This window comes from Schistocerca piceifrons, chromosome 5, assembly GCF_021461385.2.
Source record: "Schistocerca piceifrons isolate TAMUIC-IGC-003096 chromosome 5, iqSchPice1.1, whole genome shotgun sequence".
NCBI classification, from domain to species: Eukaryota; Metazoa; Arthropoda; class Insecta; order Orthoptera; family Acrididae; genus Schistocerca; species Schistocerca piceifrons.
In genome coordinates, this window is record NC_060142.1 from 359106840 (window position 1) to 359251018 (window position 144179).

General features: G+C 40.1%; 1 protein-coding gene across 1 annotated transcript; it reads right to left on the bottom strand.

Moving 5' to 3' along the window:
* Window positions 1-20111: 20111 nt before the first annotated feature.
* LOC124798205 (Krueppel homolog 1-like) lies at window positions 20112-86444 on the bottom strand. The gene is made up of 7 exons (XM_047261507.1): window positions 86317-86444; window positions 62665-62877; window positions 59446-59980; window positions 51693-52013; window positions 43378-43740; window positions 31822-32277; window positions 20112-21716 (listed from the first exon to the last, which is right to left on the bottom strand). Exons 2-7 carry the CDS (start codon window positions 62673-62675, stop codon window positions 21372-21374), a joined length of 2031 nt encoding a protein of 676 aa, XP_047117463.1. The 5' UTR covers window positions 62676-62877; window positions 86317-86444; the 3' UTR covers window positions 20112-21371.
* Window positions 86445-144179: the final 57735 nt, after the last annotated feature.

Below are 144179 nucleotides of genomic sequence, written 5' to 3' on the forward strand. Positions count from 1 at the left end.
ATCACCTGTGTGGCCCAGTTCTGAACTAGTTGGTGCAGATCGGTGGCCAATACAGTGGGTGCTGGAGGTGCCTGCTGGGATAGAGGTGGAGGAACAGTGTCATAGGCTATTGCGACTGCGATACAGGGCACCATTGTCAGAACATTGTGCACTCAATTGGCCAAGTCTGCAACAGCGTCCAGCTGAATGTCAGTCTGCATGGCTATCACAGCTTACACAAATACTGGGAGGATGCACAACCAGGTAGCATGCGACAGCAAGTCCGGAACCATGTTGTATTTTTCTAGACTCTGCAGATAGTGCAGGACGTTCTGTCACTGCATTCCTGTTGGCACAGCAACTGGTGCACTTCTTACTCTTGCAATGATTAAAAGTGACAGGTCAACTGTTCCTTTAACATGGGGTCTGCATAGGAGGGGCAGTAATTATGTCCCGAACTTAGGCAGTGTAGTTCTGGTCAATCTGGCTCACAATGTGCCCAAATTTGGTGAGGTGGTTTTTATTCAAGAAGACCACTTCTGCTTGGCTGAACCACAGGAATGGTTCACAGGGCGGAGTCCATGCATGCAGGCTGTGCCTTTAACTCGCTCTCCAGCCTCAGGTTGCACACCAGCAGATCTTCTAAAGTCTTTTGCAGTTCTTCTAAGATTGTCGTCTTTGCTTTGGGTCAGATTCTCTCACAAAGGAAACATACACAATAAAAACAGCTCAACACAAAAGACACACATAAAGATAGTAATAAATGTACGGAGTACAAATATTTTCATGCATGACAATGGACAAGCACAGAATTGTTTATTCGCCTATCAGGAACTGTTTACACAAGAGGATATCAATGCCTCTCCACTTGTGGTTCTGCATCGCACAAGCTGATGAGAGTTTGTTGCCAAATGTTTATACTACTGATCGCACTGGGGTCACCAGTGAAGTGGGAATGCATGGATTGCTGCCTGCAACTTAGTGGTGCAGTGGGCCAGATTTACTGATGCATCCACACTCTGTGCTCAGGACGTAGGATGTATTGACAGTAATTGACAAAGAGAATTTACATCCGCACAATGATATATTTAGTCACAAAAAAGGAATACACAATCGATTAACAATGTTTTCCAAAGCAGTGTGTATACGACCCAGGACAACCGGGAGATCCAGGAAAAACCCGCGAATTTTTTCATCCAGGAGAAAACCTGGGAAAAACCGGGAATTTTGTAGAATTTCGGGAGTTTCTCGTTGTTTTAGTTTTCAGGTAAATTTTTGTAATTTTGACTGGTAAGAATCAATACTCTAAAAAAGGATATTACTGTATCTCAATACTTCAGGATAATACTGCAACAATAAAACTTGAACGAGAAAAAAAAACGAAAATAAAACATAAATTGCAAAGGAAATGTGCCATATACAACAACAAAACACAGTGCTCATACAAGCGTTTGCCAACAGCAAAATGTGTGAAAGGCGTTAGGAAGACTACGTAGTATGACATAACAACAAATTGCCTCCGATGAGCGTGACGTCACAACTGTTTACATTAGATTGGTTTTACCTGTTACGGATTCATGCACATGCTCAGTTGAGTGGTGTATCAGTAGTACCTTCTCCCATGTCTGGCTACAGAAATGTGGCTGTTGGCTGTGTAAACAGTCACAGCAAGCAGCTAGATGCAACCGGCAACATTTTACTACCGCACCCAAGCTGCCAGATTCACGCACGTGCAGCGGGCCCGGATCTATGGGGGGGGGGGGGGGGGGGGGGAGGGGGAGCCAAATTCATATTTATGAGGAGAAAAAACTTTGTTTCACAAAGCTCCTAGCATCCAGCACACGTTGGTCTATCGATTACTCATATGATTTTGATGCCCATCCCTGTTGGTTTTTGAACACACTTGTAAGTTGATTTCTGAATGGATTATAAGCTGTGCAGTCTGAGGCGACTTGGCACCACCTAACTGGAGAATAATTAGGGATAACTAAACTGGTGAATTTGGCACAGTTAGTGAAGTTAACCGGTGAATAAGTTTTGACAAAGGTAGGAATAGTTTCAGAATCAGTCATGACAAGATTGTTAGAATGAGGAAGGAGAAGAAATGGGACATCACACAAATTAGAGAAGAATATGATGATTCCAAATTTATATAAAAATCTCTTAACTACTACTTTTCGATCTCAGGCTCGAGAAACTGAATGAAATGAGAAACTATTTTCGAACATAAAGGTTTTTGCTTGTTGTAGGCGTAACAGGCATTTTATGTTGGTCTTCATGAATTATATTCTGTCCTGTTATAAAAACGACCATTTGCGCCAAAACAGTCTCGTTTGTTTGGGTGTGTGTTACAATTTCTGTAGTGTTTGAAAGGCCTATTTTGTTTTATCTAGCAGACAGTGACAAAATAGACATAATCAGATTGAGAAACCACACCAGTCTTGGGAACTATTTGTATTAACAGCTTACGCAGTATTAGATAACGATATTTCGATTTTTCATGTAGCAAAACATTTGACGAACTTTGATGAGGTAATAGATTCTTGCCAAGAAAGGAAAGCACGCCATGTAAAGCTGCAGCGAGATTAGAGAGAAAACAATGCTAGCAGCTAAGGATTGAAGAAATGTGTGCTGTATAGCTTGTCTCTTGTCTTTACTGGTTTTATGTATCCTATATTCCTTTTTATGTCACCCAAAACAGAAAGTTATTAGCTAACAGGCAATAAAGACTGCACAAATTTCCTGAAGAGTTCTTGTTCTCCCGGTTACAAATAATTCCATCCAGTATTTTTTTTTTCTTTGCCCCCCCCCCCCCCACACTGTCCTGTATATAGCTTGATGGCATCCCCAGAACAAAATATACACATATTTCAATTCCACGGAGCAAAATACAGTGACGTGCGATAGAAGAATGCTGTGTGAAGAGGGGTGGCACTGCACCCTGGCATACTTAAGACCAAATAACATGTCATACATTTCCTTGAACATATATGTTTTATGTATGAGACCCTTCAGAAACATGTTCGCTACAAAATGAACATGTTTTTGAAAATTTGATTTTTCAAAATTTTTGACGTCTTATCTCAAATGCACGAGGGAGGGGGGAGGTGACTATCTTAGTATTGCTCCGGTTTGGAAATATCGTAGATCCGAGGCTGATGCCCAGAGCAGTCTGAGTTACAGTGGGGAAGTGTGTAGTCTCCGCATGACCCATGTTTACATTTAGTGATTTTGCTGTTTCCTCTTCATTTACTGTTCTCACGTCAAATGAAAACAAAATGTATTTCTGTGGCCAGGAGCTATCAAGTGAATTAAAATACATTCACATAATTGCGGAAGGCTAATATATGTTATTAGTTTCAGATTTTATTTTATTTCCACTTTTCTGACAGCCATGCAATAATTGCCTTGTAGAACAATGAAGTTATTTTTGTCGGTTTACTAAAGAAATTTGGTTTTTATTAATCTTTTCACTGAGGCAGTCAATGTGTTTGAAACAAAGTGTTTAGTCCCACACTATTGGCTAATTTCAACTGCTCGCTGCATTTCAAGGGCATGTTTTCATCTTCTAGCACGTATGGCATTATGCCATAATAAAGAATCAAAAATGAGTTGCTGCACGTCAAAAATCTTTCCAAAAGGAGTTTTCTTCCCTGAGTTTCGTTTTCTAAAGTGCTGAGAAATTCTATGCCCGTGTATAAAAACATAACCATTCGAAGGATTGATAAGTTTTACAGTTCTGAGGGAAAATTTACATTCACTTAATAACACGGAAAAAGTGTGTTTTCATCCAGGAGAAAGTGTATTTTTAACTGGGAAATCCGGGAAAAATCTGGGAATTTTCTTCCCTTTTCCACATATACACCCTGAATAAGGAAAGTCTGTCCTCTGGCAGTCACTTGACCACAGTAATGGGCACTGCAGAATAGGTGTGCTCCAACACTTTTCCTGGGCAATGTACACTTCTCAGTGATCGAGCACTTTGTCCGATCATGTAACTATGGTAAAGGAATGGACGCACGTGCAGACGAAATCAATAACCATCTTCCCAACTCTTAGGATGCTGTGTACTTTGCAGTTGCAGTGTAATGAGATGGATGAATAATAACTCCATATGCATTGTGGCAAGCTCATGTTGAGCTTGACTCATGTGGCCCATGACAAGCAGAATCAGACTCATGGATGGAGAAGCATCTACACCATTCTGTTGCTATGCTTGGACTGGTCTCCGCTTTGTCTTGTGGGTGCTCATGAGTGTTGCATCATTGCCAAACTTTTGCCTAACAATAAATCTATGGGCATGCTGGTGGCTGCTGAGCACAGCTAGCTCATGCTGTCTGTAACTATGGCATATCTATTTTTCAATGTGGCTGCCAAAATGCAAGATTACTTTCCTTGTACTCAGATAGAGCTTATGATTTTTAGTTAATAATGTATGTTCTTCATACTCAAATTTCAGAGACAGTAAAAGAGGAATGTAAGTTATAGCAGTAGAATGGTTGAAGAGGAAGAAATTGCTCCATGGAAAACTAAATGTGAAGTAATGAAACAATTAGCAGGGACTGTTGATGGACATTACTCTGCTGAGTTTGCCATCTCTTCTGGGGATTCAAATTTCTGTATCATATTAACATTATACAATCCTTTTTCTGGCTCTGCTTTGGGGTCCACCAAAAACACTGCTTTAGGGCGTGGAATACTCACTATTTGAAATGTTCCACAATATCTTGGAAAAAATTTACTCATCACTTTCTTTATATTTGAACTTGGCTGATAATCCTTAACTAATACTAATTCATCTACATTAAATAATCACTTTCTTTGTATTTGAACTTGGCTGATAATCCTTAACTAGTACTAATTCATCTACATTAAATAATCACTTTCTTTGTATTTGAACTCGGCTAATAATCCTTAACCAGTACTAATTCATCTACATTAAATGAAGATGTATTTGCACTTTTGCTATATTTCTTCACCCTTAATTTTGCTTGTCTGTGCAGACTTTCATCAACCATATTGTGTAATTCCTCCAGTTCTTTTATGGGTAGCAATGTGAATAATTTTAATAGCAGTTCTCCAGTAAAATTATTATCCATAACTTCCAGGGGGGGGAGAGAGAGTCCTATAGAAATATGTGGTAGTTTATTAATGATACTGTTTTGCCCACAGAGTTAGTTGCAGTGCTGACCAAATCTGCTTTTTCTTGCACTTTCAGCTCCACAAATTACTGTACCTGTCCTCCCACACTAATTAAAGATTTGTGTCACTATTTACTGTAACCAATTCTTTACTATTTTCTGACATCTTTACCCAGCCATGTGTATCTGAGATTTGGTCATTTGATGTCTTAAATCTATCCTTTACCTCTTTAAACTGCTATTCCACCTCCTCCTCTACTAAATTTCATTGTTTTCCTATTTCAGTGCGCAACTCTTAGCCAATCTAAGGTTGCATTTATATTGGAAAATTTACTATTTGAACAGTCTAATTTTATAGCTAACTCCTCATCTTGTGTTTTTAGATTTGTGATATTCTTTGATAATTTATCTAGATTTTCCATTTTTTCAATTTTTCTGTTATTTTGGCTTGACTGCTTCCTATGTTTTTGGTGGTAGATGACATACAATAATGACAAGAATATGTATGTATACTCAAGAACACTGAAATCCTTTGATTCTGTTGTGATACCAACACAAAGGATTAGCAGAATGTATATTGGAAAAAAAAAAAACTCTTGGGGCTGTCTACAGTTCACCTAATTGAGCACACTGCATGCTGCTGCTGCACCATGTGTTGGCGAAGCAGTGTCGTGATATGCTGCTGTGTAGTTATCTTGTAGTAAGTGGCCACCCTGAGCAGTAAAGCTGTGACACTCTTGCATTGGTCGGGTGCTGCAGAGTCACTCTTCACTCTCAGAGATCGCTTCTGCATTCGTGGTCTCAGAATCAGCACACTGAAATTGTCTGTCTCATTGATGTAATGTTTTTTGACTAACGTGCTGATGGATATTTCAACACGTAAATGTTTCCCACTGTTGACCTGGTTGCTATAGTCAGCTGATCTCTTTTACTTCTTCTGTTGTGATAATTCACACTTACTAGGTTTTTCCCAAATCATAGAATTAATTCTTCTTAAATATTGTAATTACATTGGTTGACACTACAGCACATGCTTGCCTGTATCTTCTTTGCCTGCTTGCCTGGGTTGCTCTCGGTAGCATCATATATTCTTCTGTTATTTCTTGAAAATTCTTTTGTTTATTGCAAAATACCTCTTTTTAGTGCCACATCCTTCACCTTGGTCACCAAAATGAGGTGTTATGGCTCAAGTTATCACTTGTAAGAGAGTCAACAAATTCACTAATGATGTTGCATTTTCAGTGCATAGATTTGCAACAATGGATTGAAAGACTACATTCCAGTCATACACCTGTTTTAATCGTAGCGCTTCATTCTTGGTCTTCCATTCTTACTGTTCCATGCTGGTTTCTGTGCATATTGTTTATTAATCATGTTTTCCTGTAGCTTACTCCTTTTTGAAGTGCCATTCCTTATACTGTGTGACTTGTCTGGCACCCATCACATTCCAAAGATTTAGACAGGGCGAGCTCTGTGATTCTCTTTGTTTAACAATAATTTTTTTCCTATATAGACTGGAGAAAGTTATGACAAAAGTAATAAGACTTGTTAATTAACCACATTGAGCAAAATTTTACTGCAGTATATTATACAACAGCAAAAGAAAAACTTGATTATTTTCATAGCATCAATGATGAAGAGATTACAGTTAAATCTTTCTATGAGTTAGCTCCTTTTTCACAGAACAAATTGAACAAGCAATTGAAAAAATAACAACACACTAAACTGTTTACAGTAACTTACTCTCTGCCCTAGTTTCCCGTTCATAACAAATCCTACACTCGTTATACCATTTTCTGATACTATTGTCATTACCCTATATCTGTCTGACCAAAAATCCTTCTTCTTTCTATTTTACTTCACTGACCACTCTATATCTAGACTGGGCTTTTGCAGCTCCCTTTTCAGAATTTCTAGCTTCCCTACTATGTTTAAATTTCTGACATTTTGTGATTGGTTTTCAATCCTTTTCTCATGCTTATCTCTGTGGGGACAGTCCCGTTCCAGAGGTCTTAATGTGGGAATAACCATTAACCTTTCACCAATCGAGAGACCATGATGACACTTTTTCAGTTACAGGCCACTGTTCCATGGATACATATTGTGCATCTTTAATGCTATGGTTTCCATTGTCTTCTGTATCTTCATGCTATGATCATTGCTGATAATTTCATGTTTGATAGGCAGTTTTTCCACCCCAAGGGCAACAGGTTGCTATGAAACTCTGTCCACTTTGACAATCCCTTTGGTAGAATGTTGGTGATTCCTTATACTGAGAGCCTTGGCTTCCATTGTTGATTAATTTATTCAAAACTTAAACAGTGGGTGGGTTTGAACCCGGGACTCAGGACATTTTGGTTACTAGTCAGAGACACTACCCATAAAACATGTCTTCAAAAGAATTCTAAAATTAGTCCCTACCAAAATTCACTTTCTCTAGTGACACAGTATTGTCATTACATTGCCAGGAGATGTGAACTCCAATTCCATAATAGTTGACCAATAGCATTGAATACAATAAGATTTTACGTCTGTTTACACTTCTACAGACTACATTTGTCATGATGATCTGTAAGATTACTCACTTAAATTGCCTCGGTGAATGTTTTCCTTTTTTGTCCATTGGTTGAACTGATAGGTGCTTAGAGAAATTTTAAATAATCAGTATGACACTTTCAATGTTGCAAGTTTTTCAATAAATGCAAGTTTATTGTCTCTAAAAACTCTCATGGCGATAAACTTACTGATAAGAAGATTCATTATTATTACAAAGTAGGTCATCAGTCTGCAAAGACTTGACTGTTAATAACTTTAGTTGTGACAAAATTCACAGAACTTTATACAGTTGACTCTTTGGCATGATAATGTAATGTAACAACACAGTTTAAATGCAAAATCTATGCCCTTAACATATCTATTTACGCTTAAACGCCAATTTCTGATTTTTTAAATGTGTGAAATTGTGTGCGTCAGATAACCTGTTTTGAAATTCAAGAGTCTAATACTTTGCTGTTAATTATTTTTAGAGTATCTTTCATTGAAGAACATCATGATTTACCTCCAAGAGCACTGACACAGTTGTTTTATTCAACTACCTGTTTTGGTCCATAGAGAATTGTCAGTTTTATAAGAACATTTACTTCATCAGGAAATAAAATCAGTGGAGTCAAATAATAAAATCCAGAAATTCATCACTGTTGTCAAATAGTGAAAAGTCTCTTACAGCACTCATCTGGACATTGAAGCTTACTCTTGTGTCCATGTTTGCTTACAAATAAGTTTGTTTTTGCACAGGTACTGTCTTGAGGAAACACAATTTTTTCTTGTTTCACAGAAGTTACAGCATCATAAGTGGGTTTTGTTTATTTCCTTTGTTCTTAACATATACTAGAAGCTCAGAAATGATAGTGTGTTTACAATAAAGCAAATGAAAATCCTACTGATGAAGCTGTAATTTCACTGAAACATGTTTGAATAGAAAATAAGAAAAAGTGAATAGAAAATAAGAAAAAATGTGTTTGCTCAAGGCGGAACCTATGGAAAAAGAAATTTAGCTCTTAAGGAATCAACTGCTGTCATGTAATATTGCGTTTTGTCCATCTACTTCTACCTTCTGCAAACCACTAAGAAGTATAGGGTAGAGAGTGTGTCCCATTATACCAATTACTGGGGTTTCTTCTCATTCCTTCTGTGTATGAGTGTGGGAATAATGATTGCTTAAATGCCTTTGTGCTCCAATTTTGTCTTTGTGGTCTGTATGAGAGCAATACAAAAAAGGTTGCAGTATATTTCAAGATTTATCTCTTATACCTGTTTATTAAAACTATGTGAGTAATTTTTCATGGGATACTTAGTGTCTATCTTCTTGCATCTGCCAGTTCAGCTTTTTCAGTTTCCTAAGAATCAAACAAACCTTTGACCATACATACTGACCCTCTTTGAATATGTTAAAATATCCCCGGAGAGTACTATACGGTATTCTACAAATGAACGGATGTCTACTGCCTGCTTACTGGAATGGAAGCTATGTGATCATTCCATTTCATATATATCTACAAACTGTCATCCATTATTTGTATGATTTGACTGATTCCAATTGTGACTCACTCTGTAAGTGCACAAGTTTACTTTTCTATACATTTAAAGCAAGAAGCTAATCTTTTCACATCCTTGAAATCCTATCAAAATTTGACTGAATATCTGTGCAGATTTCTTCAGGCAGTGATCATGCTGTGCTTGAACTGCAAAAAGTTGGAGGTTAGTATTAATACTGCTGCAGCTCATTAATGTACAATGTGAAGAACAAGAATCAAAACACATCATAACACATTTTTCTGGAGCACACTGGAAGTTACTTCTAGTTCTGTCAATAACTCTCCAACCAATGTAACATGCTGTATCCTGCCTACCAAGAAATCCTCAATCCAGTCACAAATTTTGTTTGGTGCCCTATTTAATGATACTTTGTTAATAAATACTAGTTTGTTACCAAGTCAAATGTTTTATTTGGGTTTCATGTGATCAATGTTTTGAGAGTTCATGGTCGTTGGCATGGTGGAAATTATTATGACTTAGGTACCTCATTATATTTGAGGGTTCAGAATTTGTTCTAAGATTCTTCAACAGATGGGTGTAAAAGATATTGGACAGTGGTTTTAGGAAGCTTCTTGAAGACAGGTGCTGTTTACATTCTTCCAACTACAAGAGACAGGTTCATGTTATAGGGGTCTATGGGACATTATAGTTAAATGAGAGGCCAACTCAGAAAATGTTTTGTTTAGAATCTGATAGAGATTTCATTGGGCCCTGGAGCTTTGTTTAATTTTTTTCAGTACTTATGCCACTGATATTAATATAAACAATATTACAAAAAGGAAAGATTGCTACCCAGCATAAATATGACACGTTGACTTGTAGATAGGCACAGTGAAAAGACTGTACACAAGAGCTTTCACTCAAAGCCTTCTACGGTAAAGAATGCTGGCATTCTAGCCCGAGAGGCCAAAGATTGCAGTCATGTGTGTGTGTGTGTGTGTTTATCATTTATGAAGGAGGCTTTGACCAAAAGCTCTCGTGTACAGTTTGACCAAAAGCTCTCATGTACAGTTTTTTTCATCATTCCTGTCTGCAACTCAACATGTGATCTTTATGATGAGTGGCAGTCTATCATTTTCATAACATTGTTGATATTCCAACCTGGACTTTCCATTGTTTAATATAACTCATCTTTACAATGAAGTGGAAATTAACTGGAGCAGTGATTCTGTATTTTACTGACAAGGGGACGCCATGACGTTGGGGTCATGGTTTTACTTCCAACTTTGTACACCTTTAGTAGGCCACGAAAACTCCATAGTGTGCAAGTAGTAAGATGCACTACTCTGCCAATCCTGAGAAAATCGTGAGAGAAGTTTTATGCATGTATGATGTAACCGTTGTAGCTGTGCGAAGCTGCCAGATGTCAAGAATCATTGTGGTCAAATGGTAGCGTTTGCGCTCTGCGAGTGAGTTATGGATGAAGTGGCAGTTTGAATCCTGGTAATACTTACTTTTTAATCTATTTTTTCATCACTGGTCACATTATTTAATTTATGACATTTGAGAGGTAATATAATGACAAAAAACAAAAACAGACCATATGTGTTTTCATAAAGTTGTAGTGAATTTCATTTGTTATTTGACTATTTACTATTTCTAATTAAATTTTCGAGGACAAGGGACAGGCTTTGAAATCCCAAGTCAAACCTTGATAAACAATGATGAGAATGACGTTATTGACAATCAGAACACAAGGATAATGTGAAATTTCTTGTCAGATGTGCTGTCGGCATCACATTTTCCAAGATGGTATTTGTCATGCAGACATGGAAAACATAAATTGAAACTTCATGCAAATACATGTGTTTTTTTATTATTGCATTGCCTCTTAAATGTCATATAAATCAAATAAATTGACCAGCGATGGGGGGGGGGGGGGGGGGGGGGGGGGGGGGGGGGGGGAAGATTAATAATTCAGTTCAGGGGGGAGTTGAATTGTCACCTCATACACATTCAACTCACAAAGCTCAAATGCTAATAACTTAACCACCATGGACTCTAATGTCCGGCACCTACGCACAGATACATAAGCCACATAACAGAGGCATAAAACTTTTCTTGCGATTTTCTCAGAATTGCCAGAGTAGTGGACATTTCTACTTGCACATTATATTGTTTTAATAGCCTACTAAAGGTGTACAAATTTTGAAGTAAATCCGTGATCTCAGCGTCGTGACCTCCCCTTGTTAATAAATGAACGTTTGAGAACCGAAATCAGCACGCTTACTTTTGCTTTATTACCTTCAGCTTCAGTGCCTATGCCATCCATGAGTATAAGGTTTTTAACTGTGATGCCACTGACGGTCTTTATATATGAACACAATTTCATTTGGTTTTGTGAGGTCTTTCTTAAAATATTATAATCCATAGCCAACTCAACTACAAGTAAAATGGATAAATTAAAGTCTTTTGATTAGGTTCTGCTACAGATATTTGGTTTAGCATTTATCTATTTATGGGACTGTGGTTCATTTTTCATTTACTTTTTAATAGCTACTGTTCCTTTAGAAGGTCCCTTCAGAGATTGTATACTATGCAGGGTCCCCCCAACATGAACTGTTCTACCAGATACATAAGTACATAGTCAGCTACTCTTTTAAACTTAGGTCACAGTTCCTCTACATGCTCCTACGCAAGTCGTGACAGTGGTGCAATATGACTTTTGAACAAATTATATCATTCTCCGTTTTGATTTTGCTTGTAAACGTTTCCATGCAGTAAATTTTATGCTCTTTTTATCATTAATTTTCCTTTATTTCTTGTTAAATGATATTTTTGCGTTACAATACACTGCAATAAGTAATTTCTGTGTGTCCTGCTTCTCTCATCAATGTCTTACTTTATCTCAATAGTCTTCATTTATAGTAATCTTTTCCTTTCTTTCTGAAATTTTGTACATAAACATCATAGGCTGAATCTGCTGTGTGTCTCCAAAGTTCTTTCATTCTGTTTTTTCTTTGGCTGGTACTTTTGCTATTTCTACAGAAAGTCTGCATTGTTCTTGAAATTTGTGCACTGAGACTTAATTTCTTTTCTCACTTTTCAATCTACTCAACATCTTGTCAAAATTTAACAAAGTTATGATCCTTCCCAACATTTCTTGACTGGTATATATGTGTGTCAAATTCTCTTGGAGCTTCATCTACATCAATACTCTGCAAATCAGACTTAAGTGGCTGGCAGATGGATCATTGAACCACCTTCACAATAATTCTCTGTTATTGCAATCTCAAACAGTGTGTAGAAAAAAGGAACACCTATATCTTTCTGTTATCATTATTCTCATGTCAGAAACATACAGGTACACGTACATACACTTTACACAGTTATGGTTACATTACTTTTGACCACAACTTGGCCACTTCCAGTGAATTTTCTGTTGCTTGTTGAAGATCATGTTCTGTGCAGGAGACTGGGCACTATCGACACAGAAGCAAGTGCCGAACTGTCTGTTCTTCTCCACAGTCACACTGAATATCATTTGGATCATGTATCCCCATCTTGCCAAGTTAACTTTTGATCTTCCAACTCTGGATCTCTGTCTATTCAGGGACTTCCAATCCCTGTCATGGCCTGGAGGTAAAGCTTCAACAACTCTTTTTCCAGCCAGGGGTAAGTAGGTCGTAGTCCTCCACAGTTGTAACCTGGCTTTTTCAGCAGTAGTTCTAAGTTCCTTTGATATCCTAAGGAAACCCTTCCTTGACTTCAGTCATTGCGGATGCAGTTCATGCCCTTACAGAGGATGGGTAATTTCCTGTTCCACTGCCTTTGTTTCCTTGTTCGCAGCTATCTCTCTTCGAACAGGTGGTGGTGGTGCTATTCCTGCGAGGTGGTAAAGCCATTCGCCTGGAGTGGATTTCAATCAGCCTGTTATAATTCTGCAGGTTTCATTGAGAGCTTCATCCACCTGTTTGACATGAGTTGAATTATACCAAACAGGACAGGCATACTCTGCTGCAGAATAGCATAGTGCCATTGCAGATGTTCATTTGTTTCAGGTTGTCTACCCCACTGTGATCGGACCAGTTTCCATAGGAGATTGTTCCTGGTGGCAACTTTCAACTTGCATTTCATGCTGTGCTTTTTGAAAATGAGAGATCTGTCAAGTGTCACTCGCAGGTATTTTGGAGTCTCGTAGAGTTCCAGTTTGACACCTGACCATACTATTTTCAACTTGCAAGTGGCTTCCTTATTTGTCAGATGGAAAACACACACTTCGGTCTTTGAAGGGTTTGGTTTAAGCTGGTTTGTGTTGTTGGATCTGGACAGATCTTCAAGGGCATTCGTGAGGTTGTTCTCCACTGATTCAAAATCTGTACTCTGGGTGGCTAGAGTGAGGTCATCAGCATATAAGAAGCTCCTCGTGTTTGGGGCTATAGGTTGGTCATTCATGTACCTATTAAATGGAGCTGGTGCCAAAACACTTCCTTGTGGGAGGCCATTCTTCTGTAGTCTCCATCAACTGCGCTGTCCTTGAGTCTACGAAGAACCTGCAATTCTGCAGAAGGGAGGCAGTGGGTCTGGTTTGACCTAAATCTTTGGTCAGACTGTAGATCTTGACTGGTAGTATCTGGTGACTGACTGTATCATAAAGCCTTTGATAAGTCGACAAATGCCACTCCAGTCATGTGTTAAGCTTTAAAGCTATCTTCTATAAACTGTGTGAGGTTTAGCAATTTTCCAGTACAGCTTCTATCTGGATGAAATCCAGATTGCTGAGGTATAAGTGAGGGGTCAATTGCAGGTGATAGGCAATGTAAAATCAGTCTTTCCAGCAATTTGTAAAGATGACATAGTACTGCAACTGGTCTAAAATTCTTTGGATCATTTCCTTCTTTGCCTGGTTTCAGCAAAACAATCACTTGTGCCATATCTTTGGAATTTGGTTTCTGCTTACACAGTTATCAAAATGTTGGAGAATCCATTTCTTTGTATTTAAACCGAAGTTTTTGCTTTGCTCGGTTCATATATCATCCAAGCCAGCTGATTTGCCTTTTTTACTTTGTTTGATAGTCTTCTGCAGTTCTTCCATGCTGAATGATGATGTAAGGTCATTACTCTCCTCTTGCTCTTCCCTTTGCAATTTTGGTTTTTGTGATATGTGTGTTGGCTTCCCGTTCATCAGTAACTGATGTGCTATTTGATTGGGAGTGATATTATGATGTTTAATGGTCTTAGTCGGATCATTCTTTAGGTGCATCACAAGTCTCCAAGCCTTATGGCTGTCTCTTTTCAGATCCAAGTTTCTATAGTTTGTATCCACTTATCCCATTTCGTGTCCCTTATTGAGGAAATAAGCTTGTTCCCTGCTTCCACAGTTGCTTCACTGAAAGGGTTTTCTTCAAATACAAAGCTGTATTCTGCTAGTAGGGTGGCTTGGTCTGAAGTAAGCCCGGGGATATAAGATGTTCAACATCCATGAGGGATAGATATTCTCGAACATCTCTTTACAGCCACCACATAGGTACCATAGCATTCAGGTATTAGTTTTATATAAGATACTTTGATGCCCAGAAATTCCGCAAAACCTGACCAATCAGCCTTCTTAAAATTAAACCTTCTCTGAAAAGATACCTTCTGTCATCTTATAGCAGCAAATAATTGACATAATATTGGTCTATGCTGCGAGTTGGGTATTAGGGAGCAGATAGATTGTTGGCTGATACTGCTGCTACAAAAAATTAGGTCAGGATTGTAAGCTCGCCTCCACCTGCTGCTGTTAAAAGATCAAAGCAGTTTTGCATCATGGATTAAAGTCAGGTGACTTGCTTCTGCCCATACGTGTATTGCTGTCCCATTCTCATCTTCATGATCATAGACCCAAATGGTACTATGACCGTTGAAATCACCAATCACAATCTGCACTTTTATTTAGAAAATTGGGTGGTTTGTTAACAATGAGTTCAGCATCAGGTGGTTTATAAAGCAATTTTATGGTGCAATTAACTGTTTCTAGAGTAAGAATTTCAATGTTGTTTTCCTCTGTTAATGCTGTGGACCTGGATGAACAAAGATAGCACTTCCATGTTTATCATGTGGTCTTTCAATGGCGAGACACATTCCGTCTAGTTTTGGTCCGTGCATGTCACAACTTCTGTGTGTCTCCTGTATGCACAGTATATGCCACTGGTGCTGACTGTATAGTTCTTGTAGCACTACTTCTTTGGCTGGTGTTATGCCTTGTATGTTAATATACAGAGTGTCCCATTTATCTTGACCACCCTAAATAACTGTTTGTCCAGATGCAAATTACAAAATGTTTCAAGCAAATGTTCTTTAGTGATCAGGGAGACATCAATCAGCATGATTGCCTTCGTTGTAGCTTTGTTTTTTACAAAGATGAACAGTGGTATGATTTTTTTAAATGGCACCCTGTATTTTTTCTTCAGTAATTCATTTCCTCTCCTAAAGACCTATTCAAAAATGTATCAAAGTGTACCATTCACTGAAACACGACGTTATTAATTACATAACACAACACTAACATTGACACTCTCAGTGCTTAGTGCAGGTACTCGAGGTAATGGAACACGTTCATGTGCTGACCCTGATAGAGGACAAATGTAAACATAAGTAGGATGAACACTCGTCATTCCGTCAACCATCGTCAGTTGAAGAGTTGTGTGAGTAGAATGTACACTAACAAAGAGAAGATAGAAATGCTACTCATCTATGGGGAATTTAAGGCAGCAGAACAGTAATTGCGATACTGTTTTCTTATGTGCGGGTACATTTAGTACAGTAGTTTAGTCCTTTTAAACACTATTGTGTACAGTAGGCATACGGAAAAGGCTGTCCTTCCTACAAACTGCATCGGCATAACGTTTCTTTTATTGTTGTTGTTGAAGATAGGCGAAATGCTATGCAGGCAGCAGAACTGTACAGAGAGCGATATCCTGACAAGAAGCTACGACAGCTTTTTTCTCATCTTGTTGCGACGCTTCAGGAAACGGGAAGTTTCAACCCACGACAATGCAATCGTCATAGCACTCGTACAGACAAAGCTGCCGAGGTTACTGGTCTCACTTCTGTTGCTAGGAATCCACATGTGAGCACATGACAGCTTGAACTTGAGATTGGCATTCTTACGCATCACCGGTTCCATCCTTAGCATGTACACCTACATCAAGAATTGCATGGGAATGATTTCCAGAATCGTGTACAGTTCTGTCTGTGGGCACAGTGGCAAATCCTCACCAACCCGAACTACTTTTCCAATGTTCTATTTACTGCTGAATGTTCCTTCTCAACAAAGGACAGGTAAATACAAGGAACATGCATTATTGGTCCAGCGACAACCCATGATGGCTTAGACAGGTGGAACATCAGTGTCAATGGAGAGTTACGTATGGTGTGGGATGCTTGGTACTACAATTATTCGCTCTTATTTCATCAATGGTAGTCTAAACATCACAGTGTATACCAACTTCCTCAGATGAATTCTTCCTCCTCTTCTGGATGAAGAACCAGAATGCTTATGTGGTATCAACACGATGGATGTGCAAGTCGTGTTCTGAACTGAAGGTATCCTGCCAGACAGATTGGTCAAGAAGGAACAGTTACTTGGCCTGCTAGGTCTCCTGATTTAAATCCTCTGGACTTTTTCCTTTGGGGATGCATCGAAGATGTTGTCTATCGCAATATTCCAACAACTCCAGAGGACATGCAGGAACGTACCGTGCTTGCTTGTAATTCTCTTCAGCAAGCAACACTGGAAGCAGTGAATAATTCTTTCATTCCACGAGTGCACCACTGTATCAGTGTCTAGGGTCACAACTCTGAGCACCTTTGAATGTTCTACTCCTGGGCAATGGTACAGGAGAGTCAAAGTCAATTTTGTGTTATGTTTTTACTTGGTTTTCATTTGTTTTCTGACAACTCCAGCAGGTGGACGAGTTTGTTATCCCAGGCTCGAAGTCAGTGTTGTGTTATGTAATTAATAACATTGTGTTTCGGTGAATGGTACACTGTGATACATTTTTGAATAGGTCTTTAGGAGAGGAAATGAATTACCGAATAAAAATACAGGGTGCCATTTAAAAAAGTCATACTGTCGTTCGTATCTTTGAAAAAAACAAAGCTATCACGAAGGCAGTCATGCTGATTGATGTCCCCTGATGGCTAAAGAACATTTGCTTGAAACACTTTGTAATTTTCATCTGGACAAACAGTTATTTAGGGTGATCAACATAAATGGGACACACTGTATATAATCATTAACTGTGGCCCTGAAAAGGGCTCAGGTATATCTTTCTGTGCAACCTCTCATTTCCCTTATTTTGCATGATGTTTGTTTCTCCCTGTGTAGGTCAGCACCAACAAAATATTTTTGCAGACGGGGGAGAAAGCTGGTGAAAGAAATTTTGCGAGAAGATTCCGCTGCAAGGAAAATCACCTTTGTTTTAATGACGTCCATCACAAATCTTGCATCATGTCCATGATGTACTCCCCCCTATATCAGGATAATACAAAATGTACTCCTCTTCATTGAACTTTCTCAGTGTAATCCATTATTCCTATCTGGTAAGGCTCCCAGACTGTGCAGCAGTACTCCAAAAGAGGACAGACAAGTGTAGCGTAGGCAGTATCTTTACTGGGTCTGCTACATTTTCTGAGTGGTTTGCCAATAAAACTCTGTCTTTGGTTTTGCCTTCCCCACAACATTTTCTATGTGTTATTTCCTATTTAAGTTGTTCACAATTGTAATTCCTAGGTATTTAGTTTAATTCACAGCTTTTAGATTTGACTGATTTATTATGTAACCAAAGTTTACCGGACTCCTTTTAGAACTTATTTGGATGACCTCACAATTTTCGTTATTTAGGGTCAGTTGTCAATTTTCGCACCATACAGATATTTTTTCTAAATCGTTTTGCAGTTTGTTTTGATCTTCTGCTGACTTCACTGGACGATAAACGACAGCATCGTCTGCAGGCAACCTAAAATGGCTGCTCAGATTATCTCAAGTTTACAGTCTTGGGTACAGATCTTTTGTTTAGTGAGCAGTTGTATATGTTGTTAAGTATGGAGCTATTGTATCGGCGTACTCTGGAAGGAACCTAACTGGTAAACGGTCTGGACCAGAAGACTTGCTTTATTAAGTGACTGAAGTTGCTTCACTAATCCAAGGATATCTACTTCTAAGTTACTCATGTTGGCAGCTGTTTTCAATTTGAATTCAGGAATATTTACTTTGTCTTCCTTGGTGAATGAATTTTGAAAGGCTGTGTTTAGTAACTCCCACCAGCACACTTTACATACAACCAGACTCTTTGGATTTTCTGCCAGGTTTTGAGACGAAAGTTTCGTTGTGAAAACTATTATAAGCATCTCGCCTTGAAATGTACGGTAAATTTAAAGTTAACTTTTTATTTCCCATTATATGATCAATAGTAAATGGATAACCACATAACTTTGAGTACATCTCTTTTTCAGAAGTTTGTATATTCCACTTTTAGTTAACTGATAATAAAAAACTCTTATCTCGATTTCCATAGAGGTGTTCCTCTCCTTTAATTTTTAGTTTTTCCCACAGTTTGCCTACCAAGTTCTAGCAATTAGGTCACCTACAGTCATTGATAATCTGTGTTACTTGATTTTCAAAGCTATTCCTGAAGTTTGTTGTAATTCTGGTCACTTATTTTTGTACTTTCCTTCAACTGAAGCATACTTATATTATACTGATAGCGTTCTTTCATTCATAAAAGTATGTTCCCTAGTAAGATTTTGTAATTTTTCCACCTATTAATATGGAAATACTACAGTTTGCTCAGTGCTCGTATTTCACTGTACGACATTAAAACCTGTACTAAGTTTTTAATACCTACAAGACGTATTTTCCAATCAAATGCTACATAGGGCACTAATGCAATATTTACTTATTATTCTTCAAGAATATTAATCAATTTCCCTTCTTCTGATCCTAAACCTTCAACACGTCATATGTCTACAATTAAAGTTTCTCCTTGTCCATTTCTCTGCTGGTACACCAACCATGATACCAGCTCTGTGTATAAAATAGTCCCCTATAAGAGGAGCCGCAATATCGAGGTTTCCCAACTTGTCTTCTGTATGGGTTCTCTCCCTTAGTCAACAGAGCTCATTTTTAAGGTGTCGTGCATTTACCTTCCATCCCTTTTTGTTGCATACATGCAACTGCATAAATTATGCATTACATGTTGAGAAGCCATAGACATATTTATAGATAGAAATGGGTATTTCTCAAGAATTTGCTGCTACTGTGTGCTACAGCAATGTAAGATCTCGCAGAAGTTTCAGGTTTCTTTTGTCTTTCATTGATGTTTCTGGTTTTCATGGATCAAACAACAGAGACTCTCTTAGGACTGAATTGTATAAATGTGAAATATCTCACCACTATAGTATTTCTTATCATCGGGAGAAATTTTAAGTTTACATAGAGAACGTATCGTGAGACTATGTTATTCATTTAATGAACGCAATTGAAAAATTAGTACATGACTAGCACACAAAGGCAGGGGCAAACACTGAAGTCAGCCTGCTTTAACAAATAACAAAATTTTATTTACAATATCACAGATAATTTAATGCTACAAAATTGTACTCTATGGTGACTTTAGATATTGTAGGTTTCTCATTTTTTGAGACTATACATAATCTTTGTGTGTATTAAAATATTCATCTGCATGATGACATCGTTGTATGCTTGACTAGCTTCACAAAAATACCATCAAGCTCCAGTTATGACTGGTAGAAAGTGAAGAACAGTTCACTTCTTTCTTCCGTCATTGTCATCAACATTACATCAACAGTAACATCCCCCCCCCCCCCCCCCGCGCCACACACACACACACACACACACACACACACACACACACACACACACACACACACACACACACACATACACACACTTCTATTTTTCCTTACATAACTTGTTTTTAAAACAAAGTGCTCAGTTTTCAAAGGAAATAAAAAGTCATAAAAACAATTTTAAGTGTTCATCTTATACGTTTTAAGTCTAACACTCAAATAAAAATGTATGTTGTTCCACCTATGAATCCACAGTTAACTGTGGACACTTGCTATGTTTTAAAATTGTACACAATACTCAGTCATGACATCATAATGTCAAATCATACTATAGGGTTAAACAGCAATTTACCATATCAGATAATCTGTAAATTATATTCCAGGCATAAAGTGACAAGATTATAAATGCTCAAGGATTGGAATATAATACAATATTTCAGAAAGTGCAACATTGTTATTTACATAGTATGTAATTATAAGATTGTTGATTGCCACAGGTTCCGATGTTCAAAACACTTTCACCACGCCTCTTCTTAATATAATATACAAAACGAACAGGCACAACTAACAGACCTTTGTAGAAGACACTCTGTTAAGCAACAATATCTGAGAGAACAATATGTAATAGAGATGTGCATGACAAAACAAACTCGTACAAATTTGACAATACTGCATTAATGGGAATAATTTATAGCCATGTTATGTGTTTTTATCTATAGTGGAATTTTACTGAAATTATCATGTGTTTTCACAGTAACCACTGCCAGTCTTAATTAGTTGGTACTTGTATCTTGTTTAATTTTCAAATTATTTTTTAAATATGAGTTTCAAGACATAAACCTAACTGCCAGGCAATTTTGACAATAGACAAACATTTATTGTACCAGTTATATAAAATTTTTTCAATGGTGTTACTGTCTTAGCAGTGCTAAGGAATAAAGGGATATTCCAGCACACCGCCAAGACAAGAACAACAACATGGAAAAATCATTATATAATTAGGATAATTTTTTCTGCTGCGAATCTGAGCATGTTTCAAAAATAAATAATAATAATAAATTAAGCAAATGTCAACAAGCTGCAACTGCTGGAGGTTACTGTAAAACATTTTTATTAATTAATTAGAATTCTGTACATTAATATTTTGATTATTTCATTTTAAATTACTGTGCACTCTCGTCAAAAGCCACAATAGTTAAAGTTGCATGCCACACATTACATTAACCTTGTTCCCTGAGTTGTGTGGCCGAGTTCAATGTGAGTGCTTCATGAGATTGTTTCCATGGCACTAGATACCACTCTGCCAGTCTCCTCAAGCAGAACATAATGCTGAGGAGCAGCTGGCAGGTGGCTACACTGACCTCAAGAATCAGATGATACTATCTCAGTAGCAACTTCTGTGACCACCTCTGCTGTCTCCTCAAGCAGGACATATGGGGGTGATGCAACCTCACAGTCTCCTTCTTCCCGGTAAACAATTTCCTGATGGACCACTTGTTGAGGTTCCACTTCAATCACTCCTTCGTCAACATCCCCTAATTCTGAAGTGATGACTATGCGCTCGCCATCCTCGTGCACACAGTAGCCTGCAGATCTTATAGCTTCCACTAGAGCTCCTAAAGATGTCCCTTCTGCTGCCTCTGTGGTAGCCTGTATTTCTTCTGTTACGACTTCAGATGGATCTACTTCAACCTCTGCATCCAGCACCTGGAAGAGAAAGCATTCATTGACTCATATGACATTTTAATTCATATCATTGCATAAATCAAGTCAAAATCTTGAACATTGCATTAATCTGTAAGATTGAGGAGGAGGAGAATGATTAACAGGTTTGTTTATATTAGTTATAGTATTCTAATAACTTATACTTCAGTTGCATAAATACTTGCAGATCACAGTTGAGAAAAACCTGGGTATTTCTTTAAAAAAACCTAACCCAGTGGGTAAAATTGGGTTTTATTGCCCCCCCCCCCCCCATGCTGATGATTAAGTAGTTCAATTTAAATTCCTATGATTTATTGATTTAAAACATTAACCCATCCTTACAACTACTTTATTAGTACCTAATCTCTTGCCCTGCCATTGCATTCATTGGGAGAATCTTCTCCACCTGCAGTCTTGCTTGGTTAAAATTAAGAAATAATTTAGGAGAGAAGAGATGCAAGAAATTAATGAAGATCTATAAATTTCTGCATATAAAGTAAACTAATTTATAGTCATTACGATACTACATAAAGTTAAAGTTTGTTTTCTGGAAGTATAAATGTTATTTAACTGCGCTATTATATTGCAAGAAAAGTTAAAAAACAACATTAATAAAATAAATAATTGACAGCAAATATTTGCCTTCAATAAAAGTGATGGCTCTTTTTAATTTGTATAAGGCTAACTATGGAACATTTTGTATGTTAATTAAATTTTTACAATTACATATAGTTAAAAAAAAAAAAAAGTCCCCCACCTCAGAGGACACTACTTAACATAGCACTATCTGTGTGGGCAAGGAAGTTTGCACACTCTGGATCTGGAAGGCTAGGCTGTCAGTAATTTAGCTGCCAGAAGGATCACCCAAGCCAAACAGGCTGAAGAGGATGAGCCAGACAAAGTGTGTCCCACAACAACCTATTGGTGACCTTTCTCCTATCCTAAGTCTGTTCTTCCGATGCCCCTTTCCCTGCCATCTCCCATTACAAGTAAACTTTAGGGAGGACACTCCGGCATAAGGAAGCCAGCCTCCCTAGGGGAGTAAACCCTTAAAACAAAATCAGACAGCTTGAAAAGTCACAAAGTGGCAGCCCTGCTATCCAGCTACACTTACACAGCCCTCATAAGGTGCCCAGGTGAATTTCCCTAATTACTCCTAGTACCTGAAACAGCCTCGGATTGAGATCAGATAACCAATGATGAATCCGGCGAAGAGAAAGGTAGCAACATGGAATGTCAGAAGTTTAGCAAACAAAGAAAAAGCTACAGAGTAACAAATTAGTAGGACAATAATTGAGTTTATATAGCAGAACATAAAAAAGGTAGAGAGGAAACACAGGGATAGCAATTTACATACATAAAATGCAAGAAAAAAGAATTATAGGATACAGCTATATACTTTTAAATGAAAAAAGTTTGAAATGTCAAAGAAGAGAGAGAAATCTTAACTATTGTTGCTGTTTACCCACCTGACGAAGGGAAGAAAGAGTAGTTTATAGATTTCTATGACAAAGTGGAATCGGTTTTGGATAAGTATAACAATAAGCATCAAGTAATATTGATTGGAGATTTAAACACAAGGGTGGGGAATAAGGCTATCCCACAGATTGTGGGAACGATGGCAGAAAACACCATAAATAAGAATGGAAGATTGCTTAGAGATTTTGTTTCTTTTAACAAACTAAAGATAACCTATACATTGTTCCGCAAAAAAAGATATCCGTAAGTATACACGCTCAGCTTGAGGATTTAAGACTCTTACTGAGTACATTATCATTAATTAAAAATTACATGGAAAAGTACAAGACACAAGAGTGTACAGGGGATACAACATGGGTTCTGACCATACCTTGGTAATATCTCAAATACCATAGATACGTACACGAAATGGAGAATGAAAAAAAAGTTGAGAGGCGAAAAGATGAAGGGAAAAATCTATAAAGTATATCTACTAAATGCGCAAAGCATACACGATCTGTACCAGAAAACATACAAGATCTGTATCAGAAGAGACTTAATCAAGAAGTAAAGCAGAAGCGGAAGAAATAAAGAGAGAATGGAAAAACATAGAAAAAACAGTTGAGAAATCTGCTGAAGAAGTCTCAGGAAAAATGAAAAAGCTAAAAAGGATGAAAGGGTTAAAAACTCTGATATCGGAATTAGATAAAGTTATAAGCAAAAAACAAGAAGCTTTATCTTAACTACTGCAATGAACCATCAGAGGAGAAACATCAAAGAAACAAGTTTGAAATTTTTTAAGACAATGGCAGTAAACAAAGTTTACGAAAGTGAATTGTGGGTTACCAGTAAATGTCAAGAAAGTCACATACAAGCAATGGAGATGGGGTTTCTAAGAGTAGTAAGGGATCCAAAAGAGTCGACAGATTTCAGAATTCGGAAATTAGGGGGGCCGTGAACATATTTAACATCATCAATAAAATAGAAGAAAATGGAATGAACTTGTTGAAAGAATGAGAGGAGAAGCCAAGGATGATGATGATTAAAAAAGACACTCTCTCCCCCTTTTTTTTTTGGGGGGGGGGGGGGGGGGGGTGCCGGGTTAAATTACAAAAATCAAATTGCAGATACAGAGAGGAGGGATGGGGTGGGGTACACTCAATGAATAGGAGTAGATTTTAATTCTTTCACCAGTGGTATCAACCACCATTTTCTTTCACACTGTCTGAAGTCTACTTCATGATGAAAAAATACTTTTACTTTATTCCTTCTAAACCTGTACATTTTTTTCACTTTTGGATATCCTCTTTATAACTTGACTCATAAGGTAATCTGATGAAACACTTTAATGAAATCATTTATTGTTACTTTAAAAGAGCAGATATGATATTACATTTAGTAGAAGGTGGGGTAAAATGGTCAGGATGGGAAAAGTGTTCATAGCCTATTTTTTGCCCTGAACAGTACTGCTTAGTAGTGAGTTTGAAAGAGGAAGCTTGTTACTTCATTTTGTAACAAAAACTTTTCTGATTTGCAGTCATCTGATGTAATAGAAAATATTTATTTTATTTTTGTTACCTAATACTTTTTTTGCAATACCAGTGTTGGCTACAAATATAGTTCCTTGTTATTTGTTTTAGTTTGATAGCTCCATCTGTGAATCAATAATCTCAACAAAGCATCTCATTGGAAAACATGGGCATGGACGTGGGGAAAAGAGGCCATGGAGTTTACTCCAATAAGATTTAGTTATGTCCACATACCATGCAAAATAGTACAGATTAGACTGATTTTGATACCTTTTTGTGTGTGAAGCTATTATCCATCATTCTGTCCCTTTGTGACAATTTTGAATTAATTTATAATTTCTAAAATCATCTTTGTTCTATTCAGCCTAATACAAAAATTTGGTTGCAAACAGTCTGCTGTAGCTGCTTGGCATCGTTTCAAATATTAAAGCAACAAGATGCCTAGAAATCAGAACAACAAACTTGGGATTCTGTTGCAATGCCACTGAATACTTGATCCCTGCAGGTACGGAAATACTTTATCCCTGCAGGTAGCGAAAAGTGGTCACTATGTCAAATGCATATAGATCCTGTATATTATTTTCTTTTTCAATTAAAAATATTTAGTGTGATACCTTGTAACAATAATTTAACAGTAAAGTTGTTACTCACCATATAGCACATAGGCACAACAAAAAGACTCTCTCTCTCTCTCTCTCTCTCTCTCTCTCTCTCTCTCTCTCTCTCTCACACACACACACACACACACACACACACACACACACACACACACACACACACACACAAATGCAAATCACACACACGACTGCAGTCTCAGACAACTGAAACCGCACTGTGAGCAGCAGCGAAAGGCGACTGGGTGGGGGGTAAGGAGGGGGCTTGGGTGGAGAGAGGGAGGGATGGTTTGGTGGAGATGGTGGACAGTGAAGTGCTGCAGGTTAGATAGAGGACAGAGAGAGGTGGGGGGGCGGGGGGGGGGGGGGGGGGGAATAGTGAAAAAGGAGAGAAATAAAAAGACTGGGTGTGGTGGTGGAATGACAGCTTTGTAGTGCTGGAATGGGAACAGGGAAGGGCCTGGAACCACTCCCATTGTGCAGTGGTGCTGCTGCTCGCAGTGTGGTTTCAGTTGTCTGAGACTGCAGTCGTGCGAGTGAGTTGCGTTTGGATGAGATTTTGTGTGTGTGTGTGTGTCGTCTATTGTTGACAAAGGTCAACAGCTGAAAGCTTTAATTGTGAGTCTTTTTGTTGTGCCTATCTGCGACTCAGCATCTGCGCTATATCGTAAGTAGCAACGTTACTGTTCATAATATTGTTACATTCCATCCTGGATTTTCCATTGTTTGGTTAGTGTGATACCTTATGATATGTATATTCAAAATGTGTGTGCGCCATGCTTCTATCAATAGTCATTGTTAGATGAAAATTCAATTTCCCTTTGAGAAGCCCCTTTATCCAATCCCCCTCCAATTTTCCCGATACGTCCAGTCAGGAAGGAAAAGCAGTTTCTAAGGCAAACAAGAATGATTCGCAAGAAAGATGGTGAACAACTGCAGATTACTATATCACAAAGCTAATGATGACAAATCACAATTACATCTTGTTATCTATTTTGCAAAATGTAATTACTGGTTATACATAACAGAACCTTGTTTCACATAGTAGACACAATAGTAATTAATAAATTATTTTGAAGATCCTTCAACAATGAAACCATAATGAAGTCACTGAACCAGACCTATCATTGTAATCAGTGGTGGCAACTGTGTAAGAGCACGTGAACACCCTAACTTTTGACGCCTTTTGAATTTATTGGTTATTTTTCTTTGAATGCTGTTAAACGTAACATAGATGCTGCAATCTGAAAGATACGACACATAGTTACCATGCTATTGCTTCTCTGATTCGGTGAAACTTGGCAACAGGGTTGCGAGCACACCTTTAGTTGTGCACGGTTTAAGGAGCTCTTGTGCATGCACAACTCGTGTGACATAATTGCCTTATGGCCCAAGTACATATGGATTTGATACACAATGTACACAGTTCACAATGTGCCACTCAACTAGAAGTTTATGTCAGTGCCACTAGGTGGTAGCACACTGTGGCAGACTTTTATCTATGTTCACTCAGCATAAATCCTGCACATTCCTCAGATATGCTAAATTACTCACTATATATTGTAGTAAAATTGATTGGATGTTGGTATATGTTAAATTTGTACTGATAGTAAGCCTATATTTTGGGTTTTTGAATGAGGATTTATTCTCGAAACACGTTTTGCTCAGCATGAATGAAATAAGTAACCAGCACTGTGCTTAAACTAAAAACATTTGAGCAATGCTCCATGTTGCCATATGCCAAAACACACTAGATATAGTTCGACAAAGGTGTCACAATGATCACAACAATTATTAAACTGTGTTTGCGCATCAGAGACAGTTTGGAAATGCTTGTAATTGGTCATGATATCTTCATTTGAACGAACCTAGTTACTCACATCAGCCACCACGCCAAGTAGAGCCTGGCAGTGGTGGGAAATACAGCACAAATTGTTCCCACTTTTAGACGTTAACTGGTTCAAATCTGCTGAGTAGAGTGCTCTGGTGTCAATAAACAACCATGTAATGTTTGTAAACACTACTGGATGCCCAACATCATTTTTCCTCCACAAAAATTTTTTTGTAATGCGTGAATCTCGGTAAATTATAAATATGCTGACACAAAATCAGGTGCAAATTAACATTGTGGGCATAGGATATTTGACGGGACTGATGAAAAATGTCATTAACGGTGGGGAAATGTTAATTCTGGGAAAAAGGGTTGTACTGTATCCGATTTTCAACCTGGAAGTAAATTCGTGAACTAATATATCTCTTAGGGATCTAGTACATTTGTTCAAAAAAATGGAAAAGCATGAAAACTCCAAATTACACAAAAATGCAAAAGGGAGAGTTGTGAAAGCTTACAAATTATTTCATTATTGCCCTAAACTGTACTTAATTATGTAGAAAACAACAAAATTTCCACAGGAGCATTTCTTCCTTTTGCCATCTTATTATGTTGTTACTGTTATTGGCAGTGGCTGTAGTTGTATAAATTTGTTGATAAACATAACTGTTATACAATGGGTACTGTTGATTTTGCACTCTCAAATTTATCTGAATCCGAAAATTTGTGAACACCCAGAATGCATACTCATGAGCCGCCACTGATTATAATAATTATCAGACTCCCAACTGTTGCACTTCATAGGCCTTGTACCAATTCCTGGTGGATTTTAGCACAATTGGGGAGAAAAGGTATTTTTTCCTTTAAGGAATGAAACAACAGCCCTACTGCTGACTTTGTGCAACACAGTATTTTTAAGAACATTCCACACTTTAAAACTTCATCACCGTGGAATCAGTCTTCAGAGCTAACATTGCCAAGAAAGCCGGAACAACAATCTTTACAAAGCTTTTTACCAATGTGCTCTGAAAATTTGCCTCAAGTAATGTAATGTCACTCGAGGGGAAATTCCGTCTTGGTGTGTTTAACAGTATAAGCACATAATCACTGTATTCTTTGGAGTTTAATGAAATGTTATTGGTTAAGACATGATACAGCAGGAAGTGCACACTGTGCTGTGTATCATGAAGCATGCATTATTGTAAAAAACATGAAGCATGCATTGTTGTAAAAACTCCACCAATTATATATGTGTACTACAGTTGAAACTGATTAAAAACTGCAGTGTTTAGGAAAGGATTGCATTCATTTGCAAATTATACTACATCACCCACCAATAAAGTGTAATAAACTGTTTTTTCTCTCCAATTGTCATTAGAGTGAGAAAATTGTCAGTCAACTATTTATCATCCTGTAGTTGGACGTCGTTATCAGGAGAAAGAAAACTGGTGTTCTATGGACCGGAGCATGGAATGTCAGATCCCTTAATCCGGCAGGTAGGTTAGAAAATTTAAAAAGGGAAATGGATAGGTTAAAGTTAGATGTAGTGGGAATTAGTGAAGTTTAGTGGCAGGAAGAACAAGACTTTTGGTCAGGTGAATATGGAGTTATAAATACAAAATCAAATAGGGGTAATGCAGGAGAAGGTTTAATAATGAATAAAAAAAATAGGAGTGTGGGTAAGCCACTACAAACAGCATAATGAACGCATTATTGTGGCCAAGATAGATACGAAGCCCATGCCTACTACAGTAGTACAAGTTTATATGCTAACTAGCTCTGCAGTTGATGAAGAAATTGATTAAATGTATGATGAGATAATAGAAATTATTCAGGTAGTGAAGGGAGACGAAAATTTAATAGTCATGGGTGACTGAAATTCAACAGTAGGAAAAGGAAGAGAAGGAAACATAGTAGGAGAATATGGATTAGGGCTAAGAAATGAAAGAGGAAGCTGCCTGGTAGAATTTTGCACAGAGCATAACTTAATCTTAGCTAACACTTAGTTCAAGAATCATGAAAGAAGGTTGTATACATGGAAGAACCCTGGAGATGCTAGAAGGTTTCAGATACATTATATAATGGTAAGACGGAGATTTAGGAACCAGGTTTTAAATTGTAAGACATTTCCGGGGGCAGGTGTGGACTCTGACCACAATCTATTGGTTATGAACTGTAGATTAAAACTGAAGAAAATGCAAAAAGGTGGGAATTTAAGGAGATGGGACCTGGATAAACTGAAAGAACCAGAGGTTGTACAGAGTTTCGGGGAGAGCATAAGGGAACAATTGACAGGAATGGGGAAAGAAAAACAGTAGAAGAAGAATGGGTAGCTTTGAGGGATGAAATAGTGAAGGCAGGATCAAGTAGGTAAAAAGACGAGGGCTAGTAGAAATCCTTGGGTAACAGAAGAGATACTGAATTTAATTGAAGAAAGGAGAAAATACAAAAATGCAAAAAATGAAGCAGGCAAAAAGGAATACAAACTTCTCAAAAATGAGATTGACAGGAAGTGCAAAATGGCTAAGCAGGGATGGCTAGAGGACAAATGTAAGGATGTAGAGGCTTATCTCACTAGGGGTAAGATAGATGCTGCCTACAGGAAAATTAAAGAGACCTTTGGAGAAAAGAGAACTACTTGCATGAATATCAAGAGCTCAGATGGAAACCCAGTTCTAAGCAAAGAAGGGAAAGCAGAAGGGTGGAAGGAGTATATAGAGGGTCTATACAAGGGCGATGTTCTTGAGGACAATATTATGGAAAAGGAAGAGGATGTAGATGAAGATGAAATGGGAGATACGATACTGCGTGAAGAGTTTGACAGAGCACTGAAAGACCTAAGTCGAAACAAAGCCCTGGGAGTAGACAACATTCCATTAGAACTACTGACAGCCTTGGGAGAGCCAGTCTTGACAAAACTCTACCATCTGGTGAGCAAGATGTATGATCCCAAAGAAAGCAGGTGTTCACAGATGTGAAAATTACCGAACTATCAGTTTAATAAGTCATAGCTGCAAAATACTAATGCGAATTCTTTACAGACGAATGGAAAAACTGGTAGAAGCCGACCTTTGGGAAGATCAGTTTGGATTCCGTAGAAATGTTGGAACACGTGAGGCAATACTGACCCTAGGAATTATCTTAGAAGAAAGATTAAGGAAAGGCAAACCTACGTTTCTAGCATTTGTAGACTTTGAGAAAGTTTTTGACAATGTTGACTGGAATACTCTCTTTTATAATTCTGAAGGTGGCAGGGGTACAATACAGGGAGTGAAAGGCTATTTACAATTTGTACAGAAACCAGATGGCAGTTATAAGAGTCGAGGGACATGAAAGGGAAGCAGTGGTTGGGAAGGGAGTTAGACAGGGTTGTAGCCTATCCCCGAGGTTATTCAATCTGTATATTGAGCAAGCAGTAAAGGAAACAAAAGAAAAGTTCGGAGTAGGCATTGAAAATCCATGGAGAAGAAATAAAAACTTTGAGGTTCGCCGATGACATTGTAATTCTGTCAGAGACAGCAAAGGACTTGCAAGAGCAGTTGAACGGAATGGACAGTGTCTTGAAAGGAGGATATAAGATGAACATCGACAAAAGGAAAACAACGATAATGGAATGTATTCGAATTAAGTCGGGTGATGCTGAGGGAATTAGATTAGGAAAAAAGACACTTAAAGTAGTAAAGGAGTTTTGCTATTTGGGGAGCAAAATAACTGATGATCGTCGAAGTAGAGAGGATATAAAATGTAGACTGGCAATGGCAAGGAGAGCGTTTCTGAAGAAGAGAAATTTGTTATTATCGAGTATTGATTTAAGTGTCAGGAAGTCGTTTCTGAAAGCATTTGTATGGAGTGTAGCCATGTATGGAAGTGAAACATGGATGATAAATAGTTCAGACAAGAAGAGAATAGAAGATTTCGAATGTGGTGCTACAGAAGAATGCTGAAGATTAAATGGGTAGATCACATAACTAATGAGAAGGTATGGAATAGAATTGGGGAAAAGAGGAGTTTGTGGCACAACTTGACTAGAAGAAGGGATCGGTTGGTAGGACATGTTCTGAGGCATCAAGGGATCACCAATTTAGTACTGGAGGGCAGCATGGAGGGTAAAAATCGTAAAGGGAGACCAAGAGATGAATATACTAAGCAGATTCAGAAGGATGTAGTCTGCAGTAGGTACTGGTAGATGAAGAAGCTTGCACAGGATAGAGTAGCATGGAGAGCTGCATCAAACCAGTCTCAGGACTGAAGACCACAACAACAACAACAACAACAACAACAACAGTTGCTTGATGCATTATAATGTTTGTCACAGTAAAAAGCAAATTCTGAAAAATTACTTCTGGCTTCACCCCTCTGAAAAATCTGTTTTTATATTTGTGAATTGTATGGAAGAGAACTGTAGGATGTAATCATTGCTGTATCAGTACTACCACTGTTATTATTTGCATGTACAAGGATACTCTATACTGATGTAACCACTGAAGGGAAAATATAAAGGAAAATGTTATATATGGTACAAGCTGACATGACAGAAACTGTCAAAAAATTAGTAGCTATTGGGATCAGCTTTGATCAAGTTTATTTTCTGTTGTGAAACGATGTCAGCTTGTCAAAAAATGTGTTTCAGCCAAGTGCCACTAATGGAAAGAACTCAGTTTTAATGATATACTGACCTCTACAGCAGCTGCTGAAGGATGTCTGATTATTTCGGCAGCTTCCTGCTCCGAGAGCACTTGATATGTGCCATCTCCTGCATCCTTAACAAACTGAATGTCACCAGCACGTGCCATACGCAAGAGATCCTGTTGGGGTTCTTCACTCATTTCTACTTCTACCATAGATCTGGGTTCCGTTTCAGCTTCTGCTTCCATGTGCTCATTTCTTTCTTCTTCTGCCTGAATTTCATCTCTCGGAGTACAAACTTGATCACTTTCAGGTTGCGTATGGGAGTGGGACACATGTTGTATAGTTTGTGTCTCTCCATCGTCATGATCTAATTTCCTATCTATGGAATCAGTTTCTGTATCATCCGTGGCTGTCTCCAATGTTCGGCCACCATCAGAACCGAGATCATACTCTGGTGCTGGTGGTTCAACTTGAATCCTCAGAGAGCCATCTGGTGCAATCACCTGCAAATCATCGGGTGCATTTAGTGGAATTTAAAATCACAAATGATACAAAATAGAAACTAATTGTTATGAGACAAATCTAAGGGAGAAAAAAAGAATGTACTCTAAACATAAGTATTATTTATCAGCAAGGGTGCTTTAGGGTACAATACAAGGCAGGAAAATACTGTATCAATGATGATTTTAAAAAACTAACCAAAAGCTGTTACATTTTGAATGTAATACAATAGCTGAGAATACTATAAAAAACAATGATTCAACTAAGAAGCCCACACTTAACTAATAATAAAAGTACAGGTTTGAGGTTCTCTGATGAACACTTACCAGTTAATTTGTTAGTGAGTTAGTTTGTTTGTTTTATGTTCGATGGACCATTTTGCAACTTTCTCAGTGATATTTTATATCACTTGGCAAGCAGTAAAAATTTTTTGTTGCAGCATTATGCTAAAGAGAACCTTAATGTGGAGTAATGAATGTCATTTTTCCTGCTAGTATTGTTATTATCTACATCATTGTTCCTTTTGAACTGTAGTGTATTATTTACAAGAAACTTCGTGAAGCAGTAGCAGAATGCACAGTGCTTATACAGATGTCTACATGGTGATTATCACATATGAAGTTTCCACCCCATTTATTATTTCCTCAACAAGTGTTACATCTACTTTGGTGTAGTACCCCTAGGTCTGCAGAACTGAATATGAATGGGGGGGATTTGAGGGTGAGACATTCACAGAAAACCAGTAATGATGCTTGTAAGAACCTTTTTTACCACTTCTTCTGTTTCTGTATGTATGCTTGGATTGATTACAATACTAGTGTCATCTGCAAAAAGAACTACTTCTGCTCATGTTGTACTGGGTGGAAGATCGTTTGCATATATATAAGGAACAATAGTGGACGCAACACTGAGTGGAACACCATACATGATTTGTCCCCATTTAGAATTAAGTTTTCAGACTATATTGATTGAATTACTAAATACAACCCTTTGCATTCTTTTGGTTAGATATGACATTATCCATTGGTTGGCTATACCATCAACTTGTTAAAACTTCAATTTATCTGGGAAAATACTGTGATTCACACACTCAAATGCCTTGGATCGGTTGCAGAAAATAACAACTGACACTATTTTGTTATTCAATGCTTGTAAAATCTGGTGAGTGAACATGAAAATGGCATTCTTCTCAGGAGAGCAACTTCTCTGAAACCCAAACTGTGATTTGCTGAGGATATTATTGTTGATAGGGTGAGATACTATTCCAGAATATATCACATTCTCAAAAATTTTGGAAAACGATATCAGCAGTGAAACGGATTGATAAAATTTCACTACTCTCATATCATCTTTCTTAAAAAGGAGCTTAAAACTGCATATTTCAGTTTCTCTGGAAAAAAACGTCTTGAGTTACTGATGCGTTAAATATTTCACATAAGATTGGGTATATTATATGGTCAATACACAGAAAGGGAAACCACTTCACTTACAAGGTAAAGACACTTTGGCTGTCAGAATGTTAACAGTAAACTGCTGAAGCATTCATAACAAAATTCCTGGATTTACTGCCCTCTAGGAAATTTGTTGCACTCAAATTAATCTCAGAACCGAGAGTTGTATGAAACCCGAAGCCAGAAGCCCTGAAATATTTAACGAGACATGGAACGTATCAATGTAACACCAATGGAATATATCAGAAAGGTGTGTATTGCTTTCAAAAAATATACTGTCTATGTAGAGATTGAAATCAAGTGTTAACTGTGAAGTTACCAGGACACGAGTAACTATCCTAACTAAACTCAAATTAATCATTGGATTCTGCCATGACAGTTATAAAATTGTTCAATGAAAGTCTGTGCTCAGTAGTGCAGAAAAGTTGGACTCTATTTTAACCTACAGAGTACAGACAAGGACGTTACTGGATTCACTGCAGGTGGAATGGACAGACAGTTGTGTGAAGTAGTGATGAACCCATCTTCCAGAAACTATATTGAGCTGTGAAGTAGTGATGAACACATCTTCCAGAAACTATATTGAGCTGTGAAGTAGTGATGAACGCATCTTCCAGAAACTATATTGAGCTGCTAACCTGCTAGATCAATGATCCACATGAAACGGAAATACACTCCTGGAAATGGAAAAAAGAACACATTGACACCGGTGTGTCAGAGCCACCATACTTGCTCCGGACACAGCGAGAAGGCTGTACAAGCAATGATCACACGCACGGCACAGCGGACACACCAGGAACCGCGGTGTTGGCCGTCGAATGGCGCTAGCTGCGCAGCATTTGTGCACCGCCGCCGTCAGTGTCAGCCAGTTTGCCGTGGCATACGGAGCTCCATCGCAGTCTTTAACACTGGCAGCATGCCGCGACAGCGTGGACGTGAACCGTATGTGCAGTTGACGGACTTTGAGCGAGGGCGTATAGTGGGCATGCGGGAGGCCGGGTGGACGTACCGCCGAATTGCTCAACACGTGGGGCGTGAGGTCTCCACAGTACATCGATGTTGTCACCAGTGGTCGGCGGAAGGTGCACGTGCCCGTCGACCTGGGACCGGACCGCAGCGATGCACGGATGCACGCCAAGACCGTAGGATCCTACGCAGTGCCGTAGGGGACCGCACCGCCACTTCCCAGCAAATTAGGGACACTGTTGCTCCTGGGGTATCGGCGAGGACCATTCGCAACCGTCTCCATGAAGCTGGGCTACGGTCCCGCACACCGTTAGGCCGTCTTCCGCTCACGCCCCAACATCGTGCAGCCCGCCTCCAGTGGTGTCGCGACAGGCGTGAATGGAGGGACGAATGGAGACGTGTCGTCTTCAGCGATGAGAGTCGCTTCTGCCTTGGTGCCAATGATGGTCGTATGCGTGTTTGGCGCCGTGCAGGTGAGCGCCACAATCAGGACTGCATACGACCGAGGCACACAGGGCCAACACCCAGCATCATGGTGTGGGGAGCGATCTCCTACACTGGCCGTACAACACTGGTGATCGTCGAGGGGACACTGAATAGTGCACGGTACATCCAAACCGTCATCGAACCCATCGTTCTACCATTCCTAGACCAGCAAGGGAACTTGCTGTTCCAACAGGACAATGCACGTCCGCATGTATCCCGTGCCACCCAACGTGCTCTAGAAGGTGTAAGTCAACTACCCTGGCCAGCAAGATCTCCGGATCTGTCCCCCATTGAGCATGTTTGGGACTGGATGAAGCGTCGTCTCATGCGGTCTGCACGTCCAGCACGAACGCTGGTCCAACTGAGGCGCCAGGTGGAAATGGCATGGCAAGCCGTTCCACAGGACTACATCCAGCATCTCTACGATCGTCTCCATGGGAGAATAGCAGCCTGCATTGCTGCGAAAGGTGGATATACACTGTACTAGTGCCGACATTGTGCATGCTCTGTTGCCTGTGTCTATGTACCTGTGGTTCTGTCAGTGTGATCATGTGATGTATCTGACCCCAGGAATGTGTCAATAAAGTTTCCCCTTCCTGGGACAATGAATTCACGGTGTTCTTATTTCAATTTCCAGGAGTGTATTTTAGACCTTGTAGAGAACTAGAATGGTCTACCACACTTCACCGGGGTGCTCCTGATGAAACCCTTGTCCCTAATAAACAGTTACGTACTGCATTCTATTACCTAGGAATTCTTCAAGTCACTCACATATTTGGGTGCATTTTTTTTTTTTTCCATATGCATGTACTTCCATTACCAGGCTGCTGTGGGGCACAGTGTCAAACCCTTCACAGAAATCTAGGAATACAGACCTTATTGATAGTGTCAGTATAGAGACCAGTGATCGTGATGTCATAGCTTAGTTGCTTATTAAAGTTAATATATCCAGTAAAAAGGCTAGTAGAGTACTTACGCTGGAAAGGACAGATACGTAGTTGTTAGCATCCTACTTAGACAGTGAATGGACATCATTTACTTAAGGTATGGTGCATGCAGAGGAATTATGGGCAAAATTTAAATTGATTATAAATCCCACTCTGGAGAAGTATCTGCCAGGTTGGTGGATTAATGGTGGGGAAGACCCACTATAGTGTAATAAGGAAATTTGGACAATGCTGAGGAAGCAGAGACTGTTGTACTCTTGGCTTAAAAAAGACTGTGGAAATCTCGGCAGGCAAAAGTTAGTAGAAATTCGTGTGTCTATAAAAAGACTGATGTAAGTATACAACATATACTGCAACTTCCACTGTAACACTTTAGAAAACAATGTTGCCCAGAATCTGAGAAAATTTTCTCTATGTAAAATTACTATGCGAATCAAAGGCTTCTATACAGTCACTAATTGACCAGTCTGCTGTGGTAACATGAGACATCAAAACAAAATCTCAACTCTTAAATTTTGCATTTAAAAAAATCATTCAGGCAGGTCACACGGCTCCAAATGTTTGACTTTTGCACAGACTCTCATATGGAGGACATGAAAATAAGCAACCTTGCATTGAGAAGCAACTGAAAGAGTTGAAAACAAATAAGTCGTCAGGCCTGGATGGAATCCCAGTTCAGTTGTACAGAGAGTACTCTGCAGCATTGGCCAACAGCTTGCATTTATTGCAAGTCTCTCGACCAGTGCAAAGTTGCAAGTGACTGCAATATATGAGACTGGTAAAAGAATGGGCCCATAAAATGACAAACCTACATCCATAATATCAATATGCGCAGAATTTTGAATGTATTCTAAATTCAAATATAATACATGGGTTGGATAAAAAGTATTGGCAACACAGTAGTATTTCATACCAGATGTTATGTTCACCATATTACAGGTTGTCAGTGTAATCATCCCTTGTCTCAATCACCTTCCCCCACAGAGAAGGAAGGCATCATACACTGCCAGTGTATCCAACTCTGTTGATGTCTTGCAAGGACTGGCCTAAGACACAGATGATATTTTTTTTGTGTGTTGTAGCACCTGCCACAAAGAGCTTCCTCCATTTTGGCAAACAGGTCGTAATTGCACGGACTCATATCATATGAATACAGTGGATGTTCCAGTATAGCCTACCCCATGTACGCAGGAGTTCCTGCACCGGGTTCACCCTGTGGGACTGTGTATGCTCTTGAAGGATGGTAGGATGCAGTGCCAGAAGAAAACATTGTTGTGCCCTCTGACCACATGGCACTTCAATCTTGATCCACATGTTGTTCGTGCTTCCTAAACATACTGTTAGGGCACTCCAACTGACCTTTCGCACTTTCATACAGTACATACAGCAACTGACTCAAACCATTGCAGCTAACTGCACTACTTTAACCTTCTATTATCAGCTACAGACAGCAGAAATGTCATGGATGCATGTACTTCACGTTTTGAAAGTGTTTCCACTACTTTTTATCCAACACATGTACATTTCCTTGAGACAGAAAAGCTTCTGTCCACAAAACAGCAAGGATGTAGAAAGCATCAGCTGTGTGAAACTCAGCATCCCATTTCTCACATGCTAGACTGCAAACCATGGATGAAGGGCAATAGGCAGATTCTATATTCCTTGATTTCTTTGAACCATTTGACACAGTGACCCACTGCAGTCTGTTAACGAAGGTACTTGTACGAAACAGGTTCCCAGATATGTGAGTGACTTGAAGACTTCTTAAGTAATAGAACGCAGTACATTCTCCTCAATGGTAAGTAATCATCAGAGTCAAGGGTATCATCAGGAGTGCCCTGGGGAAGTGTGGTAGAACCACTCTAGTTCTCTATAACGATATGATGGATAGGGTGTGGTTGTGGCTGCTGATGAGGCTGTAGTATAGGGGAAAGCATTGCTGTTGAGTGACTGTAAAAGGATACAAGATGACTTAGACAGAATTTTTATTTGGTGTGAGGAATAGCAGCTTACTCTAAATGCAGAAAAATGTAAGTTACTCCAAAAGAGTAGGAAAAACAATCCAGTAATGTTCAAATACAATATTAGAGTTGTGCTGCCTGAAAAAGTCACATTATTAAATATCTCAGTGAAACACTGCAAAGTGATGTGAAATGGAACGAGCATGTGAGGATGGTAGCAGGCAAGACGGACAGTCAACTTCAAACAATGGAAAATCGAGTATGAAATGTAACAATATGAAAAGGATAGTTGTTACCATATAGCGGAGTTGCTGAGTCACAAATGTGCGACCCGTTCTTGAGTAGTGTTTGAGTGTTTGAGGTTCCCACCAGGTCAGATTAAAGGAAAAGATTGAAATAATTTAGAAGCAAGGTACAAGGTACCCTTTTCCAACCTTCATATGGTGGCTTGTGGAGAATGTATGTAGATGTAGGTCTTCATTTAGGCATTAATGGGAAAAAGGAAATCAAGATATGACAGTGGTTAATGAATCATTGGCTAATTAATGGCACAGAAACAAAAACAAGTCTGTTGATTCAGCATTATGATACAGCACAGAGCAGCTTGCTGTGATTGTCCTACACAGCAGCTACTGTGCTGGAACTTTCAGTTCACAGTACTGACAATCATATAATGAACTAGTGTTTGTAGATAGTGATTACTGATCTGGGTGCTGAATTTCTGTTACACACTTCAATATTAGTTTCTTGGTGACAGTTGTTGATATTGTAGTTTGTTTGTCACTAAACCAGAATGTGAAACTACATGTTTCATTAACCGGGATACCACAATCAGTGATGTACTCCGTCAGTCCTATCTGGTAAGGATTCTACACTGCGCAGCAGTATTCTAAAAGAGGACGGACAAGCATAGTGTAGGCAGTCTCTTTAGTAGATCTGTTACAATTTCTAAGTGTCCTGCCAATAAAACTCGGTCTTTGGTTAGCCTCCCTCACAACATTTTCTGTGTGTTCCTTCCAATTTAAGTTGTTCGTAACTGTAATTCCTAGGTATTTAGTTGAATTTAAGGCCTTCAGATTTGACTGATTTATTGTGTAGTAACATAAGTTTAACAAATTCCTTTTAGCACTCATGTGCATGCCCTCAGACTTTTCATTATTTAGGGTCAACTGCCAATTTTTGCAACATTCAGATATCTTTTCTAAATAGTTTTGCAATTTGTTTTGATCTTCTGATGACTTCATCACCTGATAAACGACAGGATCACCTGCAAACAACCTAAGACGGCTACTCAGATTGTCTCCCAAATCGTTAATATAGGTAAGGAATAGGTAAGGAACAGCAAAGGGCCTATAACACTACCTTGAGGAAAGCCAAAAATCACTTCTGTTTTACTCGATGACTTTCCGTCAATTACTAAGAACTGTGACCTCTCTGACAGGAAGTCACAAATCCAGTCACATAACTGAGATGATATCCCATAAGCACGCAATTTCCTCTACAAGCCGCTTGTGTGGCACAGTGTCAAATGCCTTCTGGAAATCCAGAAATACGGAATTGGTCTGAAATCCCTTGTCTAGCACTCAACACTTCATGAGAGTAAAGAGCTACTTGTGTTTCACAAGAACAATGTTTTCTAAACCCATGCTGACTGTGTGTCAATAGACCATTTTCTTCGAGGTAATTCATAATGTTTGAACACAATATATGTTCCAGAATCCTGCTGCATATCGACATTAATGATATGGGCCTGTAATTAAGTGGATTATTCCTACTATTTTTCATGAATATTGGTGTGACCTGTACAACTTTCCAGTCTTTGGGTACCGATCTTTCGTTGAGCGAATGGTGGTATATGATTGTTAAGTAAGCAGCTAATGCATCAGCATACTCTGAAAGGAACCTAACTGGTATAGAGTCGGGACCAGAAGACTTGCTTTTATTAAGCGATTTAAGTTGCTTCACTACTCCGAGGATATTTACTTCTACTTACTCATGTTGGCAACTGTTCTTGATTCGAATTCTGGAATATTTACTTTGCCTTCTACTGTGAAGGCACTTCGGAATGCTTTGTTTACTAACTCTGCTTTGATAGTATCTCCATTGCTATCGCGCAGGGAAGGCATTGAGTGTTTCTTGTTGCTAACATACTTCACATATGACCACAATCTCTTTGGAGTTTCTGCCAGGTTTTGCGTTGTGGAAACTGTTAAAAGCAAAGCATCCCGCATTAAAGTCCATACTAAATTTTGAGCTTCTGTGAAAGATCGCCAATCTTGGGAATTTTGCGTCTGTTTAAATTTGGCATGCATATTTGTTTCGTTGTTTCTGCAACAGCATTCTGACCCGTTTTGTGTACCAAGGAGGATCAGTTTCGTTGTTTGTTAATTTATTTGGTATAAATCTCTCCATTGCTACTGATACTATTTCTCTGAATTCAAGCCACATCTGGTCTACACTTCTATTATCAATTTGGAAAGAGTGGAGATTGTCTCACAGGAAGGTGTCAAGTGAATTTAAATGTTTGTTATTAACTCAGGATTACTTGTTGCTAAGTGGTCAAGTGTGTTTTCACAAGCTTTTACTATTCACGTGGGCTCATGAATTAACTGCTCAAAATACATTTTAGAGAATGCTTTTAGCACAATTTTGGATGATTCTTTATGCATACCTCCAGAACTAAACATATATTTTTGCCAACATATTGAGGGTAAATTAAAGTCACCACCAACTATCATCATATGAGTCAGGAACATGTTTGAAATCAAACTCAAGTTTGCTTTGACCCTTTCATCTGAATTGGGAGGTTGATAAAATGATACAATTATTATTTTATTCCAGTTGCAAACAATGACCTCTGCCCATGCTAACAGACAGGAACTATCTACTTCAATTTCGTGACAAGATAAACTTTCGGAACACCATTAGGTTCTTCGCAAAAATTTTGGCTGAGCTTATCTCCGGCTTTAGCCAGCTTTCTTTGCCTATAATGATTTGAGCATCAGTGCTTTCTATCAGCACTTGGAGCCCTGATACTTTCCCAACACAGCTACGACAATTTACAACTGTTATACCAATGGTTCCTGTATCTACGTTCTTCCTGTGTTTGGCATGCATCCTTTGTGACTGAAGCCCTTCTTGTGTTTTCCCAAGAGCCTCTAACCTAAAAAACTGCCCAGTTCACACCACACAGCCCCTGCTACCCATGTAGCCACCTCCCGTGGATAGTTGACACCTGACCTATTCAGCGGAACCCGAAACCCAACCACCCTTTGGGTCGAGGAATCTGCAGCCTACACAGTCACAGAACCGTCTGAGCCTCTGATTCAGACCCTCCACTTGGCTCTGTACCAGAGGTCCGCAATCAGTCCTGTTGACTATGCTGCAAATGGTCAGCTCTACTTTCATCTTGCAAGCAAGACTGGCAGCCTTTATCACTTCTGTTAGATGCTCAAAACCAGAGAGGATCTCTTCTGATCTAAAGTGACACACTTCATTGTTGCCGATGTGAGCAACCACCTGCAGTTGGCTGCACCCTGTGCTCTTCATGGCATCCAGGAGTACCTGTTCCACATCTGGAATGACTTCATCCAGTAAGGACACGAAGTGCATATTGGTTTTCTTTTCCTTCTTGGCAGCCATGTCCCTAAGCGGCCAAATAACACACCTAGCGTTGGAGCTCCCAACTATCAGTAATCCCATCCTCTGATTGTCCGGATCTTGCAGGCCTTATCAAATGTGATAAAAAAAGGAGGGAGATATGCCATGTAATAGGCTTTAAAATTATCTTAAGTAATACTGGACACAAAATTAAATAAAAAGATATTGAAATGAGTTTAAGAAAAAGGACACTTTACAGTACTGTTATGAAAATCATTGTCATAGTGGGAAAGTTTTCAACTGTAATTCAGCGAGCAACACACACACACACACACACACACACACACACACACACACACACACACACTCTCTCTCACTCTCACTCTCTCTCTCTCTCTCTCTCTCTCTCTCTCTCTCTCTCTCTCTCTCTCTACATATTCAGAATTTCATCTCTCAACTAGGAGTTGTCAAGCAAATATGATTCCAGTTTGTGTTTGAGGTTAATTCTACTATCCATTTCAATTCTTTACATCACACAGTAGGGGAGAATTAGCTGCCCCCCCATAGGCATGAGTGGCATTTTATGGTGCCAATTCCACCCACCCCCTCCTCCTCAATATAATTTGAATTACAGTCACCTGTAGACCAATTACACTGCATGTGCCTTACTACGTACTTACCTCAACTATCATTTGATTTGCTATGAGTGATGTGAAACAAGAATTGTATAAAAGAATGAAAAGACTTCATAGCCTACCAATTTATTGCGAGAGTTGCAGAAGTTATATGAAATTATATAGGTAACCAGAGAAGCCCCGTGAGAAATGGCTTTTAAACCTACAGAAACATTGCTTAGCCTAAACTGTTGAGTTCCGACTCTAGTGAGATGTGATCAATTATTTTAAGCTGAGAGCTGGATTTCAAGAAAGCAGTGTTCTGACTGCCAGCAAGACGGACATGCTAGTGATAAGCCCATACATTTGTATGTTTATTGGTGTAACACATGTATAATTCCTTATATAAGCCAAAGTATAAAACATACTTTGAGACTACTTCACCCTTTCATGAATATCACTCATCCTAAAGGGAAAGGGTTTCAGTTGCAAAGAATATTTTAATCTCAGTGCAGGAGATACTAAAACTTAGTTTTTTAAACGTTCTAGCAATTACCTTTGTAATGTGTGATAGGAATATCTGCTTGTACATGAGGCACCATGTTCTTTATTCAATTATTGTGTGTTCTACACAATGTTGGTTACTTCTATCAGTCAGTGTAATGTTTTCATTCGTAGTTTTCCTGATGTCAGTATCACAGTATATTGTGATCAAGGAATAGCATGGACCATCAGGAGTAGGTACAACCTCATATGCAATTATTTGTTTACTAAGAATGAATTCACAAGAGCGATTTATAATGATGTCTCACATGCTACTCGTAAGTTGTCAAAAATATCTACATAAATTAGAAACTTGTATGGGGACCTCATTTTATAATTATTTAACTGGATAAATGAAAAGCAACCAAAACAATACACAGTCTCCCCTTGACAGAGAGCATAAACAAGTGCATTCACAAATAATGGATGGATTTTGAGCCTTTAAGAAAGTGAAGTTCAGTTCACCAGCAAATACAAGAAGGCTTAACATGGCTTCAGTAAACCCCAACAAATAAATATAATAACTTAACCCACCTGTACAACAGTAGCAACAACAGGAACCTTTATTTGCACAGCTTTAACTTTTGCACCAGGTGAGCGGTGAGCTCCACCACCTTCTCCTTGAGCAACAGTTATTTTGCCTGCCTGTCGCAGATCCTCTGCAGTAGCTGGCACTAACATCTGACGTCGTCCAGGACCAGGTGCAGGGTGCACCTTAACTAAAACAGGGATACCTCTTGCTGGTTTAAGCAGTGCAAATGGAGTCTGACCCTCCCGTTCTGCCACCTGCATGGCACGAGTTCTGATAGGATCAATAAGAACACCACCTGCTGTTTTTGGGTCACTCTGAGTGTTAACGACATTTGCACTGTTACTAGAAGAGCTGTTTCCAGATACCTAAAGTAAAACAACATATTATTGTAAGATAAATTGATAGTGTTAAGTCCTGGGTCGACTGCATACACTGGAAGGAGTAAAGGTAACCACACACAATATAGCTGTAGTAGTGAGTGATCAACAGGCACATAAACATGATCATACTAGCTAAGCTTTTGGACAGTGACCTGCTTTCGAGAACACACACACACACACACACACACACACACACACACACACACACACACACTACAGCTAGACAAAGTACAGCTCCATAGCTACAAGTTTTATCATTTTTTATGTGCTTGTTGGCTGATGCTTACACTAATGTAAGAGATACTGGCATAACAACATGTAAACAGACTGCAATATTTACAGGTCTGGTAAAGAAAGCAAGTAAACTACGAGGGAGTGTAATATCAAGATAATGCTATTCAAATCCTAAGGTTGAATTTTACAGAGATGGAGCTGATGATGGAAGTAGTTCTTTATTTATTGTTGGCTTAGCCTTTAGAGAAGAAATATGCCTCACATTCCCACAGATTAAAAATTACAATACAAAGACGAAGTAAAAATGGTTGACATAAAAAATTAAAATTTATATATTTGTCATCAGGTGTCTTTTTTTTTCTCCCTCTCTCACTTGTTGTGCCTCAAATTACAAGGAGTCTCCTGCTGTGCCATTAAAAATATATATATTTATTAGAAACAACTATTATTGGCATTTGCAAGTTCCCACAAAACTACATCACTTTTACATGTAACTGCCATTCACAATGTTGAAACTGCACCAAATTCTTCCACTCATACTTTGTACAAGTTCTCTGCCCGGTAACTGAACTAGTTGACAACTGTATTCTTGAGTTGCTCATCATCATCTTCAAAATGCTGTGCGCCAAACTACTGTTTCAGTTGCAAAAGGAAATGATACTTGCTGTATGTGAGTTGAGTACTGCAGGGAAGACGATCAAAAAGTTCTCAATGGGCGTACTGAATCTTATCTTTCCTATGAGTAATGAAGCATGGAAGCATGCTGTTGTGGCAGAGGACCATCCTGGACGACAAGTTTTCCACACCGTGAGTTTTGGATGAGATGTTTCAGTTTGGTGAGCGTTTCGCAATTCACATCAGCTGTAACTGTTGTTCAGTGTTCCATCAAATCAAGCAGACCAACATCCTTAGTAGTGGTCATTTTGGTTTTTTTTATTCTTATTATTATTTTGCAATTTTTAATGGCGCAACTGCATTGAGTGGCATTTTTTTTCCTGCATTGGTGAAGGATATCCATGTCTCAGTGGTCATAATACTGTGGGAAAATAAACCCTCATCACTGTGTTGACAGAGCTCCAAAATTGCTCATCCTCTTGGGCTTTTTGTGTTGTTCGGTAACCATTTTTGGTATCCATATCGAACAAATGTGCAATAGCAGAGTTTTTTTTGTTGATAATCATGTAAATAGTGGTTCATCCAACATGAAGAAATTCATCAGCCAGAACACTAATCATCAATCACATCATAATTTGTAGCCCCCTTGTTTCATAATTTCATTGGTTTGCATACTGAGCCAGCCACTATGCTTTTCGTTATGCATATTTGTATCACCACTTTTAAAGTCTCAACATCACTGTCTATTTTTTCCTTCACTCATTGGTGTAGCCACATAAACTAGGCACAACAACTTTATTTGTATTCAAGTAAAGCATCTAAATATGGAACTTTTCGCATTCAACTCAGACCGGTTGCAAACATGATATTACGTTGCACACTATGATTCATGAAGTGCTAAAGAGCTTTGATGAGATATGGCCATATTAAAAATGTCAGTCATTTCATTTCAGAAAATTTTTCCACAAGACAAAGTAAATAGCTGTCATCAAAGTATATATACAATACAATACTATATGGAATACAGTTTGATAGTCTAAGGAGACTGTTTGTCAACAGCTTCAGCATATTTTCCACTGACACTTTTGGGAACAAAGAGACAATGTCCTGACTGATCTCCACATTGAACACAATTTTATACGAGTAAATTCTGATTTGTTTCATTATACATACTACAAGCCAAATTATACTAACTTTCATTATTCAGATTAGAATAGATCTGTTTTAAATAATTGGTACATTGAGCTACAATATACCCGATGAGAACCACCTGAAAGTCAAAATATCTGCCTTCCTTTTGTTCAGGGTTACATATAATTTACTAGTCAGACCATATATTTAGTTTCATAAGCTTGATGCCACGTTAAATATTGTGACTTTGGCAAATCAGCAGATACTAAGCACTGTCTTGCAAACAATCACACAACTACATTCAACGAGAGAATAATTAGTACAATGTATCACTCTATTGGGATTTTGCTATCAAGGAAGCCACTGAGATCAAATTATGCAAAATTAAGTTTAACTGACAGCGTATACGCTGTTAATGCTACATGGAAGTGTGTGCTTGCTGCTTGAGTTTACAGAGAAATATGCCAACATGCTTACTTCTCAATGAGAGCAGTGGCCACATTAGCGTTATTCCATTGGTAGCATATACTGGGTGAATCACCTAAAACTTGCACTTGCGGAAATGGAAAGTGCTATTGATGTGCTGTTTTCACAGAATGGCTTGATAGTCAGGGGCTCGTATTGTTAGCCAATAAATAGCTTGTAATTCTACTTAGAAACCATATTTTTGTGAATACACACATTTTTTAAATGGAGCAATGGATAGTGATATAACGAACTACAAGTAGGGTAATTTAGAATGTCATTGGTGCTTATTGGAGGATACTAGTGCGAGTCATTTTAAAAGATAAAGTGCATACACTAGTTATGTGGATTCTGACCAGTAATGAGACAACTATCACAAGTTGTGTTCAATATGACCACTGGCAGCTGTAATACATGCTTCCAGACTGGTATGGAACAACTGCTGAACACGTGCTTGCATTGCAGCAGAGACGTCTGAGCAGGCTGCAATAATGTGTCATTGAATAGCATTGGGTGTTGTCATAATGTCCTTGTAGACAGCTCCTTTCAGCTTTTTCCACAGAAAAAAGTCTAAGGTGTAAAATCTGGGGAACTTGCTGGCCAAAGTACATGTCCGTTGTGTCCAATCCAACTATTTGGAAACAATTTGTGAAGACATGCTGTAGTACTTCGAGCAAAAATGGGCTTAAGAACTGATGGTTTAGTATCCCACAGTGCATGTTTAAACTCCACAGATGCTGATGTTCCACATGACGAAGCCAATGGGGATTATCAACAGGCCAATACAGCATATCTTAGCAGTTTAACTGGCCATGACTGGTAAATGTGGCTTGTCACTAAAAGATACATGACATATCTGGAGCATCCTGTCTTATTGTAATGCACATGTACAGAAGTTAATATGTCTCTCATAATTGTTTCCATGCAGGTCGTGACGGGCAGAGATGGAAACTATGTTGATGGAGAATGCATAGGACACTTGCCTGACTGATGCCACTTCCTCCTGCAATTGCGTGGGTGCTAGTGTGTGGATAAACTGCAAAAATATTAATTTCTCCTTCTCTGTCATCACTGTTTCCTTCTGTTATGTTATCTAGGTGTTATGCTACCACTTTCACGTAACTGATGGAAGAGGCTGCTAAATAACTGCCGAGATGGTTGATATCTATTGGAAAACCTTGCCACATACATTGTGCAAGAACGAAATGCATTCTTCCTACACTCTCCATACACTTTGAGCATATCAGCTTTTTCTGCACTGGTAAATTCCACTGTCCGCTCATGACATACAGCTTGGACTGTCACACACTAAGACTAGCAAGTCACAGTGTTCTCAATGAACATACAAGCACACTGTAAGCAAACATAAAAACATTATACCTAGCAACCACACAGGCTGAACGGCACAAAAAAGTATCAGTGTGGAAACTTTGCACAATACAATATCTCATAAACGACACACTAGACACCTGTGACAGACACCACTGACATTCTGATTTACCCTAATTCTATCAAATAATGGAAACTCCAGGTAGGCATATCAAGAATGTAGGAAGACGCAAGCAAGCAAGCAAGCAAGCAAACCTCATGCACACACGACTGCCAGCTCCAGCATCTCAGGCTGGAATGCAACATCACATGGGATGCAAGCAGCAATTTGGAGGGGGCTGGGAAGAGATAGTAGTGTACGGATGGGGAGAGAGACGAACGCTGTCTACTGGAGTGCGCAGGGACTAGTCTGCCAACAGGGTCATCACACCCGGAAATGAGGGACATCCTATCCGAGATAATTCCCACCCATCCTAAAGTGGTGTTCTGCTGCCCAGTCAACCTCCACAACATCCTAGCCCATTCCTATGCCACTCCAAATCTCAACCCCTGACCCCAAGGATCATATCTATGTGGAAAACTCAGGTGCACAACCTGCCCAATCCACCACCCAGCACTTCCTATTCCATTCCTGTCACAGGTTAATCCTTCCCCGTCAGGACCCATACCTCCTGTGAAAGCAGCTATGCCATTTACCAGTTCTGCTACAATCACTGCACAGCTTTTTATATTGGTATGACTACCAACCAGCTGTCCACCACAATGAATGACCACCGCCAAACTGTGGTCAAGAGTAAAGTAGGCCACCTTGTGGAACAACATGCAGTGGAACATAATATAATTGATTTCAATGGCTGCTTCACTACCCAAACCATCTGGACCCTTCCCTCCACCACCAGATTTTCTGAACTGCACAGATGGGAGTTATCCTTACAACACATTCTCCACTCCCGTAATTATCGCAGCCTGAACCTGTGGTAACATACTGTCCTCTCACCCTCCTCCCAACAGTTTACACCCCCTCTGTCCTATCATCTCTGCACTCACATCTCCCAACCTGTGTATTTGCAGCCCTCTGCCAATGCATCCACTTTACTATCCCTGCCAATGCATCAACCTGACTCTCCCTGTTCCTCTTCCTCCCCCCCCCCCCCCCCCCCACACACACACACACACACTTCCCTGGCCACAACCTCGAAATGCTGTGCATGCTGGCAGTCTAGTCCCGGAATGCTCCAACAGTCAGTGTTCATCTTTCTCTCCACCCATACACCACTATCCCTTCCCCTTCCCCGCCCATACCAGATTGCTGCTCGCATCCCATATGATGCTGCATTCCGGCCCAAGATGCTGGAGTTGATGGTCATGTGTGTGTGAGGTGTGCTTGCTTTTTTGTGTGTGCAAGGTGTGTGTGTCTTTCTTTCACTGATGAAGACTATGGCTGAAAGCTTTTTATGAGTGTATTTTAACTGTGCTTGTCTGTTGACATGTCTTCTTTACAGTAAGTATAAATCTCTCTTATACTTCGTTTATTTTGTTAATGTCAATACGCATTGTTCCATTTAAAGAAGTGTATGTTTGCAGAAGAAAATACACTTTCTAAGAATTATTAAACTCTGTTTATTGGCTAACAATACGAGTCCTTGACTACCAATCCATTCTGTGGAAACTGCACATCAACAGCACTTTCCATTTCTGTGATATTTGCAGTGCAAGTGTTATGTAATTTTACCTGTATAAACACCTTGACTGACTGGTACATATAAAATATCAGCATTGTTCCAGTTGAAATATGAGCACAGTAGGAGTTAAAAAATTCCAGCACAGCACTTGCTAACAGCTGTCACCTCTTGAGACAAAGGAAATCATCAAAAGCCAGAAATATAACTGTAAACCCAATATGACAACAGAGACAAGAGAATGTTGAACAGTGTTTAGAATGTTTTAAACCAATTGATTTTATGCAATAAGCAGTACTGTGTACAAATGTCAATCCACTACTTCAGCCCACAAATGAAACAAAAATCAAAGCAGTGGCAGTGGGCAGTGAGAGGGGTCAAACTCACCTCCTGGATGGCTTGGTCAGTATTTATAATTCATCTTACTGTTCACCTTGCCTACAACAAAACAGTTACTTGCAAATATTTAACAGGTCATTTGGACCAAGTGGATTAAAAAATACATGACAAGAAACCAGAATTGTTGAAGAAATGAATCATCTTTAATCATGACAATGCACCTGCCAACAAGTATCCTTTGGTAATGGGAAAACTGAAGTATAATCTGTTGGAACATCCATCCTATTCACCAGATGTTGTATCCTCTGATTTCCATCTGCTAGCACACTGAGAGATTTTGTGACTGGAAAATATTTTCAGTCTAATGGTGATGAGGTTGTGGTATTAGTCAACAGATATTTTACACACCTTCCAAATAACTCTTCAGAGATGAAACCCACTAATTGAAAGGATTCTGCACAACATTTGTTGACGATAATGAGGACCATGTTGAAAAACAGCCTAAAATACCATCTTCACCATCTGCCAAAGAATTTAACTATCTCTTGAAGATTTTACCTTGCTATATAGCATATAAAGCTGGACATAGCCACTGGACATTTTCTTGCCAAAAGTCACACCTGAGACAGGAGCTGACATTCATTAATTGATCCATCTTGTGAATCAGTGTCTAGTATGGGGAGGGGGTTCTATCCTTTATGTTTTCTCTGGCTACATTTACATCTGCCTACCTACTTCCAAACATGTGAGTTGTCATTAAGAGGAAATTGTACTGAAACTTTAATTTCGTAACTTGCTAATCCTTATACTATGCTTAAATCAGTGTGTGTGTGTGTGTGTGTGTGTGTCTATATATATATATATATATATATATATATATATATGTGCTTAAATCAGTGTCCCTGAGATTGCATTGTGGAATGAAAGTCATGTGAAGTACATAAATATGAGAATACATCACGATGATTTTTGTTGTATGGCATGAACTCAACATTCCAGAAGATTCTTTATATGTCCTGCAAGGTTAAAGTAAGTTTTGTGAGATGGAATTCATAATCAGCTTATGTATCATTGTGGAAGTATTCCCTGTAAAGCTGGCATATTGCTAAAGTACTCTTCTAAGCTATGTAAATGATAACAATATGTCTCTACTCCTCTATCAGAGCACCAAGAAATCAATGTAATTGTATCATCTCGACTTCACTGTTGTCACTAGAGATGCCAGTTCCTATCATTTACCACACTTATCACAATACAATATAGTGAGTGCATTACATCTCATTAGTGTACAATTTATCTTTTTTGTCTTTCAGAGTTCTCTCATATTGTTCCTCACACCATACTAGATAGTACCTACTATTTGAAATGTCTAGCTGTGGGTAGTTACCTTAATGTGAAAACTTGAGTGTGCTTCTCTGTGTAGTATGTGGAGAAAGATGATTCATAATTGTTTTTAACTTTTTCAACATTGAAAGAAATCTGGACATAAAAATGGGCAGGTTGTCTTTGCCACTTCTATGCTATGGAGGTTCTGTCAGTGTTGCCCTTCATTATGTAACTAAAATGTAGCCTGTGTGGATAGGCACCAGACTAAAATCCAGAGATCTGGGATTTCATTCCCAGTTGAAACTAAGATTTACTCTGGCACATCAAATTATCATTATCTTCAGCAAATTTTATTTGTGTGAGAAAAATCTAGTACTAGTGTTTTGCAGAATTCACAGAGAACTATAGAAACCTGCTTGATTAGGTGAATGTGCCAACAATAAGATCAGAGGAAGGCAAGTACATATAATTTCCAATAAATACACATCTAATGAAGTGCTGTAGCACTCAAACCAAACTCTCAGTTGAAGGTGGTTTTATTTCTATATATGCTGATTTTTATGTGTTCAGAAAGGCTGCTATCTTGGCCACCAAAATGGCACTCTGCTGTGATGATCGAACTACACGATATTTGCAGAATGTTACATTCTGGTGTTTTACAATGTTCTCTTATTGCTGCAGATGTTTCCACATTTGTTGTAGGTGACTTATTCAGAACTCTATTCTTTGACAACATCTACATAAATTTTCCTCCCAAAGTACAACAGACTTATATTATTACCTACAACAATTTTAGGGCTGAATCTGATATATGCTCACCCGAGGATGAGGCCCACGAAAACGCACACCATGTTTATATTCTTCATGAGCACGTAATGCACCTTTCCGTGTAAATTCTAGGTCACAGATGTAACAAGTATAACGTGCACGATCACCGTGTGAGTGAGCACGATGACACACAAGATTTGACATTTGATTAAAACCCTTTCCACAGAGTTCACACTTGTATGGTCTTTCATTGGTGTGTGTGAACACATGGTTTCTGAGATTGCCTTTTTGGTGGAAGCCTTTCCCACAAGTTGGACAACGATGGGGCTTATAATCAGAATGAGTTTTCCTGTGTGATATAAGTGTTGATACCTGAAAAAATATAAAATATTGTAATCAAAGATGGGCAAAAATGAAGGGTTAATATTTCACTAATTTAACATAAACATGCATCAACGTAATGCATTAAAATTCTCCACAATAAAGATGTGCAGTTATCAACAAAATCACAAACAGTAACAGTAAACACATTTCTTTGAGAGACCATTATCATTATCAAATAGCATGGCAACGTGAGAGTGTGCTGAGATAAAATGGACCTCATACAAATTGGAATTGTCTCACCTCAAAAACTATTTTGTAAAGATGTATGTGAACATCATTAATCACGTAGGCTTCTCAATGCTGTGAAACGGTGCTGTCCACTACAAATACCTTTACATTAGCCTATTAGAAATACTTGTCACAAGGTTAATAAGTATTCCTTTTCATTTGATATGGTATTATTATTATTATTTATTACACTGGGCAATCAATCAGAATGCATAACAGAAAGAGAGGAAGTTGGATACTACACCTGATCTGCCAAACTAAACTTACTATAAGTAAGATGTGGAGTGGGGTCTGCATAAACAAATATTGTACTGAAACATTTCAATACACAAGATGTCACACACAATGAAAAATTCATTATTATTCTGCTTTTGGACTTCATTGCTGTCAGTTTCCAGGTTGCCCGCAAATTATACCCCTTATCAGAACATATCTACATCTACACTCATGTTCAAGAAAACCAGAATACCTTGAATGACAAGATAGGGCATTCGTATTCACAGGACATGTACATGTTCTGCATAAATGATTAGATTTTGAACCTTGTAGGCCCGCAGATTCAAGGTCAACGTCGATTTCGCGGCGCAGCACCTACCAGTAAAATGTGTGTGCAGCTCTCGTTGTCACTATAAACTGAAGGTAATGGATCAGTGTTACTTGAGCAGATGGTGCAATGTGCCTCCCAGACATAGGCGTGAACTGTATCATCAAAACAGTGTGTTTGAAATAGGGGTGCATTATTGGCACGAGAGAAAGTAGTGCATCCATCCAGGAAACTGCTTCTCCTGTGGGACAAAGTGTTTTGGCAGTGGAACGAATCCATGCAGAATGGTTCGTGAAAAGCCGTAGAACACAAAGAGAGGGGTCAGGTTGCACCACCACCCAGAACACCTCCAGCACGATCGACATCTCATCCCTCATCCGAATGGCATTGCCGGACAGGTCTGTGCCCTCCTTGGCTGTGGCGCAACAATGGAACAGTGTAACACATCATACACTATATGGGTGACAGTCCATCACTGTTTATTATGGTATAGGCTATGTGTGCGTTATACACTACTCTGCCTACCTTTAATGAATGTGCAGAAACATGCTAGACCGCAATGGTGTACGGAATGATGTCACTTGGGACAGGAATGGCATCAGATAATGTTTTCGGGCGAATGCAGGTTCTGTTTGTTTGAAAACGATGGCCGCATTTTGGTTCGCCGCAGACATCCCAGCATCACAGTGATTGCACTCGCACAAGACATACAGTGACAACTTGGGGGCTTATTGTATGTGGTGCTATTGGCTACTACCACAAATCACAGCTGGTGCATGTCCAGGACCCTGTGACTAATGTGAATGACATCCTGCAAACTGTAGCCATATACTTTCTGCACAACACCCCAGACACCATTTCTCAGCAAGACAATGACCACATGTTGTTGCACAAACACATACCTTATTGGTGTCACAGGATGTCAGCCTTTTGTCCTGGCCTGCCAGATCACCAGACTTGTGCCAGTCAAGAATATGATGAAACGACAGGTGCATAGTGAAATGACAGGGGCAGCACTACCAAGCGCTAACCATCACAGATGAACTTTGGAACCAGGTGAATGCAGCATGGATGCTTATACCACAGGATGCCATTCATGCCTTATAGGTGCCGATGCCATCGCACATGGAACAAGATATCAGGGGCCATGGCAGACCATGTGCCTACTAGACAGCAGGATATATGCTGAACCAAGGTGACTGAAAAGCTAATCATTTCTGCAGAACATACTAACGTACATGTCCTGTGAATATGAATGTCCTATCTCTAGTCATTCAAGGTGTTCCTATGAGCGTACATCTATCACTGCAAACCACTGTGAAGTGAAGTGCATGGCACTGATACTTCCCATTGCACTGTGAATTAGTTTTTCCTCCTGCTTCATTCGTTTATGGAGCCCGGGAAGAATGCTAGCTTGTATGCCTCCATGCATGCTGCAGTTATTCTACTCTTGTCTTCACACTGATCTTGTCATGCATTATTACAGAAAAAGCGATAGCGCATTTCTTATGAAAACTCCTGTCCATAATGATTGTACTTAGATAATTAATCAGTTGAATACAAGAAGTCAGATAAGTGGATTGTTTCTAGAGTGAATCTTTTGCTCTACTGTTGAGTGTACACTGTTGTAAAACTTCCTGTGTTGAAGACCAGGAACCAATCCCAGATACCTGCCATCTGCAGGAAATGTTCTTGTTGGCTGAGCTGCCCATTCATGTGACCTGCAATGCAGCTTTAGTTTTTCTGTATTTTCATTATACTATGCAAACTACTCAGAAACTATTTTACATTTCTTACAGTGTGAGCATTCCTAGGCAAAAAAACTGTAGCAGAGAAATGGCTCAACTACTGTCTGTGGTTTGTTTCCAGAATTAGTCATCTCCTCTGGAGTGTAAAGTATGCTGCTGCGAGATTACCCGACAATTTAAAATTGCGCCCTGGATCAAGATTCAAACCAACATTCTTGACTTTGTGACTGCAGCAGATATGTTGTAAATAGTCTTCATGGGTTTACCACTGGATCACATTGTGCAAATTCCACAGTATTTCCCCAGAGCAACTGTTCTACATCTTCAGGTGGTTCAACCTTGCTGGTGACTAGGTACATCATAGTCGTACCCAGCCACCAGCAAGGCTGAACCACCTGAAGATGTAGGACAGTTGCTCCGAGGAAATACTGTGGAGTTTGCACAATGCGGTCCGGTGGCAAACCTGCAAAGACTATTTACCCTTGACTTTAGTTGCAAAGCTTCACAAAAATGCACATTTTGATGCAGCTTGAAAGATTCCTCCTGCTAACAATACCTAATCTGCGAGTACAATTTCTCCATTAAATCCTTTCTTCAAAGAACTCTAGTTTGGCAACATATGCAAGAGAGACTACTCCAGCAATGAGGATTGAAAAAACTGTGTGGGCAAAATGTGATTTAAACTTAGATAACTCACCAATAAAAGCACTGACCATGAAAAGTTAATGTCCAGATTCCAGTTCCACAACAAAATTTTTGAGGCTTTTGTATCAGGATCTTTGGCTGATATTTGTTTGACAATTCACTCAAGATTTACTCTCCAATGTTAGTGGCCACCCATTGTTACTGGTGGTCACCAACAACAGAGTGTGAATCTTTGACCATTACAACCACTTGTGCTGACAAAAAAAAAATCAGAAAAAACATAAAACAAATATCTGTCGAAGATCTATACAAAAGCCAACATGCAATACGTCAGTTTTTCAACGGACCACATATTGATACTGAGTGAAAAATTCATTCTAGTATCAATGATATTTCATCTTTTTAAGTTCCTGTTACTCAGCTTGACCCACATGTGAGTTGTGTTGTTCTGGTTTTCTCTAGACAGTGTTAGGGGAGAATAAGAATGTCCTCCTACATTCTGTGCTACTTACAAGGTTTTGTTGAAGTTCTGGTGCTTTAATACTCCAGTTATTAATATTATTTCAGCCAGTGTGATGCCTAAGAGATGAGGATGCAATATGACCTTCATTTACAGACACCACCTAAAACTTTAAAAACTGACTTTTGTTGTCTTCTGTTATGACATTTAATGGATAATGTGGAAACAAATTTCCAGCCAATACACACAGGAACACAATTTACAACACGTTCTGGAAGCTGTTACTCTAGGTTTCATTTCTTTTTTAAAAAGCTATGGTAGACAAACAATAATGTGTGTTATCCACCAACATACTTAGGTAGTGTGCTACAGTGAGACATGGAGTACAACTGCTCTTGTGAATGATTTAAAATAAAGCAAAAAATGGGCATATACAAGGGCATACTGAAAAGTTAATGCCTCCAAATTTTTTATGTGAAAACTCTTAAAAGTTTTTGAATAAAATAAATTTGATTAACATTCTACATCTTTATACTTCATCTCTACATATTTATTTCTCAAAATAGTCACCGGGTGACGTACCCATTCCTCCCAATGAGAATCCAATTTTTTGATACTGCCACTATGGAATGTCCAAAATCTTACCTGTCCTTGCACCCCTTCAACACATCAAAGTGTAGTCATCAAAGCTGTTCTTCAAGTTTTGAAAACAGATGAAAACTGGATGGGGCCCAGTCGGGACTGTATGGAGGGTGATCAATAACAGTGAACCCAAGTGTCAGACTGTTGCAGATGTCACAGCACTCATGTGTGGTCTGGCATTGTCAAGCCGAAGGAGAGAGTGCTCTATGTGCTGATGAATTTGATTACAGCATGCTGTTTCTAACAAACTGATTCTGTTATGTTACACACCACCATGTCACAAACTACCTTTCAGAGCCCTCTAGCAATAACGGGTTTCCAGTGTGTAGACACGATGGAAAAAAAAGCAGAATTTTATAAAGCTTGTTTTATTTAAAAAGCTTTAAGAGTTTTCAGATAAAAAATTCGGAAACATTACTTTTCAACACACTATTGTACAACTTTCTGTCACTTATCATAAAAAATACAATTATTTTATTCTAGCTCTAACTTAAAACTTTGTCTTCCTTGCTTTAATGTGCTGAATATCTGAACATATCATTCTAGAGACATGATGAGGCTGCAAATGTATATGTACCCACATTCCCAATATATGGATTCTCTTTGTGTGTTCTCATTTGATTCCAAAGAATTACTCAATATTTCCATTAGATTTCAGAAAACAGAAATCATGCTGAATCCTTATCACAGCAACTGCGCGGTGTGTGTGCTTCATAAACATATCTCTCACATGAGTCATACAGGCTAAAAGGCAATATCTGATCTTTAGTGATATTAATTTACTAAAACTATTTCTCAGTCTTCATCAGCAAATAAAAAGATGCATACAAACAAATGGGGGAGAGAGAGAAAAGGCATGTTCAGTTGCAGACAGGTACAATGAAAAGATTGTTATACATTGAGCTTTTGGTCAAAGCCTTCTTCAGAAAAGAAGACAAATGTACACAAGCAATCACAACTCTCACACACGTAGCACTGCTATCTGCAGCAGCAGCGGCCACAGTACAATTCTGGCATTGATCGGAAGCAACACTTCAGAGCCTGGTAAGGAAGGGGGAGGATAGCAGGGTACAGGTTGGGAGAAAGAAGAGTGCTGTCTGGCAGAGCCTGCAGAGACTAGATGGTAGCAGAACGAGGCTGATGGGTGCAGTGTCGGGAGGTGGTGAGGAATGGGAGGGCATGGAACAGGAGAGGAGCAGAGAAGAGGAAAAAATCAGTGGGCAAATTGTTTGAGAGTGGTGAACAGTGAGGGTGAGGGGACATGAACTGGGAGGGAGTGATAGGACAGAGGAGACAGAAACTGTTGGGTGAAGCATGCGGGGACAGCGGGCGTCATAGGTCGTGGCTGGGAAAATGTGAGAAGTGAAGAATGTGTTGTAATAAACACTCACATATGCTCAGTTCAGAAAAGCTGGTGGTGTATGGGAGAATCCAGATGACCTGGGTTGTGAAGCAGCCATTGAACTTAATCATGTCATGTTCAGCTGCATATTGTGCCACAGCGGGGTCTCCATCAGAGGCTAGACCACTTATGAAAGCTCTGCTGCAAACATTTTACAGCTTTTTATCACCAAACTGTGGCCAAAAGCAAAGTAGACCACCCTGTGGCACAATATGTAGCTGAGGATAACACAATGGCTGCTTCACAGCCCAGGCCATCTGGATCTTCCCCTCCACCATCTTTTCTGAACTGTGCAGATGGGAACTATCCTCATAACTCATTCTGCTTTCACTTCCGAAATTATCACGGTCTCAACCTACAATAATCTACTGTGCATACACTCTCCACCCATCAGCTACCACCTCCTCTGTCCCATCACCCTCTCCCAATTTGCAGCTCATCACCCTTATTATGCACCACTCTGGCAACACACCCTCTAATTTTTCTCCTTTCTGCCCTCTCCTTTTCTGCTACCCATTTCCTCCTCCTCCCTTCTCTACAGTCTCCCAATGATGCACCTGATAGCCTTGTCCTCCTGCCATCTGGTCCCTCCACGCTCCACCAAACAGTGCTCTTCCCTGCCACTGCTATCTCTCCCCATTTCCTGCCCCAAGCTGAACTGTTGCTTTCGTTAAAGGTGGGAACTGCATTCTGGCTGCGCAGCTGAGATAACGATCATGTGTGCATGAAGTATACCTGCTTGTGTGGATGTGTCTCCTTTTCTGAAGAACGCTTTGGCCAGTAGCTCAATGTATAATAGTCTTTTCATTGTACCTGTCTGCAACTGAACGTGCCTTCTCTCTCTCCCCCCATTTGTTTGTATGCATCTTTTTATTTGCTGATGAAGACTGAGAAATAGTTTGAGTAAATTAATATTGCTTAAGATCAGATATTGCCTTTTAGCCTGTATGACTTATGTGAGAGATATGTTTATGAAGCACACACTCCACGCAGTTGCTGTGATAAGGACTCATGTTTCTGTTTTCTGAAATCTAATGGAGATATTGAGTAATTCTCGTACCTACTTGCAACATGATGTGTTGTCTTTACAGTAAATAGCAGGCTATCATTATCATAATACTGTTGATATTCCAACCTGAACTTTCTATTATTGAACACTATGCAGATAGATTCTATTCACCGCGTAGCAAAAGTACTGAATCACATACAGGCACAATGTAAAAGAATGCTACATATATTCTGCATTCTGACTAATGCCTTTATCAGAATAGCAAACAAATGCACATTCACACAAGGACAAGTCACACACATATCCACTGTCATCGCCAGGTGCTAAAGGCCTTAGTGTCTGGAGATGACAGTCACTTTGTGTGTATAAGTTGTGCTCATTTGAATGTCTGCAAGTGTTCTTGAAGGGCTTATTCCGATAGCTGAAGATACCTAATATTGTTTTTCATTGTGACTTCTGTGACTCAATGCTGCCTCTATGTGGTGAGTAGCAATATATCATTTTCATCTGATGTTATTCCACCCTGGATATTCCATTGTTTGATTTTGTCAAAGTATTAAAAAAAAATTTGGTCAACTACAGAAACATGCAATCACCAATAATCCCTACAAATCAGAGGTCTCATTTAACTATTATGAACTAAAAAATCTCTTTGGGGGTGGGTGGGGGAGGTATCTTCACTATTATTTGGATAGTAATTCAATAAAAGAGTTACTAGCAAGATTATGGACTACATGCTTACCCTGTTAAACGTCTTCTCACACATCTCACAAACATATGGCCGGGCATCTGTATGTATGGCACGGTGTTGTGACAAGGTACTCAACTGACGGAATGCTTTTCCACAGGCTTCACATCGAAAGTTGCGTTCACCTGTATGTGTTGGCAGGTGACGTGTTAGAGTGTACTGATGACGGAACTCTTTCCCACAATAGCCACACTCCCAAAGTTTGACAGTCTTATCACCAACACGGGCATAACGTACAAAGTGAGTTCGAGGAGTGGTCGGATCTCTAGAGTCATTCTGACGTTGTCTTTCTCTTTCTGCTTCTACATCCTCTTCACTAACCACTTTGAATCGGATTTGACCTCGCCGTGCACCCATGTATCGACCTGATGATTGCAACGATGTATACTCTGGCTCAGAACCCGGTGTTCCCTCAGTATCCGGTGATGGCACATCATCTTCTGTTTTGATGAATAATTGGTCTGATGCTACTACTTCCTCTGTCTTCACTGTTCGTTCACGCACGACAAGCTCCAGCACACCATCTCTGCTATTAATGCATAAAGACAGAACAGTCAAGTTATGCTCAATGCAACAATTGGCAAGAAAGTAGTTATAGTTTGTTGATGGTAAACAAATAAATTGTTTTATTTTCTTCTTGTCTCAGGAAACAATATACCATGCCCACATGCAAAACAGGTTAATTTAGTGTTTTAAGTTCTTAGTAGAATGCAAACAATAGTTATAAAGAAAACTGAGAAGCTCTGCTCCTTTCATGTTTTTACAGAGTTTTTTTATGAGTTCTGCAGATAACTAAAATGATAATTTATTACTAAACGAACCTCAATTGTGCAAAATCACACATTACTCCTAAGAGTAGTAACTACCGTTGAGGATATCTTAGCACTTAAAATTAATTATGTTGACACCAACAACTCTGAGAGAACATATATCGTTGCAAGGAGTAATTTCCATACAGCTGTCCTTATAGTCCGATCATGTAAAGTGTGCACCTGAGCAAATGTAGTAATATTTCATCTAGGTGTTCTATACAGTCCAGTATCGTCAACTGTGCCAAACAATTAGAATTGCGTGAATGCACCAACACAGAAACAGATGGAAAGCAACAAGAACAAAACACTTAATTTTACTACAAGTATCTTCAGTCTTTGCAGAATATCTTTATTCCTTAAACATTTGTATACTTTTGTGATAGTGTAGAATAAAACTGTCAAAGATAAGTTATTGATATTGTTCTATTTGAACTGAGTACCCAACTAGATATGCCTCTTGCACACCAAAAGACAAGACAGCAACTTCATCACTAGGCATGCATTTTACTTGGCCATGGAGGATATAAGATGAACATCAACAAAAGCAAAACGAGGATAATGGAATGTAGTTGAATTAAGTATTTGTATGGAGTGTAGCCATGTATGGAAGTGAAACATGGACGATAAATAGTTTGGACAAGAAGAGAATAGAAGCTTTCGAAATGTGGTGCTACAGAAGAATGCTGAAGATTAGATGGGCAGATCACATAACTAATGCAGAGGTATTAAATAGAATTGGGGAGAGGAGGAGTTTGTGGCACAACTTGACAAGAAGAAGGGACCGGTTGGTAGGACATGTTCTGAGGCATCAAGGGATCACAAATTTAGCATTGGAGGGCAGCGTGGAGGGTAAAAATCGTAGAGGGAGACCAAGAGATGAATACACTAAGCAGATTCAGAAGGATGTAGGTTGCAGTAAGTACTGGGAGATGAAGAAGCTTGCACAGGATAGAGTAGCATGGAGAGCTGCATCAAACCAGTCTCAGGACTGAAGACGACAACAACAACAACAAACAACATGCTATACTTCCTCAAACATTGATTTATGAGGGAAATTTGAAAAATAAAGGCTGTATTGTCATACCAAAATATATGTTCTTATTGGTGGTTTTAGTTTCCTACAAACTACTTGACTTTTCCTTGTAATTTTCATTCACTTCAACGCACTTTTTAAAGTTACATTAGCTTCTTCAGTAACTATACAGACAAGTTCTCCTCTGGGAAGTGAACTAGTTGACAAAAGTGGTCTCAACTTCCGAGTCATCTTCAAACTGTTGCCCAACAGGCTATTGTTTCAAATTAATGAACACACTAGGTGTGAGGTTGGGGCTGTAGTGTGGATGGTTGTAAAGCTGGGAACAGAAATACTTCATCTTGTCTTTTGTGTGAGCACAGTAGTGTGTGGGTGCACACTGACATGCAGGATTTTCCCAGACAATAATTTCCAACCCCATCAATTATGGATAACCCGTCTGTTTGGAAACACTTCACAAAACACTTAAATCTGCAATTATTGACTCATGCTCCTGAAATCAAGCAAAGGAATGCCCTTTTTGTGCCCAGAAAGTATTAGCCATTATTTTTCGACTTGACTAAAGACATGGCTTGAAATGATTTGTTTTGGCGAAGTCTAATGACACCTCCAAATTGACTATTGTTTTCATTCTGCATTCACATGTAACATTCACACCTTGTTGCCAGTAACAATGTGGGGAAACAAATCAGTTTTATCTTGTCAATATCAGTCCAAAAATACTCATCTCCCAAAGATTCTTTGCTCTTTTTGTTGGTTTGTAAGCATTCTTGGTGTCCATCAGTGCTCTTTGTGACAATCATGTAAATAGTGATGTGTCCAACATGAAGTAATTCATTAACCAATTCAGATCACCAATTGTTGAGCAGATCACAGTCATGGTCCACCTGTTGCATGATTTTATTGGTCCCAATACAAGGCCTGACACACCACTCTTAATCATAACCATTTGTGTGGCTGCTTTTAAAGCCTTGACATCTTTGTCTAACCTTCCCTTCACTAACTGCTGTATGGCCATAAACAAGGCACAACTCTCAATGAATCTGAGCAACTGTTTCATTAGCTAACAGAAATCAAATTACACCACATGCTTCACAACTAGCAGCAGCAATCTTTTTCAAAGTCATTGTTGTTTGCCTTTCACCCATGATTAAATAACTACTGAATCAAAAAAATAACTTCTGTGGCTTTATAAACAATCAAAAGATGGCAATGCATTTGTGGAACTTTGTTCTGAGCTGGCAAAATTTAAATATATGGAAACAACCCTTACCTTTCAAATAGATCTTACATTTATTTGCTTGCATTCAAATAAGATAAAAATAAACTGTAACATTATTTTTGAAGTAATATTATTATTTACCATACCTTCGGTACATGTTGGCTTATCAAAGCTTGGAGTTATTCTGTTCACGAGTTTTGCAGTGGGATGTTGCTGATCACATAAGTACTATGTTGTAAGTAAACACGAATTTGAGCAGCAAATTTTAGCATGATGTACACCTCGCATCCTAGTTGCAGCTCAGGTGATGCATCCAAGAAAAAGAGAGAGCCATAGCTGTGTCTTGCTGCTTGTTGAACCTAAAATAACAATTTTTATCGAAAATTGACATTTTAAGAACAGTGGCTGTAATACGATAAGTTTTATGATTGAAAGAGCAACCACCCATAAGTATAGCTTCTTTGAATCAAAACATGACCAGTTTCAGGTTTCTTACAAATCCATCTTCCAGAGGATTTGGATTTCTTACAAATCCATCCTCAGTTGGACTTTTAAGCAATCCAAAACTGGTCCTGGTTTGATTCAAATAAATCTTTTCAAACCACATTTGTGGCTGGTTGCTGTTTTAATTATAAGCCCTAACAATATTTTATCACACTGATGAACATAATACTTTTTCCAGGCTTGTGGTGCACAACTTAGAGAGCTTCAGAGCAATGCTTTCTGGGAATGTAGCTTTCTTACAAGTGGACACCATGCTTGCTGTGCCTGAGGTGGTGCTTAGACCACGACCCACAGCTATACTGAACATAATTTTGCACAGCGTTAGAAGCTCTCTTGATAAGTAAGTATTTATTGAATTGGGATTTACTCTTACCAATATTAAAGCATAACTAATATTGCTTTTCTTTTATTTTCCACTGTACTTAAAAAAAAAATGTACAAAAGGGTTTGAATGCTACTGTTATCACGGAGCAAGGTTAGATTCTTTTACAATTCTCACTTCAAATGTAGGGCGAAAAAAGAAGTTCAGCATAAGATAGACATATTTTCCTGTAGTTTACAAAAGACTCAAACTGAAGTATGGCATGAATAAACTTTTCCAGCAATCTGTCACAGCCCTGTTTCTACATTTATTGGTGTGATATGTGCCCCCAGACTATATTCATACCTCCAGAGAGTCATTATAAAGGGCTACTTAAGCGATAGCAATACATCTCCTTTTGAATTACTTAGAAATTGTATCATCACTAGAATAATTTAATACACTAACAAACCATTACGCTGGGTTTAATCTTTTTAATAGAACGCAAATCTCAACAAAATTTCAGTTTCACCTTACTTTTAGTGCTAGTAATAAAATCATACCGGTGAACTCACTACTCTTGAGGACTCAATGGCTTTAAATACATACATATTATGACGGGCTTTTCCATGACTGTTATGCATATTGATTGAAATTACAAATTATTGTAATTTGTCACAATTTAATTTTATTTCCACTGTGGATTTCAGAGAGTTAAACTTCTGTCACTGTGTGGTCTTATATCAATTAGCAAGGAATGAAAGTTCTGTATATTCAACTGTTATGTATGCCGCAGCACAATCTCCTTTTCCTGACATGTTTACAGCACATACATCATATACTCTTTGTATACCCTTTCAAGCTGGTATTGAAATGCACCTGACAGCACCATGACATGTCATGCCAAGTCACAGATAAATAGCATGTGAAACTTCAAATATTATCACTGAAGACTCTGTGCCGTTGCTAGTTGCTTCCATGCCTTTGCTACCCTTCTCACTAACTAGCAGCATCAAGCTTGCTCTCTTCTACTATGTGTAATGTAAATAGGTACCTTTCTCTGGCAGATACATGATAATAGATACAAGAGAAAACTGCAGTAAAGAAACTACACACATTTAGGGTTCTATCACATAATAAGACTGTGATTAACTGCAGTAACCATGTTATTTATGTCACATTTGCATGTAAAACGTGTGTGTCTCATATTTTGAGAAAGGATATGGCTTGTGTCTGTGGTTTTTAGTAACTCACACATGCCCCTCTACATCCAGAAGAGAGAAAAACTTATCACACAAAAACTATTGTTTCTGTTATCATTTCCATCAGATCCCTAAAACATATTGTCAAAAAATATTCTTCAACACAGACACTAGTAAATGGGCATGAACACCTGCCTCTGGAAATGCAATAACGGGTGCACAGAAATGAAAAAAATATCCTCTACACAATCAGCAAAATCTACAGAAAAGGTGTACACCACAACCAAAGATTACATTCTTACTAAGCATTGCTTCTGCCACAATGAAGCCATCAACATCTGCTTTGAAGGAGTAATCTGTTATAAAGTTGTATAAAAACAAAAAGACTGATTTAAATCCACCTCATAATGTTTCTCTGGCTGTGTCAGTGAGATCAGATGAGGACCAAATAAAAGGGTACATGGACACTGAAGTCTATCCAAAGAAACTGTTTGGCCCCTCAGTCAACACTCCACACATCTTCAGTGTCATGTCAGGCAGGTGGAAAGACGAGAAGCACAACACAACCAAATCACACCAATAAGATGGTTAATCTAGTACAGTAGAAAATAAATGGGTTTAGTATTTGGGAAGAGTAGCTGTGACCCTTGTGTGTCTGTATTCAAGAACCTCATTTGAAAGGCAGTTACACCTTGACAGAAATGGTTTTCTCAGTGAGGAGAGGGTTACAGGTGGTGTGTCAATATTCATTACAGGCAAATACTACTCCTCACCTCTCTCCATCATTACAATCATGCAAGCAGTTGCTGCAATGCTTCATCAAATAGCTCTTCCTTCCACTCCTCCTTTGTGTGGATTTTAAGGCAAATAATGTGGTGTGGGGCCCTATTAACCACCAACCCCAAGAGTCTGACAGCCTGATAAATGTGTAAGCTTAATGTGTGGCTGAGACACATTTCAGCATTACAGAGGAATTAGTCATCAAAATCCTGATGTGCTCTTCAGCTCTTAACAGTGAATCATTTTTGCTTAACAACTCCTACTCCAAAGATAGATTTTCAAGTAGATAGTATGTATGTGGTTGGTTTTAATTTATCAAGTTATTATTGTAGTTTAAGACATAAAGATATGCAGCTACATATAGCATGAGCATGTAGTCTTGCTTTCACAAAAAAATTTGTCCTATTTGTAAACCTGCTGACATGTTCCACTTCATAGCAAGGTGGCACAAATATCATACATAGAGCATGGAGCAGATGGGGAGAAAGCTTGCCTAATTGAGTTAGTTGATTTGCATTCACATAACTAATATTTGCATTCACATAACTAATCTCCATTCTGGATACATGAAGCAGATCAAGGAAATAAAGCTGCCAAAATGTGTCCACAGAAAGGTTAATTAGATGCTGTAGAGCCACATCACTGTGTTTGAACAGCCCATGAATGGATTTATCACAGTCCAGAGTCTTCTGGACACCAAAAAATACTACTGCCTGTCCTTGCTTAAATGAAGTTCACCACAAAGCAATCAGCATCAGCTGTGCTACTTTGCAAGGTTTCAAGTGCATCCCTTCAAGTAGCGAGATGATAAACAGAATAAGTACAGATTGTGACATGGATTTCTGAATTTGATCAATCATTTCATCCTTCACCTCTCAAATCAGATAATAAGAAAAGGGGAAGTTGTCCCATTATAGGTGTAATGCACAGTGGAAGTCTACAGACCACCACACACTTTCACAGAAGAAACCACAACCAATATGCAAGATTTGGCATTACACCACCACAGATCTATTGCTGAGAGGGGCAGTTGACACTTGCTAGAGCAACAATAAACAACATAACTGTTCCTTCTCTCTGTGGGAACTGGAATCAGCAGCACTGCTGTAGATATGACATAATACCGGCCACCACCAAATCAGATACACCACATTGCTGCACCTTGCAGAGAATTCAACACAATCCTCCTTGCCATGTTCAATCTCTTGTGAGGTACAGCCTTCCTCATCTCTTGGACTACATTCCTCATTTCCTTTCTGAAATCAGCAGAGGGCTGCCAAGTGATTATTGCTGTGTTGCCATTCGGAGCTGAGTAGGAAAGACCATGAAATGATTAGTTAACCAGTGTCTTGTCTGGTCTTTTGAATCATGGCAACTTCTTGGTCACTTCCAGTTTGGGTTCAGAAAATATTTTAGCAAATACTACCTGACTTGTTGTTCACTTGCTGATTATTACAGTTTCCTGGCTTACTGTGTAATCCCTTCAGCTGGGGTAGTCATGTTTTAATGTAAAATATTTTGACTTCAAAGTGGATGAAGACTTTCTGGCAAAAATCATACAGTTGTCTAAGGTCTTGTTGTTCAAATGGTATGAGGATTGTGCTATTTATATATTAGTGGTGTCTGAATAAGTGCAAAACAAGTTGAAGCAGTGTTCTCAGTCCTGTACTGTGACTGGTAAACACAATTTTGACCAACAACTGTATATGTAAATATGTTTTTCTAACTGCATAAAGTGGTACCATCTCCACACTGTCAGTAACTACCTCCACTAAAGTGAGCCATTTATAGACTTTTCTGATCTTTCATTTTATTGTTTTTGTGCTCCTTTCTTATCACAGTAAAGCCAGATATACTTTAAGCAATTGTTTTGAAAAGCATCAGCTTTTGGAGATGTGTGGTTATCAGAACTCTGATCTGTCTGATAGTCTCCATTGCTTAGATGTTTCATTGTAAACCAAGAAATCTGATTCTGTGTGGTATCTTCAATGTGTTCACCTGATAACTGTCATCTTTATCATTGATCCATGAAATATACTGTGTCTGAATTTTTTTTTTCATAATATGCATAAATGTAACCTTTAAACTTAACACTCTTCTGAAAAGAATTGGATCATTGATTACAATAGGCATGAGGTGGAGCAGGGGAGGGTATTAGACAAGGTCATTCCAGTGTGAAAAAAAAGATGCATGCACAGAGAAAAGGTAGTGTGCTGCAGAAGAAACAGAGGAGAAAGGTGAGAGGAATAAGAGGGAAACAGGGAAGGAAAGGTTCTGTAGGAGAAATGCAGGAGAAAAGTCATTATTTTGAGATGGAGAAAGTAACGTGCAGCTGTCTTTAGGTCCTGTGGTTGTTTGTTCCACTGATGGAGTATGAAATATCTCAGGACCAGCTTTTCTGAATTGCTCTTGTGGAACCTCTCCCTGCAACAAATCTCTTCTCTTATGCCTGTCCTCCATCTCCCTCTTGCCATTTGCCATTCCCATTCCATTCCACCTTTGTCCTGTACTACGAGGTGCATTCAAGTTCTAAGGCCTCCGATTTTTTTTCTCCGGACTGGAAAGAGATAGAAACATGCGCATTGTTTTAAAATGAGGCCGCGTTCATTGTCAATACGTCCCAGAGATGGCAGCACCATACGGCAGATGGAATTTTACCGCCAGCGGCCAGAATGAGAACTGTTTTAAATACTTAAAATGGTGACATGTGGTGATGGAGTTATGGATGTGTCGAAAGTGTGTTCGTGGGTGCAACAGTTTAATGAAGGCAGAACATCGTGTGACAACAAACCGAAACAACCTTGGGCTCGCACAAGCCGGTCTGACGACATGATCGAGAAAGTGGAGAGAATTGTTCTGGGGGATCGCCGAATGACTGTTGAACAGATCGCCTCCAGAGTTGGCATTTCTGTGGGTTCTGTGCATACAATCCTGCATGACGATCTGAAAATGCGAAATGTGTCATCTAGGTGGGTGCCACGAATGCTGACGGACGACCACATGGCTGCCCGTGTGGCATGTTGCCAAGCAATGTTGACGCACAACGACAGCATGAATGGGACTTTCTTTCCGTCGGTTGTGACAATGGATGAGACGTGGATGCCATTTTTCAATCCAGAAACAAAGCGCCAGTCAGCTCAATGGAAGCACACAAATTCACCGCCACCAAAAAAATTTCGGGTAACCGCCAGTGCTGAAAAAATGACGGTGTCCATGTTCTGGGACAGCGAGGGCGTAATCCTTACCCATTGCGTTCCAAAGGGCACTACGGTAACAGGTGCATCCTACGAAAATGTTTTGAAGAACAAATTCCTTCCAGCACTGCAACAAAAATGTCCGGGAAGGCCTGCACGTGTGCTGTTTCACCAAGACAACGCACCCACACATCGAGCTAACGTTACGCAACAGTTTCTTCGTGATAACAACTTTGAAGTGATTCCTAATGCTCCCTACTCACCTGACCTGGCTCCTAGTGACTTTTGGCTTTTTCCAACAATGAAAGACACTCTCCGTGGCCGCACACTCACCAGCCGTGCTGCTATTGCCTCAGCGATTTTCCAGTGGTCAAAACAGACTCCTAAAGAAGCCTTTGCCGCTGCCATGGAATCATGGCGTCAGCGTTGTGAAAAATGTGTACGTCTGCAGGGTGATTACGTCGAGAAGTAACACCAGTTTCATTGATTTCGGGTGAGTAGTTAATTAGAAAAAAAATCGGAGGCCTTAGAACTTGAATGCACCTCGTATTTTCTCTACATTTCTACTAGCAGCCCACTGATTCACCAACTTGTTCAAAGCAGGTATGAGATTTTCCAACTTCCCCTACTGCGTTCCTCTTCTAGCAAATGGCATGTCTCTTCCATATCACCACCTGTCATCCCAACCTGATTTTTATGCCATCCTTGCTTCACGTTATGTTATTTTGCTTCCAAGATAGAAGAGTTACTTCATCTTCTCCATGGTCCCCAATTTTGATGGTAACTTTCTCGCTGACTTCATTTCTGCTACTCTTCATTACTTTTGTCTTTCTTTGATTTATTCTCAATCCATATTCTGTGCTCAGCAAATTGTTCATTATATTCAGTACATCCTGCAATTCTTCCTTGCTTGCTTCCAGCAGTGTCATCAGTGAATCTTGTCGCTGATATCATTTCACCCTGAATTTTAATCCCTATCCACAACCTTTTTCTTATTTCCAACACATTTCTTCGATGCACAGATTTAACAGTTGGGGAGAAATATTGCACCCCTGCTGTACAACCCTTTTAATTTGGGCACCTCATTCTTGATCTTCCTTCTTATTGATTCCTCTTTGTTCTTGTACATTGTATATTGTCTCTGTTTCCGTATAGCTAAAATCTATTTTATGAGAAGTTTGAACATCTTGCACCATTTCATACTGTCAAACACTTTTTCGAGGTCAACAAATCCTACCGTGTCTTGCTTTTTCTTAAGTTTCAGGGCTGCCATTCTGGTGCCTTTACCTTTACTAAAACTGATCATCACCTAGCTTATCCTCAACTTTATTTTCAATTCTTGTGTACATTATTCTCGTTCGCAACTTGGGTGAATGAGCTGTTAAGCTGATTGTGCAATAGTTGCTCCACTTATCTGCCCTTGATCTTTAGTATGGGGTGGATGATAATTTCTGGAGTTTGACAATACACCTCCAAGCTCATAGATTCTACAAACCAACTTGAATACCCATTTTGTCGCCACATACCCCAATGGCTTCCAAAATTTCAAAGCAGTATTATCTATGCCTTCTGTCTTATTTGATTGCATGTCTTCCACAGCTCTGTAAAGCTCTGCACTGGAACCCCTATGCCATCCATATCGACCCCCATTTTCTCTTCTATCACGTCAGTAGGTAGTTCCTTCCTCTCATGGGCTTTCAGTACACCCTTTCACCCGTCTACTCTCTCCTCTGCGTTTAACAATGGAATTCCTCTTGCACTCTTGATATTGATCATATTGACACCTTTTCTTTGAATTTTGCTGAAGGTTGTTTCATTGTCTCTATGCTCTCATTTGTCGAATCAGTCCTTCGAACAACCATTTCTTTCTTGATTTCTTTGCATTTTCCTGCAGCTATTTCATCTTAGTTTCCCTGCGCATCCTGTATTTCATTCTTTCTACAACTACATCACACTCCACAAGCCACCTAACAGTGTGTGGTGGAGGGTACTTCTTGCACAACTAACTGATCCCCCTGTCCTTTTTCACCCGTGAATGGCACATGGGGGGAAAGATTGTGAGTCAGCCTCTTTATTGGCTCTGCTGTCAGATTTTCTCAGTGCAGTCATTACATTAGATGTATGTGGGAGTAAGTAATATGCTGTCTGATTCTTCCTGGAAGATTCTCTCTCTAAGTTTCAGTAGTAAACCTCTTCGTGATGCCCAATGTCGGTCTTGTAACATCTACCAATGGCGCTTGGTTGGTTGATTGGTTGGTAACACTCTTGCGCTGACTAAATGATCCCATGACAAAATACACCACCCTCTGTTGGATCTTCCTGTCCCTGCTATCATTCCTGGGAAAGATCCTATATTGACGAACAATACTCAAGGATCACTTGAACAAGTACGTTTTAAGCCACTTCCTTCATGGATTAGCTACATTTCCTTACAATTCTTCCAATAACTCTCAGTCTGGCATCTGCTTTTTCTACTGTTTGTTTTATATGGTCGTTCCACTAAAGGCTGCTCTGGATAGTTGCTACTAGATATTTTGTGGTAGATACTACAAAGTCCATACTGTCCCATATCTCTTTCTTCTTTCCTTCCTCTACTACCGTGTTCCAATGCTCCTTGAATATTACATTATCATTTCTCTTTCCGTACAGAATTATTCACCAATATACCCACATATTTTCTCTGTCTCTTCATCTTCTGATTATGACATTAAATACCTCAACTACTGATGATGATAAATTGTTGATTCTGATTAGAATAATCTTATCTATCTACATCTACATGGATACTCTGCAAATCACATTTAAGTGCCTGGCAGAGGGTTCATCGAACCACCTTCACAATTCTCTATTATTCCAGTCTCGTATAGCACGCAGAAAGAATGAACACCTATATCTTTCCGTACGAGCTCTTATTTCCCTTATTTTATCGTGGTGATCGTTCCTCCCTATGTAGGTCGGTGTCAACAAAATATTTTCACATTTGGAGGAGAAAGTTGGTGATTGGAATTTCGTGAGAAGATTCCGTCGCAATGAAAAACGCTTTTCTTTTAACGATTTCCAGCCCAAATCCTGTATCATTTCTGTAACAATCTTTCCCATATTTCGCAATAATACAAAACGTGCTGCCTTTCTTTGAACTTTTTCGATATACTCCGTCAGTCCTATCTGGTAAGGATCCCACACCGCGCAATAGTATTCTAAAAGAGGATGGATAAGCGTAGTGTAGGCAGTCTCCTTAGTAAGTCTGTTACATTTTCTAAGTGTCCTGCCAATAAAATGCAGTCTTTGGTTAGCCTTCCCCACAACATTTTCTGTGTGTTCCTTCCAATTGAAGTTGTTTGTAATTGTAATACCTAGGTATTTAGTTGAATTTACAGCTTTTAGATTAGACTGATTTATCATGTAACCGAAGTTTAATGAGTTCCTTTTAGCACTCATGTGGATGACCTCACACTTTTCGTTATTCAGGGTCAACTGCCACTTTTCGCACCATTCAGATATTTATTCTAAATCGTTTTGCACTTTGTTTTGATGACTTTATTAGTCGATAAATGACAGCATCATCTGCAAACAACCGAAGACGGCTGCTCAGATTGTCTCCCAAATCGTTTTTTAGGTAAGGAACAGCAAAGGACCTATAACACTACCTTGGGGAATGCCAGAAATCACTTCTGTTTTGCTCGATGACTTTCAGTCAATTACTACGAACTGTGACCTCTCTGACAGGAAATCACAAATCCAGTCACATAACTGAGATGATATTCCATAAGCACGCAATTTCAATACGAGCCGCTTGTGTGGTACAGTGTCAAAAGCCTTCCGGAAATCCAGAAATATGGAATCGATCTGAAATCCCTTGTCAGTAGCACTCCACACTTCATGTCAGTAAAGAGCTAGTTGTGTTTCACAGGAACAATGTTTTCTAAAGCCATGTTGACTGTGTGTCAATAGTCAGTTATCTTCGAGGTAATTCAAAATGTTCGAACACAAGATATGTTCCAAAATCCTGCTACATATCGACGTTAACAATATGGGCCTGTAATTTAGTGGATTACTCACACTACCTTTTTGAACTTTTCATAGTAACTTAATCCCTTACTCTACTTTCCTGTCTCTGATGAATTCTACTAGCATTACTCAATTTCTGCTGTTAGTGAAATTACCCTCTGTTCATCTGACCTGATATTGTTATTTTTTTCCATTTCTTTCACTAACCCTCCCTTTATCGAGACTGGGCATTGCATTTCCCTTTTCACATATATTCCATCACTTTTCAGTTGTTCAGAAAGCCAGTTGGTTTATTCTTATAGAAGTTTTCATGAATTTTTTCTTTCTCACAATAGTGTACAATAATGCTGAACTAGGAATTCTTCACATTTTCTCAAACATTTTTTATTAATTCTGCTAGTATATTGTCAATATCTATCTTCTCCTCCCCCCATCCCCCATCAGATCATGCAGAGCTTGGTCAAATCGATCCTTGATATTTGTCAGTACTACTTCATTATTATTACCCCTTCATGTTTGACTTCTTTATTACTACATAGGCTTTTGACATTTTCAATTTCATCATGATGAAAAGCTACTCTGTAGTATGCAGGAGGAGCAGCCATAAATGTGCTAGAAACCTGAATTTGTCTTGGCAGGCGTTTTTTGCATTGGAATACAACCCACAAAAAAACTTTTTGGAAATTTCAGAAAATCTGCCTTCTGATTCCGCTGAGCACATGGGGGGGGGGGGGAAAAAAAAAAAAAAAAATCAAGTTACAAATTGCTCAAGATGTCAACAATATTGGGGTATGATACACATACCTGATGAACATTAGTGGTTATGTTGCTATGGGTAACTCTTTCCAGTTTTTCTTGTCAGTGGAAAGAATACTTTGAGGTTCCTTGATGTACACAATTTTTATAAAACAATTACATAGTCGTGTATTTTTAAGATAATTTTGTTTCAGACCTGGATGTTTAGAACTCATTCCTTTCAGCACTGGGATTGTCCCCTCAAAATGATTACCTACTTTGTTGTTTAGATAGTATTCGTCATTTTTGGCATACTGGTGAGAGCACAAAATACTATCTTTATTAGCTGGGAGCACAACAAATATATGCACCTTTTGTGTCTTTTACCAAACAGCCTGAACCCATTCAAAGCCTAAACCAGTAAGTTTCTACCACTCTTTCTGCATAAAATTAATTTACCTAACGAAGTCTATGAATTATTCTTTTATTGTAAAGCTAACATCAGTATTTGCTTTGATATACTGTATTCCAAGAGTTGTCAGTAGTCTCATCAGTGAATCAGCATAATACTTCACTTCCATTGATTTCTTTCATGAACATTTCTTGGGTTGTTGATCCACATATGCTGACCAAAAAAAATTGAACTTTTTGACAAATGTGTTTACATGTTTTCTTAAATGTGTTGTAGGTTTCTTCAATAATTTTAACACAGAAATGAATCAGTAATTCCAAAATTCCCAGTTAAAAAGTTTTCAGTGAAGTAAAATATCAAAAACATTGCATACAAACATTTGTTGCATTGATCTGAATTAGTTATATAGTCAATCAAATTCAATCACTTTCCGACACTTTGTGATAAATAATACTGGACAGCAATAAATGCTGTTCTGCAGACTCTGTCCCCCCCCCCCCCCCCCCCCCCCCCTTTTACTTCCACAGAATTGCAAACTATTTTGGTAAAATTTTTAAGTACTTTTAACGAAAAATACCGCTTTATGTGGTCAGTTCAAACAGCATGCAGAACTTATGATGTCTTCCTTTTTAAAAGAGAAGAAAATATAACAACCATCAATCAAATGACCTGAAACTTTCAGTCACCTTCACCAAAAACATCTTTTAAATTTGCACTTAAAAACCTTTAACTGTTCATATTACAATTTTCATTCATTACCCAAATATTAACGTGAATCTTATAGTACAGCGATATTTTGACAACTAGCTGTGTGTTTATCACCAAGGAAATGTGTTCACTCGACTATTTTTTAAGACAAACTTGAGAGACAAGGAATGATTCTCCTTGTTTTAAAATAGCCCTAAAATTAGAAATTTCATATACAACTATAGCATTATTTACATTTAGAACAGGATGTTGTAGACTAGAAACACTTGAAGATGAATAGCACTGAAGTGTTTGTATTGTATAACACACAAGCTGTCCTATTTAACTGGAACTAGCAAACAGTCTGTTGGCCTATATCCACTTCTAAAGCTAGTTTGTTCTTTTCTTGATCCTTAATCATTTCTAATGGAAGCACTACCATCCACCGGTGCCTTTCCTGTAATGGCTTTACACATCTCGTATGCCATTTCCTCTGAAATGTCATTGTTTTAATTATTAATTATCTGGGTTTTTGATTTTTATCTTGCACTACATAAACATTTAATGAAATCACCAAATGCTTTTGTATCCATTATTAGTTACTGTACCACCTGCTGTTTTAATGTATCGAATGCGATGTCTACTAAACGTAAGTCTCTATTTTGTTTCAATCATATTCTTATTGTTTTCATTATACCTGCTCAGAACCTCACAGACACAGGCCTGAATTTTTGCATTCAGTTTTACATATTTTGCAATGCTCCAGTTTATGTTTACTGAACAAACCTCAGTTGCCTTTTAATAGTTAGTTTGTTCCATTCGATTTTCTTTTTTTTTTCCCCCCCCTTTAGTTACATTTGCACCTGATCCCAACTTTGTCAAATTTTGACCCGATTCTTCTCTGTTGGTGTAAGCATAAATTTCTAAATTTAAGCTGGTGTACAACAGCTCTATTCATAAATAATCAAAATCTACATTTACGATTTCCTGTATGAAGATATTGTTTCTTTCTATCTTTGTGTGCACTTTTTTCCTGTATCTTATCAGTCTTTGATCACTTGAAATTATTGCATCTGTACAATTTACTTGTTTCATAAACTATACAAAACTGTAATGACTAGTCATAGCTGTGGTTGCCCCATGTATGACATTGTCTGCATACACAAGATGTGCCCATCTTAAAACATTTCAGTATTTCAACTGACTATAGAAATGGTAATTATTTTCCATCTGTTGTAAATAATGACATTCCTAAATTTTAAATTATGTAACGGACCCAATAGCCACAGTTTCATGAATCAAAGCTAATTTTATTTATATTTTTGATAAATGTTCAGTGAAATGTACTGATAGTGGTGAGATTGGATGGTACATTTTACAAAAGTATATTTTGTGTGTGGTATTAGCAAAAGACATTTCTGAGTGGACAAAGGTGTCATCAATCTAAGTTATATGTTCCATAGCCAATTGCTTTAAGTACGAAAGTGCAATGTGGTGAGAAATGATTCAGTGTCCTAGTTGCTGAACATAACCCATTTTTACATCCATGGAAACATGTTGACTATTTTCCAATGTTGGTATAGAGTAGTAAAAGTGACTTTACTTTAATAACAGCACTAACTGATTTGTGGAACTTGGTTTTAAAGTTAACTAAGCTCCCAGACCAACTTAAAAAGAAAAAAGTACACATTACATCACCTTTCTGAGCAACAAGCTAGCACAACAGTTATGGATACTTTCATTTGAACTGTGATGGAATAGTTATAAGAAGTTCATTATAGAATGTATGGACCAAAAATTGGTTGGAAGTTAAAGTGCTTAACTCCTTAAAGAGGTGCCTGAAACTTCATTGTTTATGAATAACCTAAAATACTGCCACTCACTCATTGTGTTGAACATGGAGGCAATTACCTCCTGAAGCGGGTAGAAATCAAAGTGATTCAATAATGGTTTAGTTACGAGTAAATTATTGTTAAAAATAATCCCCATTGTCACTAATTCATAAGACTTGAGTATCTATTAGATCATGATTGTCAAGCTTCCTCTATGCTTTTCCATACATTATGTTCTCCTGCTACACATATCCGCACTGGTCCCCAATATTTTCTCTAGGAATAAACTTGGTTCCATTAAGCTGTTGCCTAGGATCCCCTTGTTACTTGGAATTCACCCAATAAATTTCTTCACCAACATACCAACTGTTTAACTGGCTACATATTCCACCCATCTCCAATTCATTTGCATTACAGTCCTCATCATATCTTACATTCTCATCTGTTCTCTGATCTATTTGTTTGTTTTCCCCTATCCCCAAATAATTTCCATTACGCAGCTCTCCATTTCCACTGAGGATCTGTCAGTTTCTGAATGGTTTCCACATTTAAAGTCGATATATTGCTGCTATAAGTCAAAGCTGGTACTGTACACTGATTGTAAACTTTCAGTTTTTTGTGTTTATTTTTGTACCCCGGACAGTACAAAAAGTTATTTACAGAGTATTTACAATATGTTTACAGGTGGCTTCTACATGATGTATTGATTTTGAGGTGCAGAATTTGTAAGTCTTGATTCCTAAAATACAGGTATCTTCAAACAGACCAATAGATGTACTACATATTTAAGCTTTCCACATTCAAAGATTGCATCTTGAGTAATGTTTCCCAACATGTCACAGAAATGACATATTTCAGTTTACAGGCTATTCAAGGTCTTTCACGTCTGGTAAGGTTGTTGGAAACAGCAGCAGGCTCTTCCCTTAGGCTCTGAATACATCTTCCAGGTGTCTTGTTTTACCAGAGTTCTGTTTAACGAGTGAAAGGAAATGATGCAGTTGGAAGTTGTGCTCACTTTCAAATGTGGAATGTCTGGGCTGATCAATCTACTTTCTCTTATTTAGCTTTGCCACTGACTGTTTAACATTAGGGGATACTGTGTGTACAAGATGGTAGAGTTAGTAACCTAGTATTGTTCATAGGCAATCTGTTAAGATGCAGTCTACTTCACGAGAGCAGTGTCAACCTATATGACATATGCGGAGTTCTCACATATTGTATTCTGTCAGGGAAAAGCATTGAGTTGGAGCAGATGTACATACAACATTTGGTTGTTCCGCCAGTGTACTGTTGGTAAGCTTCTGTTAATATTATTTCAGCTGCAGACTTTGAGTTTAATGTTCTCATACTGACTTTGAAAGTGATGTGTGGCACTGTGTTACTCTTGAAATACTTAGGAATGTCACAATGTTCCACTTGTTTTCCTCTCCACATTACATCCAACTTCCTTCTAGCTTGTCCATTACTCAGGTGAAACGCACAGCTCTGTTTTGGTTGGATTAGGTTTTAGGTGATTGTTATCATGGTGGTCTGCCAGGTCTTCGAGGGCTGTAGCCAACATTTCTTCTTCACATCCTCAAACATACTTCCTTGAGCAGGAATGTTGTGCCTTTGACATAAACTGAAGCTCTTGAGTTCATTTTAACTGGATTGTCATCAGTGTAGATACTGTACAGCCATGGAGTTAGCACACTGTCTTCATGAAGACCCTTCTTCTGAATTCTGCATTGAATTTACAAGTTTGTCAGGTGACTACAAATCACCTATTTTGCAGTAGACATTGGATGAAGTGTAGTAAGCAATAATGACCTGTAATTTGTCCTCACTTGTAACCATTCTCTCACACACAGCATAATTTTCTGGAGCAAAATCCTGTTTAATGATGATATAGTCTACATTTCCAATATTTTGTTCAGTATAACTTTTTTCCAATTACTTGAATAGGTGACAGAGAGTCAAGACTGGCTGTGAATTAGTGGGGTCTGCCTGATCAATCCCAACTTTCTGTAAAGCCACACTTTTGGTTTTACACATTGTACAATTTAGTTTATTAAATACTCCAGGCCAGCATTACTTTTCCCTTTATTTATTATGTTGTCCATCCAGTCACAATAGTCATTAAATGTAATTAATTATAAAGTTTATCTAAAAACAAAGATGATGTGACTTACCAAACAAAAGTGCTGGCAGGTCGATAGACACACAAACAAACACAAACATACACACAAAATTCAAGCTTTCGCAACCAACGGTTGCTTCATCAGGAAACAGGGAAGGAGAGGGAAAGACCGAAAGGATGTAAAGCCCACATCCTTTTGTCTTTCCCTCTCCCCCCGGCTTACCTCCATAATGAAATGAACTATTCTTCAGAAACATTTTGTCAACTTGAGCCATAAAGATCTGCTTTATTTCATGAAATACCTTTTCCATTATTACACAATCTAACCATTTTATCTTCAGCATTCTCCTGTAACATCACACTTCAAAAGCTTCTATTTTCGTCTCTGTGTTATTTACTGTCCACATTTATATAATAATATATTTTTAAAATCTCACACTGCTGCTTGTATCTTTTCTTATCAGCAGCTGAATGTCAACCATTCTCCAAAAATTGGAGGCAACAGCAAATTCTCTAACATCCAGTTGATACAGTTAATTCAAAGATATTTGAATTAAGCTGTGTCAGTTATGAAACTTACCAAAATGATTTATTGTTCCGAATATAGAAAGTAAACGCTTTCAATACTGTGCACGTCTTTCATTTTTATGTTCATGCTGCTACACAGTCTGAACAGACATGTGGGGTGTATCAAAAAGAATCATCCAATTTTAAAAAATCATAACTATTACACTATTTGAGATACGTGCGTGAACATCGTACAGTTGGAAAGAGCAAAATCTCGAGTTTTACATGGTTCCTGTTAGGTAGCAGCAGTGTGTGTCAACTTCAGTTCTATTAAAAATGTTGTCGAGACAACAGAAAGCGTTTTGCGTTCTACATTTTGCACAGTGCAGGTTAGTAATAACTGTTCTGCGTGATGTTTGTATTAGTTATGATGTGGATCCTCCTACAGCACAAAGCATTAGACAATTGCAAACAGGTTGTTTGTGTAAAAGCAAATCGCCGGGCTGTCCCCAAGTGTCTGACACAGATGCCGAACGCATGCACCATATTTTTACAAGGAGTCCACAGAAAGCTGTTCATCATGCAGCTCAACATGCCCTCGATGTCCATCTGGTGTGTGTTGCATTGACGAAACCATACAAAATTCAGCTGCAAGATCTTTGTGGAGGTGACAAACAACAGTGTGTGAAGTTATGTAATTCCATTCTCAGCAAGATGGAGGATGACAGTTTTCTTCCATGCTCAGTATTTAGTGAAGAGACAACATTCCATTTAAATGGAAAGGTGAACTATCATAGTGTGAGAATATGGGGTACAGAACAACCACATGAAGTTGTACAACACAAGAGGGGACTCTCCAAAATATTGTGTGTTTCCTGAAGTATCATGGGAAAAGGTGCATGGCCCATTTTTTTCTCTTTGTCGAGAACATTGTTACAGGAAGTACACAGGCCGATATGAGTTGGAGACTGATTTGAATGACTTCATTTATCACCAGCATGGGGCACCGCCACATTGGCATCTGCAAGTGTGGGAATTTTTAAAACAAAGGATTACTGAACAATGGATCAGTCACACTGGACCAAATGATTCATCCTTACATTACTGGGCTCCATGGTCACCCGATCTCACTGTATGTGATTATTTTTTGTGGAGGTTTATAAAAGACTGTTGATGTGCCTTCGTTACCAAAAACAATGAATGAACTGCAACATCGCATAACAGCAGCTGTGGAAGCTGTAACTCAAGACATGATCGCTTTGGTGTGAGAACAAAAAAGGGGGTATATTGAACACACACACACAACACACACACACACACACACACACACACACACACACACAAATTTTTTGGGTCTCCTGTTCATCAAAAAATAAAATTCATTGTATGTGTTTTAATACACCCTGTATATTGGTTCTATTTTTCCCAATTGAAAATATTTTATGATTTATGATAGGAGCTGGCTACAAAGATATCATTCAGTAGAGCAGCCTATTTGATCTAAACAGCGGAAAAGTACACAATGTCCCAGGAACCTATTCGCTGCTCAACCAAACCACTGAGAACAGCTAGCTAACCCACTTGTTCTTTCCTTCATGAATTTTTTACTTGGATGGATCTATTTTAAATTATAAAATTTAGTATGCAAGAAGTCCATCCATGTTTATGCTACAAGCCATCATTAACCATCATGGAGAAATTCCTTTTAGAACTCAGACACCCAAAGGAAGCTTTGAAAAAGAACAGTTAATCGATACCAGTGAAGACGTAGCTAGAATTGCATACGTTCTGTATACTGGTACCATTTCTGGGAAGGTCAGAAGAAAACTCCGAAAAAATTATCTGAAATGTAGGTCCCATATCGGTCCCTCCAGTAAAATTGAAAGACTTACTGTGTTGTATGAAAACTGATTGGATCTCAGAAAAAATGGGTATACATCTCACATTCCCTGAAAATGTAGCATGCCATATGTTGGACAGACTGAAAAAAAAAAATTTAAAATAAAATAAAAAAATTTAAAAAAAGATGGAAAAAAAAACAAGAGAAGACTTTCTGGGTGTATATATATATACACAACAATTCAGATTACTTAAATCATGCCAAAAAATACCTCAGCGCTGTCTCCCTCTGTTCACTGATAAATACCTATTAACAGGTTTTTCAGTGAATGGTTTTATTATAACTTTGGTAGTTTGTGTTGTTGTTTAACAGTTCCAGAAAATAGCTTGTAGGGTACACAGTTTGGAGTCTCTATAGTAACCACCAAAATCTGTGTGCACCACCTGAAAATGACACTTTGCTTCAAACAGAAAATACTTGTACACCAGGAATGTCCATTCTGTCTACAGTACTTTGATAGTCCTTCACATATTTAAGATTTGCCTGTGCTGTGTTTGCGGCATAAGGTAGAGAACTGTACAGTCCTCTTGAATAGGTCAGGTGTGGACTACTCATCAGTTGCCACTCAGGTAGCTGACTGTGTGTGGGGTGGACACAAGGCTTTTTTAGATTAGGCGACTCTCCATCCAATCCAGATAATGATAGCTGTAGTAAATCCAGAAGCATCCGTGTAAGACCAAAATAAATGCCTACCACAGCTGACACTATTAACATCCTAATAGGAAACTACTGAAGCATTCGCAACGAAGTGCCAGGGTTTGAAGTGCTCATGAGGATAGGCCTAAAACAATAATTGGATTCTTCCATCACCCACCAGACTCATCTCCTGATGAACCAAAAACTTTAGAGAAAACCTCAGTTCACTTGAACATAAGTTCCCCCAACATACTATTATCACTATTGGACACTTTAATCATTCAACAGTTAATTGGGGAAATTTACAGTTTTGTTAGTGGTGAGCACGAGAAGACATCCTGTGTAACATTACTAAATACCTTGTTTGAAAACTACCTAACTAGACCAGATAGTTGATCGTGGTGGGTGTTATAATACATCCTGTGAAACTCTGAAACCTACCTTGAACAGATAGTTAGGAACCCTACTCATGATAGAAATATATTGTACCTCTCTTAGGACATCCACATCGAAACTGGGATCAGTGACCATGACGTGATTGTGGCACCAATAATTACCAAAGTACAAAGGACAGCTAAAACAAGCAGAAAGATATATATATGTTCAACAAACTAGACAAAAAAAAAACACAGTAGTGTCATAGCTCATAGAGGAATTTTACACTTTCAGCACAGGGCAGGAGTATGCAGAGGAACTATGTCTTAAGATTATTGACCATGCACTGGACAGATATATGCCCAGCGGAACATTTCATAATGGGAGAGATCCTCCATGGTGTAGAGGAACTGTAAAGAAACTTCTAAAGAAACAGAGATTAGTGCATAATAAGTGTAAAACAAGTGTAGGACTATACATAAAGAGAAGGTGACTGAAACACGTTTGAGTGTCAAGAGAGCAACATGTAATGCCTTCGATGACTACCATAACTGAATACCGTCAAATGATATTTCACAAAACACAAAGAAATTGTGGTCGTATATAAAGGCTGTTAGTGGCACCAAAGTTGGTATCCAGTGCCTAGTGAATGAGACAGGAACTGAAATTGAAGGCAGGAAAGCAAAAGCTGAAATGCCCAACTCTTTATTCAAATTTTCCATGACTACAGATTGTTTATGTAATATTAACAGTTATACTGAAAAGTGCTTAAAAATATCATGAACTGCAGTATAAAATGCTAAAATTGCTATCAAAAGTGCGTAAAAATATCGTGAACTGTGGTATAATATGTTAAAATTACTATACAGTGGAGAGATATCCACGAAGTATGCAGATATTGTACATGACCATTCCTCTTTGAATACATTATTACATCAATTTGAATCTAGTTTTCCATTAAGACATATGAATATAAATGAGGATAAAAACGAAGAGAGAAGGTGTTAACCTCAAGAATCCAAGTATTATGTACTGTGAGGAGTTAATATATTAAATTTGGAAATATAATCTAGAACTGAAATGGTATTATAGTACAGTGCATATTAATCTTTTTCATGTTGAAACTGAAACCTGAAAGGAGACAACTACCTGCCACCCTTGCTTCTTTTGTAGTTCACACACACACACACACACACACACACACACACACAGTTAAATTATCAGTGTGTGGTAAAGTCAATATTTGTAATGTAATAGATTGCATACAGCTATTTACCATGTTCCACCCACTTTGCCTCAATAACCCAGTAAGTGAACAAGTAACAAGTGAGAGTAAACCTGTATACATAGCACTCCACAAATGAAGGATATCTTCATAACCGAGCACCTAGAGTACACTGCACTGTCATTGGTAACACACTTTACATAGCTCTTTCGTTTTGCTAAAGTTTTAACACTTTTGCTAGTCACTTGTACACTCTAAAAGCGGAATTGTTTTAGTTTAATGGAATTAATTTACAATCAGTTTTAAAAGTAACTACTGATAGTGAGTTTTGTACAGTTATGACAAAATACGTTTACTGAATTCAGGAGCCTGAACATGGTACAATTTAACTGCAAAATTGATTGCCTATAAAACAAAACCATATAAATACAGCTGAACGTGTCAGCCCTACAACATCATGAAGAATACTTGTAATTCAAAAGCAAGCCTTACAGAAAGTACTTGCTGTGATAAATTCATGAAATTCACATAAACTTTTATTTAATCAGCTAAAAATTCTGACACTGGCCTAACAGCCCAACCAGTCAGTTATGAAACTTTCCAACATACAATATGAACCTGTTTAACAGCAACTGCATCAGCCATTCATCTGACACAGGGCAGGGAATCAGTCTATGTTGTAAGCTCATTCTTAACTATCAAAGAAGCATTAGGCCTGTGTATGTTCTAACAAATAATTTCGATAAGCTTCTGTGTGTGAATTTAATATTGTTCATTGTGAAATCTTGTTTTCAGACCCATGTTGAAGAATTTTCAACAAATAAAATTACAGTAATTCTGGCACCTCCATGATCAGGTCTACTTTCAGTCCACTTAACCCAATGATATCATATTTAAATACCCTACTGGTTGCTGTAAAACCAGATTTAATACATATCAGCTATAGTAGTTTGTACACAAGACAGGCGGGAGGGCAATGCGCAGTGGTAACGAACATAATAGCACCTGATGCTCCAGCCAGTAGTGCCACTCTGCTGCATCTGCTTGTAGCACATGCAGATGCATGTAGAACATTTACACTTGTTGTTCATTTTAGTTCATGCATTGAGAGGTTATTGAGCCACTGGGTTACAAAGTGATACTGCATTAAAAAGTGACAGTGATAGTTTTCCAAGCAGATAAATTCTGCTAGCAGAAACAATGGCAGGGTGTAGCACTCATCCCTGAATTGAAGGTTATCAGGGTAGGCAACAGCTGGAGTGTGAGGCATGAGAAAGACATAGCGATCAGACTGGCACCGCCCACAGAGAGCACACTGGCACCGCCACAAAGTATTTTCAGTCTCTCTCTGGGCAGAATGCATCACACTGCCACCTCCTTACATGCACCCCACTATAGCATGACTGTTTTAAACAGCAGCTAGTATGATTGTTGGGCATGGTAGACTACTACAAAGTCTTCTAAATTCAGAACACCACCACATACACTGCCATGCACTTTAACTTCTTTTTCATGTGTGACTACAGCTCATTCTTTGAGTAGATTCAGCTAATGAAGTTATGAGGGATATTAATTTGCTGAACTAAATGAAAAACAAGACGGTACTATTCATATTTTATGACTGTGATTACATGCATGTCTAATTGAATAAAACAATGGTCAGTGAGAACCTATATGGTTTGTTAACTGATATGCTCCCTTCTCTTACTTAAAGAAATGAAACACAAAAGATCTTAAACTTTTCAGAAAGTCATGTTAGCTGTTGGACAGCGATACTGTTTCTGAAATGTAACACTAGTCATACAAAAGGCTTAAAACTGCTTTGCAGCCAACAGCTCAACTGTCAATTCTATACAATACAAATTATATAACTACAAATTAATAATTTACACATCTGTGAGTACATAAAAGTTCAGTTGTAAAATGTATTGATGCCCAAATGAGCAGCACATTAGAATTGAACCAATGTTGACTACTGACAAAAATATAATTTGCTCGATCTGATGAAATCTCCACACAAAAAGCATACTTGCATATTTTCGCTCCATATTTGGAGTCTAGACAGCTAACTTTTAACAAAGTATTTAATCACATTACAGGTAATAGTAGTAATTGCAAAGGCGCTCATGTCTAAGTAGTGTATGGTCATATTTTTCCAATCTTTTAACTAATCAAATGAAAGTATATGGTTCCAGAGGACTTTTCAAGTCTCAAACATCTATGACATTATGATGTATACATTTGCTGACTGCAGTGACGAATGAAAATTTGCACCAAGGCCGGAATTCGAACCCGGGTCTCTGCCTAGTGTTTCCAGTGTGTTCAATTATATTGTTTTGTAGTGGCTGCATACCTGACTTTTCCCGCATCATATCTTTCTCAAGACGGGACTATAAGTTAATGACTAGGAACGATGGATTAGTCTTTTAAGCTATTGAAATGCAAACATTTATTTATGGTTACTAAAAGTTTCGATGATTGATAGTATGAACTATCAGTGCGACAAATAGACTATAATGTTTAATCATGGGTTTTATCGGTGGAAATATGAAGACGGAATCAATATTTAATAATAGACATGCTGTTTTGTGCTGACCATGGCGTATCAATTAAACCATGGTTGCAACTAAACCAGTAGTCAAAAGTATTTTCTCAGCCGTAAACAGTGCGCAGAAACAAATCATCGTATTATGCAAGGGAAAGGCTGTAGTGTTTTGGAGTGATGTTCACCATGGGTAGCAAGTTTTCAGTATTGCAACGCTCAGTGCGTTCCACTACGTAAAACATAATGAGTCTTATTATCAGTCAATACTTTTCAGCAACGATGTCCGTTCCTCAGAAACTTCAAAAGGCCGCATTTCGGTATCCAGTGCAACAAAACACATTCGCAAGTCCAACAAATAAACATGTTCGTCATTTGTTCTGTAGGAGGAAATACAAACTGTAGTGGAAGTGAGAATTATGCAAAATAATTTCATCACCCTGCAAACTGCGTTTTAAATTACGTTTGGGTTTACTATCTACATCATCATATTAGCCTTAGTTCATTGAAATTTAACGTTTTTATATCCCCTTTCAAGTTTTTTATTTTGCATTTCGGAATTTGACCGTTAAAAATCATGGCATATTATACCGTTCACATTACGTTCTTTGTTTTAAAACTGGATATCAAGCAGGTAGAGAATCAATAGCTCTTCCATGTCCTAATGCAATTTATTTATGGGCCTTCTCAGCATTGTGGTGAATTATAAGAGGAATGTACTTCCTACGTGTATCGCAGGAAACGTAATTAACTTTAAAGATGTGGAGCTGTTCAATAGCCCATCTTACTGAAATTGCGGGACATACATGTTGGGTTCTCTTTTTCACATATGTACTTACTTGTGTTTTTATAAATACGTTGATATGATGCTCAATTGTCTTTTGTGGAAGTATATATTTCACAAAAGAAGATCGAAACAAAATAGTTGCGAAGCTGCGACAAACGGGCACGGTCTTCAACACCACAGGGTAACCAACATACCGGAGAAAGCTGATTGCTGTAGCCAACCAATGCTCTACTGTACTTAAAGAAGATATATTTTGCCTACAGGAATTGAAAGATCTTTGGATCAGCGCAGCGAAAACTTCGTTCTGAATATTTAGAAGAGTTGCAAGAAGTGTAAAAAAAGTTACACATTTCTAATGGCGTCTCTTCCTTCAACAGCTTGTTATTTCAAAGATATTGATTCTTACGTGGCGGTTTCTTTGAAAGATGCAACGTCTCCCAAGGAGAGGACGGATGTATAGCCCTAGTGTAACTGAATTGAATTTGAATATTCATGTAGAACACTAAATGTTCTGTTGATTCCAGAGCTGTAGTGTTTACAGAAATTAATGCGTTTTCAAAGTATCCAAGAAGCTTTAATCCATGGGCATAAAATTACATCTCCCAGTAGAACGGTCCGGGCAACATTAAAGATCGCCGGCAGGCTAAAATACCACAAGCCATACCCACAGATCTGAGAGCCTGATTAGTACGTTCGCTAGTCAAGCTCTTAAGAGTTGTTAGCTATTCTACAATTAGTTACGAGGATCATAACTTCGTAACCGGCAAATGCAATGTAACTATGCGAAACGTGTTTGTCTGATGAATATAAAATAAATTGGTAATACGCATTTCAGTAGTCATCCTTTAATATTGCCATTGCTGTTGTGGTCTTTAGTCCGAAGGTTGGCCAGATGAAGCACTTTGTGCTAGTCTTCCTTGTGTAAGACTTCATCCCTACATAATCAACTGTTATAAAGTAGGATGCGTTCTGTACTTAAGAAACAATGTTTCAGTCCAAAGCAAAATTTCAGAACTAGAACATACAACGTGGACTGCCATCTGTCATAGTGCATCTCTTTCACTCAGTTTTGTAAATGATTTAAATCAAGATGTAGATGTAACTTTATACTGCAGGGAAGTTTGCCGGTAGCCTTGCTGCTCATGTTGTATATTAAAGACTTTGCAGACAATATTACTAGTAACCTAAGATTTTTGCAAATGATGCAGATATCTATAATGAAGCAATATCTGAAAGAAGGTGCATAAATATTCAGTCAGATCTTGATAGGCTTTCAAAGTGGTGCAAAGACTGGAAGCTTGGTTTGAATGTTCAGAAACGTTTTCATACAATGGAAAAACATAATATCCTATGACCATAGTGTCATTGAGTCTCTGCGGGAATCGGCCAACTTCTAAAAATATGTTGATATCACACTATGTAGTTGTATGAAATGGAACAATCACATAGGCCCAGTCGTGTGTAAAGCTAGTGATATGATTCAAGATTCTTTATTAGCCATTGATCATGCAAGATGAAATAGGCTTCGTCAGTACATAAAATAATATTAATATTCCAGACACTATATATAAGGCATAGATATAATTAGCATATGAGTAACTTACAAATAACCTAAACCTTAAGCAGGTGACTACAATGCTTAATACATATTCTTGTTTCAGATACATACAAAGGTACCAAAATTGAGTTACATTGTAGTAGCAAACACAGTAGTTACGTAACACATCATAACACTGGCAAGTAAAGTAGTTACCTAACACAGTTGAAATACAAAGGTATTAGATATGAAATATTTTGTAACAGTATATATAGTAGTTAATTAAGTTAATTATGCAATTACAGGTTTATCTCTGTGCTACTCAGATCATAATATTCTTGCATAGAATAAAATGGATTGTCAGATAACCAATTGTACAAATTTTGTTTAAGAGTTTTTGTGGGCATGTCCCGAGCAGATTGCGGTAGTTTGTTGGATATTTTTAAGGTATTCACTTTGTGTGAGTTACTACTTTTTGTTAGTCTGTGTCTTGGTATATCATAATCTGCCTTCCTTCTAGTGTTGTAGTTATGAATTTCTTCCCTGACAACACCTTCCATACCATTGTTTTTAATGTGTAACACACAGATATAAATATACAAGTTTACAATGGTCAACAGTCTTAGCCTTATAAAGAGAGGACGACAGTGCTCCGTGGGACCGACTTTACACATTATGCGCAGCATTCTTTTCTGCATCAACAAAATTTTGTTACTGTGAGAGCTGTGCCCCCATATGAGAAGGCCATATGTAATATGTGACTGGAAGAGTCCACAGTACATTGTTCTCAGAAAGTTCATGCTAATCATGTCCCTAAGTTTCCAAAGGAGATAGGAGACTCTTGAAAGCTTTTTGCAAACCTGATTTACGTGTTCTTCCCAATTAAGTTTGGAATCAATATGCATTCCTAATAGTTTTACAGTTTTGTTTTCTATGGTTTTGGGTAACCCTAAGAGAAGCTGTTGTGTTTTCTCTGAGTTACACAGTAATTTATTGGATGTGAACCAGTGAATGGCTGATTTGAGTGATTCCTGTGTGTTATTGTCCAAAGCTGAGATGTTCTGATGTGAGGTGAGGAGGGTTGTGTCATCTGCATAGCATATGGTAGTACTATTTATGTGATGAGGTAGGTCATTGATGGCTATGATGAAGAAGAAGGGTCCCAGAACCGAGCCCTGTGGTACACCAGTACTAACTGCTGCTACAGGGGAGTAATTATTTTTAACTGAGACAAACTGTCTTCTATTATGAAGATATGACTCTATTACTGCTAATGCTGGGTTACATACACCATAAAATTCTAGTTTTGCAACCAGGGTGCCAAAGGGAATGCAGTCAAAAGCTTTGCTCAGATCACACAAGACAAGTGACACCATATTCCGGTCTTCAAAGGCTGTTAATGTCTGGTCAACAATTTCCAGGATGGCCGCAGTGGTATTTCTGCCCTGTCGGAATCCGAACTGACTATTGCTCAAAAGGTTGTGTGTCTCAAAATAGCTACTTAATTGAGTGTACATAAGTGACTCAAATACTTTAGAAAATATTGGCACAATTGAGATTGGGCGATAACTTTTAGGAAGATGTTTGTCACCCTTTTTAAACACTGGAATAACTTTGGAAATTTTGAGGGAGTCGGGAAACACTCCTGACTGTAAACATTTATTAAATATGAATGCCAATGGTTTAGCGATCGAGTCTACAGTTTTTTTTACTATGTAATTGGAGAGCCAGTAGCAGTCCATACTTTTAGAATTTGAAAATTTTGTGACTGTTCTTTTAATCTGAGCAGGTGTGATACTATACCAGTTAAAGACATGATCTACTGGTGGAAGGGCATTAAGTAAATCGCTTGCAGATGTATCTGTTTTTTCTATCTTACTTTCAATTTCTTTAATTGAGCTAATGAAGTAGTCATTTAGTTCCCTTGGAGTGAGCTGAGTTTCATGTGTGTGACGTGTGGGATTTTCTTGTGCTACAATCTGCCATGCTGCCTTGCACTTGTTTGTTGCACCTTCTATGTACCCTTCATAAGCAGCCTTTTTTGTCTGTATCAGCTTAAGTTTGTAGAATTTTTTACATTTTTGGTATGCTGCATAAAAGGTGCCCTCCTGCTCTGATCTTTGTTTACATGCATTTTTATATGCTGTGTATAGTACGAGCATGTTTTTTCTTATCTGGACCAGTTCGTCTGTGTACCATTCCAGCTTTTTATTTTTATATGTTCCAGAAGAGTTGGTTTTAATTAGTGGTGAGCATGAATACCATAATTCTGTATAATTTTTAAGGAAGTTTTCAAAGGTAGTTTCAACATCAGACTTCTCAGATGAACACTTATAGACAAAGTCTCAACTTGCATCCTCTAGTATACGAATAAATGACATAATGTATTCTTCTTTTTGTCTTCTTACCCATGTCATATTGTGCACACTAGTGGAATTTGGTTGCTTACTAAAGAGATTGAGAAGCAATGGGTCGTGGTCTGCAAAGCACCCATTTGCAAGGCTAACAGTGTAGCTGCCACGGGGAAAATTCACAATAATATTGTCTATGCATGAATTTTTACGTGTTGGACACTGGATGGTACAGTACAGATTAAGGGACCTTAATAAATTAAGAAAAGTTCTTGAGGGCTCATTACTTGTGTTTACCATTTCTATATTAAGATCACCACATATGGCAATCTTTGTTTTATGCATTAGTATTTTTCTAACCAGTAGTTCAAATCTTTCAAAAAATGTATCAATGTTGCCATTGGGAGATCTGTATAGGCTTACAATTATTAGATTTTCATCAGTCATTTTTATACAACTAAATTCTGCATCTAACTCTGTACAGTAAGATGATACATCTATTTTTGTAAAGTAGGGTATATTAGTAATATACTGGGAGAATGCAATCAATCTACACAGGAGATTGCTTACAAATAACTTGTGAGACCCGTCCTAGAATATTGCTCAAGTATGTGGGACACGTACCACATGGAAATAACAAGGGATATTGAAAACATGTAGAGAATGACAGCATGAATGGTTATAGGATTGTCTGACCTGTGGGAGAGTGTCACAAAGATGCTGAAGAAACTGAACTAGCAGACTCTTGAAGATAGACATAAATTATACTGAGGCATCCTACTTACATAATTTCAAGAACAGGCTTTAAATGATGACTCAAGGAATATACTACAACCTCCTATGTGTCGCTCACATAGGGATCATGAGGACAAGATTATATTGATTACAGCATGCGCAGAGGCATTTAAACAGTCATTCTTCCCATATTCCATATGTGAATGGAATTGGGACAAAGCCCAATAAGTGGTACAATGGGCTGTACCCCCTGCCATACACTTCACAGTGGTTTGCAGAGAATAGACATAGATGTAGATGGTCACACACTACAAGTTCCTGATGACCAAAGGAAGTAATTGTACCCAGCCGGTACTGGAACTGGACATTCTTTGTGGAAAGACTAAGCATTGGTACCTCTCAAATAAGATCAAAATAAATTAAGAAAAAACTCATGGTACGGTATACAGCTCAGCTAACACATGCACCTGCATCATGAAGACATTGTGAAGTTGAATAGAATAGAATATTTTTATTAGCCTTTCAGTATTTTTTATACAGTTGGCTTCATCAAAGTTTACAGAGGGTTTTAGTTTCAGTACAATATTCAAATAGTTACAGAAAGGGGAGAAAAGGAACTAAAGACCTTTTCTGCAGCATTATGTAAAACAATGTTTTATACAGTAATTAAATACACACATAAGAAAAGAATCACAGTAAATAACTAGCTTATATAATATCAAAACATTTTCTTCATAACTTAGGTAAAACATATATTTTGATGATTAGTTTCTAAGAATTCTTCAGTTCTATAGAATTCGTTGTTTTTTAGCCAGGTTTGCAATGTATTCTTATATTTATTTAGTGGTACTGTAAATACATTCAGCCCCTGGGGAGTTACCCCAAAGCAATATTCCATATTGCAGTTGGGAATGAAAAAAAGCATAGTATGAGTGGAGTAGCAATTGCTTGCTCACACTGTTTCTTAATTTATACAATAAGAAAAGTACTCGTGCTAGTTTACTACATAGATAATTGGTGTGTCCTTCCCATGAGAGCTTTTGGTCTATGATTAGTCCAAGTAATTTCACTGTTTTGTTTTCATTTTTAGTTACTTTGAGATTAAATATTATTTCTTCTGTTTTTGTTTGATTTATGCACAGTTGGTTAGCCTGAGACCACTAATTAGCCATTTGCATCATTTCTCTGTTTTTTCCCAGTACATTCTGTAAGTTCTCTCCTGTACTTATTAATGTCATATCGTCAGCATATAGTATGTTCTTACACGGTATGTAATTCGAGAAGTCATTAACATAGACAATGAACAGAAAAGGTCCAAGAACAGAGCCTTGGGGTATTCCTCTTTCTATAGGGAGTATTTCTGACCTCTGCTTATTTGCATATACAAGTTGTAACCTATTGCTTGGATAAGATCTGAACAGTCAGAGTGTGTCATCTTCAATGCCATAGTATTTTAACTTTTTGATGAGTATGTCATGTGACACCGAGTCAAAAGCTTTACTTACGTCAATAAGTGTTCCAGACATCGATACCCTTTTTTCATACCCTTCATAAACATTGCTTACCAAAGCTTCTACTGCTTTTACAGTTGACAGGTGTGACCTGAAGCCAAACTGTTGTTCATTTAAAATTTTGTTGGTTTCAAAATACCTGTATACCTGCTTATGCACACAATTTTCTACTAACTTGGATATGATTGGTACTATTGAAATGGGTCTGTAGTTATTTGGGAGGTTTCTTTCACCTTTTTTATGCACAGGCAATGTAACTGTGAGCTTAAGACAGTCGGGGAATATTCCTTCATCAAGTACTCTGTTTGATAGTGAAAGAAGTGGCATTTCAACTTCTTTTGCTATACATTTAATGATGAGATTACTGAGTCCATAATAATCTTCTGTCTTGGAATTACTTAATTTGTTTATTGACTTATGAATATCATTTAATGTGATTCGGGTCCAAGTGAACTTCTCACTTCTTGTCTGTTTTGCACAAGTGAGCAATGCTTCTGCATCAGAGGCAGAATTGATGGGTGGGGTGGTGATGCTATTTACAAAATATTCATTGAGAATATTGCAGTTAATAGGGATACTCCTTTCTTTATTGGTATTATTAATTTCCCTTTTAATGACAGTCCAGGCAGCTTTACATTTATTTTTAGAATTTAAAGTATATTCATCATTTGCACAGCACTTAGCATTTTTTATTTCTAATCTGTAAAGGTTTCTCATTTTAGTGTAATTTTCCTTGTCCCTATCACTGTTATGAGATTTGTCTTTCATAATCATCAGTAGTATTCTGAGTTTGTTAAGTTGTGGGGTGTACCACTTGTTAGTATTTTGTTGCTTATGAGTAATATTACTCTGGTACCTTTTGGTTACCAAGGGGCATGTCATTTCTACTATATGCTTGATCTCTGTCAGGAAAATGGAAAAACATTTATTAATCATTTTCTTGTTATCCATTACATGAGTCCAATCAATTTCTTTTAACTGGTTTATCATCACATTGTATGGAGTCTCTTTGTACATTGCTAATTATGTTATCAAGGCATGCGTTCAGTCTAGTACGTTTTTCATTGAGACAGTAATAGTTTAATGACTTCAGAGTGTTAATCATATGAATTACATTTTTTCTCTTTGCCCTTATGTCTATGTTAATATCACCTACAATTACAATTCTATGCTGTTTATATTTTGACAACAACAATATTAAAGTATTAATTTTTTCTATAAATACTATCTCATCAGAGCCTGGGATTCGATAGATTGAGACAATTACAGTTTTCTGTTCGTGCGTTACAACACCGGCTACTTCCATTGTAGCTTCAAGGCATATTCTACTAAGGTCTATAACTGAGTAATGCAATTCAAGGTTACTTTTGACATATGTTGAAACCCCACCATGTGTAATACTTTTTCTGCAGTAGCTTGTAACTAACGAATATCCAGGAGGAACACACAAGTCTATTTCAGTGTCTTTCATCCAGTGTTCATTGATGCATAGAACACTGCAGTTGATTTTATCTAGCTGGTGTTGTAATTCATTGATTTTACACCTAAGAGATTGTACATTTATATGAAGGAGGAGGAAACTGTCACTGCTACATAATGGTATTCTACTTTCACAGAACTTTCTGTTTTCATTTATTTTCGCTACATGATCTAGGGTTGCACAATTATCTGAATGAATTAGACTGCTGCAGTTTCCACTTAATGTGGTTTATAACTTTCCTTCATCTGCAATTTCGTTTTCTCTAAAAAACTAGGTGTACAGTCATGCCCTGTGGGACTGTCTTTTAAGATAAGCCTGCTGCGTGCTCGTATTTCATTTACAACTTTGTTTATCTCCTGACACAAAAATGTTTTACCATGGTAATTTAGATGCTCACCATGTTCAGTGTGCAAATTTCTTTCAAGTCTGCTAATATCCAATACATTGCATTTAGCATAAGTGGAACATAGTTGTTTGATTTTAATATTTGTTTTACGAATCTCTTTGTTAACACATGAATTATACAGGGTCCGGCATAAAAAACTCCCCGATTACAAAGTAAAATGCAGCGGACAGTAGAAGGAGCAGAGTGGTGGGGGGCGCGTCGTTAAGTAGCTGCCTACGTGCCGTTTTCAGTGTACGCCATGGCGTGGTCTAGTGAACATCGTGCCTTCGTAGTGGAAGATTTTATTCAAAATGGCGAATCGCCTATTAATACTCAACGTGCTTTTTGCGTTCGCTTTGCGCTTGGACGACGGGACCCTGTTCCCGATAAGAAAACAATTTATTCTTGGGTTGCTAACTTTCGTGAGACAGGTTCCGCATTAAAAAGGAAACCACCTGGACGACCACGGACTGCAACAGGCCCCGGAAATGTTGATGCAGTTAGAGCTTCAGTTCAACAATCTCCTCGACGATCCGCTAAAAAGCATGCGGCAGCATTATTACGGATATCTGATCGAAGTGTGAGAAGAATCTTGCATCGAGATCTTAAAATGCATCCTTACAAAATTGTAACTACGCAGGAACTGAGTGAACGAGACTGTGGTGTCCGTGTAAGTTTGTGCCAAGACCTTCTTCGGAACATTCGTCCCAACGATATTGTGATTTTTTCTTTTGAAGCACACTTTCACCTTGCCGGAACAGTGAACAGCCAAAATTGCAGGTACTGGTGTGAACACAATCCCCAAGAACTTCATCAACGACCACTTCATAGCCCTAAAGTAACAGTATGGTGTGCTGTTTACAATTCTGGAGTGATCGGTCCTTACTTTTTCGAAGAAAATGACAGGAATTTAACCGTCAACAGTGAACGCTATTGTGCCATGCTCCGCGACTTTCTCCAACCGCAACTAAGGGAGCTTTTTGGTGAAATAGAGAACGTGTGGTTCCAGCAAGATGGTGCTACTGCCCACACAGTGTGGCAGTCACTGGCATTGGTGAAGGAAATGTTTCCTGGACGTGTGATCTCGTTGCGTGGAGACATTGGCTGGCCCCCACGATCGCCGGACTTAACGCCCTGTGATTTCTTTCTTTGGGGCTATTTAAAAGCAAAAGTTTATGAACAACGTCCACAATCTTTACGAGCCCTGAAAGAAGCAATTACACAAGAGGTTGAAGCTATTCCACCTGAAATGACTCAAAGAGTAATGAATAACTTCAGGGAAAGACTCAAACAGTGTGTCGACAGTGCAGGAAGCCATTTAAGGGATGTTTTATTTAAAAAGTAAGACTATAAGAGTATTTTCTAAAATGGCATAATATGTACTTTTATTTAGTATAAATAAAATGGTTCTACCTTATTTGGTTTTGTTTTTATTAGCTTTCCTTAAAGGGGAGGTTTTTCTGCCGGACCTTGTAGATCAAGTCATGTCTATGAGGTGTCATCACATCAATAGTGTTTTCCACCTTACTTACATCTAAAAAATTTTGTAATAGATAGCAAACTTTTGTGAATAGATACTCTGATATGTATGCAAAAAAACAGTAATATGTTGACTGGAAACAGTACTTACTGACCAACGTCTACTAACCATGCCATGTATCTCTGTTCCACACCTATGTTTCTCTCTCTCTCTCTCTCTTACACACACACACACACACACACACACACACACACACACACACACACACACACACACAGAGGGGGGGGGGGGCACAAATGTGCCAAAGGGTGCTGAATACAAGAGAGAATTTTGATGATGGCCCTGAGAATGTTCAGTTCACTAACCTTGTTGTAAGTGAAGACCTTATTTTGGAGAAATTAAAAAAAATAAATAAAAACAATCACCACTATAATCAATAAAGTAGTTGTTTTGACAGGTGACAGAAATGAATCATCAACTGATCCATCTTTAAGGCAAGTTGGATATAAATTTCTTTTCTCCCTAGTTCAATTCTGTACTTTGTTTGTTGTTCGATCTACCCACTTAATCTTTAACATACCTCTGCAGCACTGCATTTCAAAAAATTCTATTTATGATCCATGTTTCACCTCTGTACATAGCTATCTTCCAACAAATACCTTCAGAATAGACATCCTAACACTTAAAGTTGTATTTCATGTTATCAAATTTCTCATTTTCTGAAATGCTTTTATGCTACTGCTAATCTGTGTTTTATGTTCTCTCAACTTCTGCTATCACGTTATTTTGCTGCCAAGTAACAACACTCGTTTACTATTTTAGTGTCTCATTTTCTGATCTAAGCCCCTCGCATCACCTAATTTAATATGACTACATTCCCTTACTTCCATCCACTTATGTAATAAAATGAAACACCTACTGCCATCCTTATGATGTTATTTACTATATGGTTACCATTTTTGGTACTTCAGTACACCATTTTCAGGCATTAACTGAAACTGAGGGGGTTAACACCAATTGTATAGATGATTCATCAGTGGCCAACATCTGTAAACTGGTTTTTGCAGACTACCTGTAACAATGATATTGTGTCTCCAGCTATCAACTGCCAACTTGGTAGTTGATGGTTGTCACTGACTACCTGTAATGATGATGTTGTATCTCAACCATCGACTACCGACTTGGTAGTTGATAGTTGGAGACACAATGTCGTCATTACAGGTAGTCTGTAAAAGCCAGTTCATAGATGTTGGCCAGTGATGAATTGTTTATATGATTGGAATTAACCCCCTACGTGTCATTTAATGCCTGAAGATGATGTACAGAGCACCAAAACTGGTAACCATATAATAGATAATGTCATAAGTATGGCTCTAGGTGTTCCATTTTATTACATACTATCCATTCAACTGGTCATCAAAGTCCTGCAGTTCGTGACAGAATTATTTACTATGTAATCAATTTTAATGTTTTCATTTAATTTACCTGAACTTTGATTCCCTTTCAGAATTTCTCCATGGTGGCTTTTACTGTGTTCTCAGTGTACAGGTGGAAAAAAACTGGGGATCAACTATAATCCTGTCTTACTCTCTTCTCAACTACTGCTTTCCTTTTATATCTTTCACTTTAACAACTGCAGTCTGACTTAAGTAAAAGTTTATAATGACCGTTTACTCCCTTTATATTATCCCTGGTACCTTCAGAATTTCAAACAGAGTATTCCAGTCAAATCTTTCTCTAAATCTACAAATTCTGTAAATGTTTGAAGGCCCCTGTAAACCTATCTGCTAAGGTAAATCATATGATAAGTATAACCTCATGTGTTCTTATATTTCTCCAGAACCTGGCTTAATCCTCACTGAGTTCAGCTTTACCAGTCTTTCTGTTCTTTTGTAAATCATTTGCAGTAGTGTATTGCAACCATGGCTGACTGACCTGCTGCTTTGAAATCAAGATTATTCATGAAATGTGGTGATATTTCACCTGTTTCGTATATCTTGAATACCAAGTGAAACAATTTCATCATGCTTGGTTTTCCAGAGGGTGTTAATAAGTCTAAGGGAATGTGTACACTCCTAGTGCCTTGTTTTGACTTAGGTCTGTCAATGCTGTGTCAAATTCAGTGCCGTATCAGATCTCCCCTCTCATTTTCATCTAATTCCTCTTCCCTTTCAATAATACTGTCTTCTAGTTCATATCCAGTGTATAGCTCTTCTGTTAGATTGGTGCATAAGTTTTTATCGCTTTTCCATAAGTTTAATAAACACAACAGATATACGAAACAGAGACTTTAGTCATCCAATGCTGGGGGTAACTTTTCGATTCCACAACTGGAGAAATCACATGGTTGTGAGACAGAAGAACTCATCAAGCCATGTTTGGAGTGCATTTTCTTCTGCAAAGACAGTTTCTTGAAGATCGCTCAGTATAGAGCAGAAAATGTGAAAAAATTGATAACGCAAGAGCAAGTAAATAAGGTGAGTGGGGAATGACTTCATGACCTAACTCCTGTATAGTGTTTTTTTGTCAGTCTATCTTAATGGGAGCAGGTGTTATCATGGAGAAGCATTACTTCATGCGGTTTTCCTGGTTGCTGTTCTTGGGTTGCACCTGCAAGACATCTTATTTTATTTATTTTATTTATTTATTTATTTATTTCTTGTTCCGTAGATCCAGTTAGTGAGTCAGTCACAAGGATATGGAACGTGTCATATTGTACAGGTTTCAATTTAAACTTACAATAAATACAAGGGCATTTCAATGGCAAATTGTACATAGTTTAAGTAAGACATACTATAAATACAGTAACAGGTACAATGTCAGCTAGATAACATAACTACCATTTGACAGAAAAAGGAGTTTCAAATAAAGGTTAAAGATAAGAGCACAAAGTTAAATCAGATATTAGGCCTACAAGAGTAAATACATGTACAGCCAATCTGTTGTTACAAAAAGTGTGCTAATGCCCAAATGCACAATAAAATCAATTGAACTACTTCTAGACATAATACGTTTAGTGATGGTATACATTTTCTTTCAGGTATTCATCCACAGTATAATAAGATTTTTCTGTCAGGTAATCTTTGAGAACTTGTTTAAATTTTGGCAGTTCTGTATGAACACATTTGATATGTCGTGGTAGAGCATTGAACAGCTTAATGCTGGAATAGTAAACTCCTTTTTGTACCAGAGTGAGACGTTTCATTTTTAAATGTAGATTGTTTTTGTTTCTGGTATTATAACCATGGAATTTACTGTTGTCTTGGTAGATGGAATAATTTTTGCACACAAAGGTGAGCAAGGAAAAAATATACTGTGAGGCAGTTGTTAGGATACCTATCTTCCGAAACAAGTGCCTGCAAGAGTGTCTTTGATGGACCCCACACATTATTCTGATTGCTTTTTTTTGGATGGTGAAAACTTTTTTTGCAAGTGGTTGGTTCCCCCAGAATATGATAGCATATGACATCAATGAGTGGAAGTAGCCAAAGTAGGCAACCTTAATAGTGTCAACTTCAGCCACTGAAGAAATTACCCGTAATGCAAATGTTGCCGAGCTAAGTTTTTTACATAGATGAAGAATGTGAACTGACCAATTACATTTACTGTCTATGTAAGCACCCAGGAATTTTGTGTCTTCAACTTTCTGTATTGGTTGACCTCTACATTTTATGTTAATTTCATCGGGATTACTTTGTGATGTATGGAACCTCATATAATGAGTTTTATCTGCATTGAGCGAGAGACCATTTGAGGAGAACCAATTTAAGATGTCATGAAAAACAGTATTTGTAGTTTTTTCAAGATCATGATCAATCAAATCGTCAATTAGAATTGTGGTATCATCGGCAAACAGGGTAAATTTGCTGTTTGTCTCAGAACAAAGAGGAAGATCATTAATAAAGATGAGGAAAAGCAGTGGGCCCAAAACGGAGCCTTGAGGCACACCACACGTTATCGTGCCCCATTCAGACGAGGCAGGTTCTCCAGAAGAGCCATTTAGCATTACAGTCTGCTTCCGATCCTGTAGATATGATTGCAGCCACAAGCCAACAGTACCACCTAAACCATAGTATTCTGTTTTATAGAAAATGGAGTGAAGGTTACATCTCGGAGAAGCAATTCATAGCACACCACATCATTGCTGTTCCACCACATGGTGGATACACACATGTCTTTGTACAGGGAATTGCTGCTTTGTTTGAGCTCAACCATTCCTTCCTCTTCCTTACGTTAGCAGACATAAGTTATTTCTCGTCACCAGTAATGATACAGGATAGGAATGGTCAGTGTCATTCATGAGCCAGTTGATGATGACACGCAAGCAAAGATGCACATATGGCCACCTGCTGATTTTTGTGCTTTTGTCTTAGAGCATGTGGTGCCGAGACACCTGATTTTTGAACCTTCCACATTGCATGAAATGTCATATGTGGTGGAATGATCACAGTTCATCACGTTTGTCAGTTCTCGAGTGCCCTGAGTTGGTTCGTTGTGGTTTAATGTGTTCAAACAATCACCAAATCCCAAAGATCTTTATGAATGTGTAGAGTCTCTAATGTCAAAACAATCCTCCTTAAAAAGAGAAAACCATTTTCTTGCCATGCTCTGTCTAGTGGGATTTCCTCATACATGGCAAAATATTTCTGGCTGCCTCCACTGCTGTGACCCCTCTATTGAACTCAAACAGAAGAATGTGTTGGAAATATTCCAATTTCTTTACATCGCACTCCATTTTCTGGCATTCACAGCTCCATTCACTAAATCCAAATGACAGTATATAAACTCAAACAGCTACAGTGAACTACAAATAAAAAATGACAGTTGATAAATAAACCCTTAGAAGTTGGAATACCATCTTTCAAAACAAAAACGGTGTGAACTTATGCACCATCTTAATATTTTACCCCTAGTCATGGTGGATTCTACGACTTTGCATTTATCTTCTAGCAATACCTACTGTGTCTTTTGCACTTGTTGTCTATCTCATTTTGTAGACATTGGTATTCCCTCTTACATGCTTTATTTGCTGGATATTTATATTTTGTCCTTTTATCAGAAAATTCAATATCCCATGCATTATTCAGTGATTTTACTGGGTCTTTTTGTTTTGCTTACTAATTCTTCTGCTATCTTCACTATTTCATCTTTGAAGGTGAACCACTGATATTCTTTTCACCTATACCAATCAGTCAATCAGTCAGTCAGTGCCTAGTGTTCCCACTTGAAATTGCCTACTAATTCTTATCCACAGTCCATCTTTTTAAATTTCTCTCTTTCTAGAAAAAGTCTTCAGTTTTCAGTCTGCAGGTATGTTCAATGTATGTTCAGCAACATACCAACATACTACAGCCATATAGGCTGTTGTTGCAATGGCAACCAACCATCCAGACTATTACCCTTGCCCCTACTGAAAAGACGTTTGCCTGTCTTCAGGAGCCACACATTGGCTAGCCTCTCTTCAGAAACTGGTGTGGTCGTACGAACAGTGCAATTGTAATGAAAGCCATACCACCACAGCAAGGTGCATGATTCGTGAAAGGATGATCCTTAATAATCAAACAATAATAGGATATTTCTTAAAGAACAAAGTTACTGCACAGTAGGTACAACACTAAACTGTTGCTATCAGATGGAACACTAAACATAATTATCATACCGGATCCACTCAACAACCCATTGAACGGAACACTTAAATAATTAACTTAGTGGGTCCCATTCAAAATCCAAGGAATGGAACACTTAAAGAATTTTCATAATAGAGCTTACTCAAAACCCAAACAAATTTAAGTTATATATTAAGGCTGCTGATGGTGTGAAAATTTGCATCTCCACACAGGAATCAAAATGGGCAGTTGTGCAATAAAATCCAAAAAGTTGAATTCTGGCTTCAAATGTCCTTTAAGAAGGTATGTTTAAGAATTTTATCATTGTTATATTGCTGCATCACTAAAGGTGAGAGATGTAAGTATCACTACTAATAATATTGAAAGCAGAGGGAAGTGCTGTAAGTGTCAGTACTCCAAAGGAATTTTGAACACATACCTTGGGCAGAGAATGCTTCCATTGATTGGAAGAAAACACAGTTCAAATAAAAGGAGAAAATCTGATCGACAGACCTGCCATCCTGTATCACTCACCTCTATCTGCAGAAAAATTTTAGAACATACTCTTCATCCAAATGTAATGGTTCAAGTGGAACAAAGTGATATATTCAATGGCAAGCAGCAACGATTCTTGAAACACTTGTTCTGCACCACCCAAGCTTCCTTCTTCACATCTCTTATGAGAGGTTTGAATACTGATAATAAGTAGATTCAGTGCACTAAGTTTTTAGTTTCAATGCCACTCCAGTGTTTAGTAACTGAAATACATTGGTGCAGGACAACTAACAAACTTGACATATGGTTTAAAATATTTTGTCCTATTATATGTCCTTTATTCTGTCTGCCGCTTGTCTCTCATCTCCATTTTGTCAACTTGTCTGGTCAATATTATCCAATCAGTCACATGAATTTGGAATTAATTAGGTACCTCATCTGTAGCTCAACACTAACACAGTCACTCAGTGTATAGCAGAAGCCCTAATTAGCTGCTAATCAAATAAACATGACCATCAACACTGAAGATATATTTTCTAGCCCAAGAACTCTGTAACTTATTGCTTGAATAGTACGAGCACATGGAAGACAAGGTCCAATGCAATTAACCATACGCACATGGCTGGCAGAGCCTTGCACTCCACCCTATATAACATTTAGTTCCAACAGGGAGGGACAGCTGGCAGGCTGTGTATGAAACTGCTGTTGTATTAGCAGACTGCATAGCCCCTAGTGGCTAAATCAAGCACAAACTCCACGCACAAACTATGAAGCGGTGCACACACAAAATTGGTAGTTATGGCAATTTACCTTATAATTTTCTTTTCTCATTTGTGTACGTACTGTGTGATACTGGAAGACACAAACAACAGCATGGCCATAATAAACCAAAGTTTACTCTTCTTTTACATACAAGCAAACAACAGCTGGGAACATAGACACAAACATAGGAACTGATACAAGCAGTTGCTGACAATAATTATGAACACGTATGAGAGCGAGTGCCTGCTGCACTGCACTTATAAAGAAGAGGTTCTGGTGGACAGCACAGCAGATTCTGTGCCATGTGCACAAGTCATGTGGTCCACCGCGATACCTTCTACACAGGTGAATGCACAATGGCAATATTGGAACATGATATCACTGAAAGTGGACTGTTTGTTGTGCAGAGTTTCAGTTTGCAAGTGTGTTGTGTGGAAAGTGATGTATTTCATACAGTATAAGCCTGTTGTTCTGTTTTGAATATGGGATGCAAGTGTTGTGTTCCCTGCTGCCAAGAAAATTGTAAATCCCAAGAAGAAATGAAAGTGCACATGTTCCAATTTTCCAAATTGAAGCTGAGAAATGACTGGCTTGCTGCAATACCCGAAAAAGATTTTGGACCTTCACATCAAGTAAGTAAATGGTGATAAATCTGTAATGTGTTATTTATTTTGACTGAACCACATTGATCAGTTATTTTTAAAATCAGTTCTGTATAAAATACCAGTGTCATTTGTTTTTTATTGTGCATCACAACGGACAAGATTAGTATGAAACTGGTTGTAGAGTATTAGTCATTAATGTAAATGTTTTGACAAAAGATAGTAATAGTGATTTTTGTTGTGCTGTTACAGATTTGTCACAAGCATTTCCAACTGGAAAGTATTGTTTGGACAGCAAGCTACTGTTACGAGAAAACAGGATGCATTTTAATTGCCAATCTCAAATGACCGAGGATAAAACAAGGACGAGTTCCATCAATATTTTCTGGTTGCACATCCATCATTGCAACTGGCTTTATGACAAACACCTGATGAAAAGTGAAAGCATCTGGAAGGAGCACAACTTTAGCAAGCCATTAATGAAAGTGTGAAATCTACTGAGCAATGTGAAAGTGAAAATAAAATTTCAAGTATATGTCAGATAGCAGGGGGAATAAAATCAAATTTTCCTCATTGTGGACAGTCATCAGCAAGACAGATAGTGTAATTTTTGTGTAATTTTTGCTAACATAGACACATCAGGATCTGTACCTCAGTTGTGTTATGCTATAGTATTTAATGGAAAGTTAGAAGTTCTAGTTTTTTATGAGGGAACTTTAGTAAATAATGTGTCAAATATATACAAATTTCCTATGAAAGTAAGTAATTTTCATAATGCTGAAAGTATACTGAAGTCTGTTGAAAACTGTGCATCTCCAGATTTTGAAGATAAACGTCACTTATTTGAGATGATACAAGATATTTTGGATATGATTATTGAAAGCTTTCATGATAAAGACTTTATCTTGGCTTTTAAAGCCTCAAGTACATCTTATGAGTAGTGGGCACAGACTAAGGTACTAACCAGAGGACTTGCTGTTTTCTTCTCTTGTGCAAATTATTTCTCCAGGCGCCTACAGATTCATGATGGAATCTATAAACATGTTAATGCCTCATCCAAGCATAATTCATTTTCATTTGCATCTTCCAGTAAAGCTTCTAAAGAACTGACTTCTTTGTATTGTTTGCAAAATCCTTCACTGAAGCTATCATTGCTGTACTTCTCAGCTTCTTCTACATCCATCCTAAAAATGTGCCAGGACTGATGCTATAAATAGCACACTGTTCTGTCTAGCACATTCACTCGGTTTGAGTGAATAGCCACTGAGGCACTGCTTCTTACAATGATTCGTAAATGTTGTTTTCGTCGTCGCCGGCGAATGCTGGTTTACAAATCACTTGTCAATGTGGACGGCACTCTTGGTGCTTCGACATCTTCTGCGAAGGGTAAAAAGAATGAAGTAAGAGGAGTAGGTAAAACTTCTCAATTTGTTCTTCTTAATGGACCTACTTTATTTTGTGGTGCTAAGTTAAATTTTTCGTTAATGAAAGTATCTTCTTCTTCCAGTTTGGGTAACGGATGGAGAACTGTAGCTTTTGTTGCTTGTAACAATGCTGGAAGAGCAGGTTTGGAATCCTTTGAAACTAGGGAAATTCTTGCTTACCGTACTATACCTGTTTCTGAGGTTATTATTTCTAGTGAGGGTTCCTACCTTTTACCGCACGGGAGTTTGTCTTTGTCTTGTCGTAGACGTTTTAAGATAAATTCCGATTCTAGTATTCACTTATGGGTGAAGGCTAGTGGTCCTGCTTCTTTGGAAGATTGTCGTATTGTGGGTGATTGTACTTTATATAATCATTGAAAGCAGTTCTCAAATCGGCCCTTTTGAGGGCCACGAATACTACACATTGATCTTGCCAAAAGCCGAGAAGTGATTCTTCTTGGTGTTTTAGCTCCCTGGGGCACTCTGGGATGCTCTCTGTGGCACCCTGGGATGCTCTCTGGGCTGCTCAATAGATGTCGAGCACAGTCTCTGATTGGTTGTCTTGGATTTTGCGATTTTTCCCATTTTTTTGCATATATGTTTGCATTATTTATGCAGTTTTGCAAGTTTTTATCCTCCACAGTGGATACTTGCTCCTTTCAACTACATCAGTAGAGAAAATTTTCCTTATCCCTAGCCAGAGCCTAGTCCCACATACTGTTCCTGCATTGTCGCTTGGCTTATTGAATATCCCCCCCACCCCAAATGGCTTTGCCACCAAATTACCCATTTCCAGCTGCAACCCCTCCTTCCACAATGACCTTCATCTGTTCAGATTCTGCCATTCCTTAACCCTCACCGACATAGTCCTGCAAAACCATGTCAATCAGACCCAAATCTCCTTGCAGTACCTCCTCTTCATCTCTAAAATTCTCCTGCTATGCAATCCCAAGTTCCTGGATCCCATATCACACATAGGAACCCTTTCCCTCCATGAAATAGAGCAACATGCACTATGCCACCTCAAAAACTCTCCACCCTCTTTGCTTCCTACTCCCACCTTGGACTACCACTATCCATCTCCCCACATCCCCTCACAACTGACAATTCCCTGTCTCTCAGAGCTACTATAGTTATCCTACCCTCGAAAACTCCATCCCACCACCGTACAGAATCCAGAACATAAACAGACCCAAAACAGTCATGAACCTTTCCTCGAAAAAACATCAGTCCTTTCCAAAGGTCGTACTTTTTGCCCCATTCCAAAATTCAATCATGCTGCAGTCGTAAAAGACCTTCTCCCCTTATCCCAGTCCCTAAAATGGAAACACTTTTTTGCCACCAACCCTACCAATCAGACTTGACTGAACACCAATGTTGAACCCTGCCTAACTCAGTTGACTCCTTCTTCCAACCGTGATCCACCCCCCCCCCCCCCCCCCCAGACACCCAATCACCCCCTGTTAACTTCCAGAATTTCCTATCATCGAACCTTGCCTCACCATCAGCCTCCAAATCCCTCAACATGCAAACTAATATTACATCCACAGAAAGAAACACAATCTGCCACTTAAAAATCTGATCCTGACCTTATTATACTACCTGCTGAGAAGTGCTACACCAGTGTTGTTTTTGAACTGCTGTCAGATTCATTCACCTACAAACCCTGCTACTGTGATCCTAATCCAGAAATCCAGTAGGATCTGTAGTCTCTCCTCAAACCCTTAGGCCATCCTAGAACCTCTTCCCCGAGTCTCTCTCTCTCTCTCCTCACCCCTACCACTCCCCGCAGTCCTACCTTGTGCATGCTTCCTAAAGTCCATAAACTCAACCACCCAAGACACTTCATTGTGGTCAGTAAATGTGCCCCCACTGAGAGAATCTCTACACTCATAGACAAAACATCTTGAGCCTGTCACCCACAACCTATACTCCTATATTAAAGATACCAACCATTTCCTCCACAAACTCTCCACAGTTCCTGGTCCTTTACCAAAAGGTGTCCTGCTTGTCTTAATGACACCTCCCTTTACACTAACATTGCTAATACCCATGGCTTAGCTGCTATTGAACACTAGCTTTCCCAATACACTACAGATTCCAAACCTACAATCTTGTTTCTGGTCACTATGACCAGCTACATCCTCGCCCTCAATTTCTTCTCCTTCAAATGCATCACCAACAAACAAATCCAGGGTACAGCACTGCGCCACCTCATGGCACCATCCTATGCCAACCTGTTCATGAACCTTCTATAGGGATCCTTCCTAACCACTAAGAATCCCAAACCCCTTACCTGGTTCAGATTCATTGATGACATCTTCATGATCTGGATTGAGAGTGAGGATACCCTGTCCACATTCCTCCAGAACGTCAACACCTTACCCCCATTTGCTTCACCTGGTACTCCTCAACCCAGTAAACCACCTATCTCGATATCGACCTCCACCTCAAAGATGGCTACATCAATACCTCTGTCCATATCAACGATACCAACCACCAGCAATACCTCCACTTCAACATCTGCCATCTACTCCGTATAAAGAAGTCCACCCATGGCCACCATATCTCCAGTGACAAGCAGTCCTTTCAAAATGTACCAAGGTTCTCACTAAGGCCTTCAGAGATCGGGCCTCCAAATCTTGGACAGAAACAGATCTCCTGTGCCTTTTCCCCCTGTGGGTCCAGGGGTTAGAATAGGTCCGAGGTATTCCTGCCTGTCGTATGAGGCAACTAAAAGGGGTTTCACACGTTTTGGCCTTTATGTGATTGTTCCCTGTAGGGTTTGACCTCCATTCTTCAAAATTTTCCTGAAGAGCAAGCCAACTGGGGAAGGGCGCCTTACGAGGTGCATCGTGTCCATCGTGCATTGAGATCTTTTGCCCACTTTCTCGTCGTTGCATTGCAGTCCTGCCCATTCTCCATCTCTTGGGTGAGGACACCTTCCTGGGTGCGTTCCCAACATGCACTATGCAGTGTCGATTTCTGCATCGACGATGACTGTGGACTGCTTTGCACCTGATATCCAGCATGGATCACTCTGCTGATGCCTGCGCCATTAACTCCCCATGTATGCCAAGGGGTAGATGCCCATCCCCCTGGGGCATCAGGACTCCTGGCAGTGCCCATCCTGCCAGGTGGCCTTTGATGCGGCTGGGTGGTACCCATGGGGAGGGCCCCTGGTCAGAGTGGGTGGCATCAGGGTGGATGACACACGATGAAGCATAGTCCATCATCTTTTGCTGGTGGTGAAACACCAGCAGTGTCTAAGCGATCATGAGCTTAATTCAATGCACAGAAGTATGACCCCAAATTGTTCCCCTCCCAGGCCACACAATGGGAGGAACATCAGGCTAAGGATGGAAGCAGTTCTTATTCGCCCCGGTACCTTGTATGTTCGAGAGCTGTTGGGGAATCTTTCGTGATGATGAAGCCTCATTATTTTTTTGAGCATTTAGAGGAGAAATTCGGGCAGGTGGAGGGCGCGCCCAAAATGAGATCTGGGTCAGTCTTGATCATAACAGCATCCTCTGCCCTGTCATGGTAGTTACTTGCTTGTGACGAGCTGGGGGATGTTTCTGTAACCATCATGGCCCATAAGAGCTTAAATATGGTCCAGGGTATCATATTTCACAGAGACCTTCATTTGCAGTCCGCCAATGAGCTGCGGGCCAATTTCGAGTGGCGAGGTGTACATTTCACCCAGCATGTCCACCAGGGTCCGAAGGATAATCAATTTGCCTTCATCTTGGCCTCTGAGGGTGATACATTGCCCGAGAAGGTCAAGATGATGGTCTGCCACTGTGATGTAAAGCCCTATATGCCTCCCCCAATGCAGTGCTTTAAGTGCTGGAAGTTTGGCCATATCTCTTCCCGCTGTACTTCCAGCGTCATATGCCGAGATTGCGGATGTCCATCACATCCCAATACTCCATGTGCCCCACCTCCCATCTGTGTCAACTACGGATAGCACCATTCGCCTTGCTCGCCTGACTGCAGGATTCTCCAGAAAGAAAGGAAAATCATGGAGTACAAGACCCTGGACCGACTGACCTACACTGAGGCTAAGAGAAAATTTGAACGCCTGCATCCTGTGCGTATGACATCATCTTACGCTGCTGCTACAACAGTTCTGGCACCATCAGCTCTACCAACCCGGTCACCTCTCAGAGCCGGAAGACTACATCTGACCCCTTGATGGTGGGGGCCATATCCCTCCCTGTTGCTCCTGCACCACCTACTTTTGGAGCAAACCCCCCCCCCCCCCCCCCCAAAAAAGCATTGGGGTCATCGATCCCCACTTCTAAGCTGGAGAAGCATAAGTCTTCTTCGGCTTCTCTCGCTAGGAAGGGGTCCCTTGGGTCACTCCCCAGGTTTTTTCTAGTGGGAAAGATGACATCCGCCAGTGGCTGAAGAGTCCAAAAGCAGCTGGTCGTAGAGCTTCATGCTCATCCTCAGTCCTGGAGATTGTGCCAGTGAAGTCCTCCCAGCCAGGGAATCCCAAGAAGCAGTGAGAGAAATCCAAAAAGAAAATCCCTAAGACCAAGTAAATTGCGGTGGCACCCACACCACCGCTACCTATAAGCTCTGTGGCTGAGGATGGGGTGGAGATTTTGGCATCTGCTGAACACCTAGATCTCGCCAGACCCTCAGACACAATGGATATAGGCTGCTCAGGCAATAAATTGGTGGCAGCAGGTGACTCTGAGGCATAAACTACCTCACCGAATGTTGCATGCCTTCCCAGTCTCACGATGTCATCCTTCAGTGGAATTGTGGCAGTTTTTTCCACCACCTGGCTGAGCTATGGCAACTGTTAAGCTTTACACCTGCTATCTGCATTGCCCTCCAGGAAACCTGGTTCCCAGCTATGCAGACCCCTGCTCTCCCTGGCTATAAGGGATATTACAGGAACCATAGTGACTATAATCAAGTGTCAGGTGCAGTTTGCGTTTATGTCCTAAACTCGGTCTGTAGTGAACATGTGCCCCTTCAAACCCCTCTTGAAGCTGTAGCTGTCAGAATAAGGACGACACAGGAAATAATTGTCTGCAATGTATGTCTTCCTCCAGATGGTGCAGTACCCCTCAATGTATTAGCTGCACTGATTTATCAACTCCCTAAACCTTTCCTATTTCTGGGAGATTTTAATGCCCATAACCCCTTGTTGGGCGGTATCATGCTTACTGGCCAAGGCAGATATGTTGAAACTTTACTGTCGCAATTCGACCTCTGCCTCTTAAATACTGGGGCTGCCACACATTTCATTGTGGCTCATGGTAGTTACTCGGCCATTGATTTATCAATTTGCAGTCCAGGACTTCTCCCATCTATCCACTGGAGAGCTCATGACGACCTGTGTGGTAGTGACCACTTCCCCATCTTCCTGTCACTGCCGCACTGTCAGGCACACAGACGCCTGCCCAGATGGGCTTTGAACAAGGCAGACTGGGGAACTTTCACCTCTGCTGTCACCGCTGAATCTCCCCCACACGGTAACATCGATGTGATGGTTGAGCAGGTTACTAACACAATTGTTTCTGCAGCAGAAAATGCAATCCCTTGCTCTTTAGGGTGCCCAAGGCATAAGGCAGTCCCTTGGTGGTCGCCGGAAGTCGCTGAAGCAATTAAGGAATGTTGGTGAGCTCGACAGTGGCATAAGCAGCACCCTTCCCTGGAGCACCTCATAACGTTTAAACGGCTTTGTGCCCGTGTTCGCTACCTTATCAAACAGCGGAAGAAGGAGTGTTGGGAGAGATACGTCTCCACCATTGGGTGCCACACATCACCTTCCCAAGTCTGGGCAAAGATCAAACGTCTTTTCAGGTACCAGGCCCCAACAGCTGTCCCTGGTGTTACCATAAATGGCGAGTTATGTACTGACGCAAACGTGATTGCCAAGCACTTTGCTGAGCACTTTGGTTGAGCCTCTGCATTAGAGAATTACCCCCCAGCCTTTCACACACTCAAACGGCGGCTGGAAGGGAGCGTCCTCTCATTCACTACATGCTGTAGTGAATCCTATAACACCCCATTTACAGAGTGGGAGCTCCTCAGTGCCCTTGCACATTGCCCTGACAGCTCCTGGGCCTGATCACATCCACAGCCAGATGATTAAACATCTCTCATCTGACTACAAGCAATATCTTCTCGTCATCGTCAACCGGATCTGATCCAGTGGTGTCTTTCCATCGCAATGGCTGGAGAGCACCATCATTCCGGTGCTCAAACCTGGTAAAAACCTGCTTGATGTGATAGCTATCGGCCCATCAGCCTCACCAACGTTCTTTGTAAGCTGCTGGATCCTATGGTATGTTGGCGGTTGGGTTAGGTCCTGGAGTCACGTGGCTTGCTGGCTCCATGTCAGGGCAGCTTCTGCCAAGGTCGCTCTACAACTGATAATCTTGTGTCCAATGAGTCTGCCATCCAAACACCCTTTTCCAGACGGCAACACCTGATTGCCATCTTTTTTAACTTAGGTAAGGCATATGACACAACTTGGCGACATCATATCCTTGCCAAATTGTATGAGTGGGGTCTCTGGGGACCACTCCCGATTTCTATCCAAACTTTCTGTCGCTCTGTACCTTTTGTGTCCAAGTTGGTGACTCCCATAGTTCCATCCATATCCAGGAGAATGGAGTCCTGCAGGGCTCTGTATTGAGTGTCTCTCTATTTTTAGTGGCAATTAATGGTCTAGCAGCAGCAGTCAGGCCCTCCATCCAACCTTCTCTGTGTGCAGATGGCTTCTGCATTTCGTACTGCTGCTCCAGTATTGTTGTTACTGAACAGCGCCTCCAGGGAGCCATCCACAAGGCACAGTCATGGGCTCTAGCCCACGGCTTCCAGTTTTCAGCTGCAAAGTCGTGTGTCATGCACTTGTGTCCTACCGCTCATCCGGAACTCGCACTTTACCTTGATGATGATCCACTCAGTGTAGTGGAGACATATCAGTTCCTAGAGCTGGTTTTCGATGCCCGATTGACTTGGTTCCCTCATCTTCATCAGCTTAAGCAGAAGTGCTGGCAGCACCTCAATGCCCTCCGTTGCCTGAGCAACACCAATTGGGGTGCAGATCGCTGTACACTGCTGCAGCTCTACAGAGCCCTTGTCCAATCCTGAATTGACTGTGGGAGTGTGGTTTATGGTTTGGCAGTGCCTTCAGCATTGCGTTTAGTCGACCCTGTGCACCACTGTGGGGTTCGATTAGTGACAGGAGCTTTTAGGATGAGTTCGGTTACCAGTGTACTGGTGGAGGCTGGTGTCCCTCCGTTGCAGACCAGACGTTCACAACTGCTTGCCAGTTACGCAGCACACATTCATAGTTCTCCTGAGCATCCGAATTACCATCTCGTTTTCCCACCTGCAGCAGTCCATCTCCCACATTGGCGGCCCAGATCGGGGCTAATGATTGCGGTTCACATGCGGTCCCTTCTCTCTGAACTGCAGTTCTTCGTTTTACCACCTCTACTTGCTGTCCGTTCATGTATGGCTCCATGGTGTACGCCTTGGCCGCAGCTTTGTCTGGATCTTTTGCATGGCCCTAAGGACTCCGTTAACCTCGTCACTCTCCGCTGTCACTTCCTCTCGATTCTTGATGTGTTCCGGGTCTCTGAAGCAGTTTACAATGACGACTCAATGGCTGATGGTCATGTAGGCTTCGCATATGTTCATGGAGGACATATTGAGAAGCACTCCTTGCCAGTTGGCTGTAATGTTTACACTGCAGAGCTGGCGGCCATATCTTGTGCTCTTGAGTACATCTGCTCATGCCCTGGCAAGTCATTTCTCCTGTGTACTGACTCATTGAGTAGCTTACAAGCTATCAACCTGTGCTACCCTCGCCACCCTTTGGTAGCATCCATCAAGGAGTCCATCTATGCCCTGGAACAGTCCTGCCGTTCTGTGGTGTTTATGTGGACCCTAGGATATGTTGGAATCCCGAGCAACGAACTTGCCAACAGGCTGGCCAAACAGGCGACACGGAAACCGCTTCTAGAGATAGGCATCTCCGCAGCTGGCCTGCGTTCTGTCTTACACCGCAGGGATTTCTGGCTTTGGGAGACAGAATGGCATAACAGCACACACAACAAACTGCATGTCATTAAGGAGACTATGAATGTGTGGAAGTCTTCCATGCAGGCCTCTTGCAGGGAATCAGTTGTCCTCTGCTGGCTCCGCATTGGCCATACATGGCTAACGTGTGGTTACCTACTCCGTCATGAGGACCCACCTCAGTGTCGCTGTGGCTCACAAATGATAGTTGTCCACCTCTTGCTGGACTGCCCACTTTTAGCCGCTGTGCGACAGACTTTTAACTTTCCCAGCACCCTTCCTTTGGTGTGGTGATGGGTAACAATGCCTCCACAGCAGCTTTAGTTTTACATTTTATCCATGAGTGGGTTTTATACTTCTATGTAGGTTTTAGTGCATGTTCTTTGTCCCTCTGTGTCCTTCACCCTAGTGCTTTTAGGGTGGAGGTTTTAATGTGTTGCAGAGTGGCTGGCTTTCCCTTTTTATTCTCGTGTTTGGTTAGCCACTGTAATCTGCTTTCATGTTTTACTCTCTTCTGTTTCTAGCGTCTCTCTGCTGTTTTCTTGTCCTCTTTTGTTCCTTTTGGTGTTCATTGCCTTCCCTTCGTTCTTGTGGCTTTTCATTTCTTTCTGTATTGTGTTATATCTTTCGTCCATTTTATTCTCACACTTGTGGCATTGTTTTATTAGGAACAAGGGACCAATGACCTAGTAGTTTGGTCCCTTCTCCCACTTTTAAACCAACCAACCAACCAACCAACCAACCTGTGCCTTGTACTTCAGTCACCCACCAATTCTGAAAGTCACAACGTCCAGCTACAGAGAAGCAATCCCCTCATAACATGTGCCACCGAGGACTGGAGCAACTGAATCATGTTCTCCACCAGGGTTTTTAATATCTCTCATCATGCCCTGAAATGAAAAATGTCCTGCCCCCTATCCTTCCCTCCCCTCCCACAGTGGTATTCCGCCATCCACCGAACCTACACAGTATACTCGTCCATCCCTACACAAACCCTGGTCCCAACCCCTTACCTCATGGCTCATACCCTTGTAATAGACCTAGATGCAAGACCCATACATCCTCTCACCACCACCTACTCCATTCCTGTCAGAAACATCAACTGTCCCATCAAAGGCAGGGCTATCTGTGAAACCAGTTGTGTGATCTACAAGCTAAGCTGCAACTGCTGTGCTGCATTCTATTTGGGGATGACAACCAATAAGCTGTCTGTCCACATGAATGGCCACTGACAAACTGTGGCCAAGAAACAAGTGGATCACCCTGCCTGTTGCTGAGCACGCTGCCAAACATGACATCCTTCAGTTCAATGACTGCTTCATAGCCTGTGCTATATGGATCCTTCCCACCAACAACAGCTTTTCTGAATTGTGCAAGTGGGAACTTTCCCTGCAATATATCCTATGTTCCCGAAACCCTCCTGGTCTTAACCTTCATTAGTCATTGTCCTTTACCCACTTGTCCCCTTTCCTGTCAAACTCCACAAGTGGACTTACAGTCTTTTTTACTCTTCTCCTTTTTGTGCTCCTCCCTCCCCACCACCACCCACCATCTAATGTCCCTACTGCACCTAACTGCCCTACCCTCTCTCCACCTTATCTCTGTAGGCTGTCACGAACAGCACTTTATCGTCCCCCAACCATACCTTGATCTCTCTCCCCCTCCCTACCACAGCCTCCTTCTTAGCCCCACCACCCAGATTGCTCCTCCCATCATGCTTAGTTGCTCACAGTACACAGTTTGGCCCAGACAGCCCAAGACAGTGGTCAGATGTGTTAGCTGCATTTGCACGAGTGTGTGTGTGTGTGTGTGTGTGTGTGTGTGTGTGTGTGTGTGTGTGTGTCATTGATTTCAGAAGAAGGCCTTCTGACCGAAAGCTTACGCGTTTAGTAGACTTTTAGTTGTTCCTGTCTGCAACTCACCATCTCCGCCATATGGTGAGTAACAATCGATCCTTTTCATTATATTGTCATTATTCCATACGGAATTTTCCATTGTTTAATTTTACATTTTTTCTTTCACTAATTTTACCTCTGTTGTGACATGCTTCTATGCCATTTTTTGGTGTTCTGTGGACATATGTAGTCAAATTTGGTTTTAATGGTCTGAAAGAACCCTTGAAATTCACCAGATTCCTGTAATCCAGGCTGCCATTCTACAGCTAATAGTGATGTTTGAAAGGCACTTAATGTATCCTTATTTATTACTATTTTTGTGGATACATAATTAGAATGCCAGGAAATAGCTGGTTGATTATAGACTTTTTTATATATAAAGTTCCATAGCAGAGTTCATTGGGTCTGCTGCGGCTCCCACAAACCTTGCTGTGATGTGAGCAGATTTTGTGACTGGTTTTCTTATGTTGCTGTATTTTAAGGAATTTTCTGTGTGCTTTTTGTTATTGTCTTTATTCGTTCATTGATACATCATGTTCCATAAATCTCATTCTGCTGGCCAAGTCAAGATGTACATTAGCAGCCAGAAGCAGGCACTGTAGGCTGCTTATGTGAAATGTACAAATAATAAATTATTGCAGGAGAAAAGTAGATGGTTTAAAAAAAAAAAATCACTGCATCCCTTTTGTAATTCCAGCTGCTGTTTTTATCTACTACTTCATGCTAAGCACTTATGTAACCTCACTCATTTTAGAGATCGCTGTCATCTGTTTACATTCTGGAATAAAAAACTGGTTGATATGAGCAATAATGTGAACTTTAAGTTACATACCTGAGTCCAAAGACTCTTGATAAAATATGGAAGTGTCTTGTAAGGCACATCTTTGGATTTATGATATTCTGTCTGATTTCTTTGAGTGCTGAAAATCTGCTGGCAACTTTTTCTATGTTTTCACTTTTGTTATCTCTGGAGTGTTTTAAAGAAAAAGTGGATTTTTTAGCATTGTAAGAATAATTTTCTGGAAAGACATTAAACTCTCACCTCCTGTGTGTTCTTAATAAACTTCCTTCCATTGTTCATCTAGTAAATTCCATCTGAATGGTATAGCTGAATCAGCATTTACAATTCTGATTAACTGGGCTTTCTCTCTTCTTTAACTAGACATGGTTAATGAAGATGGTTTATTACTGCCCTAAGATCATCATAGTCAGATAGTAGGAATGTGATGGGTTACTATCCCGAACTCAAGCCCTTCCACTTTATATTTCGAAACAGTTGTATATTTAAGTACAAACATCTACATGTGTATATACAACGAGTCACATAAACAGACTGAATCATCTCAAACTTTTTGTCCAAAGAAATCACGAGCAGAGAGAGAGTCCTCATTTGCATATTGATGTTTATATCGATGCCACACAACCCACTCTCTCTCCTCTCCCCTCCCCTACTGTACGGAGAACTTGTGATTAGTCCTGGGGGGAGGAGGGGGATAGTGCCTGCATCGTATTCAAGGACGTCCTGGGGTCCGGAAGCTGGATGATTGGTACCTACATGACGTCCGGCGATGAAGTTGGTGGTGGAACATGAAGTCATAGGTCCATCACGAAGTCCTGCAGATGGTGTGATCGGGCGAGGTGACAGCCGGCTCGAGAGAAAGCCGGTGGGCTGAAGTATGGAGAAGAACCTAAGTGTGTAGAGAGAATTCGAATCTCACCGAGTGGAAAGATGACGGCACATAGGAGGTTTGGGTAGCAGTTTTGAGGGAGGGCAAAACACTGTAGTACCTCGACTTCCAGGCGCTCGTCTGATAACGGAGAGTTCGAGTCCATCAGAAGGATGAGGACATGGCCGTTATCTGCTATCAGTGAGATGTCTTGTACACGATGTGGTGGAACTGAAGCGTGAAATGCGATTTTAGGAGTTTTGACCTCAGCGTGGGCGGCGTGGTTTGTAAAACCTGCAAAAGGAGAGTCACTTGAACTATCTGGGAAACCAGCAAAACGAGAGTCGCTAGGGCTGGACACTGGTGAGGGACCATGGGCTTGAGTGACTTGTGCCATAGCATTCAAGGAGTCCAAAACATGGCGGGGCCTAGGTCATCAGTCATGTCGGGAGAGCCTGATGCCAGAGCATCAGAGTCCACAAATGCAGGTTTGACCCAATGCAGTGAAACTGACTGTAGGGTGTTCTTGACAAGAATGCTGGATGTTGAATCCCACGTTGCAGAACCTTGAAGTGGCCCTGGTAGGGGCGCTGTAAAGGTTGGTGTATGGTGTCATCCTATAATGTGGCAACAGTCTCAAAGAGAAGCAGGCATGTAGGAGATCAGCGGGGTGTGGCTAACCCATGGGTAGAGGCATATGTGCATGAAGTGCATACGCAAGTGGCCACTGAAGTCTGGGAGGAGGGAGGGAGGGGGAAATCATTCTGAACCATAGGCTGGAATAGTTGACCTGGCAGGATGGGGTTTTCCCGTAAACCACCTCCACCTGGATGTCTGGTTTGTGCGTTGATCTCAACCCTAAAAGGACCCAAGGTAGAGCTTCTGACCAAAGGCAGTTATGGCATCTGAGGGCAGTCTTTATAAAGTGCGGTGCCACCGTTCTACCAAACCATTGCTCTGGGGGGTGGTACAAGATGGTGTGGATTTTGTGGATACTACACATGCGTCACAGCAAAGTGAAAGGGATGACTCGAATTGCTGGCATTGGTCAGTTGTGATTGTGGCTGGGCAGCTGAACCGGATGATACAAGAGGAGATGAAACTTTTGGCAACTGTCTTGGATGTGATGTTTGGCAAAGGTATGGCTTCCACAAATTGGGACAAGTGATCGGTATAAGACAAGGTTTATCTAAAACCTTCTGATGGCAGAAGGGGGCTGATGAGATCAATATGGATGTGCCTGAAACATCCTGGAGGAATGCAAAATTTACCCAGTGGGTCAACAGTATGGTGGCCGACTTTATTGTGCTGACAAGGGATACAATTGTGGGCCTACATGTGGCATTCTCTTTTTATATCTTCCCAGGTAAAGTGCTCAGTAATGAGCCAGGTAGAGGCACGAATGCCTGTGTATGCAAGGTTGTGTAAGGCATCGAAAACTTCACGGCGTGATACTGTGTAGCTGAAGAAGGTTACAGATGTCTGCTGTAATTGTGACTTATCTTTGTTAATTTTTGCACTGTTTGACTCAAGGTCTTCAGTACCGTGGATAAGTGACACTCGTGCTCCTTGGTTGTCTTACTTAACATTAGTATGTTGTCTAGGTATGCGAAACAGAACTTGAACTTTCACAGTGTGGAGTCAGTAAATCGTTGCCACGTTTGGGCAACATTTTTAAGGCCGAACAACATGTTATGGTACTGGAAGAAACCTAGTGGTTTGATAATTGCAGTCTTGAGTATATCCCCCTGTGCCACGGGTAACTGGTCGTAGGCATGTTTACAGTAAGTTACAGTGAAGACTGAAGTGCCTGGTAACATGTGAGTGAAGTCACTGATGTTTGGCACTGGATAATTGTCTGTTATGATCCTCACAATTAAATGCCTGTAGTCCCCATACATGCAAAATGTGCTGCCGTGTTTGGTAGCGAGGTGAATAGGCGACAACCAATTACTGTCTGACAGCTGTAGTATACCTGCACAAACAGATCATTGATTTGCTGTTGTGCCGCACGTAATTTAAGAGGGTTGAGGTGTCTGACTTTATGCCAGATAGGAGAGCTGTCAGTAGTAACTATCTTGTGCACTGTCCCATCCATGACAGAGAATACTGAATGCTGCACATGAGGGGGTTCCTGGTTAACAAACACGTCCGTCGTGTGGAGAGTATGCCCATGGATTGAAATATGACCATTTAAGCGAGTAGGGAATGGCAGTGCGAAAGTGACATGTTTGGCTCAGGCGTGTGATGTGCGCGAATGCTGGGAAACTGGTAGTGTCCACAGTGAGCCACGAGCAGGAACACATGGTGAGTGTCAACTGTCCTTAGTGCACGTGGAAAAAGCATGGGATTGAGCACTGCTGGGTGAGCTTGACAAACAGAGGTGTTGGCTGAGTCATGTGGCTGGCATGCAGGAGAGGGGGATTGTTTATCAACACGCAGTGTGTCAGGCCGCGTGGAGGAGGTGAGCGTATCGCGTTGTGAGGGCAGGGTTGGCGTTCAGGCACGCTGTCTGGTATACACGACACAGGGAAGGACATACATGGTGTGGGTGGTGTGCCTGCCACAAAAACCAGTTCGTCACATGCAAAATGTTTCGTAGGACTGACCTGAGAAGCAGCTGAGCTGGAGCCAGAGGAAGAAACTCGTTGGCTCCGTGACTTGTAGGTTCTGCAGCTGAATGCGGGCAGAGGTGAGCTTGCTGGAGGTGAGTAAAAAGCAGCGTTGGAACTCGTCATTCTCCTGACTGATTTTCATCACAGACTCGCACTCTGACAGTAAAACATTCACTCTCTATGAGGGTGGAACATTGGCACACCAAAGTATTTGCCATGAGAACACTTGAGTGGGAAGCGAAAAGTGTATGTGTGTGTTCGTAGGGTGGTGCAGCACTGTTCCCTGAATGATGTTTGGAGGAAGTTTTTGGTGTGACAAGAAATCCTCCCTAGGATTGTCTTGTCTATGTCAGCAATGTAAAAAGTACAGGGGAAACACAAGAGTTGTGAAAGGTGAACCTTAACTTTGTCTGAACCCGAAGTTTTGAGGGTCAAAGCATTAATTGCTCAGAGGAGAGGATGTGGCCAGAGCCACCGATGTAAGGATTACATATATATGTTATGTCGGTGGCAGTATAAATCAAAAAGTTGAGTTTCGAAGAAATGTCTGTTATGTTTAATCGGCCATTGGGAAAAATGGGATGAATGTAACAGAGTGCAGTGTAGGGGGATGCCTGTCTGATCCCCTGCAGGGTCCTGCATCTTCTGTGCCCTGTGGACAGCGTTTCGGTGCTGGCAAGGTAATCTTCACTTCTGTGCTGCATCGCAAAAGACCTCTTGAAACCAGCAGTATGGGTTGAGTTGGATGTGGGGGAGGCAGAGACTCGGGGAGGGGGACCTTGTCATTATCGATTTCTTTGGGTAGGATACTGGCACATACAGGATGTGCACAATCTGGGAATATTTGGAGGGTGGGGAGTGTGAGTGTAGCCCTCCAGGCATCATGGAAGACAAAGCTGTGGAGCAGGCTGTGCCCCTACTAGCAAACAGGCGAATCTCCGGAGCAGGCATACCAACCTGAGGCAGAGAATGGTGTTACAGGGGAGAGTATCTGATCGGCTATCCATAAGCGTGATCTGATTAACTCGGAAGAATGTGGTAGCAGGTGTATCTGGAGATCGGTGGGTAGCTTAGCAGACCACACCACTCAGAGCATTATATCTGGTATAGTTTGCTCATTGGCCAGTAACCGTAGGTGGCACTAGAGTTTTGACAGTGGCCTCTAGGTGTTCTTCATATAAAGTTTTTAGGATGACCTCCTTGGTGGGGGGGGACCGGCGAGGGGCTTGATAATCGCCTTCTTGGTGAAGTCATACTTCGGAGCCGGTGGCAGATAGAGGAGCAGGTCACAGATCAAGTTTGAGGGGCTGTGAAGGTGTGTCATGAGGCACAGGAACCAAGAGTTGTCATCAGAATCATGATATAGCTCGAAAATGTGCTCTGCCAAAGCAAACTACAACAGGGTTGTCTTCTGACAGCAGCAGCAACTTCAGCAGGCACGTGGGGAGAGTAGATGGAGGAGAATAAGGAACCTCTGCAAACACCGAATTGTCTTTGTGTGCTGCGAAATTCCATTCCAGCCAGGGAATGGTAGCATGGCAGTCTGGCACAGCAGGTGTGGACGGTCCTGCGGAGGGAACGGGCATAATGGCGGAGAGGGGGTGGGGTATAGGGTCCAAAAACACATTTCTCACAATTGCCATGTTTGTGATCACTGGGCATACCTGGTGCATCGCGGAAGCCCATCGCAACAGGCATGGTTGGTACCTTGGAACAAACAGGCAGAAGGGTGGCAAGAATCGGGCTCCCTGAAACTGATACACCAGCCAGGGGCATTGCATTGAAATGCCCAACTTCGGAGAAAACGCAGGAGGCTGTCGCGGCAGGCACAGTAAGTCCATGACACACAGCATCAGCAAAGTTTGTTGTGCGATAATGTATGTCGCCGGATGGGGGTGGGGGTATGTGTCCACCGTTTGCACAACACTAGCAGCAGGTGCTGGATCATAAACTAAACTCATGCTGTTATGGTCAACCGGCTGCGAAGAAGTCATGGGGAATGCCTGTGGTGCACTATTAGTGATGATATGTCCTTGGCTATTATTCACGGGAGTCATAACAGGTGCAGAGGATGGCTGATTGAAACATGTTACATGTTGCAGTAATGACGGCATTGTACACGGCACCACAGTAACGCTTGCTGGAGCACGCTGTGAATGAATGCTTAACTGCAAAGGCAACCTAACCTGTGCGTTCAGTTTATGATCATGAGAAACACTGTTCTGAATATCGTCTGAGTTGAATTGCGCACGGAATATCGTCTGAGATTGAACTGCACACAGTGGCCAGCACAATCCGATGATACAAAGCTTGAGTCCATTGCTCTGGCCGGAGGTGTAGTGAATAGCCGTTGTGGTGAGATGAACATCTCATGTGACCTGGGTGTAGTACATGGATTATAGTCAGCACAAGAAAATCCAGTTGCAGGAGGCATTATGAATACATCAAAAGATTTGGTTTAAGCTTCCAAGTCCACAGGGAAAGTGTTGTGCAGAGAATTCATGGCAGCAAATAATCACTTGTAGCACAATGAACCAGCATGGGAGATATGGAATGTACTCGAAATTCATAATGGGGTCACCACTGTGGGAATGTGATGGGTTACTATCCCAAAATCAAACACTTCCAGTTTATATTTCGATACAGATGTATATTTAAGTACAAGCATCTACACGTGTATATACAACAAGTAGCATAAACATACTGAATTACCTCAAACTTTTTGTCCAAAGAACTCACAAGTGGAGAGAGTCCTCCTTTGCGGGTTGATGTTTGTATCGACGCCACAAGATAAACCATTTACTATGGAGTTAACATCTGTTTCATGAAAGACAGCAGGAATTAGTGCAACAGTGATTGATAATTTATTCTATATCCGTTTTTAGCTGGGAACATGATTATGGGTAACAAACCAATGTTGGCCAACTGTGCCCTCAACCAGTACTTTTAGTAAAATGAGTGTTATCCAAGATGAAATTAATATTGAAGTAGGCACATATAATTATTCCCTAATTATTTCTACTAACTATTACAAACACACTAATTACCTGCTGAAGTTTAAAATGTTCTGCCATCAGCCTTTAGATTGTCAGAACTAAAATAACTGCAGTACTCATTTATCACTATGGCCTGAAATTTTATTCCACTTTTTATGTATATAACCACTTCTCCTTTCCTTAAATAATGCCTACAGTAATCTCATAATGACTGTTATCCTTTTAGGTACATATGTTCAGTTTCTGTGACTTCCAAATGTTTTGTTGCACATAAAACAGATGAAGAGCTACCTTTCAATTTTTCAGTTACTTTTAGTTACATGAGATGCTCATCTTTCCCATGTATTATGCTTGATATGTTTTCATTAAAAAGTCCAAATTTATTTTGATAAGGTATTCCACAAAGCGGAGAGAGCATAGTTCTACTTAAGTGAAGTTTGCCTTGTAGTTTGTGCACAAATTTGTTCAATTGTTGCAAATAAATAGCTTGATTTCTACAGTGAGACAAAATCTCAATATCTTGTTCTGTATTGCTGTGTGCGTTATGTATCTGTCTGAATTTTTGTAATGATTTACTGATTCATTTTGCCATACAAGTTTGCCTTGCTGAAGAATAAATTTTCGTTCACTCTGTGTGTCTAAAATGTTTATCATTCTCACCAGATTTTTGGGTTTCCAGGATTTTTATTTCAAAGAGCTACAGCATCATTTTGGACAATTGCACAGATATCTATAGAACCATTTTGTTATACAAATATAGCTATTCCTGAAATAATTTTGAACTTAAATAACCTTTGAAACTAGTTTTAATGAATTCAGTGTTTCATAGATTAAGCAAAGTGGGAAGAAAAATTACCAGGAAATCAGTAACTGTTTCATAACTTAAATTCTGTTGTTGACTTATAAACAAATATAAATTCTGTACTATTTATAAACATTTGGGAGACGAAACAATAGCATTCTTTAAGTATTTATTTGGATCTATTCGAAAACATGTTGGCAAAGGCAGCCCTTAATTAATTCCCAAGTAATTTCCAGTTTCATCAAAAGTATTGTTTGCGTAACTATATTTGTTAATTTCATAATTTAAACAAATAATTCGGCCTAACTCTTGCAGTAGAAGAAACTGTTAAAAAGATGCAATTTTTCGATGTATGCAGTTAATTGATGGTTCATGGTGTGGGTTCCTGTTGTCATGTCCTAGTTCATGAACCACGGGCAATGTATGAGTGGCCAAGTAAGTGGTCCTGACAGTCAGGATACCAGTTACTTTGTAATAAGGCTGGGCATCTCGGACATATTTTGAGTCGTGGTCACCTTTGTGCTCAGACGGCAAAGACTACCAAATCCACCGGTTAGTCCATCAACCGTTAGGGGTAAAACCCAGTGGGACCTGGGGCAAGTAAGGCTAGCAACCTGCTTCCCTGGTACTTTAAAGATGATGCTGGCAACAATCAGAGCAAAATGCCTCGGACCTTTGGAGGTGACGGAGCCCCACCTCCAATCGACAAATCAGGGACTCCTAAGATACAACTCGGCAAACGAATGGTAACGAGATATCAATGGGGGCTACTCTGGGAAGAAGGTAGAGTTGGCAGAGGCTGCAAGCAAGATGGGGTTGGACGTTTTAGCTGTTAGTGACATTTGGATAAGGGGTGAGAAAGAAGAGGAATTGGGAGAATACAAGATTTACCTGTCAGGAGTCAAAGCAGGAATAGCACAATGGGGTGTAGGGCTTTACATCAGGAAAGAAATGGAATCCAGCGTAGCTGCAGTAAGATACGTAAACGACCGACTAATGTGGATAGATTTGACAGTGTCTAACAAGAAAATTAGGATTGTGTCAGTATATTCGCATTGTGAAGGGACAGATCAAGATAAGATGGATAGTTTTTATGACGCACAGTGACATAGTTGTTGGACTAAAGGACAAGGATGGTGTTCTGCTCATGGGTGATTTTAATGCCAGGATTGGAAATTGAACAGAAGGGAATGAAAAGGTTATGGGTAAATTTGGAGAGTATATGGAGGCCAACAGGAACGGGAAACAACTCTTTGATTTCTGTGCCATTATGGGCGTAGTAATCACAAACTCATTTTTTAAGCATAAGAACATTCACCGGTATACTTGGGAAGGCAGGGGAACCAGATCTGTCATTGACTATATAATAACAGATCAGGAAGGCTGTGAGGGACACACGTGTATTCAGGGGATTCTTTGATGACACTGATCACTATTTAATCTGCAGTGAAATTGGTATTGTGAGGCCGAAAGTGCAGCAGGTCTGGTCCATATGTAGGAGGATAAGAGTGGAGAAACTTCAGGATAAGGAAATCAGGCACAAGTACATAACAGCGATCTCAGAAAGGTACCAGTTACTTGAATGTAGGCAATTACAGTCATTGGAAAAGGAATGGTCAAGGTACAGGGACACAGTACTAGAAGTGGCTAAAGAATGTCTTGGAACAGTAGTGTGTAGAGGTAGGATGAAGCAAACAGCTTGGTGGAATGACACAGTCAAGGCAGCCTGTAAAAGGAAAAAGATGGCGTCAAAAATGGCTACATACTAGAACTCATGTAGACAGAGAAAGATATGTTGAAGAAAGAAACAAAGCCAAACAGATAACTGCAGCATCCAAGAAGAAATCTTGGGAAGACTTTGGAAACAGGTTGGAGACTTTGGGTCAAACTGCTGGAAAACCATTCTGGAGTGTAATTAGCAGTCTTCGAAAGGGAGGTAAGAAGGAAATGACAAGTATTATAGACAGGTCAGGAAAACTGCTGGTGAATCCTGTTGATGCCTTGGGCAGATGGAGGGAATATTTTGAAGAGTTGCTCAATGTAGGTGAAAATATGATGAGTAATGTTTCAGATTTCAATGTGCAATGTGATAGGAATAATGATAGAAATAGGATCACATTTGAGGAAGTGGAGAAAATGGTCAATATATTGCAGTGCAATAAAGCGGCTGGGGTGGATGAAATTAAGTCAGAACTCATAAAATACAGTGGAATATCAGGTCTTAAATGGCTACACAGGATAATTGAAATGGCATGGGAGTTGGGACAGGTTCCATCAGACTGGACGAAAGCAGTAATCACACCAATCTTTAAACATGGAAACAGAAAAGAGTGTAACAACTACAGAGGCATCTCTTTAATCAGAGTTGTGGGTAAAATCTTCTCAGGTATTGTTGAAAGGAAAGTGCGAGTATCAGTTGAGGACAAATTGGGTGAAAATCAGTGTGGCAGATAGTCAGGCAGCAGTTAGAGTTGACGGTAAATTGAGTTCATGGTTCAGAGTAGTTTCAGGGGTAAGACAAGGCTGCAACCTGTCTCCACTGTTGTTCATATTATTTATGGATCACATGTGGAAAACAGTAAACTGGCTGGGTGAGATTAAGATATGTGAACACAAAATAAGCAGTCTCACATATGCGCATGACTTAGTTGTGATGGCAGATTCGATTGAAAGTTTGCAAAGTAATATTTCAGAGCTAGATCAGAAATGTAAGGACTATGGTATGAAGATTAACATCTCCAAAACGAAAGTAATGGCAGTGGGAAAGAGATATAAAATGGATTGAGTGCCAAATAGGAGGAACAAAGTTAGAACAGGTGGACGGTTTCAAGTACTTAGGATGCATACCCTACAGGATGGCAACATAGTGAAAGAACTGGAAGCGAGGTGTAGCAAAGCTAATGCAGTGAGCACTCAGCTACGATCTACTCTCTTCTGCAAGAAGGAAGTCAGTACCAAGACTAAGTTATCTGTGCACCGTTCAATCTTTCGTCCAACTTTGTTGTATGGGAGCGAGAGCTGGGTGGATTCAGGTTACCTTATCAATAAGGTTGAGGTTACGGATATGAAAGTAGTTAGGATGACTGCAGGTACTAGTAGATGGGAACAATGGCAGGAGGGTGTGCACAATGAGGAAATCAAAAGAAAACTGGGAATGAACTCTGTAGATGTAGCAGTCAGGGCAAACAGACTTAGATGGTGGGGTCATATTACACGCATGGGAGAAGCAAGGTTACCCAAGAGACTCATGGGTTCAGCAGTAGAGGGTAGGAGGAGTTGGGGTAGACCAAGGAGAAGATACCTGGATTCGGTTTAGAATGATATTGAAGTAATAGGCTTAATATCAGAAGAGGCATCAATGCTAGCACTGAATAGGGGATCGTGGAGGAATTTTATAAGAGGGACTATGCTCCAGACTGAATGCTGAAAGGCATAATCAGACTTAAATGATGATGATGATGCAGTTAATTGAATGAGTTAAGTTTTAATGGTAATTTCTGTAAATTAAACATCAAACGATGTATAGTTTCAGTGCCTGTTATTGTGAGGATATATATGGGGCTGATTTTTGGTCCTGAGACAGTCCATGGCTGAGTTTCAAACAAGAAACCTGTGTTGGTTAGAACAACAACAATGAAACAACTTAACTGTGAAATAGGTGTAACACAATTAGGACATGTGTTAAAACAATGACAGCGTCTGTTCAATTTATTTGAAAGACTGTGAAATGTGTGGTTACGATTTTACTGCTCATACAGTAAACTATTGTAGCAGTATGTGGATGTTTGCCTGCAACGTATTAATAAGGCTTATCGAAAGTTAAATAATAGTTCACTGGCCATATAACTGTGTATTATTGGGGGATTGTGAACAATGAAAGTAAAGAACTGTGAAACACAAATGTGCACCTGTCGGCGACATCATTTCAAGTAGTCTGTGTTGAACTTCCTCCTTCATTTTTCAGCCAATATAGCAAAACAACATCAACACCGAGGACAACCGATGATGAAATAAAGCAGGTGAAAATCACAATGTCACCAGGGTGCTCACAGGCCTGTAGTCCAGGCGGTATTGCTCTGGTGGCTGGCCCACACATATGCTGTTGGCAGAATATTCGAAGTACAGCATGACAGAGCAGCCTAGTGTCCTTGGGGAAAGGGTGCTTCACTTATGGGTGGGTGTCAGGGTGACTGTTAACACATCCGTGGCCTCTGTGGCAGATGCTGTAGGCAGTGACAGTGGCAGTGGAAGGATATTCCGAGCCAGAACTGGTGATGAATGGGAGTGGAAGTGGCGCAGCTGTAACACACATGGTGGCCGCTCCCCAATAAAGTACCATAAGAGAGGACCAGTGACAAGCATCTCAGTGTGGTGCAACTGTGCTGTTGGTGAAGATGGCAGGGAAGCATCATGGGAAGGTACTTCAGCAGGAACTGGAGAGGGGAGGGGGGGGGGGGGGTTAAGCCCCAGGTGAGAGACAGGAGGCAGCAAATTCTCAAGATGATGGGTCCGTCCCCGCAGGGCACCCCACGAGACTGGGGCAGGTGCTGAGGGACAAGGTGGCTGCAGACCCGTGGCTCTCACTGTGGTGCACCACCAGCCCATCACTGGTATGCACCAAAGGAGGTGACCTCAGTAGCTGTTAACCATGGCTGGAATCCACTTTGATCAGTGGCTGAAACCCTGAGCCCTGACTGCGGAACAAAGAGCAAACTGGGATGAGGGCTGCGCTGACAGGCATTGGTGGGCCAGCATGAGCAGATGCAGGACAGTGCGTGGCTGACAGCCGTGCAGCATCTCAGATGGACTCCGATCCCTCACTGATGTAAACCTGTCAGAATTCTAAAAGTATAATAGTTCGCAAAGGATCAGATGATCAGTCTGGAGACTTGTCTGGCCAGCCATACTGAACAAGGAGAACAACATGGCGCAAAACCAGATTGGCAGCAACAGCAACTACAAGCCGTAATACTTAATCCTTCCACTGTACATTGAGCCTCAGCAACTAAGTGAAAACAAAAGAGTTCATCTTGATCAAGTCTATGCCATGTTTCTGTATGTGGATCATTTGCACATAGACAGAATCTACTCTCATCACTGAAGTCAACAGAGCACCATTCCACTCTCCAGTCAACTCTTTCTCGATACCAGGGTAGACATGGTTCGCGGTGTTGTGTTGTCAGTTGTAGCCTGACCAGCGGCACACATGATCTTGATCCTGATGCAAGGTGATAGTTCCCAATGATCACTGATGGCAGAGCAGTTGCAACATGTGCCTGGATTTCATCCCTGGATAATGTTGTTGGCCACATTTGCATGCACAATGAATCAATCTTGACGTTCTTCTGTACTATGTGGACATCCAGAACATTTTCTACAGCTGTGGGAATGTTGACCACTGTTGAAAAAAGTGTACTCAGCATGTGCAGAAGTCCATTAATACATCCATCTAGCTTTCTGCAGGCCCACAATGCAATCCTATCCAAATGGCCAAAGCTGTTCAACAGGAGTATGTATTAATTGGTGTGGCATGGTTGAACACTAGAATGAATATTGCAAATACTTCCACCTCTAAATTTAGCACAGTTACTGCTTGCATAGTCAAAACAGATGGTGAACAGACCGGCCTCCTGAGTACAACCTGATCACCGATGATCATGACAGATGGATCAACATTACTACAGCCCTTCAGTATGCACATACTGTAGTCTAGTAGCACTGAACACAGTCATTGAGAGTGTACTTTTTTCAACCATTTATGTGTCTCTACCTATTCATTTTTTATCTCTCTCTCTCTCATGTTTCGCTCCTCATTTATGCAATTACCACATGATTCAGATTTCAGTTTGCTTCTGCTACTGAAATCCTATTGTCTTCCTCTCTCCTGCTCCCAATTTTTCAGTTTGCTTCTGCTACTGAAATCCTATTGTCTTCCTCTCATACCTTTTTGAAGCCTCTCACATCTTACCTTCTAAATGTTGCTGTAGTCATTTCCTCTCTTCCCTAAAATCCAACAATCTGGGCAACCACCCATAAACTGCCAGTCTCACTAAGTGCCAACATGAAAATTAGTGAAATTTTTTGTTCTGTTGAGTGTATGCATTTCCTCATTTGTGTTTACTGTTGTAAATGTCACAGTTATGATTGCTAAATGTTATGATATGATATGGTAAAGCAACAATAAATGATATTATGAGGAGCATCAGCAATATAAAGAGAAGGATAGATCGCTACTCACCATAAAGGTGACATGTTGAGTTGCAGGCAGCCATAATATAAAGATCGTTACGTGTTTAGGTTTTGGTCAAAGCCTTCTTCAGAAAAGGAAAAACACACACACACACACACACACACACACACACACACACACACACACACACACACACACAAACCTACTGTTATAACCTTTAATGACCAATAATTGCGTGGATATTCAAACACACTCACTTAGAAACAATAGCTGGTTACATGATAACAACTCAGTATCTCTCATTCGACTGCTGTGCCGTGACATGCGGCCGGCGCCGTTCGTAGCTAGGTGGTGCACCCGCGCTCAGCTGAGTTGGGGAGCGCCTCTATCGCCATTTGCGCGCACTGTCGTGGCGGCACTGTTAAATGTCGTGGCACTGTCACAACACTTTTCCCCCATTGAAAAAAAAAAACCATGGCTTCTTGTGAGGCCCCGAGAAGATCTCGCAGAGAGACACGAGAGTATGGTCGAAAATGTCCAGGACAGAAGCTCGTGCGTGGAACGTGCCTCCTGGACGAGATGATGGGTGAAAACTCCGGAGCAGCATCCATAGGTGTCGTGGACCTGGGGGTGTGCTCCAGCGAGGTGGGTCCCGGAGAAGGCGGCGTCGCGACTGGGGCCGGTTCCGGCGTACACGGAAGCGGTAGCGACGTCGGCTGCATCAACACGTATGGTAGATCAGCAGCAGGGTCAGGACTGGCTTCTCGGGCTGGTGGAGGCAAAGGAAGGGGCGGTGGTGCTGGCGTGGCCACCACTCGTGGGTGCATCTGGTCGTAATGGCGAACAACCATGCCATCGTCTGTACGTATTTCACAAAGCCGGTGGCCGCGAAGAGCCTTGACCACCCCTGGAATCCATTTAGGGCGAGATCCATACCCTCGTGCCCACACGTCGGCACCCACCGAGTATTTTCCCGCACTAGGGGACACAGCACAAGGCCTGACAGGGTGAAGCAGGTGCAGTAGAGTGCGCGGTTGGCGTCCATGCAAGAGTTCAGCAGGGCTGTGATCACCCAGAGGCGTGAAGCGATAAGAACTCAGAAATTGCAGCAGAGCGTCATCTGTGGAAAAATCACTAAGGAATTTTTTCATCTGGCTTTTGAAAGTGCGGACAAGGCGCTCGATTGCGGATGGAAGGACGGTGCTGTAACATGATGAATCCCTTGTCCAGTACAAAAATCACAGAAGGCCTGCGAAGAGAACTGAGGGCCATTGTCCGTGACGATCATGGCTGGGAGACCTTCTAGCACAAAGATTTTGGACAAAGCCAGCGTCGTCGCTGTAGTGATGGGCGACGGACATCGAACAACAAACGGAAACTTTGAGAAGGCGTCAATCAACAGTAGCCAATAAGTACCGAGGAAGGGGCCGGCAAAGTCAGCGTGCACCCGTTCCCATGGCTGCGCCAGATCAAGCCACGGAGAGGGCACTGTACGAGGTGCTGCCAGTTGTTGAGCACACTGACCACACGCAGCAACCATGTGGGCGATGTCCGAATCAATACCGGGCCAATAAACGTGCCTGCAGGCCAGGGACTTAGTCCGAGAAATCCCCCAATGGCCTTCATGCAACAGTTTGAGAACATCTTTGCGAAGAGAGGCTGGCACCACGACCCGTGGAGATGCGCCATCCATGGCCAGAAGAACAACACCATCACGAACAGACAGATGAAGGCGCGAGGCATGGTAGTTGCGAAGGGGATCTGATGCCTGGCCCTTTGTCCTGTGCAGCCAACCCCGTTGAACAAAACCGATCACCTGACGCAGGACCGGGTCCCGCGCAGTAGCCGACGCAACCTGCGAACCTGTAAGTGGAAAACCCTCGACCGCACAACATTCTTCCTCATCAATGTGGAAACAGAGTAGTTCATCACGATCTAAAACTGGGTCGGGGCCCATCGGGAATCGTGACAATGCGTCAGCGTTGGCGTGCTGGGCCGTGGGGCGTAGTGAATCTCATATTGAAAACAAGACAAGTATAAGGCCTAACGTTGCAGGTGGTGAGCTGCCTTATCCAGAAGCGACGCCGATGGGCTGAACAGAGAGACCAGTGGATTGTGGTCAGTGATGAGGTGAAACTTAGAACCATACAAAAAAACGCTGAACTTTTTTAGAGCATAAATGATAGCGAGCGCCTCATTTTTGATTTGAGAGTAACGCCGCTGCACATCGTTGAGGGTCTTGGAAGCATAGGCGATGGGTCGTTCCGACCCATCCTCATACCGATGGGTGAGAACAGCCCCTAGGCCATACTGTGACGCGTCAGTCGCCAGAACCAAGTGCTGACCCAGACGGAATGTGGCAAGACAAGGCGCCGACTGCAAATGAGCCTTCAGGTGGACAAAAGCCTGCTCACACTTGTCGGACCAACAGAAAGGGACGTTTTTGCGTAACAGCTGATGCAGAGGATGAGCTACCACCGCTGCGGATGGAATGAATTTGTGATAATAAGCAATCTTGCCTAGAAACGCCTGAAGTTCTATGACCGTAGACGGCCGGGGTAGAGCGTTAATGGCTGCAACGTGCTGACATAGAGGATGTATACCCTCACGGGACAAGTGGAAACCAAGATACACAATGGAGGGTTGGAAGAACTGTGACTTGTCCAGATTGCACCTCAACCCAGCCGAATGCAAAACCCGAAACAGTGAACGCAAATTCCGAAGGTGCTCCTCAGTGGAGGCCCCCGTGACAACAATGTCATCCAGATAGTTTATGCAGCCGGGAACAGAAGCCGTGAGCTGTTCCAAAAACCACTAAAAAATGGCCGGCACGCTAGCGACGCCAAATGGTAACCACTGGTACTGATACAACCCACAAGGAGTGTTGATGACGAGAAATTCCTTGAAAGAAGCATCCAATGGCAACTGATGGTACAACTCCGATAAGTCAGGTTTGGAAAAGAACTGGCTGCCAGCGAGCTTGGTAAATAACTCCTCAGGACGGGGGAAGAGGATAAGTGTCAATGAGGCTCTGAACGTTGACGGTGGCTTTAAAATCACCACACAATCGCAGACTTCCGTTTGGTTTAGAAACCACCACGATTGGCGATGCCCATTCACTGGAGGTAACAGGAAGGAGAATCCCTGAAGCTGTTAACCTGTCTATCTCAGCCTTGACAGGTGCGCGCAATGCCAATGGAATGGGGCGTGCCCGGAAAAATTTAGGGCGAGCTGTAGGTTTAAGGGTAATGTGGGCTTCAAAATCCTTGGCATGACCCAGACCAGCAGAGAACACGGACGAAAATTCAGAACACAATCCATCCAGCTGTTGATACGGAATATCCTCAGATATGAGGTCCCCATCATCATCAATGGAGAACCCGAACAAGTGGAAAGCATCGTAACTGTACAGGTTTTCAGTGCCCGCATGATCCACCACATAAAACGTGAGGGGCCTAACAACAGACTTGTAGGCAGTGGAAGCATGAAACTGGCCAATGATAGGAATTTTCTGATTATTATAAGTTCTCAGATTTCGCATAACTGGAGACAAGGGAGGGGAGCCCAACTCCAAATACGTGCGAGAATTAATGAGAGTTACTGCAGAGCCAGTGTCCACTTGCATGCGAATGTCTTTATCCAGAACACGAACAGTAACAAACAACTTATTTGTTTGAGAAAGCACACAGTTAACATCCATGTCCAATGCCTCGTCCTCGTCGACAGGAACTTTAGGGGACTGACACACAGAAGCAATGTGGCCTTTTTTCCTACATGAAATACATGTGGCCCAACGTTTTGGACACGCGGCCCTGTCATGCTGTACGAAACAACGTGGACAAGAAGGAAATGCGGAACGAACCTGCTTCTGCGGTTGCTGTTTTCGCTGCGAGCGATGCGGCCCAACGCGACGTTGTGTACACGAGTGAACCGCCGCCGCATCTTCGTTCTCCTGTGAAACAGGCAAATTGTCCGTGTTTAAAGTTGACTGTACAGCGCCTACATCACACCACGCGTCTATTTGCATGCCGGCAGCGTGAGACTCTTCAAAGGATTGAGCAATGCTTAGAACTTCCGACAACGACGGGTTTGGCAGTTGTAGGGCACGTTGCCGAACTTCTTTATCAGGAGCAAGCCGTAGAATAGCATCTCTAACCATTGAATCAGCATAAGACTCATGATGAGTGTCCGTGACAAACTGACATTTCCTACTCAGACTGTGTAGTTCTGCCGCCCAATCCCGGTAACATTGATGGGGCTGTTTACGACACCGGTAGAACGCTACGCGGGTGGCAACGACGTGGGTGTTTTTGCGGTAATAGTTAGACAATAAGTCACACATTTCTTGGAAAGACAGGGAGGCAGGTTCCCACAGAGGGGCTAACTGAGATAGCAGCTGATAGATCCGTGGGGAAATCCAAGATAGAAATAACGACTTACACATAGGAGCATCGACAACACCGAAAGCCAAGAAGTGTTGCCGCAAACACTTCTCATAATCCTCCCAGTCTTCAGTGGCCTCGTCGTAAGGAGGGAATGGAGGCGGAGAAGAGGAAGACAGACAATGAGTAAGCGACGTCAACAACACCTGAATAGCAGCCGTCAGCTGTGTTTGTTGTTCAATGAGCGCTTGCATAAGCTGTTCCATGTCTGCCCCGTCCCGAACACGCAAATCCACAACGCAGTGAAAATATCCGACCTCGTCGCCAGAAAGTGTTATAACCTTTAATCACCAATAATTGCGTGGATATTCAAACACACTCACTTAGAAACAATAGCTGGTTACATGATAACAACTCAGTATCTCTCATTTGACTGCCGTGCCGTGACATGCGGCCGGCGCCGTTTGTAGCTAGGTGGTGCTCCCGCGCTCAGCCAAGTTGCGGAGCGCCTCTATCGCCATTTGCGTGTACTGTCATGGCAGCACTGTTAAATGTTGTGGCACTGTCACAACACCTACACCTTATGCACACATGATTCATCTCCAGCAACTTGGATTGGAATACAACTGCCATGCAAAGAAAAGTAACAACTGGAGGGGTTGGGCCAACAGGCAGCACTCTTCTCTCTCCCAGCCCATACTCTGCTGTCCCTTCCCCTTCCTCAACTGCTTCAGGCTGCTGCTTTCATTGATGTGACAGTTGCATTCTGGTCTGAGCTGCTGGAGATAGTGGTCACGTGTGAATAAGGCATGCTTGCTTGTATGAATGAATTTGTGTGTGTGTGTGTGTGTGTGTGTGTGTGTGTGTGTGTGTGTGTGTAACAATCTATCATTTTCCTTATATTATTGACATTACAGACTAAAGTTTACATTGTTCAGTCTTTATGAGGGTCTGAATTGAAATCCTTATTTTTGTGTAGTGTGGGAAGTGAAAGGTGGGGAGAGGCTGAACAGTTGCTGCTGTGACTCACACAGTAAGCCCAGTGTGCTTAGAGTGTGATAGCAAGTGTGATAGCAAGAAAACCACATTGTCTCTCATTTGCCTGTAGTAGCTGTTCAAAGTGGGTACTGCAGCTGACAATGCCATCAAATATGAAATGTGTTCTATAATACAGTTTTTAGTATCAAAAAATCTTAAAGCTGTAGACATTCATTATGGAACTTTTGATTTATATGGTCCAAATGTGATGTGTGAAGTTATTGTTTGTCAACAGTGCTGTTTCTTTAAGAGTGGAAGAATGAATGTCTGGTACGATGACAGAGGTAGCCACCTGTCTGTAGCACAACTTACAAAAATAGTTTTAGAAGCACTATATGAGAACAGCTATGTTACTTGCCTTTTCCCAGACCTGTCTAAGGCATTTATTCAGTTGACCACCAGAAGCTGTTGCACAAGTTAGAGGCACTAGGAGTACGGGGAATGGTCCTCAAATGGTTTCATTCATATCTAGAAAACAGAGTACAGTCAGTAGAGATCACACATGTCTCCAGTGGATCAAAGTACATTGAGAAACATATATCTGATCCACAATATATCATTATTGGGGTCCCTCAAGGAAGTTTACTGGGCTCAGTATTGTTTCTGGTGTATATAAATGATTTCCCACAACATATCAGCGATGGAGAGAAGATATTGTTTGCTGATAACAGCAACATAGTAATCACCTGTAAGACACCAGCACAAATGCTGGAAAATTCTACTGAAGTGCTGAGGGATGTTCACAAATGGTCTCAGGAAACAAAGTAACTCTCAACATAAAGAAAACAAATACAATATGCTTCAGAATGAACAGAAAATGGAGTCCCTTAAATTTAAAACTAGATAACATCTCCATAAATGATGTACCTAGAACAAAATTCATAGGGTTGCACATTGATGGCCAAATGAAGTGGAATGAACATGATATGAAACTCTCGAAAAAGAAATCCACAACATGTTATGCACTTAGAGTCCTTGTATCCACTTGCAGTAATGGATGTTTGAGAACTGTATACTTTAGTTGTGTTCAGTCAGTAATCAGTTATGGTATTGTTTTCTGGGGAAACAGTGCTCAGAATTTACAAACAGTATTTACAGGGTGTTTCAAAAATGACCGGTATATTTGAAACGGCAATAAAAACTAAACGAGCAGCGATAGAAATACACCGTTTGTTGCAATATGCTTGGGACAACAGTACATTTTCAGGCAGACAAACTTTCGAAATTACAGTAGTTACAGTTTTCAACAACAGATGGCGCTGCGGTCTGGGAAACTCTATAGTACGATATTTTCCACATATCCACCATGCGTAGCAATAATACGGCGTAGTCTCTGAATGAAATTACCCGAAACCTTTGACAACATGTCTGGCGGAATGGCTTCACATGCAGATGAGATGTACTGCTTCAGCTGTTCAATTGCTTCTGGATTCTGGCGGTACACCTGGTCTTTCAAGTGTCCCCACAGAAAGAAGTCACAGGGGTTCATGTCTGGTGAATAGGGAGGCCAATCCATGCTGCCTCCTGTATGCTTCGGATAGCCCAAAGCAATCACACGATCATCGAAATATTCATTCAGGAAATTAAAGACGTCGGCCGTGCGATGTGGCCGGGCACCATCTTGCATAAACCACGAGGTGTTCGCAGTGTCGTCTAAGGCAGTTTGTACCACCACAAATTCACGAAGAATGTCCAGATAGCGTGATGCAGTAATCGTTTCGGATCTGAAAAATGGGCCAATGATTCCTTTGGAAGAAATGGCGGCCAAGACCAGTACTTTTTGAGGATGCAGGGACGATGGGACTGCAACATGGGGCTTTTCGGTTCCCCATATGCGCCAGTTCTGTTTATTGACGAAGCCGTCCAGGTAAAAATAAGCTTCGACAGTAAGCCAAATGCTGCCCACATGCATATCGCCATCATCAATCCTGTGCACTATATTGTTAGCGAATGTCTCTCATGCAGCAATGGTAGCGGCGCTGAGGGGTTGCCGCGTTTGAATTTTGTATGGATAGAGGTGTAAACTCTGGTGCATGAGATGATAAGTGGACGTTGGCGTCATTTGGACCACAGCTGCAACACGGCGAACGGAAACCCGAGGCCGCTGTTGGATCACCTGCTGCACTAGCTGCGCGTTGCCCTCTGTGGTTGCCGTACGCGGTCGCCCTACCTTTCCAGCACGTTCATCCGTCACGTTCCCAGTCCGTTGAACTTTTTCAAACAGATCCTTTATTGTATCGCTTTTCGGTCCTTTGGTTACATTAAACTTCCGTTGAAAACTTCGTCTTGTTGCAACAACACTGTGTTCTAGGCGGTGGAATTCCAACACCAGAAAAATCCTCTGTTCTAAGGAATAAACCATGTTGTCTACAGCACACTTGCACGTTGTGAACAGCACACGCTTACAGCAGAAAGACGACGTACAGAATGGCGCACCCAGAGACTGCGTTGTCTTCTGTATCTTTCACATCACTTGCAGCGCCATCTGTTGTTGAAAATTGTAACTACTGTAATTTCGAAAGTTTGTCCGCCTGAAAATGTATTGTTGTCCCAAGCATATTGCAACAAACGGTGTAATTCTATCGCTGCTCGTTTAGTTTTTATTGCCGTTTCAAATATACCGGTCATTTTTGAAACACCCTGTAAAACGCAAAAGAGAGCAGTAAGAATTGTAACGAAAAGCAGTAAGTTGGCCCACTGCAGAAAACTTTTCAAAATGTTAGAAATTCTAACTGTTCTGTGTGAATTTGTATTTGAAACCATACTGTACATCAACAAAAATATAGAAAATTATAGCACAAATAGCAGTTTTCATAACTGTAGTACAAGAACAAGTCACTGTCTTCACCTAGACAGGAAGAATAAACATAAGACTCAAAATAGCTTCTTCTATGAAGGTGTAATACTGTATAATAAACTGCCACATAAAATAAAAGAAACAGATAACATATACCGTATGAGGAAAAATCTTAAATTGTTTTTGCAGGAACACTGGTTTTACATTATAAGTGAATGCTTTGGTACAAAATGATTGTAAATAACTTTGTTTCACAATATTTAACCGTATATAACGTTTTGATAAGGAGCAAAAATAATTGTAAATAACTTGTATGTCACAATGTTTAACTACATGTAACAACAAACTGTATAACTGTATGAATATACACAAACTGACAACATCCATAAATTTTAAAATGTCCCCAGATGGCTAAATAAATAAATAAAATAAAAGAATAAAGACTCAGTGGACCACTAGGTGTGTGCTGGCTAGCTTACAAAACTCCATCCTGAGAACCACAAACTCATTGGATTACTGCCTTTCTGGATCTCTACTTTTTCGCTATGATGGGGAAAGATTTCCAGTTAGCTCTTAGTGACTTCCATGTTATCATGCACCTTAAAAAAGTAGCTTGGCTCCCAGTGCTATGGTGAAGAACTTTAAGATGTTGTCATTGGCTAGCTGCAATCTTAGGTTTCAAATTATTAGCCAGAGACAGTTTATCAACTCGTTAAAAAGATATGATAAATCCTTAGTCCTGATTTTTGTTATTTAGATGTAAGTAATACAGAGGTGTAGTTTTAATGACAATATTACGAAAAGGATCAATTGCTACTTATCATATAACAGAGATGTTGAGTCGCAGACAGGCACAGCAAAAAGACTACTAAACATTAAGCTTCAGCACAACAAAAAGACTACTAAACATTAAGCTTCAGCACAACAAAAAGACTACTAAACATTATGCTTTTGACCAGAAGGCCTTCTTCTGAAATAGACAACATATGCACACACAGTCAGGCAAACACAGTTCACACACATGTGACTGGCCAAAAGCTTATGATTTTAGTAGCCTTTTTTTTGTGCATGGTGAGTAGCAATCTATCCTTTTCATAATATTGTCATTATTCCATCGTGGGATTTCCAGAGGTGTGTTTTAAATTTTTAACAAATTTGATTGAATTATTTTAGTATTTTATTTATAGCCTAGTTGAATTTAGTTTCTGGATCATCCTTGTAATAGTGATAGTGTCTTACCCAAAGGAAACCACAATAATCCATCTATCATGCCATTCACTTACTATTCTTTTATAATTTTTTGTTCTTAATGACAGCTATAATTAGATTAATCTGCACGAAAAAAACCATTTCAGGTTGATGTTGTTACCACGATGGAAGAGGCAGACATGCATTGAGTGTCCACCTGTAAGAGATGCAGCTACGGGAAAAGAGTATTTGTATTCATTTTATGAAGATGTAACAAGGATACAAGTTGTTGTTGACTTGGTACTGTCAGTACAAGACACAGTAACAAGTGTCATCGCAGAGTTGGCACAATATCTTACTAGGTATTGACATAATTACTTTCTTGTTTTCATTGTGGTATATGTAAAATAGATTGAGCCATCTTATTTACTGATTATATGCAGAAACATACAAAATGTCTAAATTTTAGAACCAAAAGCAGTTCATCTGGTAAGACAACAGAAATGGTTACATGAGGCAATATGAATAATGAACTAGGTAACCATGTTACCCAAGGCCTTGAGTCAAAGGACAGGACAAAATTAAAATAAACAACAAAATAATAGTTATGGTAATTTTAGAAATTCAGTTTCACATTTAACAAGTTACAATACGGAAAAAGTGGACAGTGATGAGTAAATTAATATAAAATTAAAGGAAGACGTGAAAAGAAAATAGTGTGGCAAGATTAATGTGAAGTGTATGAGAGGAGTCAAAAAACATAAATAAATTTATAACTGTGAAGAAGCGAAAAAAACAGCCACAGTGAAAGTATTCAAACCATTGGCTACTTTGGTGGTGGTGGTGGGGGGGGGACTGAAAAGGGATAAACCAGAACATTGCTGGTGTACTGCAGAAATCAAACATGCTCATTAGATAATATACCCTCATCGAAGCTCTGGAAAAAGTGATATAATTTTTTTAATTTTCTGTAACTGTGCTAAAAAATTAGGTCCATCCTTTACTACACACATCAATAAAAGTTTTGCATCACTCTGATATGCATTTATTTATTTGCATTTTCTTTGCACGGAGCCAGCACAATGATGGCTTTTACAAAAACCAAACAGGATAATATGACAAAAATTATATTTACAGAATGTGTTACATACTACAATAGTTGCATCTTATTTTATATTTTTATTACTTTGTCTGATATGCTACTGGTTGATATCACAAGTGCTGTCTTAAAATTCATTGAATGAATACAAACATTTTTCTGTTAGAAAAGATTATAAGTTTATTGTTGAAATCAGTCTCATTATATGTTCTGAGATAGTTTGGCAGTTTGTTAAACCAAATTAAACCATTGATGTATGGGCTCCTATCTGTCATTTTTAATTTTGTCCTTTTCTAAAAGTAGTTATATTTTGTTCTGGTGGTGTGCTCATGTACATCAACTGTACTCAATAACTTCAATTGGTTGACTCATAAAAACGTAAGTAATTTAAATATCTATAAACAGTATGTTGTTAAGTGAGTAGCTTATAGTCAAAGATGGATATTTGTCATCTGTACCAAACTGAGATAAATGAAGTGTGGAGCTAATATATTTCGATACTGCTTTAGGCATCATTAACTTTAATTCTGCAGAAGTGGTTGTGCAAAGAGCCCAATATCAATTTAATTAGATAGACAGGTTAAAATTGTTTTTGAAAATACAGATGTATGTCTTTTTAACCAAAATGTGTAGATGTCCACTTTTGATATGAACATGCTTGCAGGTGTCAGTTTTCAATGCACAGGGATTCACTTCATAATCCTGTGAATCTTTTACAAGAGCATCAGTTGGGAAGTTGTGGGAGGTGAAAAAAATTAAGTTTTAAATTCTTATTATATTCTCAAAAAAGTAAAAAAATAATCTGAGTGTTATGTACAAAATAAGATGAAGGCACTGTTGGCCAAAAGCTCATTCCACTCTTGAACCTTTCTTTTATTTCTGTCATTGCTTCTTCGATGTACAGATTGAACAGTAGCAGGGAAAGACTACATCCCTGTCTTACACCCTTTTTAATCTGAGCACTTCGTTCTTGGTCGTCCACTCTTATTATTCCTTCTTGGCTCTTGTGCATATTGTATATCACTTATCTCTCCCTAAAGTTTACCCCTATTTTCCTCGGCTTTTTCCAGGTTGACAAATCCTGTGAACATGTCTTGAGTTTTCATTAGTTTTTCTTCCACAATCAACTGTAACATTAGAATTGCCTCTCTTGTGTCTTTACCTTTCCTAAAGCCAAACTGATTGTCATCTAGCACATCCTTGATTTTCTATTCCATTGTTCTGTACATTATTCTTGTCAGCAACTTGGATGTATGAGCTGTTAAGCTGATTGTGCGATAATTCTCGCACTTGTCAGCTCTTACAGTCTTCGGAATTGTGTGGATGACATTTTTCCGAAATTCATACATTCTACACACCAGTGTGAATAGTTGCCACTTCTCCCAATGATTTCAGAAATTCTGGGGGGTTGTTATATATCCCTTCTGCCTCCAAAACTCTTTTAAATTCCGATTGTAGTTCTGGATCCACTATCTCTTCTAAATTGACTCCTGTTTCCTCTTCTGTCACATCACAAAAATCATCCCCCTCATAGAGGCTTTCAGTGTATTCTTTCCACCTATTGACTCTCCCCTCTGCACTTAACAGTGGAATTCCTGTTGCACTCTTTATGTTACCAACCTTGCTTTTAATGTCACCAAAGGTTGTTTTGACTTTCCTGTTAGCTAAGTGTGTCCTTCTGACAATCATTTCTTTTTCAGTTTCTTAACATTTTTCATGTTGTCATTTCGTCTTAGCTTCCCTGTACTTCCTATTTATTTATTTCCTCAGCGACTTGTACTTCTGTATTCCTGAGTTTCTTGGAAAATTTTTGAATTTCCTCCTTTCATTGATCAAATGAAGTATGTCATCTGTTACCCATGGTTTCTTCACAACGACCTTCTTTGGACCTATGCTTTTCTTCCCAACTTCTGTGATGGCCCTTTTTAGAGGTATAAATTCCTCCTCAACTGTACTGCCTAGTGGGCTATTCCTTATTGCTGTATCTATAGCCTTAGAGAACATCAAACATATCTCTTCATTCCTTAGTACTTCTGTATCCCACTTCTTTGCGTGTTGATTCTTCCTGACTAATCTCTTAAATTTCAGCCTACTCTTCATCGTTACTATATTGTGGTCTGATGCTATATCTGCTCCTGGGTATGCTTTATGATCCAGCATTTGATTTCAGAATCTCTGTCTGTCCATGACGTAATCTAGCTGAAACCTTCCTGTATCACCCAGCATTTTCCAAGTATACCTCCTTCTCTTGTGATTCTTGAACAGGGTATTCACTATTACTAGCTGAAACATGTTACAGAACTCAATTAGTCTTTCTCCTCTCTCATTCCTTGTCCCAATCCCAGATTCTCATGTAACCTTTTCTTCTACTCCTTCTCCTACAACTGCATTTCAGTCTCCCATGACTATTAGATTTTCATCTCCCTTTATGTACTGTATTAGCCTTTCAATATCCTCATATACTTTCTCTCTCTCTTCATCTTCAGCTTGCGATGTCAGCATATATATCAGAACTATCGTTGTCGGTGTTGATTTGCTATCGATTCTGATAAGAACAACCCTGTCACTAAACTGTTCACAGTATCACACTCTCTGCCCTACCTTCCTATTCATAACAAAACCTACTCTCATTATATCATTTTCTGCTGCTGTTGATATTATTCTAAACTCATCTGATGAAAAATCCTTGTCTTCTTTCCATTTCACTTAGCTGACCCCTACTATATCTAGATTGAGCCTTTGCATTTGTGTGTTCAGATTTTCTAGTTTCCCTACCACATTCAAGCTTCTGACATTACATTCCTTGATTCGTAGAACATTATCTTTTTGTTGATTATTCAGTCTTTTTCTCATGGTCACCTCCTCCTTGGCAGTCCCCTCGTGGAGATGCGAATGTGGGACTATTCCGGAACCTTTTGCCAGTGGAGAGATCATCACCACACTTTTCAGTTACAGGCCACATGTCCTGTGAGTACACATTACATGTTTTTAAGGCAGTGGTTTCCATTGCCTTCTGCATTCTCATGCTATTGATCACTGCTGATTATTCCGCCTTGTGCCTTTAGGGGCAGTTTCCTACCCCTAGGAAAAGAGAGTACCCTGAACCTCTGCCTGCTCCTCTGCCCTCTTTGATAAGGCCATTGGCAAAACAAGGCTGACTTCTTGAAGGCATTACCTTCAAACAAATCTGGGATACAGCTATTTGCTCTTGCAGGCATCATTATATGCCAACCTGTTCATGGGCCATCTAGAGTAGTCCTTCCGAAACATCCAGAATCAAGAACTCCACACCTGGTTCAGATTCATTAATGACATCTTCATGATCTGGGTCAAGGGTGAGGACACTCTATTCACATTCCCCATTCACTTCACCTAGTCCTACTCAACCCAATAAGCTAGCCACCTTCCTTGTTGTTGACCTCCACGTCAAAGAGAACTACATCAGGATTCCTGCCCATGTCAAACCTACCAACCAGCAATACCTCCACTTTGACAGCTGTTACCCATTCCATACCAAGAAGTCCCTTCCATACTGCCTAGCTATCCACGGCTGGCACATCTATAGTGGTGAGTGGTCCCTGTCAAAATACACTGAGAGTCTCATTAAGGCCGTCACAGACCATAATTACCCTCCCAACCTTGTACAAAAGGAAATCTCCTGTGCCTTGTCTCTCCAGTCACCCACCACACCCAAAGGCCCACCATATGGCCTCAGTTGCCACCCAGGACTGGAGCAAATGAATCACATTCTCCTCTGGTAGTGCCCTGAATAAGGAATTTGCTACACACTATCCTTCCCACCCTTCGCACAGCCATATTCTGTCATGCACCGAACCTACACAATATCCTCATCCAGCCTATACTGCTCCTGTTTCAAACGACTAGCCTCCTGGCTGATATCCCTTTAACAGACCTAGATGGAAGACCTGTTCGTACATCCCCCACCGCCACAAATTCCTGTCTGGTCACAAGCATCACCTATCCCATCAAAGGCAGGGCTACCTGTGAAACCAATCAATGATCTACAAGCCAAGCTGCAACCGCTGTGCTGCATACTATGTGGCCATGACAACTAACAAGCTGTCTGTCCGCCTGAATGGCCACTGACAAACTGTGGCCAAGAAACAAGTCAACCACCCTGCTGCTGAGCATGCTGCCAAACATGACATCCTTCATTTCAGTGATTGCTTCACAGCATGTGTCATATAGATGCTTCCCACCAACACCAGATTTTCTGAAATGCACAGGTGGGAACTCTCCCTACAGTACGTCGTACATTCCTGTAACCGTCATGGCCGCTACCTTTGTTAGTCTTTGTCCTTACCCTCTAGCCCATTCCCTGTTCCAATTCCAGCACTGCACAGTCTCCTATTCCATCAGCGGACCCACAGTCTTTTTACCTCACTCCTTTTATGCTGACATCCCTTTCCTCCCTGCCCCCCACCCTCTGTCTGACCCCTGACTGCATCTGGCTGCCCTACCCTCTATCCATCTCTCCACCTCATCCCTGTATGTTCCCACAAGCAGCACTTCATTATCTCTCTTGGCTACCCTGCCATCCCTCCCCCTCTTTGCCCCAGCCCCCTCCTTACACCCACAACCCAGATGTCTATCCCATCATGTGCATCTGCTCACAGTGTGGTCTCAGCAGCCAGAGACTGCTGTCTTGTGTGTGTGTGGGTTTTTTTTCCATTTAAGTGAGTGTAAGTTTGTGTATGTTCTGTCTCTGATGAAGGCCTTGTTGGCTGAAAGCTAATTTTCTGACAGCCTTTTTGTCGTGCCTGTGTGCGACTCAACATCTCTGCTATGTGGTGAGTAGCAAC

What these genes read in the sequence shown, in the direction of transcription:
- LOC124798205 (XM_047261507.1), bottom strand. An exon ending in TTGTTGCTACTGTTGTACAG is followed by an intron (nt 32,278 to 43,377) that starts GTGGGTTAAGTT and finishes GATGATTTGCAG; the next exon opens with GTGATTGCACCAGATGGCTC. An exon ending in CTTCAGCAGCTGCTGTAGAG is followed by an intron (nt 21,717 to 31,821) that starts GTCAGTATATCA and finishes TTTCTCTTCCAG; the next exon opens with GTGCTGGATGCAGAGGTTGA.